Source organism: Eleginops maclovinus, chromosome 23 (assembly GCF_036324505.1).
Source record: "Eleginops maclovinus isolate JMC-PN-2008 ecotype Puerto Natales chromosome 23, JC_Emac_rtc_rv5, whole genome shotgun sequence".
Lineage (NCBI taxonomy): Eukaryota > Metazoa > Chordata > Actinopteri > Perciformes > Eleginopidae > Eleginops > Eleginops maclovinus.
The window spans coordinates 19,167,818-19,311,996 of NC_086371.1; the positions used below are offsets into that span (position 1 = coordinate 19,167,818).

Below are 144,179 nucleotides of genomic sequence, written 5' to 3' on the forward strand. Positions count from 1 at the left end.
ATCAGTGCTGAAACAAATATTGATGCCATTTATTTTACTCAATCTAACACATACTAATTCAGGATTAAATAACTGAGATAACTAGCTTGTAGAAAAACCAGCAGTTGTCTCCCCCCCACACTCCTCATGTTGCAAAGTGGTTTCAATATGCCCCTTTGAGCTGCAGCTGACCTCATTCCTAAAGGTCCACTCCTACAGTCAGACAGCCTAATCTACAGATCAGAAACAAACAGTTGCACCGAGCCCTGACCCTGTTCAGTGTGACGGGATGAATGCATAACAGTCCAGAGGTCTGGGTATAGCCAGCCTTTCAGAAATGTATGCTAGTGGTGCACTATGAGTTTCATACTGTACAAAAGTAACATGACTATATTAGACTTAAATTAGTTTCCAGGGTTTTCACTACATGATTATTGTTGCCAAAAGAATGAACAATAATATGGGGGCGATATCTATAGGAAAAGGGATGATTGATCAAAACAAATTGTATGAATGTTATACGTTTTTTTGTTTATTGTGCATTTGGTCTACTTTGGCAGATTGCATTATAACACTCAAAATAGTGGTGCAATACTCAGGGTTGTATACAGTAACCAAAACTCAATAAATATTCAATAGAAGAGCTCATGTTGGTAAGTGGATATTACTACTAAATTACAAAAAACAATGACACTTGTCAATGCATCCGTCTAAACTGATAAACATAAGAACACCCCATGGTCAGTATAAATTCTATTTCTATTCTTTACATATCAATGTTTATTTTTATTTCAGTTATCATTAATGCTGGCATATTGCATCATCCCTTTTGGGAGTCATTTGTGGTGTAATGTCATCAGATGCGCATTTATTTAGTATTTCAGACTGTTGCATCATAAGCAACACAGATTATGCTTTTTGTTGACTTAAATGCTAATAACTTGAAGCTCAACTACTTAACCAATCCATGACAGAGGGGCTCAGTCTGTCTGTGTGAGGGGAGTTCACTCGGGTGCACAAAAACATACCATTCTATATGAGGCAGTTATGCAACCGGTTAACTCTCAACATGTAGGATTCTGGGGCCACATGTTTCTCCATTACACAAGACATAGACAAGCTCTTATTGAAATACAGGCAAACATTAACAGGCCACAGATTGACTCTGTATGCTATTATAAAATAAAAGCATTGAGCTTTAAGCTCAAAAGTATGATGTCACAAAAAAACTTTTAAAGCTTAAGCTTTAGTTAAATATATACAAAAAAGGAATCTTCATGACTAAATAGGGACCTTTTTAACTGCATAGCTCATGTAAAATTCATTTCAAATCATTCGACAGCGAGGTAGTCAAGAAAAAGTACACGTTTACACCCTTTGTCCGCTCTATGATGCAAGGCCATTACATAATAAAATGGTTTTATTCAGTTTTACATCATTCACAAGATAATATTATATAAATGTAATAAAAATAACCCACAAGCAGTTGAACAGGTCTGAATAGCCTTTATTTGAAATTATTCACATTTCGGCTTTTCCTCTGTACTAAACAGAGTAGAGCTGAATCACAGTAGGCCCTGACTCCTGACCCCTGACCCCCCCCCCCGATATTAGGAGACACTCGTTTGCCCATCACAAAGAAAGTAAGCCATCCGTTTTGGAAGAAATACAACAAAACAACTGATGCCTGCAGTGAAAAACTACATCTCTTAATGTAATCATTTCATATTCCCCCAACTTAAAAAATAGGCTACATTGTACAATGTTATTTACAAAAGATTTTAAAAAAGAAGTGAAATCAAAATGGATTTTTCAATCCTGCTGCCGCTCTCAGGTGAGTGAGCAACCAATCAGCCCGTTAAATAGGATTTATTTGCTTTTTCTAGGGTTCAAAACACCCTACAGTTGAACTTTTTTTTGGTTCCTCAAAAGCTTCTTTTTTTTTTTTTTTTTTTTTTTTTTAAAGGTGAAAAAAAGTTTTATGTAATGCATCACAGTCAATAATGACCTTGGAGGTGTTTTTAACTAATAACTCTCCACAGGAGGTAATAATGGAGCTCAGATATCCATCTCAAACTGGTTGTCATCTGTGGAGGAGAAGAAACAGAGGACAAGCGGTTAGGGAGGCATTTGACAAACAGCTGGCAGTTAACATGTGTTTGCAGCCACGCCTTAACAGATTGGAGAGAAGACGACAAAGTTCAGTCCTTATCGATGCTTTCATAACTGGCGAGATAAACAAAACAAAAACATGTAACGGGTGCGGCTCGTAAATCCAGACTACATGTCCCGTTTGTTTACCAACGCAGACAGGGAACACAAGAGGCAAGGGGTCAAATCTAATCCCTGTGGTCTCTTGTTTGACACGAGGAATGGAGGATGACTGAGTGACGGTTTGATGCATTTCTCTCAAAAATAAATATTCGTCTCAACTTGTGCATGTGTCGTTTGTAAACACTGCCAAAATGAGGCGTGTCCTCTCCAACAATCAGAAGAAAAAAACGATTTATTGAATATAAAGTAATACTGAACCCCTCACCAACAAATAAACTACTGACAGTAGGAACCTAAAATGTATAAACACCTTCACTAAATAGATAAATAAGCGTCTTCAGACTGAAAGTACACTGTTGTGCAATATACACTTTTTGAAGTTATGACTGGCACTACCATCTTTTTGTATTTGTTAACTTCCCTTTTAAATACATGTTGTTACTGATACTCATTTGTTAACCTTGTACTTAAGGGATTTGGTTTATTAACATGTGCTTGCCACTTTTAATAAGTTGGCCTGCCCTTTTATTTAGCATTTTATCTGCTCTCTTTCTTTGCTGTAACAATGTAAATGTATCCTAACTAAAGGATTTCTGATCGGGATGCATGAGTTTTGTGATTGTTGCGTAATAAGCCACTAGCCTAGTTTCCAAAGCATGGTGATACCACTGAAGTCACATTCCCTGAAAGACTAAACTAACACGTGGCGATAATGACTGAGCACTCCTGTCCCGACCCTCAACACAGAACAACTGCTTCACTGAAACAATAATGCAGCCATGACAGTGCTGGGACACATCATGTACCTATCTGCTGTATACATGATGGATACTCATGATGACGTAAAACTTAGTATGCAAAAGAATTCCGGCATGTACATGAAAATTGGGCTGCATAATTTACTGAAATTGTATCTAAATTGCCCTATGGATCATTATTCAAATCCCAGGAAGTAAGTACTGTGGAGCTGGAGAGACCTCTAAAAAAAATTGGAACAAATAAAATCAGACTGAGCATTTACTGTTCAATAATGATGGAAAAATGCATCGCTTTTAAATCGCAATTAGTTATTTATTTCCACAAGTTCTACAGCCCAACAGATAACACATGTGTAACAATCATTCACTGCATAGGGAAATTGATATGCCTGGTTCGCCTCATTTAAAATATGTTTAATTCATTAAGAAAACAAATGCATGAAAGACGTTTGGACATGCACTGAACCGTGTGTTTGTTTATCTGTAAAGTCCAGTCATAAAAAAGGACTTAATAGTTTACCTGCAAGATCTTTCTCTTCCTCTTCCTCCTCCTCTTTGAGATCCTGCAGTTTCCCAATGGGGTGTGAAGCAGGTACTGTTACCCCTGGAATCTGGGGCAGACAGCATGGGGGGGTCCGGGCAATAGGAGAGTTTCGACAGTCCAACAAAAACTTCCTGTCGTAGATGATGCGTGTTCCTGTGTTTGTGAGACAGTAAAAGACAAAAAGATCTTGTATTTGTCCTGGGGTAATCAGATATAAAACAGACCAACTGCTGGAGTATTTAATGTATGATACCCTAGTTGTTAGTGCATCATGGCATGGTGCACATCTGGGAGTGCTGTATCAGTATCCTCTACAGGAGGGGATTTCAGTAGGTTTCTGTTTGCGGTGCAGAGGGGAGGGCTGCTATGAGTTCTAAGAAATCAGAACCCAAAACCTTCAATCTTTCAAGGGAGAGGCCTTGATATTAAAACCACATGTTTGTCCTTTTACTGGGGAAACTCGATTGGCAGATGCGACATGTTTAGTTGTGCATCCAGGAACTGCTTTTCAAGTATTCCCTCACAGCTGTGCCACGTATTAATCTCAACACAAACACTGCTGGAAATCTCAAGTGTGTCACCACTTGGACTCGGGCCAAACTCCCAAGCGAAAACAGCGTCATAAATGGTGTGTTGTGATAAGTTTGACCAGGATGTGACTTGAGTCAAGGAGGGGGACTGCTGCTTCTTTATTAGAGATTGGAACTAGTTCAACTTCGACACGAGGAAAAACAAGTTATGTAATAACTGTGGTGAGCAGCTCTTCCAGGACTAAGGGAAGCAAAGCGGAGGGAGAGCTGGGGCGAGAAAAGAGGGCTGGAATGCAAGCTATAGGCTGGCAATGCAATTCAAGCTTAAAAGAGTAGGTTATGTAAAAGAGGGGCCGGGCTAGCAACACATGGCAGGACCCCAACCATAGGGAAATGTGTTGCACATAAGAGGAACAAGTCAGAACTGAGTTGCAAGTTATTATGCAATGTTTACCATAGCCATCAAGATGGGGCACACATTAAAAAAACGGTATTTATTTACACTTGTCACAATCCCCATGCAATAGACATTTCCGTTGCCCCCCGGCCCCTATCGCCTCCTCTTAACTTGTACAGAATGTTCCCTACTGTTCCTGAAATGTAAAGCAGACCGCAGCGGTGATAGGACGGCCTCCACCTCCTCCACCATGGCAGAGGCCAATCACTGGACACACACACACCCTCTTTAAATCACAAGTCACGGGTTAGAGAGCCATGTTGTCGTTATACTTATAAGTTATGTGCGTTTTCGATCCAGCAACTAGTGACTGTGTTCGGACCTCAATGCGTGTTTTTGTCATGTTTATGCCAATAGTCCTAATGTAGTCAATGTTCTATTCTGCCATGAGCAAATAACTAGACTCATCTATTATTGAGTAGTATTTTACATTGTAGTTAAAAACGTTATTATTAAAAAAAAACCTATATATTACGTGTATGTGATGAAAAAGTACTTGTTTCCATCAAAAACCAAATGACAGTAAGCTTGTTGACAACACGAGAGCTGCAGCCAACTGTCACCGTGCAGAATGTGAGCAACACGACATTTGTATCAAACTTCATCCCGTCTTTGGTAAATAATAGTTAGACAATCGTATAAACTGTTCAAGCACGTTTGTACAGTTTGCAGCTTCTCGCAGGAACTTATCGTTGGGTTGTGTACATTTGCACGAATGCACAAACTTGTTTTGGAAGTTTGCTTGGTGAAAACTCATTTCCGAAAACAAAAGTAGCCTGTGTGAAACCACGAGTGAAAGCCTTGCACCCCGCGAGTCTTACCTCCAGGCGTGGTGGAGAAAAGGGTGCCCCCGGGAGTCTGGCTGTAACAGTCGGGTAGCTGGGACCAGTCCTTCAGGGTGAGCACCCTTGTGGGGATGGGGCAGCTTTTAACTTCATTGTTGCCGGTCGACATGATAGCGTCTGCGTGGCTGCTGCAGGCGGAGTGGGACAACTGTTTGCAAAAGTCCTCAAACTCGCTATATAACGCTCGCGCACAGCCTTGAACACTGTCTTAAAAGTTGTAATTGTTTTACAACTGGCAGAAATGAAAGTAAACGTTGTGCAACTTTAACTTGTAAACTAAGAATTCCAACAAGTTCAGAGTGTGGGGCCCGATGGTGTCCGTCGCTACCGAACTCTACCATGTGCTGTATTTGTAACACACAGCTGAAGCAGCCACTCGTGATGTTTTGTGCAAGAGCCATGAGACACGTGGTGGTGCAACGGCTTTGGGTGTGATGGTTTTTGTTAAAGGGACAGTCCGTGAGGGCGGTGGTAAAATAGAAGTGAAACAAATACACTGTTACAAATGAGAACACTGTCCCTCATTCGCCGCATACACTGCAAAACACGTTTGTTCAGCCGTTTCATTTGGGTGTATATTATAATGTAAAATAATTTAGTTTTTTGGGGAATGAAATTGCATGGTTTTCAGAGCGGGTTCAGATACAAAGAGCGTCTCTGGTTCACAGAACAAGCTCATCTCCAGCTCGAAAGTCTACTCGACAGCTCTGCCCCCTACAGGACCCCTGCAAACGTTTACAATGTTTGTTTTTTTTTGTTTAAAAATATGTTTGACTTGTATTGATTCCACATAAGGTACATAAGGCTGCTAGTATATAGAAAATAAGGGAGCAAGTATGTTACTTTAAAATGCTGCAACAGAAATTATTATGTTTAGTTATGATAATTATTTTGAGCTTTAGAAAAACAACTCATTTTACATTTTACATTTTCAATTTACTTCCGGAGAAGTAGTAACTCTCATTTTCCACCGCTTGAGGGCGACATCGAGATGAAACTGGTTTAGTGCATATAACATATTGCAGTATTAAGGGCCCTACATGTTGACGTACAATTACATAGAACAGTAAATAATGAACTTATTGAAAAAATAATAATTGTATTGGTGTTAAAAAGGTAAAAACTGATTAACTGAAACATATCAATATATATGCCTCTTTACAGTGTTTGGCTTTATTTTAAACAAAACAAAAGATGGGGTGTGTAAATCATGGATGTATATACTAAATACCCTTAAAATAACATTATCGACACAACTACGTCACAGGCACAACATCCGAGAAACAGAGGCAGCACTTTTGTCCTATCTGGGCAAATCCGCATCGGCTGCTGATTGGTCTAGAAATATGGAATCAGATGACGTAGTAGTTCCGGGTTTCTAGCTCTTCAGAAAAGGTAACTCTCGGTCATTTCTGGTAGAGACACGATTGACCCGGTTTTCTTCGCCTCTGAAGGTAAGAATGCCTCCAGCTTGCCAGATAAGCAGGGTATCACTCTCTGACTGGCTGCTGTAATCTCATTTCTGCCTAATATCTGTTTGTAGATTTATGTTCTGGCGAATTTGTGTGGACAATGTTTGAATTGGTTTAAACTACATCCTCTGTAGCTAACGTTAATCAACGTGCCAACGGTTACTCAATGATGCTGTACAGCGTGTGGCGGCTTTGTCATCATCTGCGTCGCGCTCCTCAACCATTGTCAAATAACCCGCTAAGTGACGTATCAATAAATACGTTAAATTGTGTTATTTTGAAGAAAGCCAATTGATGTTTTCAGGGGTTATTTTACATATCGGTTCTTATTCATTCAATGCGTTTTTGAACATGGCGTTTTGTAAACATCTTCCCATAAAACAATCGTTATGTATATCAATCATATTACCAATATCCCTTCTAAATAGCTGTGTTGCCCTGGAAATAACACATTCATATGTAATTATGAGTTAAAATATTCCACCTAATTTTTTATATTATCCGGAAACATAGTTGGGTTTAACACACCATGCCTTCTTTTATAAGGGAACCGTGTGCCACAATATTTGCATGGATCCCGGCATAACTGTATTTGCAGATAAGATCATTGTAATGTTCCATTCCAATGCTCAAAAAAAAAAACTAGAAGGACTAGTAGCAGGAAAAATGCTTTATGGTGTTATTACTGAGGAATGTTTCGTGGTTTAAAAGTTGTGTTTTAATGCTGTGAGCTCAAATCCGCAATGCTGTGAAGGCAGACGCACACGTTGTGGCATGCGAACACAGCACCATAATCTTTATTTATCTTCTGGAGTACATCCAGATTTCGTGCCTTTTGTACACGTATAACGTAGCATAGAGCTATGATTCACACACATCTGAATCACGCCATGTGTAAAGTCGGTCTACCGGAAAATGCTGGGACAGGTTACATCAGCGAGGAAGTTTTTGGGTAACGAGCAATTTGTCAGTAGTATGTTGTGAAAGTCGTATATTTCAATATCTAATTTAGGATATAAAAGTAGGTCCTACATGATGGATGTAAACTACCCTTATCTCATTACACATTTTGGTTTTATTCCTTTTTTATTTAGTTGCTCATGTTGAAAACCAGTTTAAAGTGCCATAATAGGTTTGATCAGTTTCATCCCCATCCTTCTGAAACTAGCAAAAAGGCTGAAACGTACACTATTTTTGTCAGTTTAACCTCCGTACCCTTCACTGAAAGGTTATTAGCGAGCAAAGCTTGACCTAAAGTGACCTTACACTGGCCACTGCGTGGGGTGAGCTTCAAGAGTATTGTCATTGGTTGTCCGGCTCAATGCTCTCCGGCAAAACTCACAGTGGTGTGGTCATCCGACATTGGTCAGTCTCCTTACACATCTTCTCCCCCTTCATGACGTAGCTGATAACTTATCCTGTGTTGTTAAAAGGAGGACAGTGTGAACACTATAAGGGAGGGATCTTGTGATAAACTCTAAGTATGAATCACATATAATTGAAACCTGGAAGGCTGACTGACATACAGAAGCAGTCTGGTACAGACACGTTGAGTCTATGATGAATACAGAGTGTATGGTTAGTCAACATAACGCAATCTCACTGTGTGTAAAGAGTAAGTTATTAAGGGATTGGTTTGAATGGCTTTCAGATGATAGATAACCTTTAGTAATGAAATTACCTCTTTGATTCGCAAGCTATGGTTTTGTCAAGTATGCCATCAGACTGTCTTTGGTTACCAACTTCCTCTTGCCGACAGCTGTCCTCACATGGCTGAAAGTGAGTTTTAAAATCAACATTACTTTTTTGCCCTGACTGTACATTAAAACAGGGTTTAAACGGGTACTGGAAATCATTAAACACTTAAGTTTAGTGTGCTCAGAGTTTGAAAGTGTTTGGATTTTTAACAGAGTGCTGGAAATGTAATCATCAATCTTCTGTTAAATGCTGTATTATTGTTTTGTATGTAAGCCATGTCATTTACCTTTGACTAAAGGTGTAGGAACCCTGTTAAATGTGATTATCTCCTATTTGCTTAAAATTCAAAGGTTTCTTCTGCTTTATTCCATCTTTAGGTTCAACATTGTGAGGAGAGTGGACTAAACATTTTCATGCTGTAATTGTTGGATTCTAAAAAGCGTTTACTCTAGAGGGCATTTCTCTTTCTGAGCCTTCCAGTCCAACACATCTAAATCATTTCTGGGACCAGCACACTATTATTCAAAACTATCCTGACCACGGCTGCTCCATAGTTCCCTTCCACACGCTCCATCCCAGAGAACAGTATGGGTCTCCAGGCAGACTCCAAACTCCAAACTGTCCTCCTTTTTCCAATCCACTTTCTGGTATGGCTGTACTCCGTCCTGTCCTTTCTTCCCTGGTACTACATCACCGGTGCTGGAGAAAAAAAAGCTCTGTCGAAGAGGATAAAAGCCCGCTCCACTTCAGGCTGTGCCGAGGGGCCGTACCGCTCCGTGGATCACTTCGATGCCTTGGCCAGGGAGGACTTTCCGGGCAAGGACACACTGGATAAGCTGATGTATCACGCTGTGCAGCACTTTGGAACAGAGCACTGTCTCGGCACCAGAGAAGTTCTGAGTGAAGAGAATGAGGTTCAACCCAGCGGAAAAGTTTTTAAGAAGGTGAGTCATTCCCATCGCTATATTAGTTTTTTATTATTGATGAGGGATGCTTGCGAAGACAAAGATGTCTAAAGTTACAGCTGACTCTTTCCTTTCTTAGCTGATCCTGGGGGAGTACAAATGGCTCTCCTACAATGAAGTGGACTCTATAGTCAGTGACTTTGGGAGCGGACTGGCAGCCCTGGGCAGCAGCCCAAAAGCAGCATTGCAATATTTTGTGAGACGAGAGCCGAGTGGATGATCACTGCCCAGGCGTGCTTCAGGCGCAATTTCCCCTGTAAGTATAAAATAGATAAGATGTTACAGTATGTCATAACTGCTCATTAAATCTTTCCTCACTGTTTGTTTTGTTTTCACAACAGTGGTGACCTTCTATGCCACACTGGGAGAGGAGGCAATCGCATTTGGTCTGAACGAGACCGGAGTTACACATCTAGTTACCAGTGCGGAACTGCTCCAGACCAAACTGAAAGTGAGTTCATCCCTAAAAACTGTAGAAGTGAATCAACGTTGGTCAGGAAACAGCTTGTCTGTTTTTATAAGTAACCCCAGTAATCCTAATCATATGACACTCTTATTTTCTCTTATTAATTCAATCAAAGCTGGTACGAGGAACCTAAAAAAACATGTTGTAATATCAGCATCCGCACTAATGGATGTGCCAACATCTGTTTAGAGAAGTAATAATACTAATGGTAATATAATAACTTTTTACATTTATAGAGGACTTGTCAAGCAAAGTTTAAAGTGATAAAGACCTGATAAAATACCTAAATAAATTATAAAAAAGGGGGAAAATGAAATCCTTTAAATAATTAAAAAAACAACCAGATTTATTTTGAAGCTGGTGTAAATTTTAAATACATGTAAAGATACATTTGAATGCTAATTCACTATGAACGCCATGTTTAATTAAGTAAACACAATTTGGATTGGGTCAAGATCGATGGCTGAGAAAGGTTAGGAAAACAAAACCATGGGAAAAAAAGGAACAGTGTTTAAATATTTACTTAACAAATAGATACACATGAAATCCAGACTTAAGGAAGTTATTTAAATAAAATCAAGAGTAATACAATACATTTTTTAATGAATATGATACATTTCTTTTTGATTCCCTCTTCTTTTAAAAAGTGCTATTTTAAAGTGTTTAGGAGATGTGGTTTTTGGCCATTATAAATATTAGTCAGCAAATAAGGAGCTCGGAAACATTCCTATTTGTTAAAGGAAATCATGTGATTTGACATCCTGTCGTAATAGCTGCTGTGCCCTCTCTTTCTGTCCAGAATGTGCTCCCTCTGATCCCAAAGCTGAAGCACGTGATCTACGTGGGCCAGAAGAAAGTGAGCACAAAAGGCTTCCCGGCAGGACTCTCCATCCACAGCATGCAGGCCGTCCAAGAGCTGGGCGTGCTGCCTGAGAACAGTACGTATCTGTCTGACTCACCTGGGTTCTGATTCTCTGTCCAAATTCAGGGGTGAAAAGCCTCAAACAGGCTCTACGAGACAATAACTGTTTGTTTGTCTCGCAGTTGGGAGGGAGATTGTGAAGCCTCAGCCGTCTGATCTGGCCGTGGTGATGTACACCAGCGGCTCCACAGGCAGACCCAAAGGAGTCATGATTGTCCACAGTAACCTCATCGCAGGAATGACGGGCCAGTGTGAGCGCATCCCTGGACTCGGGTGAGTTTCGGTATTAGTCAGTGTTAAGACTGAACGATTCACAATTTATTGAAATATGTGACAAAATAAATGTTTGTCAACAGGCACAGGGAAATATTTTCCTGATCAAGTTTTGTCGTGCTGCAAAAAAAATATATAGTAGTTTTGTGGAGAGGCTCTTTAAAAAATCAACCCATTATCTTTTTAAATATACCTTTCAATGACAAAAAAATAAACAATCCATACGATATCGTAAATCACAAATCAATATCAGTCAAAATAATCACAATTAGTTCATTGTCCAAATCGTGCAGGCATAGTCGGTTTACATAATCTAGTATCAAGTCTTTAAGGGTAGAAAAGGCTTTTATTTTCCACTTTTATGTTTGAAATCTTAAGAAAATGCTTGAGTTTGAGTATATTCTTTTAACAGTACTTGATATATAACAATCTGATTCAGGAAAAAGTACAAAATACATGTGAAATAGAATGACATAAAACAGAATCTAAAATTAGATACTGTACAGTATAAAAAAAGAAAATCCCAATTTGGGATAAATAAAGCATTTCTGATTCTGAGTAGAATACTGTCTCTTGTAATAATATATAAATATGTTGAGTATAAACAGAGCTGTGTGCTCTAAACATACGTAAGTGATGACACTTCACAGAGCTCGGAGTGGAACTGTTTAATGGCCTTTGGGATAAAACAGTGCCTGGTGGTCCTGGCCCCGCACGACCTCTGATATAGACCAAAACATCCCTTAGTATTTGAAATGAAACAATCCCCTCTGCACATTTGTTTGTTGACTTCAGCTAACCAAGCACTAATTAATGAAGCCCATAACACACAAGTAAAGCTAACATGAACAGCTGTTAAAACAAAGTGCATAAATACACGTCAACATGTCATTCAGAAGGAAAATAAATAAATAAAATGACTTATCGACTTTAGAAATCTTAGTTAACTCAAACGTAAACGCCCTATTAGTTTACTTATTGACTAATAAGGGATCGCCCTGATGGTAAAAGCTTCAGGAGTTGTGTAGTTTTTGTTTTAGGTTATTTAAAAAGGGATTAAATGTTACTCTCAAAAAGCCAAACACTGCCTACAGTCTCTTTATTCATTCATGGTTTAATTCACCCAGTTTTCACAGCTCTTACTCAATAGCGTTTTCTTCAGTCCTCTTTTGCGTTTTCCAACAATAACAACATCGAAATGACAAGATAGTTTTTCCATATACATTTGTGCTGGGAGAGACTTCCAGGAAAAGAATAACCGCCTTCCAGGTTTCTACAGTTGAATGGTACATTTACGAGGCGGTGCTACTCTATTAGCAAGCTGTGAACCAAGGAACAGCACTCAAAGACACTTGGTGTGATAATTGGAAAGAGACACAGAATACCTGTTGTAGCTTTGGCTCTAACCTTCCTCTCCCTGTGTCGCTGCAGGCCTAAAGACACGTACATCGCCTACCTGCCCCTCGCTCATGTCCTGGAAATGACCGCTGAAATCTCCTGTGTCACATACGGCTGTCGGATCGGCTACTCATCCCCCCAGACACTGTCCGACCAGGTACTATACAGCACCAACACCAAGATATGTTGGATTTCATATGCTTTATGTAAGGGATAATGTAGAACAAGCTGGTCATAATGGGGGAATGTAGTCCAACAGAGTGAGCAGCGGTCTTAAATGTAATGATGCTATTTTGCAACAATGGCACACTTGCTGTACATTATCTTTGTTTATTACACAAAAACAAACTAAAGAAATCAAATATTTGAGAGAAAATTTAGTTGTAGATGGTCTTTGTGTTTTCTTTATTATTGATTTATCAAAATAATAAAGAAATGTTCGGATTAAGAAAAAAACTGATAAAAAATAAAAACATTTTTAGTCAAAATTAAGATTTGAAATATTATTGGATGTATTTAAAAGTTATTTATATATTTAGAAAGCTCCTGTTTGAAAAAGAAAGTCTGTTTGCTTTGTTGGGAGATCAGAACCGTGTCCATGGCAACTGTCTGTTATGCATAGCATCAGTATGCTATGTCGTAATGAGCATAATTAACCTGTCAGAATAAAGTATTATTTTGTCATACCGGGGTGCGGTCACTTGCACACTGTTGCCATTAGTTTTTAATCATGGTTGCTGTCTAATGTAATCAGTGCCTTTTTTGTTCCCTTTAGTCCACGAAGATAAAGAAAGGAAGTAAAGGAGACAGCTCGGTGCTCAAACCCACCCTGATGGCAGCTGTGCCGGTAAGAAACCGGCTTTATTTTTTACACTAACTTCCTTTAACCTATTCGTCATCAAATGTATATATTTACCTTTTTTCTCCTTAAAAGGAAATCATGGATCGCATCAACAAGAATGTGATGAGCAAAGTGCAGGAAATGAGTTTCATCCAGAAGACGCTGTTTACTCTGGGCTACAGATATAAACTGGAGCAGATCAAGAGGGGCTATGACGCACCACTCTGCAATGCGTAAGAAACCACCATGACCCCTTTTTTAAATGCCCTTTATAGAAAGGTGCAACTTGAAAAACACACAACCCTCTTGTCTCTGCAGCCTGCTGTTCCGGAAAGTGAAGAAACTTCTGGGAGGACGGGTGAGGATGATGCTGTCCGGAGGCGCCCCCCTCTCCTCGGCCACGCAGAGATTCATGAACATTTGTTTCTGTTGTCCTGTGGGTCAGGGCTACGGCCTCACTGAGACCTGTGGAGCAGGCACCATCACAGAGGGTACGATCCTGTCAAACAGAGAGTGTAAAGATGATGATAAAAGGATATGGTGTTAAAATGTCCTCTTTGTCATACAGTTGCGGACATCAGCACTGGGCGTGTTGGAGCTCCTGTTATCTGCTGTGAAGTCAGACTCAGGGACTGGGCTGAAGGTACGTGTTGAAGAACATATTAACCACTAATTCCTACTTTACTCCGTTAGGACTCCCCAATCTTATCTTTGTTGGAACACCCTACTCTGTTAGAATGTCCCACTGTTTAACCTGTTACTACACGCTGTAATTACACCATGGAACAGAACGTATTTTTAACACCAAGGTAATTACATTTGAACTCTCTGTCTCAGGTGGCTACACCAGGAAAGACAAGCCGAACCCTAGAGGGGAGATCCTTATCGGCGGCCCCAATGTAACCATGGGTTACTACAGGAACGAAAGCAACGATCAGGACTTTTTCGCGGATGAAAAGGGTCAGAGATGGTTCTGCACCGGTGATGTTGGAGAGGTTTACCCAGACGGCTGTCTACAGATAGTGGGTGTGTATGACTCTGGCCAAAGGCTGTCATCTGATAGCGTTGGTAATGGGCTCACCACACACTTAATTTCCCAGCTTTGATCTACACCCAATGTGGTTGAATAACTCCTGACAGGCAGCCTGTTTGTGCTCGATAAACAGAGCACTATTGTAACCAGTTGTATTCTCATTTAGATCGCAAGAAGGACTTGGTGAAACTGCAGGCGGGCGAGTACGTGTCTCTGGGTAAGGTCGAGTCCGCTCTGAAGAACTGCTCCATCATAGAAAACATCTGTGCTTATGCCAACAGGTGAGTGACAGGAAGTAGGATTTCATGTCTTCTTTATTCATATATAGGAATACATGAGATGTACTGTTCAGAGCATTTCTTAGTTACTGAAAACATCTTAACAACAATGAGGTCCAAGTCCCAGAGTGGCCGTTTAATACTGTGGTGCAGGAATGAGTCCTGAAACCCTGGAATCAGTTAGATTTAGCAATTCGGTTTGTTTGACAGATTTGTCAGTATTCTTAAACATTTTTTATTGAGGAGCCTGAAAAAAGACATGTAGGTAACTAGATTTGAGCTATATTTTAAAGTTTGTTCTCAGATGTGGATCCTAAAGACCCTTCATTTGAATGACTGAAGCTTCATGTGTCACTGAAGTGACAACATGAGAATACTAAACGTCATCATGCTGAACTTTAGCAACCTTTTAGCTTAGCAGTGGGGACGTTTCACCTTGCACCCATGATGTAGTTTGCTTTTAAAATGTTAAAGTTTGTTTATAACGTCATAAACAAATCACCTGTTAGCTTTTTTTCTTCTGCTGACTCCATTTACGCTTAGCTATTTATGCTTTAACAATTAAAAAAGCTGTGTTCATATTCTGAGGTTATCCTGCTGAACACAGTGTGTAAGTATCATAAACGTTTGTTTGCCATGGAGCATATTTTCAGCAAGACTCAAAAGCTCTATGGGAAAACCCCATTGAACTTTTCTCAAATGAGCCAGTGCAGTGCTAACTTCCTTCTTCCAGCTCCACAAAATCACTGACCTGATACTTACAGTTTAGGAATTAAATGAAATCCTTCCTCTCAGATTTTGCCCAGGATGAACCAGATGAACTAGCTCAGTGTCTCATGTTGTGTAGGAGATTAAACAACAACCGCTCACTGATGGCATCTTTCCAAAACAAACTTCATAGTATCAGAGGGCTCACCTCTGTGTGATAACACATTGTACACATTGTAACGTGTTCTGCTCCAAACTACAAGACGGAGTCTCAACAACATGTATAGCCAACATTTATGATGCTACAAAATCCTAATTTGTGTTTCCTGTTTCTTATGTGCTTTTGCTAACAATGGCCCTTGTTTACAGCTCCGGTTGGAAACAATAGTGTTTGTTCACTTTCACAAATACTTATCTCACTCTAATCTTGTATGCAAATCCACAGCACTAGTTATCAGCATGCATTAGTTTGCAAATGTATAACTGTGCATATCATACTACAGGGAGTTTGACTATAATGTGAATGCATGTAGTGTGATTACTTACCTAAACTCAACTGTGATATGCATTATTTCCACATCATACAGTTCTTGGATTTAATTGGAAAATGTGTGCCTTGTGTCATTAATCTGGACATCAAATGTGGTTATCGCAGCATCATAACTTCATCATCTCCACATTTAAATATAATATTAAATGTTGTCACCTCACCTCATTCTGACTTTTTAAAAACATTTTCATCTCTTTTTTTTGTTGTGGTTTAGCGATTAGGGGTTTCAAATACACAACATTCATTATTTTAATTTCCTTACAAACAAAAAATGTTAGATGAAAAACAGTAGTGCAGATAATATTGCATTTCCACTAACAAGTTATAATTGAAGCCGTAATTGTAATGCATACAAATAACACTTCACACCTTTTCATGTGTTTACCTCTGAACAACAATACACTTTCAGCCCTTAAGTCTCAAAACCCCCACTGTTTATATGTTATGTTTACTCCAACGGATTCAGTGTTCACACTCGAGCCTGTAGTTCCACAGAAATCTTTGTTCCTAACCTTAAACATAACATTTGTTCAGGACTTCCAGTTCAACTGTGCCGCCTACGCTTCATCTGACATTTACAACATTTTCAGTTATCAGCGTTTCAACCATCACTCAGTACTTTCCCTTCAAAGTTCTGCTTTTCTATTACCTCCTGATCTGTAAACATTTAGCTTTGTAGTTGGTGCCACTTGAAAGATTACTTGAACTATGTTAATCGATCCAGCTTATCAACCTTCATTTTCTTTTGTTATCTCAGTGAGCAAAACTACGTGATCAGCTTTGTGGTTCCCGACCAGAAGAGGATGACAGAACTGGCCAGAAAGAAAGGCATTGTGGGAGAATGGGAGGAGATCTGCACTCACCCCGACATGGAGAGAGAAGTTCTGAAGGAGATCAAGGAGGTTGCTGCTAACAGTAAGAACTGATCATGTGTTTTCATAACATTGGGAAAAAGCTGTCTGTCCTCATCCCTATATTAAAAAATGTGTTATTGAGCCAGAAATGATATATTTTAAACAATGTGTTATTGTTTCAATGCTCAGTTCCATTCATACGAAAGAATGACCTAATTACATTAAAAAATCTCACAAAAATAAGATAATTAGGATTTGATTTAGAGATTTTAACAGTATCAAGTCAGAAGTTACAAATAAAAAAGATAAATCTTTCAAATTAAAGCCTTAAAAAAGACTATAAATAAATGAATTTAAACAAAATAAAATACACATACAAATCTAAACGCCTTGTAAAATGAATTTTTGTCCTTAACTTCCTTATAATCTGTACAGTTTGTACCGATATGTTAGTAAAGAAGAGCATTATTAATTGCACTACACTGTGAAAAATGTATGTGAGCATAACCCTCCTCTTCCTCTTTCCTTCATATAGTAAAACTCCAGCGATTTGAGATTCCAGTGAAGGTTCACCTGAGTCCAGAGCCATGGACACCTGAGACAGGTCTGGTCACAGATGCTTTCAAGTTGAAGAGAAAAGAGCTGAAGAACCACTATATCCACCACATAGAGAGAATGTACGGAGGCAAATAACTGCTCAACGTCACCTAAGAGTCTCCATTGTATCTGTAACAATGTAAAAAATCTTCCCGGTACCCAATTTGATTTTTAATGCTATTTGTGTACCACTGGCGTTGACTTGAATATGTCTTGAAAAGAAAAGCTGTAGATAGTGGTCGATCCATGTGTGCTGCTTTCTATTCTCGTATATATGAGTTCTGATTGTCAAAAGAAATGCACTCAACTTGCAACTTGTATGCCATGAAGAGTCTGAAATCGTTACAGCGCTTAACTGCCATTCACTTAAATCTGCTGGCACCGGTTGTAGCTGATTTAAAGAAAACGTACCACTGTCCTCTATATGTTGCTGATGCTTTGTTGTTACTTTCACTTGAAAATCTGAACAACTGTTATCATCACGGAGGCTTTTTTTTGTCCTGTAAAGTTGAGTACTGATGTTACTGTGCCTTCAGTCTGCAGTACTTGTGTAGTCACGCAGAAGTTTGAGCTAAATTATTTAAACAAATAGGTTTGTGCTTTGTAACAAAAATGGGTTAACTGCCATTTTATGTTTACTTGAGGGGAACTATACCCACCGCGAGATCCACCGACATTGATCATACAGACTAAAACATACATGTGATGTCTGCTTAGCCACTGTTATTTTTCCTGACCAATGTTTTATTTATTTTATTTGTCAACTTATTCAATAAGTAAGACCATGTGTGTGAACATAAGTGACTCAGGAAGCTCAACAAATGCTTTAATATATGAATTGTCAAATAATGGCTTACTGTATACAGTCATTTTGTTGAAGTTCTTGTGGGCACCTTATTTATTTAAGAGCAGGCATGCTTGTCTCCTAACCAACAATAATACTGTGTGTATTTTACCTCAGTTAACGTACAATTTGGTATCATAAGGTTATCCGAAGTGGAGTCTATTCATTTAATATAGGAATGTTTTTAATGTGTTTTTCCAAGTGTTGTCGTGTCAGTGTATTTGCATCATTCAAATCTTTTAAGGGTGCAGACATTGGCCGTCGCTACATAGTTTGGTGATACTGTCTGTATTTATTATGATCACATGCCTGGTTCAACATTTCAAGAATAAACCCTTTTTTTTTTCGCATACTTCGGTCTATGACATTTCATTACAAAAACAGAAATAAACAAGAAAGCATTTACATTATTTTTGGGTGTGTTGACGGGGAGAGCCTCAGCTGCTCCAGTCTTGAAATCGGAAACAATCACTAGCAATCTTCCAAACAGGCTGGTCATTGTTGGGTGTAGCCTGAGCTGTCAAAAGAAAGTTCTGGTTGAAGAAACGCTGTTTGTTCCCTTCAAATTTTACTGTTCCACCAGTCACCACGAGCAGTGTAGTCTGACCTTGGGTTGCTTGTTCTGTGAAGAAAGGGCAGATTGATCCTGGATAAGTGCCCCTTCCATGGAATAACATCACATGTTTGAAGTTATAGCCAAATTATACCGACCATGGCATTTCAATGCTCTGCCTCACATTTAGAATCCCCCTCTTCATTTGAGGATCATCAATGGAAGTTAAAATCTCACCGTGAACTGGCTGACAATCCAGTGTTTGAACTTGGAACTCGCTTGAAGGCAAAGACTCGAAGAAGTCCCCCAGAGCATCGTTTCCAGAAACAGCATTCCCATTCCACACCAAGGTCGCCTTGTCCAGGTAGAGCCGGGTCAAGTTCTGAGACATAAGGAGTCATGAAAAGAATGTTAACAACGATCACAAACATCAAGCAAAAGCAGAAATGAGTTTCATGTACACCCAAAGCCACACTGGATTGTGCAGGCCAACACTTTAATTGACATACAGGGGGGGGGGGATAATCGGAAAATATACAGCGGGTAAAATAAGTATTGAACACGTCACAATTTTTCTCAGTAAATATATTTCTAAAGGTGCTATTGACATGACATTTTCATCAGATGTCGGTAAAAACTCATACAATCCACACATGCAAAGAAATCAAACCATAGATGTCCATAAATTAAGTTATGTGTATTAAAATGGAATGACACAGGGAAAAAGTATTGAACACGCTTAATGAAATGTATTCAATACTTCGTACAAAAGCCTTTGTTGGTAATGACAGCTTCAAGACGCATCCTGTATGGAGGAAGAAGTCGCATGCATTGCTCAGGTGTGATTTTGGCCCTTTCTTCCACACAAACATTCTTCAAGCCTTTAAGGTTCCGTGGGCCTCTTCTATGAACTCTGATCTTTAGTTCTTTCCATAGATGTTCTATTGGATTCAAGTCAGGTGATTAGCTGGGCCATTCTAGCAGCTTTATTTTCTTTCTCTGAAACCAATTGAGAGTTTCCTTGGCTGTGTGTTTGGGATCATTGTCTTGCTGCACCCTCGTTTCATCTTCATCATCCTGGTAGATGGCAGCAGACTTTTATCAAGAATATCTCTGTACATTTTTCCATTCATCCTTCCTTCAATTATATGAAGTTTGCCAGTGCCGTATGCTGAGAAACAGCCCCACACCATGATGTTCCCACCTCCAAACTTCCCTGTTGGTTTGGTGTTTCTGGGGTGATGTGCAGTGCCATTTCACCTCCAAACATGCTGTGTATTATGGCATCCAAAGAGTTCAATTTTGGACTCATCTGACCAGACTATATTCTCCCAGTATTTCACAGGCTTGTCTAAATGTTGTGCAGCAAACTTTAAACGAGCCTCAACATGCTTTTTCTTCAGCAATGGAGTCTTGCGTGGTGAGCGTGCATACAGGCCATGGGGCTGAGTGCACTGCTTATTGTTTTCTTTGAAACAATTGTACCTGCTAATTCCAGGCCTTTCTGAAGGTCTCCACAAGTGGTCCTTGGCTCTTGGACAACTCTTCTGATAATTATTTTCAATCCTCTGTCAGAAATCTTGCGAGGAGCACCTGGTCGTGGCTGGTTTATGGTGAAATGATGTTCTTTCAGCTTCCGGATTATGGCCCCAACAGTTCTCACTGGAACATTCAGGAGTTTAGAAATCCTTCTGTAATCAATGCCATCAGCATGTTTTGCAACCATAAGGTTGCGAAGGTCTGGAGAGAGCTCTTTGCTTTTACCCATCATGATATGTTTCTTGTGTGACACCTTAGTAATGAGAGACCTTTTTATAGGCCATCAGTTGGGACTGAACAAGCTGATATTATGAGAAAAATTGTGACGTGTTCAATACTTATTTTACCCGCTGTATCAGTTATTTGTTTCAGAAATATAATAATATCAAAATAAGGACCCCTCTAATTTGATGTGTTCAATTTGGAACTTTTTACAGTTGAAAACAAATGAACGCACTGCTCTCTGGTGACCAAACTATGTAATGGCGAATGTTATTGATCCCAAACGCATCTTTGACAATTTGAGACTGCAATTCAGTCTCTGATATACACCCATGTTGTAGAAGTTTTACTTCTTTACATACATGTAAAAAGGAACTCTGTATATTAACATTGAACACACAGTATAAGCAGTTAATTAGTAGCTGCTCTATTGGGCCACCAGCAGGTAACAGGCAGCATTTACACCGTGTGTTGACTACCGACTAACTAACCATGACCCCAAACACGTCACTGAGTGGTGCTCTCACTATGGTAGCCTGCAATAGACAAAATACTTACAATTCACCTAATGATTTACACATGTCATTTGACCTCAGACAAATGATTTACATTAACTGGGGTATTGGTGCTTTCCATTTCAGACAACAAAACAAGACCATCACTCACCCTTCTTTTCTTATCCATGCAGTCGTAATAAATATTGACAAATTCTTCTGAATATCTGCATGACTGGTCGACATGGGTCCTGAAATCCTAGTATGAAAAATCAATTATAACATGTTGATCACGAATGTTTAAATCAAACAAATGAACAAGGTGTGTGAGACCGCTCAAAGCATCTTAAAAGGCGCACATTGGAAATTGATGTTAGCTTCTAGCTAGCAAAACAACGCGTGAGCTAGTTCCTTTCATCATAAAGTATACAAAACAAGTCAAACTTACCAGCAGCGGGCTAGCCATTTTATAGTTATATGGAGCGGAACAATTCTGGATGTATTAACTATTATCAACTACGATATTTGAAAAATAATTTCAAGCATCAACTAAGGTGGCTTTATTTTTCATTTGTATCATCCAACGCTGCAATCTCGCCGCATGGATTACTTCCTCTGGTCAATAACTATACCTACCAAAATAAAACTTATGTATGTTCGTTCAAATGCAAAAGGACCTTTGATAGCGTGGTTTCAAGACACTGATTACCATTTTACACAGTTTCTATTTGACAAGTGATCAAAATGTAATTATAATTGAATGAATAATAGAACCAAATAGGAATTCAGCCTGAATCGTCGGGTAGTGCCTTTTACTTTGAACGAAAACATTAACGGAAGAGCGGAAGTAGAGTTCCGGATTTCCTGAGTCACTGTTGTCTGGTTCAAACAACCTGAAACCACCACACTTTGCTAACTACTGTGCACATTGTTTGTATTTTTAAGTTATTTTCAACAATGGAGAGCACTGTATCAAATGTAGAGGTCTGTAATTTAGCTTACACGGGGCAGTTTGAGAAATTAAAGGAGTGCATTCTGTCAGATAAAACGCTTGCCTGCAAAACGGACCAGGTAAGAATGGATGTTTTAAAATGAATACACATGTCAAGAGAACTTCTTCACATTTTTTTTAACAACGTATGGATTTCACACACCGTATTCTGTGGTTTTAGGACTGTAGAACCGCTCTGCACTGGGCTTGCTCAGCTGGACACACCAACATTGTGGAGTTTCTTCTTGACCTGGGAGTGGAAGTGAATCTGCAAGATGATGTAGGCATAACTCTTCCACAACAAAACGTTTTAAAATGTATTGATGTCGTATTTTTGTCCTCTAATGTAATGAATGGCAGTTGTTGTTATATAATAGTGTCCTTATACAACAGCACAACCCAACTTGATTCACACACTCGAGAATAATACGAACCTTAGAGGTGTCTCTTTTTCAACCCTCTTTTAGAGACGTTACATTTACAATAACCATGTAAAGAAAATGTATTAGAATATTTGTTTGCAGTTGTGGAAGAAACACTTAAATAGTTTAAATAGCAAAACAAATATTCTAAATATACACACAAATAAACAGATAAAATAAAAGTCCTGCATTCAAAAGACAACCTAAGTAAAAGTAAAGACATATTTGCCAATACTTTAACTACTAAAGTATAAAATTGTCCTAATCGCCCATTTCAGAATCATTTATATTTAATAACTAACTAGTTGATGTATCTACCACTGCTGGTAAAAGTGGCACTTTAATACAACTTTGTATACTGATGCTGATTATCTTAACCTATGAATTCAATAATGTGTAATTGTGTAGTTTAACTATTTTGCATTAGCGTATAACCTTGGTCTATAAAGTAACGTTAAGATTGTATATATAACGTTTGTAACCTTGTATTTTGTACATTTTAATGTATAGGTGCAATTTCTTTGTCAATATGATGTCAAATTAAGTACCACATTTATATAAATCCAAATGTAATGTTGTAGAATGTGAGCAGACATAATATTGTGTGATCTAAAGATGATCCAATTCACTTTGTGTTTTGGATTGACAACATGTGATGTGTTGCTTTCCAGGCTTTGTGGTCCCCTCTTCACATCGCAGCGTCAGCAGGCAGAGAAGACATAGTGAAAGCTTTAATATCCAAAGGAGCTCAGCTGAATTCTGTGAACCAAAATGGATGCACCGCTCTGCACTATGCCGCCTCCAAAGACAGATACGAGGTAAAGCTCCCACGTTACAGTTACTTTGACCGATACTTCGATCCCATGAAGACAACTGTGCTACATTGTTGTTATCCTAGTTGTTTTCATGATGCTATATTGGCCAAACAATTCAATAACAAATAATCTTTGATGACTTGTTTTTTTACTTTGCTGTTAGGAGCAGATTTAACAAATTGATAATACATACAGACGTGGACGAAATTGTTGGTACCCTTCCGTTAAAATAAGAAAAACCCATGATGGTCACTGAAATAACTTGAAGCTGACAAAAGTAATAATAAATAAAAATGTATTGAAATCAGACATTGCTTTTGAGTTGTGGTTCAACAGAATCATTTAAAAAAACTAAATAATGAAACTGGCCTGGACAAAAATGATGGTACCCTTAAGTTAACATTTGGTTGCACAACCTTTTAAGTGAATCACTGCAATCAAGCGATCTGTGTAACTCTCAATGAGACTTCTGCACCTGTCGACGGGTATTTTGACCCACTCCTCGTTAACAAACTGCTCCAGCTGTCTCAGGGTTTGAAGGGTGCCTTCTCCAGACTGCATGTTTCAGCTCCTCAAATTATTTTCAGTCTTTTCAAGGGGTACCATCATTTTTGTCCAGGCCAGTTTCATTATTATGTTTTTTTAAATGATTCTGTTGAACCACAATTCAAAAGCAATGTCTGATTTCCATTCGTTATTTTTCAATAGATTTTTATCTATTATTACTTTTGTCAGTTTCAAGTTATTTCAGTGACCATTGTGGGTTTTTCTTTCTTTAACGGAAGGGTACCAACAATTTCGTCCACGTCTGTATGCTGCAGGATATCATTGCTATCAAGTTCTTTTTGCATTTTAGTAATATTTAAGAACCAACCCTGACCTCAATGCTAAACGATGATTGAATAAAAACCTCTATGATATTGTAAAAAACAAGAAACACATTAAAGACCTTGTATAAGTTAACAATATTAACAGTAGTGTGGGTTCTTTCTAGATTATACTGGTGTACTCACTAAAGAGGGCACCTAGTACATTTATGATGTGTAGTTTAAATAAATATGTAAAAAACAGACAATACAGACTTGCAATAATCACGATCATCATCATCATCAATCATCATTTTTATAACGTCTCAACACCTTACATTACATACCGTATCTCTCTAAGTTCTGAAGTTGTTGCTCATCATTTTTTAGCCATGGATGTGTACTTACTTACCTACTTATTTTTTATTCTAGTATAACTAATGTGCGCTGTTCTTTTATATATTAATATGTTAGCTTATTCTGTGTTATTGCATGCCTTTTTTTTTTTACCTGCTGTGCCACTTTTGCTGTAACAGTGTAAATCTCCACGCTGTGGGACTAATAAAGGATTTCTGATTTCTAAATACACTTTTTTAGTGTCAAATTGGGAGACTCAAAATGATGATGGTGTACATCCTTTTTCCTCTACAGGGGACAAAAACCTGCAGAAAGTCACGGTCACACCAGACCGAAAATGCATTTACATGGAGTTTCAAATATGACCTGTGGCGAGACATTATGAAACCAACTGAACACGATCTGAAGAAGTGTATTTCAAATAAATAGGAAGTCCCTGAGTGTAAGATACTTTCACTGATGTGTTACTAGCAAAGCTTTCTTCTCTTTTTAGATTGCCCAGCTGTTGTTGGAAAGCGGAGCAGACCCCAATGTCAGCGACAGATACGAGTCCACTCCCCTTCACAGAGCGTCTGCCAAGGGCAACCACCGCCTCATCCAGCTGCTGCTCAAACAGAGCGCCTCCACCAACATCCAGGACTCGCAGGGAAACACACCTCTGTACGTGTGAATACGTATTGGTCTTTTACAACACTGGGGCTTTCAAATACTTTAGGGCAGAGTTTCAAACTACCAGCCCTTAAATCAGTTGTTCTCAACCTGGGTTATTGGAGATATTTCTTGGGGTGGAGAAAAACATCGTTAAAAAATCAAAGGTAGTATTTTAAACTGGGGAATTGCTTTTATATTACATTGGCCTGTAGGGATATCATTTGCATTAGAATATATTTTATCGTAATACATCACACAACCACCCCTAATTTAGCTCTACTAATTTAATGATTCACATCACACTTTAAAGCTCGCAGTAATCAATAGCCAAAATGTTTGGACCCCAAACCTTAAAACACATAGCAGCATACATTGCATCTTCCCCTATATTGGCAGACATCTTATCAATGATGATTGCCTGATTGTCATGGGGGGTATGCAACACTAAAATATTAAAAGAAAACATTGCCCTAAAGTGTAAATTCCACTAAGTTCAAACAATCTTTTCTCACTTATCTTTAGAGGTGTACAGTAATCCCGATAGGGGAATTTTAGTCTTAGATATGTTTACCTAATATAATAAACGTGAATAGAATTTAGCATGTGGTGCACTCACAGTTTCATTTAAAAAAGGAATCTAAAATACTGCTTTTTTTTCCCCAGCCACCTGGCGTGCGAGGAGGAGCGTGTGGAAGCAGCCAAGGTGCTGGTGGAGCATGGGGCCAGCATCTACATTGAGAACAAGGAAGAGAAGACCCCGCTACAGCTAGCCAAGGGCGGTCTGGGCAACATACTGCGCCGGATTGTTGAGGGATGATTAATTTAAAGACACATGTCTCACTCCGAGTGTGTCGTCCCTGGAGTGACAGTCAGATGTGTAACAGGTGGAAGATGTGACGTTGTCAGGGAGAAAAGTTGGACTGTACTTTGTTGCTTTTCAGCTCCTTCGATGGGGCACTGAAACTGCTCCAAACTTGGATGTCTGATCAAAAACACTATGCTGTGCACTTAGTGTGGTTTACCCAAAAAGGCGACATTTTCTTATGATACATTTCTTTTTAAGTTTGACTTAAATGACCAAATAAAATTTGTTTTCAGCCTGTTGATAAAAATAGTTTAGGATGTGTTTATCTGTTGTACATGCGGTCATTAAATCCAGCAAAACATTCAGTATGTGTTTATGGCCAACTCCTGAGTGAAATATCATGCTCTTTAGCTGCTATATGCTCCAGCTAACTATGTCTGTCTGATGCTGAGAAGTTAACATTTGGTTTTTAGAGCTTTTTCCTGATGAAAACAGCTGCCTTGTATGGCTACAAACTAAATGAGAGACCCTAAACTGAAGGGAGTGGCAGATAAGGGTGATGATTCTATATCATCACATTTTGTTCAGATTATCACTTGATACATTCTTATAGAAAACAATTACATCTGGTTAAATCTAAAGTAGTGTCTGTTACATAGACTCAGTTTGTTGATAAGCTCTAAAGAGCGAGAGCGTTCCCAGGATGGAGATGACCAGTGTTCCAGATAAAATATTCACGACAAGAAAATATTTCCTAACCCTTTGGTGTAATATAGCAAATAGGAGACTATTAATGTAAGAATTGATTTTGGTAGCATAACAGTGGATGTTGAGTATTTCACATAAGAAATCACCAAAACTGTTCAAGAGCATTTTATTTTTATTTTTTTTCTAAATACATTTGCAGTATAACAAGTAGGAGATCATTGATGTGTGAAGCAATTTTGATATATGACTGACTGGATATGGAGGTTATGAACATTTTCCATAAACAATTTTCAAAACTGTTTTGCAAACGCATGTTTTCCATACCTATTGTAGTAATTTAACCATCAGGAGAACATTATTGTGTAAAGTAATTTTGTTAGAACTACACAGAAACAGGGGATTTATTGAATGGTTTACACAAGAAGTAGCCTACTCAACAAAATTAGGCAAAATAATATTTAAAAGGGCATTATGTTGAGATACTTATTCAAAATAGTGAGTCAAAATAATGAAATGGTGTTATAATAATGAGACCGTCAGAGTTTCTCAAGGTTCTCATTATAAAGAATTCCGGGATCCTGTTTCCCTCTTTGTGTCGAAAGTGGACTGCCATAGAAATTACAGACTTTAATTTAAAACGTTGAACTGGTGCTTCCGTTTGAATTCCCCCACGCTGACTAGTTTGCTTGTTTTCCACCCGGAAAATTCCTCGCTTCTCATACGTCACAGTTAGTGGTCAACTGGGATACGCGGGTAGAGGTGCGCGTGCGTTGTTTCACTTCCTGGAATCGATGTCACGTCAATAAACTGTTGTCTTTACTCATTGCGTTGTGCTGTAGGCAGTAGTCACACCAGAGACTGACTGAAATTGGAGACCACAACTGACTTTGAACTATTAAGGTAATACTTTTTAAGTTTTAAGCGATAGTTTATCGGGTAACTTTTGACCGCTCCTGATGTAGACTAGCCAAGCTAACGTAGCTAGCTAACGTATGTAGCTAGCATTAGGTTACATTATAGCTATCCGTTTACTAACCTAACATTACAGCTAAACAGCACAGGACAGAGACCAAATCCATTGTTTCTAAACTTAAATGGTGATATGTGTACCTTTTAGGGCATTATATGGCTTTATTGGTGTGACCACTGAATGCAGTGTTTGCATGGTGTCAGCTGTCAGATGCAAGCAGCAGTTGCTTTATGCTGTGTTCACCTGGCAGAGACTATGGGGCTGTTGTGGAGCTATTGTGTAGCGTAAAGCTGCGAGACCTTTCTGGACTTTGCCAGGTCAGTCATTATGGTCTAGCCATCAGAAGTGTAAGAAGTACGCAGGTCTTTTACCAAAGTTGCAATACTATATTGCAAAAAATACTTTTAACAATAAAAGACCTGCTTTCAAAATTGTATCTAAGAGTACAAAAGTATTGGCATCAAAATATACTTCAAGCAAGAGTACAACTTTTCCAGTATGGCCCATATCAGATTTAAATATGCAAATGTTGTATTATAATTATTAATGCATTAATGTTAATGTTGCACTTGGTAAAGGTGGGGATTATATACATTATTTGATGTACTGAAGAGGTTAAGCTATATTAATACATAATGGTTCATTGGTTGATTTATATTCTGTATTATGAATCCATACCTGCAAAGAAGTTAGTAACTGCATTTGTTTTTTAAAAACATGCAGTGGAGTAAAAAGTAAAAAATTGCCTCCAAAATGTAATTTTTAAAAAAAATGTGTAAAGTACCTCAACATTTTACAGGAGCACAGTACTTTCCCCCACTCCTACTCATTATTATAAATGAAGATAGTATGTGGTTTGCAGGGTATTCCACATAGTAGGTTTCACACTGACGCCATCAACTTCCTACTTGCAGATTCAGATCACAAATGCCTCAGATGTTACCGTGTGTCTTATTTCATCAAATCCAAAATGCATCCCAAAACGTTGCTGTTGATCTGGTGATTGTTTTTTTTAAAGAATGCAGACACGTTACGAAGTTCAAAGATCAGAAGCGGCTCCCATCATTAAAGCAAATATGGTACAATCTTAAAGATAGCAGTAGATCAATAGCGGCTTACTCAGCAATAATATAATGTGGTTACAAGGTAAGTCGTTTTATCAAGATGTGATACTGCTTTCCGCTCTGAGACTAAAGCTTCTACAGCTGCTGGTAAAATAAACATATTTTACACTACAGAGGTTATTTTCCATACCTATGCTGTATTCTAATGGCATTCATGAGTTATGTGACACATATGGAGGTGAACAACTTTAAAGTTCCACCCCTGTGGGAAGTATGCATAAAATGAGGTGTGTGTGTGTGTGTGTGTGTGTGTGTGTGTGTGTGTGTGTGTGTGTGTGAGATGATGTGTTGCAACATATTTTTTCTTGTGACTGATGCACATCATGTACCGTAGCCTTCTTGTATTGATGCCACACCTGCATAATGCTGATGGTTTTAGTCACTTTGATCAAATAGGTCTGTTAAAATATGTTAGACATAGAACATACTTTAAAGACCTTTGTGATTCTCAGTGTAAACCTGACATTTATTATCCCCAAGGAAGAGCCGGACTATTTTATTGCAGTGCACTGAGCGAAAGCCATTGCTGAGTGTCTGGTGCCCATCCCTCACATGGATTATCTGATGTCACCATGTGATCACAGCTTTCTGTTTCGCTTAAAGGCGCAGTGGCCCTCCATGTGCTTGGCTGTGCTGATCAGCTTTCTGTCGTTAGAGAGTAGGCACAGAAATACGTTAAGAAATGTATAGTTGACTAATATTTAATCAATTATTGGATTTGTTTTGAATGAGCTTCTCAACAAAAGCAAGACAAGTTTATTCATAAATACATCTGAACAAAAAGACATGAATAGCATTAAGACATGGCAAAAAGGAACAGATTATAAAATGAAATGTTTATACGTTTAAAGGAAAGTCATTAAAAAGCCAGGTGAATACAAATTCAAACAAGCTGAAATAAAATAACAGAGGTATAAAATATAACAATAAATGGTAGAGTGTGGTGTAACATATGAATAGTTTGTTTAATAGAAATGCAGGGCCAATAAGAAAAGAGTCTTGCAAAAGCACCACTTTACATTTTGGTGGTACCAGATCGAATATCCATAAAATGTTATTGAACTAAGACTAAAACAAATGATCACTCAAATAAGAGGAGACTGTCCCAATTAAACCACTAAATTGATTGATTTTTGAATACTGTTTTGACCCTGTGAAATTAATTGAAGTATATTGTATTCTGTTAGTTACTTTGTTTACCTTTTTTCTATTTTAATTCTAAAAGTGTAGCAAGCTTTCTCTGATATTAGTCGACCCTTTTGTTTGACAAAATGTACTTTAACACCTGTTGTATCTTTTTTCCTTCTATTTTATGTGTAGACATTTGGTCCACCAAGTTTCCGCAGTTTCCTCCCCGGTTCCATCATGTGTGATCTCAGACAGGATGGCGATCTGGAGACAGATCACATGGCGGATTTCTCCCTGAGAAACATTCGCCTGGACTCATTCCGCGGCTCCGGCCTGGCCCAGCAGGTGTCTGCAGAGAGACTGGCCCGCGCCGGCTTCTACTTCACGGGCCAGGCCGACCGCGTCCGCTGCTTCAGCTGCCAGGCGACCGTGGAGAACTGGTGCAGGGGAGACACGCCTGTGGAGAGGCATAAGGAGGTACTGCAAACTAAACTTTGTTTCACTTTTGAGTTTTCATCCGGTTCTAATTCATACCCTTATATTCTACATATCCACAGACGTGCATATTAACAAAGTATACTGTGGAATTCTATTCCACAAACAACTTCTGTCTTTGAAAACAAAATGTGTGTGTTGTTTATTAACACACCATATAACTCATTTAAAAAACATTGGAAAATGTCACTCTCTACACTTCAATGTTTGCAAGGTAACACATTGAGCCTGTCCAAGCTAAAACATCACCGTAAAGGCACAGACGTTTGAGAGATTGCATGTTTCACCAAAAAACACTGGTGAATTATGTCCCTAGAGAACAATACAATATATTTCTACTGTTTAATTAATATTAAATTGAACATTCTCTTTTTAAAATACAATTCACTGTAGTTTGCCATATATTGTCATATTTTCATTATCCTAAGTTTTTGTGTTTTTTAACTTTTAAGGTTCTTTGTATATTTAAATTTAAATGTTGTGTAAATACTTGTCTTTAGCATTTTGGTTTTTTTAATGCTAAATAGTTTCTTAAAATACTTATTATGATCTTTATATTTTTGACCTAGTTTTACAAGTTATTTTCTTAGATTTTGTTTATGTTCGCTTTTATTTCAAGTTTTTTTAAAATAAGTTTTATTTTTGTTTTATTTGGTGGCTGGTGGGGCACCAGACATTATTATTATATGTTTCTTTTTTATTTCCATTTTGTCTCTGTCACTGTTTTTTATTTAGTGATTTTATTTAGGTCATATCTAATATATGTCTATTATAATAATGTATTATTAGACCTATTATGTGTCAAATATAACTAGCATATTTTGTGTGGCCTTTTTGGATGAGCCTGGGACTTTTCATTGACAATACTATGCTGTGCCTATTGTGCATCTGACAATAAATCATTTGAACTTTTATTTCAGGTTTCCCCATCGTGCAGGTTTCTGAGCTGCATCCACCGCCCCAATTTCAACCCAGGTTTTGATACCAGTCTGACTAATGGTTCCGCCTACAACGAAGAAGCAGAAGACATGGAGTTTCGATTGAGAACAGGAGAGGTGGTCGATCAGAGCATCTTCCCGATGCTCCCTCACATGAGGAGCGAGGAGGCCCGGCTCCGGACCCTCTCTGACTGGCCTTCTGACGCTCCAGTGACACCCCAAGATCTGGCCCAAGCCGGCCTCTATTACCTCGGAGAGGCTGACCGGGTGCAGTGTTTCTGCTGCGGCGGTATGCTGGGGGGCTGGGAAGAGGGAGACACCGCCTGGGAAGAACACAGCAAACATTACTCTAACTGTTTCTTCATCCTCGGCCATGATGTGGGCAACATCCCATTAGCCGGGGGGGCAGTGGTGGAGGAGGAGGGCGGAAGTAGACAACACGCAAACCCTCAAGTCCAGATGGGGAATTATGAAGAGAGGCTTGCCAGCTTCGCAGCTGTCCAGCACCCTGTTGACCCCGAGAGGCTGGCCAGAGCTGGCTTCTACAGCACAGGTAGAGCAGTGAGGAAGTCTTTTAATTGATCTTTGTTTTACATATATATATATATATATTTTATATTTTTTAAGTGAGTGAGTAAGGGTTTGAATACCCTACATTCAATATTTCAACATGTAACACAATTGTTTTCGATGCTTGCCAAACAAATAAAAAACCTGAAGCCTGAACTTAGAAGACAGTTCAGATTACCCTGGATTTCTTTGTGTTATCTGGCTTAATTTACCCTAACGTACCTTAACGATCGCGACCCCGTTAAGCGGTCCTGCGATACTGGTTATGAACTCAGTAAGACATCTCAGAATCCCTGGGAAGTGCACTGTGATTTATTATTTCACTTAAGTTGATCTCTTATATTGAACACTTGCTCCGAAGCAGGTTAGGTGTCCAGCATTATCTCCCATGACAAAATACCCCGGTAAAAAGTGAACCGGTGTCGTAGTTGACCCTGAAGTTACCTCACTAACCCCAAATCCTGACTCGTAGTACAGGCCACGGCCCAGCCCCCCAACTCTAAACGAACACAGACTGTGACAGAGAAGCTCACATGTTGCAAAGGCTTTCCTAAAACATGGATGCTCGAAGATTTTTGCGGTGTTATTGAACAAAAGATTACATTGTGTGTCCTTGAAGGTGCAACAGACAGGGTGCTGTGTTTCAGCTGTGGTGGAGGTTTGAAGGGTTGGCAGCCCGAGGAAGACCCTTGGGAAGAACATGCCAAACACTACCCTGGGTAACCAACCATGATGTCCCCCTTCTTATGGTTAAATTGTATAGTTGATTTTGTTCTAACAGTTTGGGATTTTTTGTCAACCAGATGCAGCTTCCTGTTAACAGAAAAAGGACAAGAGTTTGTCAACAACATCCAGCTCCAAGACCCTCGACGAAATCGAGCTGTAAGCATTCGGTGCATTTTCTTTCCCTCAAGTTTTTGTTGACTTTGCCATCTAATCAGATTTTTGTAAACAAGACCCGGATTTCTTTAATCAGACTTGGGTAAAACACATCCAATTTTTCCGGCCAATGATTTGCTTATTGGCCAGGACATCAGACAATGCTCATGATAGTCCCAGCTAAGGTAATGCTATGACACTATTACGTGTTAGGATAAAGGGTATATTATTACTCACAGTGGCACCACTTTGTATTAAAATACTTAAATTCCATATGGCTGAAACGGGAATATATCTTTAAGCCTTAAGGATACAACTTTGTTTTAGAGCATTGTTTGCATGCACGTTGGAAGCATCTTTAATCTGAATTAGACTTATTGAAGTATTGTATCTGGTGGAATTAAATGATGACTTTGTTTTACTATTCTGCCTCAGGAAGGCATTGGCTTGAGTTTAGCTCTATAATGCATTTTTAAACAGGGCAGATGTTGTCACCCATCTCTAACATTTAAACTGCTAAAGAGGGGTTGTCAAGTTAATTACACATTTACAGCAGCCAATAACTACATCCATGTGCATATGTGCTCGTAATTGTATAAAGTCCTGTTGCACATTAAGGGAATGTAGATTTGTGTTGTACGAACTGAAAAACTGTGAATACTAACCATAATGATCCTGGAATGTTATTTGGTCTCTGTACAATATAAACATAATTTTGTCCGTGTGAAAAATAGGAATCAAAGCTGTTGTTACCTGTAGTGATGTCACTTTGTTCCACTTGCCTTATTCTAAAACTTTCACCATGTTTGTTTCCAGGCTTCAAGTCATCAGAATGGATTTTCTGGACATGGGAAGGGTAAATATTATCATTACCTCCTTAATTAATTTAAGAACTGTGTAAAACTTCTCATGTACACGACATAACTAATTAAATTAAGAGACTGATTGAAACGAGTAGTAACATATACAGTGGGGCAAAAAAGTATTTAGTCAGCCACCAATTGTGCAAGTTCTCCCATTTAAAAAGATGAGAGAGGCCTGTCATTTTCATCATAGGTATACCTCAACTATGAGAGACAAAATGAGAAAAGAAAATCCAGGAAATCACATTGTAGGATTTTTAAAGAATTTATTTCTAATGATTGTGGAAAATAAGTATTTGGTCAATAACAAAAGTTCATCTCAATACTTTGTTATATACCCTTTGTTGGCAATGACAGAGGTCAAACGTTTTCTGTAAGTCTTCACAAGGTTTTCACACTGTTGCTGGTATTTTGGCCCATTCCTCCATGCAGATCTCCTCTAAAGCAGTGATGTTTTGGGGCTGTCGCTGGGCAACACGGACTTTCAACTCCCTCCAAAGATTTTCTATGGGGTTGAGATCTGGAGACTGGCTAGGCCACTCCAGGACCTTGAAATGCTTCTTACGAAGCCACTCCTTCGTTGCCCTGGCGGTGTGTTTAGGATCATTGTCATGCTGAAAGACCCAGCCATGCTTCATCTTCAGTGCCCTTGCTGATGGAAGGAGGTTTTCACTCAAAATCTCACGATACATGGCCCCATTCATTCTTTCCTTTACACGGATCAGTGGTCCTGGTCCCTTTGCAGAAAAACAGCCCCAAAGCATGATGTTTCCACCCCCATGCTTCACAGTAGGTATGGTGTTCTTTGGATGCAACTCTGCATTCTTTCTCCTCCAAACACGACGAGTTGAGTTTTTACCAAAAAGTTATATTTTGGTTTCATCTGACCATATGACATCTCCCAATCCTCTTCTGGATCATCCAAATGCCCTCTAGCAAACTTCGGACGGGCCTGGACATGTACTGGCTTAAGCAGGGGGACACGTCTGGAACTGCAGGATTTAAGTCCCTGGCGGCGTAGTGTGTTACTGATGGTAGCCTCTATTACTTTGGTCCCAGCTCTCTGCAGGTCATTCACTAGGTCCCCCCATGTGGTTCTGGGATTTATGCTCACCGTTCTTGTGATCATTTTGACCCCACGGGGTGAGATCTTGCGTGGAGCCCCAGATCGAGGGAGATTAGCAGTGGTCTTGTATGTCTTCCATGTTCTAATAATTGCTCCCACAGTTGATTTCTTCACACCAAGCTGCTTACCTATTGCAGATTCAGTTTTCCCAGCCTGGTGCAGGTCTACAATTTTGTCTCTGGTCTCCTTTGACAGCTCTTTGGTTTTGGCCATAGTGGAATTTGGAGTATGACTGTTTGAGGTTGTGGACAGGTGTCTTTTATACTGATAACGAGTTCAAAAAGGTGCCATTAATACAGGTAACGAGTGGAGGACAGAGGAGCCTCTTAAAGAAGAAGTTACAGGTCTGTGAGAGCCAGAAATCTTGCTTGTTTGTAGGTGACCAAATACTTATTTTACCGAGGAATTTACCAATTAATTCATTAAAAATCCTACAATGTGATTTCCTGTGTACCTATGATAAAAATTACAGGCCTCTCATCTTTTTAAATGGGAGAACTTGCACAATTGATGGCTGACTAAATACTTTTTTGCCCCACTGTATATACTAATTCTTCCTCTTTGTTTTCAGAGGTGCTGCGGTCCGACATGGCTCAGAAGGCGATAGAGATGGGTCTGGAGCCCAGTGTGGTGGAAAAAACCATCCTGGAGAAAATCAGTACGACTAGCTCAGGCTACTCCACCCTGGAGGCTCTTGTAGAGGATTGTCTCCACAACACTCAACTGAGTGACGCTGCCTCGTCACAGGGTCAAGGTACTGTACACTCTGAATGCTCAACCAACTTCATATTATAACCAGAGTCAGTTTTCTTTTATCCCTAGCATATTGTGGTTTTGTGATATTTGCTCCATTTAAAAACAAAAGATTAATAAAATAATAGAAAACATTTTTCTAAGCCTAAAAAGTCAGGGTAATAGGGCGGCTGTGGCAAAGTCCATTGGGACTTGGCTTGGGAACCTAAATTTCACCGGTTCAAGTCCCCGAAAGACCAAGTACTACAGAGGTGTGCCTGAGCAAGGCTAACACAAGAATGGGTCAAATGCAGAATGTGAATGTCCCCGCTGTGGGACTATTAAGGTTTACTTACTTTTTTTCTTGTTCGTCTTCTAACTTCTTTTTCTTCTTCTTCGTCTTCGTCTTCTTCATCTTTGTCTTCTTCTTCGTCTTCTCCTCCTCTTCCTCTCCCCTTCTTCTTCTATTATAAGATACAGACTAAATAGAATAGAAGTAATTATATAAACATAAGAAGTTAAATGAAAATGTCCAATAAAATGAATTCAAAGTATTTATTAAAACAGTTAATTAAAAGTAGAAATGTGCACATTGCTATAAAATATGTAACATGTATCACAAACAGCAGCATTAATTCAATAATATCCCGTATAAAATGTTAATATTAAAATACTGATGCTGACTACATATAACAAAGCCTGTGAAACAGTCATTTAATATTAATATTATTCCCCCCCTTTCTTCCAGATGAAGACCCACTGGAGAATCTGCGGAGGCTGCAGAGGGAAAAACAGTGCAAAATATGTATGGACAGAGATATCTGTATTGTCTTCATTCCATGTGGTCATCTGGTCACCTGTAAGCAGTGTTCAGAGATGCTCATCAAGTGTCCAATCTGCTGTGGGGCCATAGAACAGAAGCTCAAGACCTACATCGCCTAAGGGAATCACAAACTCTTGCCAAACATCAATGCTGCTTTCGCTCTATCTCTATAATATTGTATTTTAATAAATAATGTAGATACCCTGTGTTATATTTAAAGACCATGTTGTTTGTACGAGTACGAGAAGAAGATAATGAGTCGTCACAATCACTGAGATGTTAAATAGCTGTTAATACTGAGATGGTTTATTATAAATAGTTGATTGTGATTTTATAGATAATAATAAAGTGCTGAAACTTGTAATTACACACTAGAGGCTAATTATTATTAGCACAGCGTCCGTCTTTCTTGCCAGAGGTGCCTTTCTCTTGTTTAATGTACTTGTGTCTTTTTTCGTGGTTTTATTTAGGACATTTTCCACAGGGTAATTGAACTATACATGGGAATTAATTTCAGTGTGTTTTATAACCCTATGTGTCCCACTTATATATTTTGTCTTGCAATAGTTCTCCATTTTTCCAATCTCTGGCTCTTTACTGAAATATAAACGACGATCACTTACTGCCCTTTGCTTTATAACTGACACAATCAACTCTAATTAGGGGCCAACAATTAATCAGTCTGTTGTTAAATTCATTAAGTGTTCAATCATGCAATGTGTTTTGTCAACAAGAGTGAATAAATCTGAATGTTTGGACTTGAGAAATGTTTTTCTTGCTTGAGTTGTCTTGCGTCTGCTGGTCACATTTGCTGAGAGGACACCATTGAAACTTTATTACCCACATAAGGGTTTGTATAACTTTTTAATACCAGTATTCTGAATCTCCACAAAATAGATGTTTCATTTTTAAGGACCATTAACATTTTGTGACTTTGCATAAAGCTATGATATTCATATTCAAAGAGAGCTAAAAGAGTGTTCAGATGTTGGTAATTCAAATAATGGGTTATTAGAGCAGCTTGCAAGCAATATAGGGTTGGTTTTCCTGCATATTTTACTCTAAATGGATGGATTGATACATAGGGTGCAGATTGCCAAAATATTATATGTTATAGATTAGTTAGTTTCCCTGTGTCACAAACGCGATTTAAAGTATCTAATTTTACTGAGGTCGTTTATCAAATATTAAGAGCTATGGTGGTAATAAACTCTATTTTAAATGTATGTTTCTACCTTTGCTCAATATTGAAGAGGTTAAGTTACATTTAAGTCAGTATTTTACCGAAATACTTCCGACTCCGTGAATACATTTGTTTTTTCTTGTCGTTCCCCAGCAGCTTGTAAAGGAGGACAAAGCACAAAGTACAGAAGAAAGTCGTATGGTGTAGTGACCCTCAGTGACCGCTAGATGTCAGGTCATCCTCGCTGTATCAAATGTGGGTCCCTCGGCCGCTAGGTGGTAGCTCTGCACCAGGATATCCTCCTCCCAGGTCGTCGAAACAACAAACCGAACTACGGAGCAAGCGGGTGAGAGAACGTCCGAAACCGCCTCTGACCGCGACTTTTAAACTCTTTTTACAGAATTTCAGTGGGATTCAGACGGAAGCTGTATAACAATATTAAAAGTTAAGATTCTGCCGGGACTATATTTCACAACAAGGTAAGTTAGCTGTAAAATGGCGGAGAGCTATCTGGAAGTTAGTTGATTTGTATTTTGCTAGCCATGTAGCCGTAGCTGAGCCCTGAGCGCGGACGCCTGCCTGAACCAAGTCGCTTCGCTAGCTCGCGGTACATGGCTACTTCGGTTGTTAGCAAGCTAACGAACTGGGTTTTCGGCATAGCAACGCTAAGCGTGTAGTTCGTACCCAACATAAACGTTTTGTTGTTTCAAACAACTTACTTGCACTTTATATATTTGTAAACAAAGTGTTTGTTGCTTATGCAATACGGTACTGGAACTCCCGAGGCAAGATGGAGGACGCAAGGACGTGATGTTTTTTTAGGTAACGTTAGCCGTAGCTATTAGCATAGCTAACGAGTGGTAGTTAATATCATCTCCTTAATTGCAGCATATTCGTTGCCATTATATGTTTTATCTTTGGATAAACGCTGAATACCACTGGTGTGTAGAAAGAAGGCTGGTTTTGTTCTCGCAAACATTGGTGACTAGCGTTATTGTGTACTAGCCAGCATTAGCATGCGCTAGTACAGTAGGGCTTGCGTTGTTTTGTTATTATGGACCAAGTACGATAAGAGCTAGAAAACGTAGACGTTCTCGATAACCAACAAAAATGCACGGTTCATATGTGTAGCCCTTTATGTTCAGTAATTCACAGTTTGCTCTTACGGCTAATGGCATGCTTAGTTGTTCTAATTTCAACTGGCTGACGCTGGGGGGGAAAACGCCGAAATCCTCGGTTGCTGAGCTAATGGCGCTAGCATTAGCGGAGCACCGGTGTCAATTTTTGACAGGCGCCGACGAAGAGTGCAGCCGTGTCGGCATTGTTGGAGGGAACCATGCCGGGGGATAATGGCATAGCCGACTTGCAGGAGTCTACACTGTTGTGTTTTGCAGTATAGTTTGGTGTAACATCGTCTAGCCTCGCTCTGCAGTAACAAGTTTATGAGATAGACTGACCAATTTGGCGCCACTTTTTCAGTCTACACCCATAGAATCCCGTCGTCTTGTCATGCAGTATTTCCTCACTACTGAGGAAATGTGCAGTGTAACAGGTTTTAAAATCAATAAATATAACTGTTAACTTAAAACTCTCAAAAGTCCAAAGTACTTTATACATACAAATATACATATTGATCATGTTGCATTTCTCTACATTGACTGTGTTGTAAAGATTTGTACGTCGATCATTGTATATTCATTAACAACAATCTTGGTACATTAGCGAATTTGTCATGTGGGCAACCTCGTAAGGATGTTGTTAGTGATAATACCATGACGAACGTTACATCTTATTAAAAACAGACTCTTTGTCTTGTCACCATTCATACTTTTAATTATTATTAAGGAATAAGAATGACACTCATGTCATCACTGCGTGATTTGTTTTAGGACCAAAGGATGAACATATTGCACCCCCAGCGGGTTTATAATGGGTGGAGTTAAAACTCCTTTCAGGAGTGAACAGTTTCCCCTTTGGGTAGTTTTATTGTCATCTCCAAGTCTTACAGAGACTTTTACACGTGTCCTAAATGTCTGACGAATCAAAATCCGATTTTTAAAAGTTAACTCTGCTCTCCCCTTTGAAGTATTGCCCCCTAATTTACACATCACAACCATGCAATAGTTTTTCTGTGGCCTGCAGTATCTTGTTGATGTTGATACTGTCTTTTGATTGGTGGAGATATGTATGGGGCGGATAAGCCAGTGCCATATTTGGCCATTGAGGAAGAGGCTCCAATATTCCTTGCGTGACGTTGGCTCTAAACCAAGAGGAGAGAGAAAGCGAGGGAGCCAATGGCTCCACAGCTTAGCATGACAGCAGCATCAGTGTCCGCCCACTGTTACCATGTGAAACCCTTTTTTTTCTCTTGAATGTAATCAAAGAAACATTTGCTCACTACAGAGCATGTGATTTATTTGAACATACACACATTTGATATATGCTTTGTAGCATGTATTGCTTGTGTTGTGTCCAAATGAGGAATACATATGCATATGCAGCTCACTAAATTTCTCTTTCATTTCTAGGTCACATGCACCCTCTCCTGTCTTGTATTTTCTGAGGATATAAAGCCAGTCATAAGTGGAAGTTATCCAGAAGATGTTACAGAAATGATAGCACCACCAGAAATACCATCAGAGTTCACCTATACTCACCAGTAAGTTCTTGCTTCCACTTTTATTTGCTCTTGTAAAGGTTGAGGTTGGTATGAATTTCAAAACAAATATTTGCTTGTGTCTCCCAGGGATACAGATACCCGATTCTCTTCAGACACAGACTTCTCTGAGGAGCTCGATGGAAGGAGTGCAACCCCAGCCAAAGGAAAGGTATATAAAGCACATCTGACTGTATGAGTTACAGATATTGTCCTAAATACATTATTTCTTACAATATTTACCTTGATTACAATAACATTTTGGCATTTGTAATTTGATCATGTACATAAGCTGCTTAAAGCTGGTTTTGGTAGTCAAACAGGTCAGAATTCCCGCTCTCTCTAAACGTATATTGCTGTGAATACATCTGTATTAATGGTCTGTACTACCCAAACTTTCACAGATTATATTTGAGCATATCATGATAACATTATAATTTACCTTCACCAAATACAGTTTACTAAAAAAGAGAATGAACACAATATAATGTAAGTCAATGGAACATCTGTAAATGGAAGCTGTTACCTCCGTTATTCAACCAAACAGGGCTTTGCTATGCTATTGGTAAAACATCTTAATAACATTCTCCAGGTTGCATATTTCTTACTGAATATCAGCAGAGATCACTTAATAGAAGCATCTCTTGTTTATCTTTTTTCACCATGAGCCCGACTGAGTGAGTTGCTATATTTGTTACCCTAACACAGCGTTTTACTGGGCAATCAATATTGTGTTGCACCAATAAATGTGACAAATGAATACAAAAATCTGTTTATCTTCTCTATAATGATTCTCACTTGTAATAACTCCTTGTGATCTTTTATTTTGCCCAGGGTGGAAAGAAGGGGAAGAAAGCAGCAGGGGAGAAAGGCAAAGGAGGGAAGGGAGCGGGCCGGTTAAATGGCCACCACCAGGAGAATGGCATGGAGAACATGATGCTGTTTGAAGTGGTGCGGCTGGGCAGGAGTGCTATGCAGGTAAGGATGGCCATCTATTTGTGATTTAAAAATCAGTTTCTGCATTCAGACGAACAAACTAACAGTCTATGCCTGAATCCTTTATTTCCTGCAGTCCGTCGTTGATGATTGGATTGAGTCCTACAAACACGACCGAGACGTTGCGCTACTAGATCTCATCAATTTCTTTATTCAGTGCTCAGGATGTAAAGGTACGAGTGTATCTGTTACGGTTATCTTACTCTCATTGGTCCCTTTTTAAACTCGTTAAGAACCTGAACCACTCGGATGTATTTGTTACTCTCTTCTCCTTAAGTTGGTATTGTTGAGCGTAAAGTAAAACATCTTCTGTCTTACTCCTCTGTTTTAATTAGGTGTGGTCAGTGGAGAAATGTTTCGAAACATGCAGAACTCTGAGATCATCCGACGAATGACAGAAGAATTTGATGAGGTAACTTCACTTTTTCCAGTTAAATCAGTGCAATATCATACAGGTCATTTCAGGTCATACATCACATTTAAAATTACATTTGCAGGATGGTTAAACAACACCTTGTAGTCGTGTTTTTCTTTGCATTTACTGACGTCCTTCCCTCTGGCCTCTGTAGGACAGCGGCGACTACCCTCTCACCATAGCAGGACCCCAGTGGAAAAAGTTCAAGTCAAGCTTTTGTGAATTCATTTCGGTGCTCGTGCGCCAGTGTCAATACAGTATCATCTATGATGAGTACATGATGGACACAGTCATCTCCCTCCTCACCGGACTATCAGACTCCCAAGTCCGAGCCTTCAGACACACCTCAACACTGGCAGGTAGGAGGAACAGAGTGTGTGTTTATGTGTGTGAGAGGTACCTTTCGAATGTGTGCTGAATGGCAGTATTGGCATGTTCTATAAGTAAACAGAGCAGCTAGCTGTGTGAGAAAGCAGCGTGTTAGGAGGGATCTTGGGGCTCTGTGTTTTTGGCTCATCAAAAAAGCTTTTTTTAAAGTAGAGGAGTCAATATAACCAATGACACAGTTAGGGCTGCACAAATAATGAAAGTGTTATTTACATTGCAATATGGACTAGTGTAATTATGAAATCGCAGCACGTTTTTTTGTATTATTCTGAATAAAGTATTGAGTGCTGCAGAGAAGTCCCAGGGTGTTCTACAGACTTAATATAAAACCATTATTTGATGCAAATCCTTAGAAAAAAACCCCCACTATCATTGTTGTAATCTCATTTTCAAAGATACTGTGAATATTGTCCCACTTATAAGCAAATCAAATTGCAATTGTCAAAAATAATCACAATAAGTTCCGAATAACGCAGCTCTAGATAAATTCACTAAACGCATATTACCCACGGGTGTTTGAACTTATTTAGTCTGCTTAAACCTCCTTTGAGATGTTTCCCCTGTGAGAGCAGAGTACCCGACACCTTTATCATGAGCAGTACAAATAAGAGGCAGCGTAGGTGGATTTACCTGTTGTAATAAATTGCCAAAGGCCCCAGAGGATGCAAATAATGTGCTCTACTATAACCAGAGGCATGCGGAACATGCAGCCCAAATGATTTATGCAACTCTATTCTACATTCTGTAAACAATAGTTGTGATTGAGCATGTGTGGGTCTGACCACAAAACATTCAAGCAATGTTCTGGGTAGAAAAATGTCTCTCCTCGCATGTCGGTGTACAACTGGCCCATGCTTTTGTTGTTGGCACTGGTCTTGGCTGCAGAGCTATTTCAGATGGTTCCCTGTGTGTTTATTGTTTTTTTACGATGTATAAGAGAGGTGTGGACCGACTTGTATCCTTAGCCTCTTAGTTTGTTTTCCTCATTTTCAAGCGTATTCCCAGCAAAGGTTTTGTTAGAGGGCTGCACATAAGGTTAGATATTTAGAAGAATGCTCTGCAGATATGTAGGCTCTGTAATCATTCATTTTTAAAATGTATTTAAAGGTGTGTGTGCTTTCGGGCCGCGCCTCACCATTAATTTTTAGTTTTGGCTTTCTAAGGGCAAAGTTTGGGCCCCCTAATAAATTGAAGTTAAACAAAACAAAAGTATATATATTTTTCATTTGCTTTTCTTACCAACACATTACCCTTTCCCCATTGTCTCAGTTGTGCATCTCTGAAACCATAAACAAAGTGTCTAGGCAGGGAAACTCGCACGCATGCTTTTGTAAGCCTAAAAGTAGTAATACATGAAGGGGTTATCGTTATTCTGTGTTGGTTTTGCCTGTGTCTTGATGTTACTTGTTTGTTTTTTGGCAGCCATGAAGCTGATGACAGCCCTGGTGAATGTAGCTCTGAACCTGAGCATCAACATGGACAACACTCAGCGCCAGTACGAGGCGGAGAGGAATAAGATTGTGGCCAAAAGAGCTAACGACAGGCTGGAGCTGCTCCTGCAGAAACGCAAAGAGGTGAGGGTGGCCGCATGGCAATCAAGCTCCTTTGTTTAAAGATACCTGAGCACATGCCTTTTGCATTTCGACACACATCACATATTCAAATTCTAAGTGGACCAGCACATTCTCTCCAGATGTGGGTGATTTTTGAGATGTGATTTAGCGGCAACTTTGGCAGGAAGTCAACAGACCATTTGTATGTAGCGTGCGCTCAGTGTGATATTTATGATTTGTGTTTATGTAATATAAAATGCTTCCTCGTACGGAATTGTGGAAAACAGTGTGTTTGATAGATGCAGAGCTATAGTAATAACACAGCAGAGCGCTGCGATTATTACTATTCCTTCCCTCGCTCTACAGTACAAAGATAAACTTCAGCCATTCAAAAGAAATTCAGCCAGTGATGTCGGAAAGGAAATTGCATTTTCATTGTTTTTATTCCCATGTAGTCCGAAGACCGCTTCTAAATGAGTGCAATTACCTTTTTATATTATGCCTTTCTTAACCACTTCTCCTCACGTCATTTATTCCCAGATAGCAAATTTAATAACGAGCCGTTTTCTTAACTGCCAGTTATTTTTCCCATTTCTAGTGAGCCACAAATAAGGCGGCCTCAACACCCACTGCATCAGTTAAGCTCGTCATTTTAGAAGAACCTTGTTTTAATTATCATGAAAGTGGCTGTTACAGAGGTAGGAGTCAAAACATCAGCGTCAGGCCCACGGATTTGTATTTTTTTACTTCATTTATGACTGATGTTTAAGCCCAAAATTGAACAAGAAACTATAATACAAATCCAATAAAGCATTGCCCCAGCTGCTGATTTACTTCGTCCTGCCTGACATTTAGTCAAACAGTTTAGGGAAGGCCCTGGCAACCACGCTTACAAATGACACTAATGGATATGAGAGTAAATAGTTGTGAATTACTCCAGCTCGTGTCCATAAACCTGTTCCATTTTTAGAAGCGCAACACCTCTGTAGGTGATGAGCCGCAGTGACTGTGTTAGTGTAATTCAGCTGGGATGGTCCGTTTCTGTCGTTTCTCTAACAGCAGGTCCCACCGGGCTTCCATCTGTTCGTTCACTATGCATCCACACCGCAGCATGCTGGCTCAGTTGGCAAAGAATGGTCTTGCTATGTTTACATCGCCGCTCATTCACCTCTCACTGTAGCATTTAGGCTTTATGTTTGACCAAATACAATTCTCTCACGTGTGTTCTGTTCTGCTCTCCATTTCAGCTCCAAGAGAATCAGGATGAGATTGAAAACATGATGAACGCCATATTCAAAGGAGTGTTCGTTCACCGATATCGGTATGGCTTCCCATAATGCTCAGCTATTAAGAAAAAACGATACCTTTGATCCTGGTTTGTTAATGTGTGTGCATATAAAACATATTGTATCCTGTTAAACAAATATTTCTGTGATGTTTTGCAGCGATGCGATAGCAGAAATCAGGGCGATCTGTATAGAAGAGATCGGCGTGTGGATGAAACTCTACAGCGATGCCTTCCTCAACGACAGCTATCTGAAGTATGTGGGGTGGACGATGCACGATAAGGTGGGTCACGGGAAGAGTTCTTTTTGTTAAGATGCTTTTAACACACAGTCCACCAAAAAGACTTCACTTTATTTTTGCTCCACCTTTTCTGAGGACTGAGAACCACGGGTAATGTGGAGGTTACAACTAATCGAAATGTTTTCAAAATTGCAACATGGATCAGTGCAATGTTTAAAATTCTGGATGCCGAAAATGTGTTAAAATAACACTCTGAATAAAATATTGTAGAGCTGTAGTAACATCCCAGCCCAAAAATCGCATTCTACAAATTCAGCAAAAAATAGATTGATCCAGTCCAAAGAAATTATTGATCAGGAGATTTCTGATTCAAAAATCATCAATCCCTCTTATAACGTAAATCTCATCACAATTTCAATATCATCCCAAATAATCTCTAAATGTGTGCCCCTAATTTATAGCCCTCCTTCTGTTACTCTTGTTGAATCTGTAGGTGTGGCATACATTTTATTATTTAGTTATGACACAGAGTTCCCAGTGTAGCTGCGCACAACCCCAGCCTGAGCATCTGTCTGCTCAGCTGAATAATCGAAAGCACCTGCGTGGCTGTGCGGGGCTGTTAAAGGCACAATCAATGACTCAATTGTAAACTAAGTGTAGCAGCAGAAATCCAGAACACACAATTAATGCATGCTGTTAGGCCGGCATTGATTTACTAATTCTCTAATTGGAAATCAAACAGAAACAAGTTTCACGGTTTGTTTTGTAAACACAGAGAGAAAAAGTATTCTGTGAACATAACTGACAGTTTTTCCTTTGATTGTCTTTCGCAGCAAGGCGAGGTACGCCTGAAGTGTCTGACAGCTCTGCAGGGTCTCTACTACAACAGAGAGCTCAATGCCAGACTGGAGCTCTTCACCAGCCGCTTTAAGGTCAGCACCACCTGCTGGACACTTCCCTCACAGCAGCCTTATTGTTTCACATTTATACAGCTACACACACTCTTTGGATTTGCAATTGAACTGACAGAATTTCACTTTCTAATCAGTTGCCAAATAACGAATGTCATTTATTTCTATTTGCACAGGACCGCATCGTCTCCATGACTCTTGACAAGGAGTACGACGTGGCAGTACAAGCGATTAAGCTGCTCACTCTAGTCTTGAAGTAAGTGTCTGTGTTCTTGGTTGTTTTACTGATGTGGAATATTATTTCCACAAATAAGTAGGGCGTATTCTATGCTTTAAGGGCACACACCTTTCAGGAATCACATCAATGCTCATGTGTTACTGATAACTACTCTGTTACTCATGTCTGCTGTCGCTGTTTGACCCTGCAGTAGTACGGATGAAGTGCTGACTCCTGAGGACTGTGAGAGTGTGTATCACTTGGTCTACTCGGCACACCGGCCCGTCGCCATCGCAGCTGGAGAATTCCTCTTCAAGAAGTACGTCCGACTTAATTTGAACTTCTCACAGAACATAACTGAGACGCATTAGGAAAGTTATTTTAGAGGCAGGTTGGGAAAGGAGGAGGAAGAGCAAGTAGTTTACGTGCGCGTAATGGAAATTAAGTATTTAAGTATAGGTTTATAACATCTCCTGTTTATCGTCTCTCTTTTTGCACTATTTTATTTATCTTATTTGCACCATGTATGTGGAGTTGTTGGAGGAGCACGCGACATAAGATTTTCATTGCCAACATATACGTTGTATCTGCTGTGCATATGACAAATAAAACCTTGAAACTTGAAACCTTGAAAATATGGACAGAAAAGCCAACAAAACATCTTGGCAATCAAAGCAGTTTAAAGACAGAAAACCAAGGAACATGTTTTCATAGCTTTTACATTGTAGACAAAAATTGAGGGCTGCAATACTTTGAGATTTATCGTAATCCGGATCCTGAGGCCAGTAAAGATTCACACCTAATGAGAAAACATTTTTATATGTGAGGGTGCATTACAAACTTTGTAGCTGTTGCGTCACTGAGGTCAGTCCCAGCTTAGCCTGTGAGTTAGAATGTTGCCACGTTTAAGAAATGCATTTTTAGGATTCTCCCGGTTTGTGTGATCACCAACTAATGCTTTAGCGTTCTCCCAGATTGTTCAGCACGCGAGAACCAGAGGAGGAAGGGGCCCCCAAGAGGAGAGGCAGACAAAGCCCCAACGCCAACCTCATCAAGACCACCGTCTTCTTCTTCCTGGAGAGCGAGGTATGTCAGGCTGTTTGGATATTTACTCTCACACACGGGTTAACGTTTTTCCTTCCAGTTTCCTTCATCTGTGTGATCATTTCCCCCCCACTCAGCTCCACGAGCATGCGGCCTACCTGGTGGACTCTCTGTGGGAGTGCGGTGCAGAGCTACTGAAGGACTGGGAGTGTATGATCAGCTTACTGCTGGATGACCCACTGCCGGGAGAGGAAGGTGAGGCACCGGCTTCTCATTGAAACCCACGGCGCTTGTGTCGAGCTTCCGAGTGCAAACGGATCATGCTGATTGTTTTGTGTTTCTTTTCGCAGCTCTCACAGACAGACAAGAGACGGCCCTGATTGAAATCATGCTGTGCACTGTACGCCAGGCTGCCGAGTGCCACCCACCTGTTGGAAGAGGAACAGGGAAGAGGGTAAGAGCGTTTGACACAGTTTCAAAGAATGCTTTCATGATGATTCAGGTCTCTGTTAACATAAGCCTGTGTGTTAAAACAGCGACTGTTGATCATTGATCAGTTACTCAACTTTGTTTAGAGTGATAGTAGAGCGTTCCATCATGTCCTGCTACTACTTTTCTTTGTCTGAAATCAAATGATTTGTTTTCTACGAATGGAAGATTGCATTGTGGGAGTGTGTTTACATTTTGGGATCTGGCTGATATTGGAGAATGTATGACTATGTTTAATGCTCGTGTTCACACATTTGTGATATCAAGTTTCAAATAACAGAGCCTGAACAACTGTTGATACTACCAGTAGATGGTTCATTGGTAGCTATTTTCCTTCAGGACTGTAGTTAACAAATCTGGCAGGATAATATACCAGAAGCTTGAGTTTTTCTCACTCTAATAGAAAACTTACGATAAAGAGCTAAAAAACACTTCTGTTTCTTGGGATTTAACTTTTGAAGCCTTTTGGTCCTTTTGAAATATGTATTTGAAAGCAATACTACTTATTGACTGAGCAGGATACGTTTAAAGAATTTAAATACAGATATCACATGGACACATTTAAAACCTGTCGCAGCCTTCTCCTTTTTTAAACTAGAACTACATATATCTCCATAAATGTGACAAGATTGGCACATGGCATCAACTTAACCCTAACTACTAATGGCCTCTTTTGAAGAGTATAGAAGAGACGTTTTGGGTACACAAACTTAAACGAGTACGATGTGAAGAACAAGCCTCTAACTCTCTGCATGTTCCATCAGGTGATGACAGCTAAAGAGAAGAAGACTCAGCTGGATGATAAGACCCGAATGACAGAGCTTTTTGCTGTGGCTTTGCCCCCTCTACTGGCCAAGGTACGGTACAGCTGCTCGGTTCCCACGGAGCAGTCTGAAAGCCTCTCTGTTAATCTGTTAGAAAATCTAATGTTGAATGTGTGTCCCCGCAGTACGCCATGGATTCAGAGAAGGTCACTAACCTCCTGCAGCTGCCTCAGTTCTTCGACCTGGAAATTTACACCACAGGACGTCTAGAAAAGGTAGAAAACAAAAGTTCAATTATGACATTTTTCTTCCTTCCTCTGTGACTGCGCTAACACATGATTTGTCTCTTTGAACGCAGCACCTGGAATCCCTACTGCGTCAGGTCAGGGAGATTGTGGAGAAGCACACAGACACTGAAGTGTTGGAGGTCTGCTCCAAGACTTACCACGCCCTCTGCAACGAGGAGTTCACCATCTTCAACAGGGTGGACATCGCCCGCTCCCAGCTGCTGGACGAGCTGGTGGACAAGTTCAACCGGCTACTGGAGGACTTTCTACAAGAGGTAGGAGCGATGAGACGCAGCTCCTAAACATCGTGGATCAATTTACTCATCTTTTTGTGATAAAATGGGCCTAATCCTTTAACAACAAACTACTTAACCGCCTAATCCTCCACCCCTTTTTGCTATGTTTCACCTGAAATGTAAACTTTGATTTACCGGCAAGAAGACTTTTGGTCCAAAACTTCGGTGACTCAACAAATGTTATTTGTTGTCAGACACTTCAACAAAAGAAATACAAATAAAACAATTTAAAAAGAAAATAAAAAATGTAAAATGAAGCAAACCAGAAATGTTTACCCAAATTAAAAGCCATATTAAAAAGATAGGGTTTTTTAATTTACTTTTAAACATTTCAAGGGAGTTTGCTGATCTGAGATCCAAAAATGATGCGATGTCTTCAGTGTTTGTCTTTATTCTTCTCAGACCATGCAGTAAAGATACCCTGCACATCTGAAAAACATACTTGGTAGCGTGTGAAGAAATTCATTAGATGCTTTTGAATTTGACCTGAAGAATCTTAAAACTTGTATTTGTATCTGCACTCCAGATGAGTAAACCATAAAATGTAACACTGTTCCAAAATGTCTCTTTCCAGGGTGAAGAGGCCGATGAAGATGATGCTTATCAGGTTTTGTCAACTATAAAGAGGATCACGGCTTTCCACAAGTATGAAAATCATTTTATTCTGAGTATCTTTTCCTCATGCCCCCTATTCAATCTGCTGTGCCAAAGACAGTAATTATTCTCTGCTACATGTGTCTGAAACTGACTGGAGTTTCTCTCTGATCTGTTGCAGCGCACATGACCTGTCGGGGTGGGACCTGTTCACCAGCAACTTCAAGCTTCTCAACACGGGCATAGAGAATGGAGACATGCCCGAGCAGGTTAGGAAATATACACACATGCAAAGTGAACGCTCATACAATTGTCAGTATTGAGGAAAGTAATGATTGATCTTGTGTTTCTTCTGGGGAGCAGATAGTCATCCACTCTCTGCAGTGCACCCACTATGTGATCCTGTGGAACCTGGCCAAGTCATCTGAGGGCAATTCCAAAAAGGTGAGTTCTAAAAAGCCAAACTTCATCGCCCTTTTCGAAGAGAACTCGAAAGATCAATGTTAACAAATATAAATGTGTCTTTTCTATTAAAAATCAGGATGACATGATGACCCTGAGGAAGCAGATGAGGGCGTTTTGTATGATGTGTCAGCGCTACCTCACCAATGTCAACACAGCCGTCAAAGAACAGGTGACACACACGTCTGTAACAAGTTTGCATGAGTAGCACCAGCTGTTGAACAATCTGCTTCATAGCAAAGAAAATAAATATCAAATGAGGATCTTTTCATTTCAAGTTAACATTTACTTAGTACTTGCTGAGGACCGTCTGTGCCTCTCACAATACCAATATTCCCTATCTCTGTATCCTTTCCTCAGGAACATACTTAGCAACAAGTGGTTTTGCTCTCATCCCCACTGACTTCTAACTTTGTTTTTTGTCCCCTTCCTCCCTGCAGGCATTCACCATCCTGTGTGATCTCCTACTCATCTTCAGCCACCAGATGGTGTCCGGAGGCAGGGAACACCTGGAGCCTCTGGTCTATTCCCCCGAGGACTCGCTGCAGGCTGAGCTGCTCTCCTTCATCCTGAACCACGTCTTCATAGACCAGGACGATGAGACAAACAGCACGGGTACAAATGCAAATCATCAGTTCATGCAGCTCATTTACATTCTGCTCTGCTCCCAAAAGCAAGGCCAATAAGTAAAGGTCAACTTAGCGCCTCTTTCTGAGCGCCAGGGTATTCTTCAATTGTTACGTGTTTTCCTCCGTAGCGTTAATATCATCTTGTTTTCTGCGCCTGCTCCGATGCACTGGTGGTTAAAATATTGTAACTTTTCAGAAAAGATCTGGTGACATCACTATTAAAAACTGCACGAAGAGCTCGTTTATGGCCTCAGACCACTATCATAACAAAGATGGAAAACCAAATTTGTGGGAACAGACCGGACGGGCGGACCTCGAGTTTTGTCCTCCTCGCTCTACGTCTTTCCGACTGAGCGCTGAAGCTCATTTATAAAAAAGTGTAAGGGCAAGCATTCCACGGTCAAACAAACAGAGTAGCAGAAATACGTGCAAAGTGGCGATTCTGGTCAGTCATCCAACAGCCGTGATATATTGTTGTCAAAGAAACATTTAAATGGTCATTATACACTGAGAAGGTGCTCCCCCAGCGCCTTCCTGTAGATAAACACGCTCTGTGGACACGTGCGCCTGTGGCAAATCTACCAATGTGCAACTTGTAATTTCCCCTTCTTTTTTTCTCTCCAATGGTCTCAGATGGGCAGCAGGACGATGAGGCGGTAAAGATTGAAGCACTGCACAAGAGGAGAAACCTCCTCGCTGCCTACTGTAAGCTCATCATCTACTGTGTGGTGGACATGAAGACGGGAGCGGACATCTTTAAACAGTACATGAGGGTACGTTTAGACTGACATAGTGTCTTATCATTACGCATATAGATCCTCAGGTACACGGGGATAACTCTTAATGTTTTCTCTTCACAGTATTACAATGATTATGGAGACATCATCAAGGAGACTATGAGTAAGACTCGGCAAATCGATAAGATTCAGTGTGCCAAGACGCTCATCATCAGTCTGCAGCAGGTCAGGGCGCACACTCGGTACTCAGTAGCTCTGAGGCTTTTATTTATTGGTCCTTCTCGTACAGATTGTTAGTCTTGTGTTTTTCTCCTCTTCTCCTAGCTCTTCCATGAAATGCTGTCTGAACTGGGCCACGGGTTCGACCGCTCCTCCTCTTTATTCTGTGGAATCAAAGAGTTGGCTCGTCGCTTTTCTCTAACTTTCGGTCTCGACCAAGTGAAAACCAGGGACGCTATCGCTATGCTTCACAAGTAAGGCTTCACTCCGCTCCTGTTACATTTTTTTTTTTTTGCTTGGCATCTGGGAACTGTCACGTTAGACAAATGACTCTTTGATTACCAGGCTTCTGCTTGCCATGTTGTCTTTTCCTCTGGATTTATGAGCGCCCTAAGTGATATAATGTTGCACTTTTGCCATTCCCCATAACCCGTACATGTTTTTCCAACTCTAAAAACATCAAACACACAGAACAGAATCAAAGCTGAAACACACAGCCCCTGTGTTGCTTGCTTAATCCAGAGCAGCACAACGTGTTCCGTGTGTGGCAGAATGTGGGCCCCTCAATTTGTAACAGCGCTAACTTCTGCGGCTCCATCATAATTTTCCCACCGTGTGTTTAACCGCTATCTGCTGCGGTGACAAACCTGACCTTTTAAGAGGTGCATCTTGTTTGTTTTCACCTGCAGATGAGTGTACTAAAGGCTCACAATCCTCCACATTGTAAACACACCACTCTCATCACAATTGTTTCATTCCTCAAGTGGATTATAACGGGATAATATCCAGCCAGGTTCCAGGAAATCCCATGTATGCACATTTGCTATGCTAGCTTCTGCATCCCCTACACTTGTGCAACATATGGGCGCATTATGTAACGGGATATGCCAGATGTGCGACAGACGTTAAAGAAATGAAAGACACGGTGCTTTGTTTCGAGTATTTAAGATGTTAAACCGTACAAAGTGTATGTAGTGCAGCGTTACGTTATAGCAGCGTGAGCGCATTATAGTTTAATGTGGCACTGAGTGTAAGAGGAACAGACAGTGATGTATTGCTTATAAGAACTAAAGAGGCTGAATATATTCTGTAAATCACTTTACTTATCACTTGTTAAATAAAAGTGAGCGAAACTGTACACGTGTTAAAGAGTGCACCATAACACTTGGAACAATACTTTTTCTCAAGATTTGTGGCCTCCAGAATGAATATAAAATACCTAAATCCCATTAAAAGTACTGCAAATATTCAAACTGGAGAAAGCGCAAAATGTGTTAAAGGCTGTTCAGCTGCAGAGATATTCCGTTGTACAAATCATACTTTATAAACTTAACAAAATGCGTTTCTTTGGTACAGACACTTTTAAAATCTGTAACTTAATCCTGTTCTTTCAATGATAATGACAGCTATGATTCATTGACGATCAATTTCTCAATTAAATTCATAGCACAGTTCCAAAATCATTCAGAATAACCGCAATACGTTTTAATATTTTTCAAATCTTGTGCCCAATCTTTAGATAAAAGGTATAAAGCCATGCCGGAGAGAAGCTTCTCAAACTAAACTCTTAAAGGTAGTTTGTTCACTCGTGCTGCTGGTCCAAATGTTTTAAAGGCGCCAACATGACCACGGTTCAAAATACTAAATGAATGTTATGACACGTTATACGGTTCAGCTTTATTTTCCTATATCACACTCCACAGTTGGGTTAAATGTCTGATGACAATGAAAGCACACATTCTCTCTGCTCATGGTGTTTTTTTCTTTCTCCCCGTCTCCCTGCGTCTCCCAGGGACGGTATCGAGTTTGCATTTAAGGATCCCAGCACCCAGGGGGAAGGAGGCCCTCCTCTCAACTTATCTTTCTTAGACATCCTCAGCGAGTTCTCCTCCAAGCTCATGAAACAAGACAAGAGGACTGTGTAAGTATTTTCCTGCCGAGCCGACAGTCGGGGGTCTTCAGTGTAACAGGTGTTTGTGACAACTGGTGCAACTGGTGTCTCTGATGCATGCGATGCAGCCTTTTTTTTTTCTTCTCCCTCCGGTTGGAATGTGCACCTGGCTGTCTGTAAAGACGAATGAGTTTCTTCATCTTGTTTTCTGCTTCTCCTCAGCCACATGTACCTGGAGCGCTTCATGACGTTCCAGATGGCGCTGCAGCGGGAGGACTGCTGGCTGCCCCTCATCTCCTACAGGAACTCCCTGCAGGCCGGCGGCGATGACGACACTATGTCGGTGATGAGCGGCTACTCGAGCAGAGGATCCTCAATCCGCTCCAAGAAGATTAAACCCCCGGCTGTTACAGCTGGAACCTCGGCAGCCAAGAGGAAGCTGCCAGAAGGTATCCCGAACTAAGGAACCAACAAAATCATTAATCGTATATTAACTACAGGGTTTTTAGAAAAATATAGTATGAGGTGCGCTAACGCCACTACCTATCCAAGTTACAGCCGGACAACTTTCCAGCAGAAATAATGCTTTGGAGCGAAGCAGGAAAAAAAATAGTGTCTTCATGTCTTAAAGCTGCTGAGTCATATATTGCACCCCAAACAACAAATAAATCCAGGGTTACGGTTTCTTTACTTCCTCTACAGAACAAAAGGAGAGTAAAAGAAACGATCTAATTCAGAAATCGCAGCACCCCCGTTACCCGGTTTAGACCCTGCTTTATTTGTCCCCGAAATTGTTCTTTCGTGAACGTTGATCCTTTTTTGGCATAAAATAAAAAACTGAAAATCAAAGAAATATATGTTAAAATAAACGTAAACAGTTCATTTAAGAACATGTGATAAATTATAAAATACAAGTTAAATAAACAAACACAAGACATTTAAGTAAACTATCCAATAAAAGACAAACATATTTATACAAACATAAGAATAAAAGTGCAATAAATAGAAAATAATAAAATAAAGATCGCTATAAAAACAATATGGAATTAAAATATTCATAGTAGTGTAACAGCTTTCAGATCAGTCATGTTAGGCAGATGCATACCTTATCTAAAGCTTTAAAACTTGACACCAGCATTTGTGTTTATCTGTAAACATCACCACTACCTACCAGTGCAAAGAAAAACCAGGTCTCCATGTGAACCACATACATTAGAGCCTGGCCCATCAGTGATGTTAAAAAAGCAGAAGTGGAGCCCAGATTAACCCAGATGCCTGCCGGTCTGATGCTGAGGAGATTAAACAGCAGATGGTGGGAGAGAGTCAGAGGAGGCGCCCTGCTCCTTTCCACCACACAGGGCGCCGAGATGCATGTTTGTGTTTACTGAAGATTTACTCATCACCAAGGATGTTCTCATTATCAGTTTCTCCCTGCATCAAATACAAGCCCAGTTTGGATCTGTTAACATGGGAGAAATGTAACGAAATAAAGTGTTGTGTTTTTTAAAAATCAACTTAAACCCACTTTGAAGTTCAGACAGGACATCTGTAAAACACAAAAACAATGAAGAACAATAGCCGGTATCTTAGCAAGACTGCCACATGTAGGCCTACGTCTAATTAAAGCAAATCATTTAAATAACAAAACACTAATTATTCGTTGGAAAGCAGGGGATGTTTTGTTTTTATTTTTTGGCCACAAACATTTTTTACACTACAACTTTATTTATAAAGCCCTTTACAACCTCCAGACCAAAGTGCTGTACAGTCAAATAAACAAGCAAATATACGAAAATTCCAACAGCTCAGCTCCCACTCCATAAAACAAATACTAGTAAAAACAATAGACCATTTAAAAGCACCAACCCACAAGATGTCCAAACGCTGAGGAGAAGAGACATTTAGTATATCTGTTTTCTCCAGTATTCAGGTCGTGTTCTGCGTATCAAACGTAGCATTACCCTCATGAGACAACATATGACTGGGACCGCTAGTGATGTTTAAATGATATAAGCATTGGGACTTTTACATTGAATTGCTTGTAAAAGTGTTTGCTATAGAACATGGACAAATGATTTAGATCCCTGTCTTGTTGAACATTTTTAAATAACAATCTTTAACTTGCTAACTTTGATTTGAAACTCACACAAGGAACTTGGGCAGGATATGATACCTGTGTGAAATCTTGGGCCGTTGAACCCAGTATGATAAACAGGCCGGAGTTTTAGGCAGACTGTCTCACACTCTGCCCTTCCTCAGCAGAGGAGAGCAGCAGCAGCGAGGTGTGGCAGCAGAACATGCAGACCCCCGTCATGTTGCCGTCCCCGCACCTCACTTCCACCGCCATGCGAGACCCTAAGAGGGTACGCGATGACAGCTTCATGGGAGTGTACCCCCTCCCCCACGACCAGCCGCAGCCCCATCAACACCCGCAGCCCCATCAACAGACGCCGCAGCAACCCCCCCTGGACTACAAGTGAGTGTTTGTCACCGCGCCATTCCTGAGGGATGACGATGAAGTCATAGCAACAGGGGTGTACTGGTTCAGTACATTAACTTGAGTAACATTCAAAAATCAATTTGTATTAAAACTACTTCACCATGGGATATTTATTTCCTGCACGCAAAACCAGTTCAACTAAAATAGTGTTTTTTATTATTTAAAAATATTTACTTTAAATCAGAAATAATACAACGGTCTCAGTTTGGAGTGGGTTCTTGTTCTTTAATAAATGAACAGAATTACAATTTAAATTTAAAAAAAAGAGGACTTCACTTCAGAAGATTTAATTCCTGCATTTAAAAAAAATGCTTTTATTGCTTTATTTATACATTTTTATTCCCAGTGCAAAATAAAATAATACAACCTTTTAAATTGGTGGGACACCCCCAAAAAAAATCAAGCTGTTTGGACTCATAACTGTTCAGATGAATGTGTTCCCTCAGGGTGCATTTATTCTTAGGAATATTTCAAGCAATTTTTCAGAACTTAAGTAAAAAAGAAAAGAAATTACACCACTTTAAAATCCACTGACAAACACTCTCACTTTTCTTTCCCCAATGTTCGGTTTTGCCCCAGAATTTCTCTAAATGAGTTTCCTGTTCTTCCCTTGAACCCTGACGCTTCCTACCAAGGGTTTCTATAAATGCATCTAGGCCAGGCCGATCATACAGTTGAGTTGATCACTGATTCTCTCAGAATGGGATCAGCGGACTGGAATATGTAGCCAAACTTCATTAGGCTTGTTAATTTCTGAGAGTAAACGGCTGCAAGATGCTTGTTCTCAACATCCTGCCAAGTGTTGCTCCTGCCGGGACAGTGACTGATTAGTTCATTTATCCAACCTGACTCTTCACAGGCGCAGGGCCAGGTATTTCAGTCTGACTTCACTGTAGCATCTCCAGTTTAATTACCAAACACATGTGGAGTAAAAACCTTTGTGCGTTCAGTTCCCAGGTGACGTGGATGCTGGCTCACAGACAGCAGGAAGAAGCACGCCAGCAGCAGGAAAGAGCCATGAACTACGCCAAGCTCAGGACCAATCTGCAGCACGCCATGTAAGACACACAGACACACACTAGGGCTGCGTACCGGTACTGTACCGTGAAAATCGATTCGGTACAGGTCCAACATACCGGATCATGAAGTACCAGTACTGTACAGATATACATTCACAGTAAAGTATATGCTTATTTTGTGACTGAAGATGTGTAAATCATACCACAAGGACGAAAATGTAGCAGTGGAAAAGACGTAAAATGCCGCGCTGAAACTTGAAATCAGAGCCATCTTTGAATTGAGATCCTCTCGCCACAGTCTCACGAGACATTGCGAGAGCTTGGCTGATGTAGCGTTCTGATTGGTCAAAAAGACTCAAAAGCAGGTCAGCCATTTTTCCTTTGCTGGCATTGGCAGCCTTTGTTGCTTTGTGTAATTCTGCCGTTAAAGGCCGCGGAGTGAATTTGTTTGTGGGAAGACCAGTAAGTTCTGGGATCACGTAACAAAGTTTTCTGGGGGCCAGAACAGATTCTGACATGTTGTCAACAGTTTATTAATGTTTCTGTCATTATTGAAGAAGTTCAGAAGAACACATGTTAATTTGTCAAATTGTTCAGGTACAGGTCCGGACCTGTACCTGTACCTGATGTTACGTTTAGGCACGCACCCCTAACACACACACACACACACACACACACACACACACACACACACACACATATACACATACACATACCTGCACACATTGGGAGAATCTCATTGGAGTATCGTTTCCATCATTGAACAATGGTGTGTTTTTGCAGTCGTCGCGGCACTGGGCTGATGGAGGAAGACGAAGAGCCGATCGTGGAGGACGTGATGATGTCATCCGAGGGCCGCATGGATGACCTCAACGAAGGCATGGACTTCGACACCATGGACATCGATCTGGTAAGAGGAGCATTCAACTTGATGAAGCGCTTGTTCATTTGTACCTAAATACAAATATGGTGTTCTTTTAGCGGGCCGTCTCTCCCACTCTTTCAGTTAGAACAGACAGGAGATGCACATAAAGGATGCCAGCTCACACAGAAATAAACGATAATATTGAATATATATCAAAGAAAGGACAGATGATCCCAGCTCCCTGATAAGACCCTGTAAAACCCAACAGTTTGAACTAATGGTGACTGATGTTCCTCTCTACAGTCGCACTGATATTCTTATTCTCTCCCCCCTTTCTAAATGGCTTCTCCATTACTAACGCCCACTGTCTTTCGTGGATCTCTGAAGATCAAGTTCAGCAAACAGGGATGTTAAGTATTTTTTAGACACTCAGTCAGAGGGCCATTAGGAAGCAACATTAGTGTTGTTGTTGGTACAAAGGTAACATCTGGTCTCAGAACATTAAGGCCAGATGTTGCATCTGGAGAATCATCATGGTCTGATTATTTTACAGTCGCAGAACTAGATATATTTTCAAACAGTTGAAATCTGATTTTAATTCTGAAGACAATCATTTGAAAAACCTCAAAACTCTGATTCATCCTCAAAAATCTCCAAAAGCCTTAAAAATTCCCAGAAAGCCTCGTTAGTAGATCGCATGCTACCCTAAAGCTGGCGCCAGCTCAGAAGTGGCCGGCCAAAGACCTCATGTGAAGACGCACAAAAAAACCTAACTGCCTTTAGCGAGCAGCGTGGGGAAAACACATTTCATTTCAGGAGATTTTTCGCTCTCATCGTCTCTTTGTTTATCATTTTCTTTTGAATGTTGAACTCCTAAGACCACCGATCAGGATCTGTTCCTTTTGGTTTTATGGCAACATAGTTTCCAGAATGTGTCAGCCCCCCCCCCCGCAGTTTTTCCATTCAGTTAGATTTTTTATTAGCGTTCCGCTAACTATGTTAGCTTTGCCATGGTTCAGCCCAGAATATGTTCTGATTTAATTACTTGGTTACTGGTTTTGTTTGCACACTCGGTCTACATGGCAGCTATTCTTAGAAAACACTGATTGGTTTTGGCATGCAGGAATCCAAAACAAGCCGCATGTTGATATTTGCATGTAACATCAAAAAGAGCAAGAAAGACAGGAGATCATCAAAGGGAGTTGTTGGCTGCTGAAGGATGTCTGTTTGTTTTCAAAGATGAAGGCGGCAGACAGTGCCCCCGACTTCTCAGCGCAACATGACGCATTTATTTCACTAGTTACCCTAACGCCGCCACGCATGATGAGTGAGAACCAAATGTTGTCCTGGTCTATTTGGATGATTCCCTTGTGCTGTTTTCTGTCTCAAATAATCCAGATGTCATGTTGAATCAGCCAGGTAATTGCCCTAGTTTTACACTCCTAACGCTGCACGCATTTCCAAATTGAGCTGTATAAGGATAGCGCTGCAAATATCTGCTGAAGCGATATTCCCGCTTTTTTAAAAATCATAATGGATGTTTGCTCAAATCCATATCCTCACACGTTGGGGTTTCTCCTCATCGTTCAGCCCTAATGTTGTGGTACCAGCAGCAGTTGTCCACTAAAGCAGATAGAGCTGGAAATGTTTGTGGAAAATGTGCTCTAAACAAGAGTTTGGCGATGCGACTAATATCATATATTAGAATATTATTTGTCAAATAGCTCTATAGATTTTATTGCAATATTTGATGGTAGACCGTTGATGTTTGCCCAATGATAATTTAACAAATAGCATCAGTAATGTGGATTTTATGACGATGAAAGGCAAATGATAAAGCTGCTTTAACCCATTTAGGCCTAAAAACGCCTGCTAAAAAGGCCTTTTTTTGCCTAAGCACTTTTCTGGAAACAGCCTACTAAAACCTGAGGTTTTTCATAAAAATTGACAAAATTCCCCACGCCTACTAAAACATTAGTATCTCAGGCTCTATAGCAGATAGAAACATAAAATTAAAAGCATTTAAGAGCTAACTTCCTTGGCTTCCATTTAAACTGACTGCTTTGATATAATCTTCAACTTCATTTTATTTTATTTTATCAATAAACAAAAACATAAGTTCATTTTGAAAAATCGATACAGATTTGCTTTTATTTCATTATATTTCATTCAATGTCACAATTTTATAAATATTAAATATTAACATTAAAACCCTGAACAAAACAGAGAACAGAACCCATTGGTAAAACACCCCATAACAAACAGAGGTTTAGTTTGAACAAAAACATTGCACATAAACATAAATGTTCCATTTCATCAAGTGCGGCGGACATGTTTTCCGAAGCACTCAACATGCAGGGGCACATTACACTGCCTGCATCCATAAACTGTCGCACCAGGACGGGCGTCTGTGCCATTCTTTGCCAGAGAACATTCCCTGCAGATCTTTCTCTTCTCAAAGATCTTCTCACAGTCGTGCTGGGCTGAGGCTGAGACAGGTGCTGTGGCGCACTGAGGAGCACTCCTTGCTGTCACAGGGGTGACAAGCTCCTGTGCAAGGTCCTCCTGCCAGTCTTTGTAGCCACTGAAGTTAGCTCCTGCTCTCTTGGCAACAATGTAGGCGTTGTAGCAGCTGACCGACAGGAAATAAAAAAAGAGCCTCCGCCACCATTTCTTGGACCGATGCTTGATGGTGTAGTAGCCCACCATCTGGTCCAACAGATCGACCCCCTTCATATTCCTCTGATAGTCGGAGAGGCATGCTGGCACTGTGACCTCTGTCTGGACATCTCCTCCCTGTCTCCTTTTGACAGTCCCTGTTGCCGTTGGTGCATGGTGGTTTGACAGGACCAAAACGGCCTTCGTGTCCTGCCAGGCACAGAAGGTCAGGTCATCCTTCTGGCGCACCGTGTATTGATGCCTGGCCATGGCAGCAAGCTTCGTGGGGATTCCTTTCCTGTTGGACCGAATGGTCCCACAGGCATCCAGGCCATGAGCACTCAAGTCTTCGAAGAGCGGCACCCCAGAATAAAAATTGTCCATATAAATGGAGAGATGGGACCCAAAGTATGGTCTTGCCAGATCCATCACCACACGGTGCGCAAGGCCCTTCTCACTCCCCCCCGCCTTACGTCCAGTGTAGACCTGGAAGTTTGACACATAGCCAGTGGAGCTCTCAGCCATGACCCACACCTTGATGCCCCACTTGGTGGGTTTGAGAGGGAGATACTGTCGGAAAGAGAGTCTACCCTTGAATTTCACCATACTCTCATCGACACTCACGAAGCCATTCACTTCATAGAGTTCCTGGAAACGATCTTTCAGGTAGTTGAGGTACCATCTGACTTTCCAGAGCTTATCAGTGCGGTCCACATCAATGGCGTCGTTGTCTTGCAAGTGGAGATACCTGAAAATGTACATTTAGACAGTGAATAATATTGTTTTATTGTTTGACATTGAGCTAATGTTGTTGTTATTGTCATGAGCTTTCATTGTCATGTATTTTTAAAATTATACAAAATCAATCATCTGACATCAGAATTATTGCTATCATCATGAGCTATCATTGTCATTTGTATTCATTTAGTTGTTGTTATCAATAATCATCTATTATTATCTATCATCATACATTAACTATTATCGTCATCATAATATATCATTGACATTGGTATTGTTTTTATGTATCATATTATTATCCATTATTATCAATTGTGATCTTATGACATAACTTATTTTAATTAGTATCAGGATCAAATCATTATCATTGTTGTAATCATATGACATCACCATCATCATTAGCTTATTGTAATTAGTATCAGGATCAAATCATTATCATCATAATATATCATTGTCATTTGTATTGTTTTATGTATCATGTAATTAGTTAAATAATTCACTATAATTATTTACATTATGTATTTATGTATCATATCATATAGGCTATATTATTGTTATTAGTATCAGGATCAAATCATTATTGTAATCATGTCATATGACATCACCGTCATCATTACAAAACGATTTCAAATATTCTTATTAGCCTACCTCTAGATGATGGCAAACCTGTCCCTTGACATGGCTTGTGGGATGGTTGTTCTGAAAAGCCACTTCTTTTGACGCCAGAAGTCTCTTCGCGATGGCAGTTCAATGATTCCCATGGCAAGACAAAGTCCCACGAACGTCTTCATTTCGACGATCGTCACAGGCTCCCACTTGCTGTTTGATGGAGTTGCACTCCGTGTTTGCTCAGCATATAAATTTGTTTGCGTTACAAGACGCATCCACATGTCTTCTGTGAAGATACGGGAGAACACCTGTACTGGTGTTATAACATCTGGCAGTGGCAGCTCTATCTTTATGCCAGGTTCGCGATTAAATGGTATTTTCTCCCGCGAGTGAAAGTTGTCACTTTTCCACTCGTTCCCGAAGCCGGCAAACTCGCACAAATCCCCCTCTTCCTCCCCAAACATCGCTTGTATCCACTGCTCTCTAACTACGCGATCGGATGGTAAAACTAATCTATCTAAGTCATCTTCCTCTAATCCATCTGCTAACACATCTGCTTGTACTTGATATTCTGCATCTATTCCCTCTTCAATGTCACTTCCTTCACTTGAGTTGTCAGCCATGATCAATCACTGGTGCTTTAAATTTCCCGCCGCTCGAGCATAACATTCTACACGTGTATTTCGACCAAACATTCTATTCTTTAAAAAAAATTCACCAAGCATCTCGTTCACTCACTCCAGGTATATATTAGCCAATCACAGTGAGTATAACTGGTCATGTGCCTTGAAAAAGACCGCATCGCTGAAAATGACACAGAGGCGTTTACCGGCTTTAAAGGGAACTACGCATAGATGCGTGATCCGGTCTTAAAGGGAAATACACACATATGCGCGATCCGGTCTAAATGGGTTAAAAACCCCACATAATTGACTGTTACTGTTTCACCCCTAAAACCAGGCACAGAAGACAATTCTGGAATTGCAATGTCTCAAATCTGACACCATACCTAGCCTCGTGTCACACTATTGTAGAAATGTATTTCCCAGCCCGACTCTAAACACGCTTTTCTCTCTCAGCCGCCCTCGAAGAACCGCCGTGAAAGATCTGAGCTCAAGCCGGACTACTTTGACCCTGCCTCTATCATGGATGAATCGGTAAGTAGCATCCACTCGATCTTAGATCAGTTTATAAATATGTGTGTGTATTAAGAGCTACACACATAAATGGCGAACTCGTAGTGCGTGCGTGCGTGCGTGTGTGTGGGGGCCAGCTGGAGGAGCTTGTGAGGCAGAGTGAGAGACGACTCGTAATGGGAAGAGATGCAGAATGGATGGCTTGCAAACAGTCACATTACACAGACCACTTCAGGGCACGCTGTGTTTGGAGTGGTGCTGAATGAGGCGGTGTAAAACATTTAGACAAGTCCTGCTGACCAGCCTGCACGCTCTGCCGCCAAACACAACAGCTCTCATTGGTGCAGAAGCCAGCATTTTGCCTGTGTAAACACGCCAATTCTTCATTTAATTCAGAAGGCACTGCAGGCATTAAACCCCTGTGCGAACATGCTGCAGCCTCAGGAGACCTCTGCGTTCGTTCTCACACTGCCTCGGTGTAAAGAATGTGTCTGTGTTTCATGTCAACTTTGAGTAATTTCATTGTCACAGAAAGTATCGCAGCAGGAAAACAGTTTTCTTTTCACCAAACAGCGAGCCGTCTCGTTCCATTATGCTTTCTCTGAGAGGAACAACACGCAGAACGCTCAGCTGCTCACAGGAAGTCTGCCTGGGAAAAAAAGTCCTGCTTTAAATTCCAGTTTGAAACTATATTCCCAATAATCAGGCTGTGCTATTTGATCAGGTGTTTATTTATACAAAACATAATTAATGGAAGAATGTTCAATCCTAACATGCGTGCAGAGCCAGATATTACACACACTAGCTTATTAAAATGTATGGTACAATTGTTAACGAAACTTTATATTTAATTAGTTTATTTTTGTATGAATCTGAGAGGTGAGCTAACTATAGAAAGCCATTTGACTCTATGCATTGTGACATTAACAACAGCCTGCTATTGCTACACTTACTCTTGTTGCTGGCTTCAAGAAAAGCTTTTGTTACATTTATTTTGTTGAATTTTTGACATTTCAAAAAATAAATGAACCAACCAGTTTTTATGATCAAGTCTTCCTATTTTGAAAGTGGTCTTCAGTGATATAAAACATGGCAAATGTAATTCCTGTATGTCATTAACTTTGTCTGAAAGAAGTTAGTCATACTAAACTATTTCAGTGTTTTTTCTACAAAAATAAAGTATGAGGCGCTAACCTCACTTCCAGTCAAAATGATGGCCCCGCCCACTTTCTGGCAAACATAATGCATTAAATAATAGTCTCTTCATGTCTTAAAGCTGCTGAGGCATATATTGCACCTCAAGCAACAAATCCAGAGTAACAGTTTCTTTACTTCCTCTACAGAAAAAAGGACAGTAAAATAAACGATCGGATTCAGAAATCAGTTTCAGTGTGAGCCTGCTGCCTGCCACTTGTCCCCCGGCAGACCTACCGGACATCCATCCCCTATTTATTCAGAGCTCTGTAGAGACAAAGCTGTCTCTGCAGCCTGATGCTCTAGTTGACTCGACTTTCATATTTTTGGATTAATTATACCGTTTTTGACGAACATAAATATTGTTTTCTGGCATCATTTTAAAATCTGCGTTTGGTACGAGGGCGCATCTATTGTCCTATAGCTGCATGTCTTAAGCCTACTGATTTCTTGAATCTGTTTGACATGATCTGGTTATTAATCCTTCTTTCCCTCTCCTTTAGGTCCTTGGGGTGTCCATGTTTTAAGCTAATATCCAGATGATTTTGACGCTGGGACAGCAGAAGAGGCGCTTTGTATTTAAAGAGAATTTTAGATGCGAAAACAAAAGTGTTTTCTGTAAGAAAAATCCAAAACTACAAAAAAAAAAGATCTGGCTTGTACTCCACGTGGACCAACGACAACCCACACTCAGTGTTGCTTGCTCAGAGAGGACATTGTTTCAAATATTTACTTTTATAATCTTGGGTAAGCTCTTCCTGTTCGGAAATAGTGTAACAGGCCACTTCCAAACCTATTTAGAAATGAGACGTGTCTGAAGAAAATCCATCATAGCTTTTTTTTTTTTCTCCTCTTTCCTTTTTTTAAACGGGGATGAATTGGTGTGTTTAACTTAAGATACATTATTTTGTTCATGTCTAACCCTTTTTACAATTGTAGTAAGTTACCAGGTGTGAAGTAGTAATTTATAAACAGACTGTAGTAGCTTGCTTGTACTGTGTTAGCCAAGTGGATGGAGGTCTTTATGTTTCTGTGCTCCTTTTCCCCCCCCCCTCCCTCCATCACTTCCTCCTCCCTGTTGTTGGGCCTGTCCTGGCTCCTGGTAACCACTGGCGGTTAAGACGGTGCGGTGTCACGTAGAATCAGTCCCTTTATGCTGTGAAGATTCCCCTCACTGTTAAGCAGTAAGTCCTAGAGCTTACCCCAAGATTTGGACCACTCCTTAACCCTCCATCTACTAGAGAATTGTGCCCCCCTCTCCTAACAAAGAGCAGATTTTTCTCCCAGTAGTGCCACTGTGTGGGCTCTGGCAGACAGCAGCTCACTCAAAGAATTACACATCTCTTTTTTTGTTTCTTCTCTTCAAAATCCAGCAGCATAATGTTGAAATGGGTATCTCTACATTTTAAATAAAAGTTATATATGAATCGGTGCTGATTTTATATATGTGCTTTTGGTTTTTCTTATTTTCAACCTTCAGTCACAAAGTTTGAGAAATGTAAGTAAAACTAAAAAAAAAAAAAGTAAAAAATGAAAGCATGTGAAGCCATGCGTCAAGGAAGATTTTTAAATTTGTATTTTTATGTTTTTTCTTTTTTTGTCTTGATAATGTCTTCGGGGGTTTCTACCTTTTTTCCTACATGTAAATTAGTTTGGATAAAACTAATGAAAAGACTTGTGAAATTCAGCTTTAAGGTTTTTCTCAACATTAAAAGGTCCTGTCACAAAATACTTAAAATGATTTCAAAGTGAAAGGTAGTCATTAAGACAATACTGAAGATGAGAGTTATTCAGCAGCGCTGTGGCAGCTAGACAAAGCTTAGATTTTGACATATATTTGTCACACAAGTTTTAATGAAATGTTTTGTCTACTGAGGTTTTTATTTTGTAGTCATTCCATGCTTAAGCCTTAAACATGCTTGTGAAGGTCACCTTCTCTCACAGTAATCTTCCATGTCAGAGGATCGGTCATGTTTAAAGGTGGATAATTGGCTTCTTAGAACATGAAACATGAGGTGGTCAGATGTAATGTGATAAAGTAGATGAACAGCCTATATGTGTTTTGCCTAATTATTTTATGTAAGTAAAAAAGAAAATTCTTTTAAGGAAAAAGTACTGTTTATTGTTTGTTACTTACCACTACATTGGTATAAATTCTTATTAGATCATGTGTATATATATACAAAATTTTAATTTCTTTTACCTTCCTTTTTTGGCCATTTCTGTGTTTTTTGTTTTTTTTTCTGCACTCTTGCCTACACTCTAAGTTGTTGTCTATTATCCCATCCTCTTTCAGTCACTCTGTTTCTGATTTGTACTTGTCTGGAGACAGTAACTTTTGAATAAAAATCAACACATTTCATCTGTGGTACTTTTGACTTTTGACCACAAAGAACACTTTCATTCTGGGAGTTATCCAGGTTGCACATTTCTTGTCTTAACTTGGTTTTACTTTTGCAAATGTATTTTGGGTGGCACTTCACTTTTTCACCACACGGGGGCAGTGTAGACCTAGGCCCACATCTAAACTTCAGTATCATGATTGACTAAGTGCACATGGTGTCACTCGGTAAACCATGTTTCTTTTTTTCTCTTTGCAGAAAAGGTTATGAATATTTATTCTCAGGCACTCCGCTTCTTCAATGCACACATCTCTGTGTATGTGACAGCCTTTTACATTTGTGTCTGCTATCAAAGGGGGCCCATTGCAGCGAGAGTAATGTCTTGTTCTGCAGAAACAAAGAGTTGCTGGAATGATAAAAGTGAGGACACAAGGTGGCAGGAGAAAGGATGAAAGCGACACAGACTTCTGTGTTAAGTACATGATTAATAAAGACGAGCTCAGATCAATGCGGACCGGTTAGAACCAGACCATTCAACGCCACACGTGTGATACATGAAGAGGCTTTCACTGCGTCAGGCTGCCCGTCATATGTCCAATATTAGAATAATGTGAGGAAAGCTTTTACCTCGAAAATTGTCTTGTGAGCGGTCTGCTTTATTTGCAGCGTGGCTGTTGGAGGTGTTTATTAAGAAAGACCAAATAGACATTTTTGATTTAGTGTAAAGCCGTTGTCATTGTCAAACCTGTTTAATGAGGAGCTTCTTTATGTCAAAATCTCACGCTTCTGTGCCAAAACCATTACGTTGTCTACTTCTCTCTCTAAAGCATGATGTGTTCTCACTTTGGAATGCACCGTATTTGATTTTTGATGACATTTGCCAACTAATTGCCAACATTGATACATGGAAATTTGTTCTTCCACCTGATTTCCAAGAACATCAAGTCCCTACTGTAGTTGAATTACCATCATTATGCTGACACTCAATGAGAACATATGCTTTACAGATTGTGGCTTAAACTCAATAATATACTAAGTGAATGAACTGGATCCCATTATTTGGCTTTGTAGAATATTTTTTTTTAAAACTGGGCAAAATCTGCCTGCACTTTATTTGAACTACTGACAACCCTTTAATGCAATTTGCCTAATTGCTATAAAAAATAAGCAGCTTCGGTTCTTAAAAAACTGGCTCTCCTTTTTAATTCCGAAAAGCAAGGCTGAAAGTCTTGCACCCTTTAAATCAGAATCTTCTCTGGACGAAAGTGAACTACTGCAGAGATCTTTTTTTACTTGTTTACCTGCTTAGGCAACAGCTCGTTTCACATGCGCATAATTGAATCAGTCGTCCATGTTAGAAATGTTTATTTTGGTCTGGCCCAAATTTAATTTGAATCCTCTTTCGACCGGTGACAAGCCCATATATTTGTGCATCCCTTGTTCCGACAGCAGTGTATCTACTAGCTTTGTTAGGTGAAGTTGTGTTTCTGGGGTCAGGGCTGCTCAGTTTAAATCAGAGCCACAGGGCTTCTGGCTTATATTTACTCCTGATAACCCAAGGGCCTCCAAAGGCCCTATCAGTTGGGCTGGTGTTGAGACCTCAAAGAGGGTCAAGGAGGGTCTGGGACTCATGATTCCCACACGAATGTGCAGATATCACTGGGGGAACTAACAAGGTCTGACAAATATTTCATGGATTCTATATTTACCACAACCGCTCTTTCGTTTAATTGATTCTTACTTCCAGAGCTGCAGCACATGGGAGGCTAGACTTTGTTTTACAGTACTCTGAAAGAAGATAAACACAGAATTTTAATTCCACGGATTAATCGTAAATGAGAGCATTGGTGGTAATCTCTTCAGCTTGGAGGCAGCTGACCCTGGAAAATCTTTTAGCAGGACCTGCCTCAGATTAGGCCAACGGAGGCACGCAAACAGTACGAATTCCAGACCACTGACGCTCAAATGTCCAGACTCATTTTCTAGCAGTGCCTCATTGTGCACTGCAGTACACCCCATGCCTGACATTTCTGTTCCAACTCCAAAAATGTGGCGGTAGGAGCAAGCTGTTTTTTTCCCATATTCCTTATATCAGAAGGCAATTTTCTCCTCTAGTATAGCCTCGATTTGTAAGCCAAAATGATCACTTGTCAACTAGTAGTGTCTTCTGACTTTACTGGTTAACTATTCATACAAACTGTTCAAATATTTAACTAGTTAGGGCAAAATGTTCACTTTTCACAGTGCTTTTGAGTGTATTTCGACAGCACTAGTTTAGCAAATGTTATGCCACGAGTGGACTAGTGAGCTTAATCCATATTTCACAAGGTAAGAGGTTAGCAACTGTAGTTAATATTTAAGACTGTTACCAGTGGGTGCGTTAGGACTTTGGTCTCACTAGTGTGGTGCCTGTCATCACTAGTAAGGCTTATTTAGCTGGAGAAAAGCGGTTGCTGAAAAAGATTGACTAGTAAAAGGTTTTGTTCAACTACAGAGTAACAAGCTAGTTTAACCAACAGTCTAACTACAGCTGACTAAGAGCCAACTTCTGGTAGACACTGTATCTGCAATATGCCAAACATCCAATCAAAATGTCTGGTAACTGAATTAACAGGAAAAGAATCTCTCCTGGATTAAGAGAAGACGCTCTGTGGGCCGTAACAGAGCTGTCAAGGTGAATTTGAAATGAAAAAAGCATCAATGGCGTCCATTATGAGGAGCAGGTTTCATGAGACAGGCCAGAACAGGTCAGAGATTCCAGTGGAAAGCTATGAATAGAGCGGCATGGGAACTACTGTCCTCGTTCTGTCGGTGTTCCCCGTATTGACACACGGGCAGAACAGCTAAAGGTATGCTGAATGAGTGAACGAGTGACAGGGCTATTGTGTTTATAGGACAGAAGCAGGAGGATTAGTGCCCCTTTGACACTGAGGGCTGGGATGGTCCAGTGTGTGGAGGGAATCTGTCATCACCCGAGCTGCAGGTGGTCCGGCCGTTCATTGGGCCCCGCGAGGCAGGAAAACAAGGAGAGATGTCAGTCGGGAGCCGAGTGATATTTACCCGGGGTTACCATGAAATCTGATTCTCGACACCTTCTCTCCTCACCTCACATCATTGCAGTGAAGCCACTTTCCCTTGTCCCAGTGGAAATAATGATGGTTTTCAATTAGAGGGGAAACTATTTGAGCCTGTGTGTGAGCTAGCACTGTGCCGAGTAGCGCTATAAGTAGATTCGCTCAAGTACAATTTTGAGGTACTTTATTTGAGTATTTCCAGTCCCTGATACTTAACGTCCACTCCACTTCAATTCCCAGTTTGATATTATTACTATATTTTTTCGTGACCAAGTTTTTATTTCATATTCCTGTCATCTTCACAAGATGACACAAACATACGGATACAAGTTGTAAATACAGAAAGAAATGAATAAATTAGAGATTGCAGTCACTTGCCCACTCCACCCCATCCCTCACCCCTCTTCCTATTTCACAGACACTGTATTATAAATGTTGTTTGTTTGCAATAATAGAAGTTAATCTACACAATATGTTCTACTACATTTATTTGATACCTTTTATTTACTTAAGATACAGCTTAATAATACAAAATTCAACCAACAAATAATTTGTTATGGATCATATGTCAGGATAAATCATTTACTCTATAACTTAACAACATAACTCATCCCTTAGCGAAATTTAAAGCTCCCCAGCAGCATATAAAGTAGAAAGATAAGCTCTTCCTTTTACATCTGCAGCATTTAGCCGATAACTACATGAATGCATTGATCATTATACTCCAACGACATAATATATATTGCAGTCTGCATGAGGAGTACTTTTAGTTTTAGTGTGTTAAATATAATTTGATGCTAATACTGCTAATACTATATTTTACTTAGGGAACATACTTGAAAAAAATGTCAACACTGTTGTATTTTACACAAGTACAAGATTTGGGTACAACTGCCTGCGCCACACACAGCTTACAATTCCACCATTCTGAATCCTTTGAAGCTTATTCAAAGGTGACCCGCGCAGATGACTGAACGCATTTCTGTGCAGAGCCAGCTCTGCTAAATCATGAGTCTCTGTAAAGTTTGGATGAGTGTCTTATAAGGGCGTGATGAGACAGGTCTAATAAAGATGACGAAGGGCTCTGCATGTCACAAGCCCCTGCCAGGAAACCCCGGTGATTTACGAGGCCTGGGACACCTCTGCTAATAAGACTCATCTCTTTAATTGGCTCTATGATATGACTGTGCAAATGGCCGGGGTGCGTGTGCACGTGTTAAATGTGCCTCCAATGTCCATTTATGCATGCATGCGGGGGGTGTACATGGTGTGTCTGCATGTGTTTGGTGGCCCATGCATGTGTCTGCGATTATTAGCTTTCTCTGCGATCCAGAGATGAGGTAGTGCAGCCTCATTAGAAAGAGAGCGCTTCAATAGCCAGCCAAGATTTAACACCTCACCCAATAATAATTTATTCAATCTATTCTTAAGTATTGCATGCGCTGGTAGATAGGGGTTAGGTTATGTAAGAGTGCGACAGTGCCTAGTTTGAATGTGATATGATGATAATTATAAATCCGAGGGGGCTGACAGATGGTGGGGTACTTTAAAGGTTCAGCAGGTATAAGTATTCCTACTCTGCTGCTGCCAGAAAAAAAAGACAAGAAGAGAGAGTGCAGACTCGGTAAGAGAGAGCTGTTTCTTGTTAGCACATTATTCATCAGTCATGTGAGGTCAGGAAACCCTGAGGGGTGGTGTGTGACCCGTCACCTCTCACCCCTGGCCCCTCCACAGCACCTGGAACTGAGGTATTTCCTCATAACTAATTTACTTGAAACATTTTGTCTCTGATTCACAGCTAGAAAGGTTTGAGGGCTTTTAGCTGCACGTTTAATTGAAAAGCCTTCCAAATGGTTGTAAATTTGATTGGTATCTACATTGTACATCACAGGAAAAATGTATCAGGCTGGTACGAGGCATATTTGTATAGCAGGGAGTGGTTGGCTCAGGGCGAAAAAGGAGTGGAAGACCTAGAGAGGAAGAAGGAAATGCTTATGGGAGGTACAGGAGACAGAATGGGAGTTGGAGCAGGAAGGTCAGGGTCACAGCTGCGATAAAGAGGTCAGGATGAAAGATGTTGCTTCAGACTGGCCGTGAGGAAAATTAACATCCTCCTAAAAATAGTTGGAAGACCTGTTCATCCGTCACCGCCGCCGCTGCATCCAGCTGCAGAACTTTAGTCTCGAACTGGAAAATCTGCTGAGTAGTCCTTGTCTGAGTTAATAATGCTAAAAATGTGTCCTGCGGGGGCCTTAATCCCCACTTCTCAGGAGTTCATAGGTTCCGTTTGACAAACAGTCGATGATTATCTTAACCCCACCAATAAATATGACATGCCGGTCTTAACTTCATATCTGCCCCTGACCACTAAACCCTCAACTCTGACCTTTTACCCCCAACCCGGGCTGGTGACCTGCCTCCACTCCATATGTCTTAATTTCCCGTGAAGAATTCCTCTGGAGCCGAGCTTGGAAATCACTTATAAGAAAGTTTTCTTCTGACCGGCTGATTGACAGATCGCAGTGTGAGCGAGCCCCAATGCTCCAGGCCAATAAGACAAGCCAGAACACACACGCACACACACCCCTATGTCTCCGTCTGCCTATCTTTCATTCTCTGTTTCTCTCTTTTTCCCCCCCTTGCTTTTTCCGGTGCCCCTCCTGCCTTTATTTATGCCTGCAGAGCCACTTTGTTGTGCTTTTAGTGGCTGGGTTTGTAGATGGAGCAGATGCTGGAGCTGATATTCCCTGATCCTGAAGCGAGCCGAGATAAGAGCAGATTTATGCCAGAGTGAGGGAGCATGGGAGTAATTGCTGAGGCTTTGATGATGCGGCTGAGAGCCCTCGTGTACCCTCGGTTTCCTACTAACAAGGACACCCTCAGATTTAGGTTTTTCTCCCTTGGTTTAAAGTGTGTTTCTCACTGTATATATCTCATGCTGCCAAAGGTGTGTTTGTGCACCAGTGCGTGCTGGGGTGCAATGTTTCCTTGTTGTTCTGTAGGCGCATGAGGTCACGCTTGTACATTAGCTGTGATTATTCCTGCGTCTTTGTTTCAAAGGCGTGTCACACTTACAGCTTTGTGTGTGTGTGTGTGTGTGTGTGTGTGTGTGTGTGTGTGTGTGTGTGTGTGTGTGTGTGTGTGTGTGTGTGTGTGTGTGTGTGTGTGTGTGTGTGTGTGTGTGTGTGTGTGTGTGTGTGTGTCAGGGGGGCATTACACACTACAGACCTCCTCCAGGATTTTTATGGCCTCTTTATTTATAGCTGCACACACTCATGCTCAGCTGAAAACGCATGACATAAGCAGGATGACAGATAGCATTCTATCTACAGATAAGGTTATCTCAATGTGATTTTCTATGGTTTGTATATAAAAACGTAATTTCCCAGGAAACAGGTGACAGCAACGGAAATAAAGGCACATTGAGAGGGGGTTTCTCTACAGGCATTATGAGGTATGGGGCTGCATGGAGAGCTTACATATACCTCTTAAAATATAAATATATGATCAAAGCTGCGGTTACACAGCACCTGCCAGGGGGAAGAAAGGCAGCGCTGATGAGATAGTTGGGGCCACTTTATTCTGATTAGAGGTGGGCTCTAAATGGCTCTTCAGCTAAGCATTGAAGAGAGATTAATCATCTGTTCAGTGTCCCCGAGTGATGATGTCACCGAGGACATGTCAGCGACAGCGAGTGGCTACAATGACACGTTGATCCCGGGGGGGTTTTGCAGCCTGACCTGACTCTTGACTGATGCGAAGTGGGCTCAGGCAGGGCAGATACCTTCATGAGGGGCTCCAACACACACACACACGGTCACACACACACACGGTCACACACACACACACACACACACACACACACACACACACACACAGTCACACAGATGCCGAACCTCACAAAACACACACAAATCTTATCTGTTCGGCTGCCCTGGCCATCACCCCGGGCCTTCCTCTTCCTTTCAGGGGCCCAGGACGAATTCCAACTCGGAGTCGTGTGAGGCTGTTGCTTTGCTGAGAGAGCCACTTTGAGGAGTATCTACTGTAGAGAGAGGGGTGATAAGTGGAAGATCATTAGAAGCCCCTGAGCCGGAGCCAAACAGAATTAGATGACGCAAGCCACAAGATCATAAAACGGGCCAAAATCAGTAAGGACATTGGGATGGAATTAGACGCCCAATCCCTCCGTGTAATTTAGCAACAATAATTTCTTCAACACGTCAGCTATGTGGGCTACTTGTTTCAGATCCAATCCCAGCCGCCAGCGCTCGGTTCAAAAGGGGGAGAGCAATGAGTCAGATCCTCTGCTCCAATTATATCTGCATCCTGCACTCTGCTCTTCTAAAGCAAACACACACATCCCCACACACGGGACAAAAACATGTGCGGGCAGATAGACACCGTTTGAAATCCACACTACACGCATAGCTGCCAAGAAATGCATGTAGCAGTCAGAAAATAACAAACTGGAAAACAGAACCACACATGCCGTGAGAACACACACACACACACACACACACACACACACACACACACACACACACACACACACACACACACACACACACACACACACACACACACACACACACACACACACACACACACACACACACCACTTGAACAGGAGCTTGTTGACCATCATACAGCCAAGGGACTGTGAAGGAGGGGTGGGGGGGTGAGCTCACAGAGGTCGCTTTGAAGTTTCTATTCAGGTCTTTGTCCCATTCAGACTGCTGGCAGTAGACATCTCTACTAGAGGCCCGGCACCTCCCACCGTCACACCGTCCCCTCACACACACTCGAAAAGAAAAGAAGGCACGTCCGCAGGTCCTGTCCATCACGCAGGCCTTAATTAGAGCGGATTCGAATGCACCCTTTTGTAGCCTCCTCACTCTCTCCTCTTTCTTTAACCCCCACCAATACTCATTTTCACTCTCTTTCAACCGGCTCCCACCCTCTCTCTTTCTCTCATTCCTCTCCCTCTCTACTCTAACCCCTTTTTCACTTTTGTTGCCCTCATTTTCTTGGCAGGGAGTGAGGCACCTCTCCAGACGTTTTCTTCTCCATGCCCTGAGCCCCCTGCTATCCCCCCCACCTCCTCTTCTTCTCTCGCTGCTTTCTCCCCCTCTTCCCCTTCCAGTCGGGAAGCTGAGTGTGACCTAATGTTTGACAGACAAGTAGCCTTGGAGAAAAGACTCATCTATCAGAGGCTTGTAATTCTATTAGAATGGACAGAACTTACCCCCTAGGCCAGCGTTTGGCATATTCTCTCCATCAATTTAGCTGTTCTCTAAACCCTCCAGGCCACAGGCCTACAAAATGCAGTTTACGCTAACAAATAATCACAGCCGGTTAATAAGGTATGTGTGTGTGTGTGTGTGTGTGTGTGTGTGTGTGTGTGTGTGTGTGTGTGTGTGTGTGTGTGTGTGTGTGTGTGTGTGTGTGTGTGTGTGTGTGTGTGTGTGTGTGTGTGTGTGTGTGTGTGTGTGTGTGTGTGTCTGCTTGTCCTAACTTTCTACCAGTTATTTCTTCATGGGGGAATTGTTGAGCGCCATTTCTTTTGATATTAAGCATCAAAGAACAATTTCTCTTTCTAAATTCTAATCTCATCCGAGAGGCTAAAAAAGGTATAATGCAGGGAACTGTGGCGAGTTAAGATAGGAGGATCAGAACTGGCTTCTAATCACGATTGTTATCAAGATCCCCAGATGTTTATATGTAGACAAAGACGGCTACACGAAACATCCATTGTCGTGGCTTGTTATCAGACCTAATTACTGATATGAGAGGCGAAGAGAAGAGAGGAGAAGAGATGAGGTTTTGCTTACATCTCCTGCTGGGATGTTAAATTGCGGAGGACATGTTTAGCACAGATTGTTATTCGTCTGTAATCAGTGCTACCCTGTCAGTCATGATGGCTGAGATGTAAAAAGGAGAGGAGGTGGAGTGAAGCAAGTGAAGGGGGAAGAAAGTGGAAGAAGACGTCTGGACAGCAATCAAGCGTACCACAAACAGGGAATGCAAGTCTGCGGATGCCCCAGCTGTTGTGTTTCGGCCTCGCTGCTCTTACAGTTGAATCAGAGCAGCAGGAATAGCTCATACGACAACTTTTCAAGTGTCGCACTCCGAAAATAGTTCGTTTACATTAACAGAGTTTTCCCACTATTATAACCAGCCCGGTGTTTGGAGTATATCCATGTTGTTTGCATCTATGCCCTTGTGTTTCCTTTAGTGAACACTTTACAGTGCGTGAGAGGGACGGGAAACATGCTGCTAAGTGCTTGTGTGTGCGCCTTTGTGAAGATGTGTTGTCTCACTGGTTAATGGCTGCTTGATATCGATTACAGCTGGAGCGTCCGACTCACATGTTCCTAGTCCTCTCCAGATAACGAGGGTTAACCACTCGACCCCGTAGATGCCAAAGGGGCTCCGCTCATACCTGGATCCATAGCCCTGGCCTAAGCCACATGTCCCACAGCTCCACAGAGGCCACAGCCCTCCGGTCTCCGGCTTGGCCCGTAGATCACGGCCGTGTCATGGAGCCACACCAGAGGGAAATGTGCCAGACTTCATTAAGGGCAGATTAAAAGCAAGCGGAGGCCACTTTAAGTGTGATTTATTTTCACTGTGAGGTTGCTGGGTTGACTGCAGGACCGCAGTGGTTTTACCCTGGAATGATGATGTCATGGTTTCAGTGTTTGCAAAGTGTAAATAGCAAAGTGGGAAGGAACTTTGTCCTCGGCAGCAGGGTTCATCTTGGAGTCTTAAGAGAGCGGAAAACCAAAGCTACACCCTCTTCTGCCTAACTGTCCTCCATTTTAGAGCTGAAACAAATCAGAAGACGCTGAAGAGAATATTGTATGTGAAACCATATTGCTAATTGATTCATCTTTTTATTAATTTATAAAGAAAAGACAAAAATATTCTATCTTAATGATCCTCTCTCTCTCTCTCTCTCTCTCTCTCTCTCTCTCTCTCTTTTTCTAACATTATAACATTTACATTTAAGCAATAGCAGCGAAATGTCAGTCTGATTCCATTGTTTTACTCCAGACTAAAACGTTTCAACTACTGGTTGGATTGCCATGAAATTTGGTACGGATATTCATGGTTCCACAGGATTAATAAAACTAACATTTTGGTGATCCCCTGTTTTTACCTAAGAATCGAATGAGGTTGACTTTCTTTCCCCTTAATTAACTATCTTGACAACACATTTGATGTATTGCCATGCAATTAAGTTGGTCATGGTTCCAAAAGGATGAAACCATCAGACTTTGGTGAACCCCTTGTCTTTCGATCAAGCCCCATGAGGTTGACATTTTAGTGACATATCTTCACAACTACTGGATGGGTTGCCATGCAATTTGGTATACATAGTCATGGTTCCAAAAAGATGAATCCAACTGACTTTGGTAAACCCCCTGTCTCATGCCCCCATTATATCGACATAGTTACTTTTCAGTGACATATCTTGACAACTATTGGATTGATTGTCATGATTTTTGCTCTGGATTTCCGTGGTTCCTGGCAATGTATCCTGCAGACTTTGGTCATGCCTTCACATCTCATTTTTGAAATATCCCAAGAACTAGTACAACAGATAGATTGGCCGACACTGATCAGACAATTCATGTGTTTCTTTGATATGTTTATGATAAGCAGTATAGAGTTTGATTTTGGCGTCTCGGTTCGGGCCTCATCACGCCACAGAATAACATAGAACATTGAATGATGATAAGATAACTATCCCCCCGAGCCTACAGTTGGAAGCTGGGGTGGTAGTGGGGCAGGCGAGTGAAAGCAATGTGGAAGCAGCAGTAGCAGTAGCAGAGGTAGGCAGATCTGGCAGCTGAAACCGAGTGGCAAGTTAAGGAGAATGTGTATGGTTGGTTGTAAGAGAGACGAGGCGCGTCACATGTTAATGTATCATTGGTGCTCGAGTTGACTGCCTGAACTAGCTTGCAGGCTTTGCCCCATTCATGTAGGATAAATCCTTATCGATCATGGTGACTTTTGATCTAGTACCACCATTGAAAGTGATATTTATAATAAGATGTCAACTTCATTAAATGTTTTAACAACTATTGGATGGAAAGCCATGAAATATGTTACACATATTCATGCCCCCCCCCCCCACACACACACACACACTAGGATGACGTCTGACTATGTACAATAAAAGTAATCTTAACTTGCTGACTCCATTTAGAAAGGTCTGAAGAGCGTCTGTGTACGAGCTTCCGTGATATGAAAGTACATTCACGCTATTTATAGAAGCACTAATCACAGCCACCTATACACATTAACGTGGTGACCTCATTCCTTGGAAATGCCACTATTTTATAGGTGACTGTAAGAGGGGAAAAAAATCTAATTGCCTTCCGTGTGTCAGACTAAATGTGAAAGCTACGCTCAATACACTCCTTTATCCTTACACTACCTCACTTTGTGTCACGTTGCTTAAAGCTTTTATGTTTATGTAGAATAACGTGGACAATCAAATACTCCTACATATCCCCCATAATCCTCTAATCATTGTGATGCGGTGGTCTTCTGCAACATGCACTTTTAAAAGATTAGTTCTGATCGCTTCTCAAGGCACATGTCTGTATTGTATTGTATTTGGCTTATAATGTGTTTTTCATTCTACTGCTTCCAGGCTGCGGTTTGATCACACTCTTACAACAACAGCGTGGTATGTCCACCACTATCGTCCTGGAAACATATTCCTATTGGCTACTTAGCCCCGGCCGCAGCTGTGGCCCTCATCACAGTTTCGCACAGAAGGCATTTCATTGGCTCGCAGCATATTAGGTATCTTTATGTGACCGTCTGATTGGCTATTGAGGTATCAGGTATCCCAGATGTCCAGGCCATCAGACGGGACATACCAGCTCTGTGGCAACTGGCCTCTGTTTGTTGTAACTATGACAACACTCTGACGGTCTTTAGCCAGGCTGCTGAGGATGCAGCAATGGCAAAAGTCCAGCAACACTTAGTCGTGTAAAGAAAGACTAAATGACCTCTGCAGACTTTTTCACTGTTTTCCATGCACCTCAGAAGTAGGTGAGCCAGAAATGCATACTCTGATGCAGCCAACGTATCACTGCCTCGCACACACAGAAATATAAACAGTCACAGACTGCATAATGATTTGGATTTTGAAGCTGATGTTGAGCTCATTGTTTCGCAACGATTTATGGGCTGCCAGCGCACAACGGGATGTAATAAAAAATAATTTCAGGAACCATAAACCATGTCTTTAAATGTCTCTTATCTCTCCTTTTCAATTATATTGAAGTCCACACTCCTGTATTCCTTGGAAATCGATTGCATCACAACCATTAGGGGGCGGCATTGATTGGATAAATGCTCTTAAATTAAGAAAAACTCTCTCTCTCTCTCTCTCTTTCTCTCTCTCTCTCTCTCTCTCTCTCTCTCTCTCTCACACACACACACACACACACACACACACACACACACACACACACACACACACACACACACACACACACACACACACACACAAAGGGGGCAGAGACATGGACATGATCAATTATGTGTCAAGCATTTCTTCCTCAATGAATGAATGGCCCAATGACTATAGGCTACCGACCGTCTATTGTCTATTGACACTGGAGACTAAGTTCTCATGCAGTTCATTATCCCAAAAGGGGACAACTAGAAAGAGATCCAAAGAGACCATTAATCATCATTGCTTTCAAAGAAAGGTAAAGAAGGCAGCCAAATAGCAGATACTGTAATCTATACAGTAAATTCTATAGATTCTTGCGGAGGAAAACTAAATATAGAGAGGTTTACACTGAAATGATAGCCTCGTTATGGAGAGAGAATATTAGAAATTCACTACCTCTCTCTGACATAATTACAATTCCCTCTGGGGAGATTTTGATGTGCCTGTATTATAGGAGTGTTATGGCATAAATGTGTAATCCCTGACCTACAGGGAAAAGCAGGTCCCGTTTTTAAAGGGGCCAAAGTTTTTGTCTACTGCTGACACTTCAACCCACAGCCTATAAAGCCTACCAAAGCCTTCAGTATGACGAATAACTCCAAAGTCCATTTCAATTTGGGTCGATGGCCCGGGCTGAGGTGGTGTGTTGGTGGTGGGGGGTGGGGGGGTTGGGGTTGAAAAGTGGGGGTCAACCCAATAACAGACTCCCCTCCCTTCTTCTCCCCCCTCCTCCTCCACGTCCCCATAAATGCCTTCGCTTCCTAGTTCGGACAGAGCGCTGTGATTGGCTGCGGCTCGCTCAGTGGGCTGTTCCCTCCGCGCGGCTCTTCGGCTCGGGTTACAGTTGAGCTCTAGCTGCTGCACTTAGCGGAGTGCACAGAGTGTTTTACACGGTTTAAAAAACAATACACCGGCATGGAAATGTTGGCGAGCGGATTTACAACTACGGAGCGTGTCCAGTGAGCAGGTCTAACCTTCCCTCGGTACTTTTTTTGTACGCATAACCCGGGAGACGTACAGTTTTATTTACGCACCGTTCCACGCAGCATGTCCCAGTCGGACTAGAAGAGACGACCCTGCTGGAGCGCAACACGGGAACGGCGCTGAGAGCCGGAGGAATATTTACAATAGAAACTAAATTCCTTTTGGAGAAGAATAGCAAAGGGCAGCAGGAGGCGGAGGAGTGAAAGACAACACTGGAATGAAGTGGACCTCGGGATTCCCAGCGTGCTGCAGAGTTGTGACTGATGGATGAATGTGGCCATCTGTAGGCTATATCCAGCGACAGGTACAGGCACCAACAGGGGAGCTTTGACAAAGACGCTTCCTCAGCAGCCGCATCGCCCCAATTGTGTCCCTCTAAAAAAAACTGCACTGCCAGTCAGATCTATCCAAGAAGGTCGACTCTTTTTGTCTCAGCCACAGGTCAACCAGGACACTGCTTCTTTCCTCCCAGATCCGATCAAGAACCAGCGGATAGTTCCGTCAAGGACATCAATTCTGGTGCAGGTTTAACAAAAAAAAAGGTCTGACAGAAGGACATGTATCTGACATCGACCTCACATGCTCCCGACTGATCGTAGCTCACCTTCCCGCAGATAACGCGCACCGTCCGACGCTCCGGGTTATCGGCTCTCTGTCTTGTCGCTGTACGCTGATCAGAATGGCGGGACTCGGGTGTTGGAAGTATTACCTCTGGATCTTTATTTTAATGTGCAGGTCGGCGCTACCTTCAGCCAAATCAATGGAGACTATCATTTGGAACTCGCAGAATTCCAAGTAAGTCTCCTGTTTCTTTTTTTGTACAAACATGCCAAAGTGTCTGGGTGTGCGCGTAATGGAGGACTAACTGTGAAAAGTTGCAATTGTGTGAAAGCTGTTAAATGTTCTGTTGCAATTATGAAAAAACGAACACAATGCAATTTTTTCCTGTAATTGTCATCCCTGCGCTGCACGGTTTTCTACTGATTTATTTCTCAGTGGGGGATTTCCCAACACCAAAGAAACACACAAGGTGCAGGCTTATACAGTGTACAGTAGGCCTCACTTAAAACACAATGATACACGGTTAATTATAGTAATTTATGGCAATATTACATACTGGTGTTTATTAACAAACGGAGGGCAAAGTCTGCTTGCATACTTGAGTTATGACTCTCAGCGTGGTGAGAGTTTGTCCACTTCTGCCCTGCAATTTCTCGTAATTGATATAATCAGCTAAGTGGATAATACTTGAATAATAATAAAAAGTCAAGGAAAGCATGCCAAAGTGTAGTCCAGTTTATTTGACCATGGGCCACTTTCCTTCTTGTGAGGGCCTCCAAAAGTTTTCAAATTCCCACAAAAATGTGTGATAATGGTTTCAGATATCAGAGTAAGAAATGCTTGAAAGGAATGTAATTTTCCTAAACTGTCTTGGCTTTGATCCAGCCTAATTTCTCCAGAAAAAAAAAAATCAAGGGCAAGTTTCTCAAAGGCAAGCTGCTGAAGCCAGATTCATATTATTCCCATCAAAACAAGCAGAGTGAGCCCAGACTGCTGATAATAAAATACACTCTGGTAACAATTATCACCCACTTAGACTTGACTCCCACATTTGCATGATGTTGGAAAGCATTCATAAGGGGAAAATAAACTTTAAAAAAGGAAGGGGAGAAAAAAAATATCGTCCCCTTTATGAGGAGCCGGGGAGCTGACCTTCATTTGAGCTCACTGCACCGAGGGGAAATGGAGAGTAGCTCGACCAGCTTATAACTAGAACTTACTCATTCAAGTGAATCCATGATTTATCCCCCAAATGTCAGATGTCATAGGAGCTAGTTGTGCAGTCAGTGGGTATGAATATTGCTGCCAGGTTCAGTGGTGTGTGTGTGTGTGTGTGTGTGTGTGTGTGTGTGTGTGTGTGTGTGTGTGTGTGTGTGTGTGTGTGTGTGTGTGTGTGTGTGTGTGTGTGTGTGTGTGTGTGTGTGTGTGTGTGTGTGTGTGTGGGGCCTGATCCTAATGGCGAGACTACGGCCCATCAGCTTTTATTTGAGTATGGCTGCAGATGTAGTGGAACAATGAGCTTCATCAGACAGAGATATGACATACACTTATTCCACATGGACCAAAACCCACATTTTGTGTCAGGCATGGGTGGATGGATGAAAAGAAATTGGGGAGACATTTATTGATTGATGATGTCACCTGCAGGGAATGTCTTAGAAGGTTACCACTCAGTTTTTTTGGGAAGATCATTACTCCATCTGTTCTTCAACTTGTAAAGAAATAAATAAAAAACCCACACGCTGGCCTAATATTTCATAAAGTTCGCAGTGGAACAATAATGCACTCTGCAAAGTGTTCCCTCAACCTAATTATCCTGCTGCTCTGCGCTTAGAAAACAAAAGACAATTATCTTGCTGTGTGCAGGCTTTCGCAATAACAAAAGACAAACCTGTTTTTCTTCTGAAATGTATCTGTCAGCAGCGGCGTCTGATAGGCAATAAAAAAGGGAATAGTCGTAGAGCAATTGGCATCTGTCTTCACTGTTTGTTGTTTTAAACACCACCCCTCTGTCTCGACCTATATTACTTAATAGTGATAACCCGGAGTGTATAGAAATGTACAGTACACTATCTAGTGACTTATCTAGATTTACGACGTCTTACTTCCTGTTCTCACTTTGGGGAGCACTGCTGCCTCAGCTAATAAATTAATCTGGTCCTCTCCTGCACAGTGTGCCACATACACACACCGTATATAACAATACCAGTGCCTCCCCACAGCCCATGAGTTATGACACAAAGTATAGGAAACCAGCAGGTTTTGGGCCACTGTGTGTGTGTGTGTGTGTGTGTGTTTGTCTTTATGTGAGTGCAGACGTATGTGCGGGTCCCTTGCAGCCTTCCTGCTGTTATGGATTTCCATGTGAGGATGCTATCACTCCCGCGCCTGCATTATCAATAACTGGGGTTTGCTTAATTGATTTCCTCCCAGCGTGCCAGAACAGGCAACATACATCATCTCTGTAGCGCCGTCTGCAAAGGAAACGAAGAAGAAACATGCCTGAGTTTTAGTTTTGCTGCAGGATGTACCAGACCTTTTTGATATTTAATTTGAAGCCGGATGAGTAAAATGGCAAGAGGGTTATACAGGAAGGGGGTTAGGGTGGAGGAGCAGCCGTGCAGAAGAAGGCTGGATGTGTCAACGTCCTCGGCCGGTAAAAAAAGCGTCTAACATTTGATCAGAGCAAATCGGATTAGTTCTCATTTAGCTGAGTGGGATTACGCCCGAAAATGTCACTTTGTTATGACTGATCACGTCCCATCGGTTTGGCTGAAGCTAGCAATGTACAGCCATACTACACACACACAGTAACGCTCACAGTGTGCAAAGGAATTCTGCAGTGATGCCAGTTTAATGATAATCCGACAAGGTTGCCATGAGTGGTTCCTGCCCGTCCTCCAACCCTCCTTAGCTAATATTTACCTCATGACCTGTAGCTACCACAGCCTGTTTGCAGGCAGCTCAACAGATAAACAGAATGATGGGAGACTGGCGGAAAAAGGAACACACTTTGCCCACATCTGAAAACATACTGAGAGGATACAGCCACGGGCCGGCCAGGAGTCTGCTGCACTGCTTTTGAACTCCTCACATTTCGGCGAGGCTTTTTGAATTTTTTTTCAGCCCGTGTTGAGTTTGAAGCCCACAAAATAGCAAAACGGGGAAGAGGCGCTTGTGTGGATAAAAGTCAGCTCAAGCCTTTGTTGCTGCAGGCCTTTACTTACTCATCTTATTTTGCTGTCCGCTGACCCCAGCTCGAAGTTTAACAGTCGGCTGGTTTCGGTTTATAATGTGCTCGCACGGTTTAAAGGCTCAGGGAGTTTGACGATGATTAAACTGGATTTGATTACCACCGTGATATTAAGAAAACATGTTTATTTTTACCCCCAAATGAGAACATTTTCTCAGCACGGGAAAAACAACTTTTAAAACACGAGGTGGTAAGTTGTTAAATCAATTTTCCAACATTATTTTATTTGCCTGCTGTTAGTAGAATAGGTACACAGAAGGCCTCATTAAAGTTCAAGTTTTTTTCTCGTAATTAGCTGTTTCCGATAACATAACTGGGAGGGGGGGGAAAATAGTTTTGCCTGTGAAGTAATTAGGAAAAAACAAACGTCTTCCACATCTTTGTTTTTAGAACAAGATGTTATCAAAACACATTTCTTAAAGACGCGTTCTCGTACACAGGACAACCTTTGACTCCTGCAAAGTGGTGTTTGGGAAATGCTCCACTGAGCTGACATTTAAATTTAATGAGGATTTCAGAAGGAGCTGCTAAAAAAACAACAACTTCAAACCGCCACAACCTGTTGAACAGGAGTGGGATAAAACTTTGGAACAAGAGCAGAAACAGGATTTAGGTTTCTTGCAGAAAAACGGTGTGGGTCACTGCCGAGAGGGTCACAGGCCTGTTTTTGTTTCTTCTCTGCATGCCCCCTTTACCCCTTGCGATACACCTTCTCTCTCCCTGCTTCCCCAAGTCGCCCCCCTCTCTCCCCCTTTAGACTCTGATCGTGTTTCCCTCTGATAAAGATCTCATTACACACAGAGAGGACTCAGAGCCTGAGCCCCACTCAGAGAGAAAGAGAGAGGGTTGACCAATAAGAAATACTTCTGGAAAGCAACTGGCCCGTGGTGCAGTGAAGGCTCCCTGTGTCTCACTCTGAGGACAGCTGCGTTTGCTTTTACGTGCATACACTTCTGTGTCCACATGTCTGTTGTTTCAGCGGTGTGTAACCACTGATTCTTCATTTGGTTATCTGTTCCGGAGGCACCTGCGGGCACAGAAAAGGGTTTACTGTGATTTAGGTTATTTCAGGAAAAACAATAGAAAAAAAATCTGTTTTTCCATCACGGTTTTTACTCCACATGGACTCACTTCATCCACTGGTGGTTTGGCTTCCACATCACTAAAAACTGATCATTCAGCTTTTTCTTTCAGTGTTATTGATGCGTTTATTTCTTTATATCCGACCAGTCGTGCACATGAAATCCGGTTTCGTTCTCCGGCTTTGGAAAGCATTTGTATCACATTTTTAGCTTTTTTTTCCCCTTTTTTCATGTGACTGTATGAGATCCCAACTGGTGCTCATGAGTTCCAGTTGGTTTTCTCTCAAGACATAGCTACTATAGGGACTGATTCACAACTGTAACAACAGCTGAATGCAATGAGTCCGTTGGAAAAAGAGCAGAAAAGATTAGTCAGTTTATGAGTTATTGGATCAAACACAATCCGCTCTGACAATCAATCAGGGGGAGGTGGTATCAATAACATTTTTATTACTCCATCACATAATCAATATACTGTGATTTATTGTTATTTCTAGAAACTCAATTGTACAGCGAAACCATTTATGATAATCTAACCACTCATGATGGTTTTTCAGGTTTATCCAGAAGATTAAAAAACCTGACAGATCAAGATGTACTGAAGTACATCTTGATCTGTTACAACACTCTCTGATTGTCAGAAACAGTGAGACAGAAAAATATATTCACATAGGGTCTCATACGGCTTACATAATGACAGAATTCTCCTTTTTTATTGTATATGCTTTTAAATTAAAATTGGGTTTTCATTTTTTTTTATTTTTATCTTGTCTCCAAGAAATCGTGTTTTATTTTTATTTTTTAGACTAAGATTCCAATAATTTAATCCATAAAGTAACAGACAAATGAATCAATGATGTAAACAATTTGAGCAGACATAATCTTAAATATATCTTAATCTTTAGAACCAAAGCTGGCTAGACTCTCACAGGCGAGACAGTAGTGGGCTTCGGTTGTCTACTGTGACTCACCGAAAAGTTTCACAAACTTGTTGAAACTTTGTGCGACTCAGCATAATTGTTTAGTATAATTGAAGTGGGCCAAGACAAACACAAAGTATTGGATAATTCTGTCTTTATGGTGTGGTAATTTCAAGTCCAATTATTTTGCAAATGCGAATTATATAGCAAGCCATTATGAGTTTAATAAAAGTTGCGTTTGTTGTGACTCAACTTTTGTGTTCATGCTACAATTAAATGACACTATAAAAGGGACAAGTATAAGCTCATGGAAGTGAATGAGTGCTTGAGAGTGCGTGTCGGTGTGCCATTGTTCTTTGTCCGGCCACAGAGGAGCATTAAGGAAGTGTTAGAAGCGTGCCAGTGTGCCCCCTGTGAAAGTGTTGAGGGCCGAGCGGAGGACGAGTGTGGAGTGGCTGAACAGAGGCTGCCTTACAGGCTGTTAGCGAGCCGGCTTCATTAGCTGCAGGCCTGGCTGGCAGCAACCAGGAAGTTCCCATCAGCTCCAGCTCTGCCAAGCAGAGGCACAGGCGCTGGACAGCTTCCCTTTGCATTTCATTCTCGCCTGCGCCTCAGCTGAATGGAGCAAAAAATGTAGAGTTACAGGAAGTGGGGGGGGAGAAAAGTTGAGCAAAAGCGGGGAGAAGTCTGCCTTTTGTTTGCCATCTTAGTTCTTTTACATAAGAGTAGTTTAAAATAAGGGGATTAAACAGGAGAGGAAAGGAAGCTAATGTAGAGCGTTGAAATGCAGCCCTGGGCTCAACCGCACATCCTTTCAGTCCAGTGTAGAGCTCCCAGATTACTTCCATGTGTCAGTGCGAGGGGGAAAGAGAGGGAGAAAAGAAGAAAGGGAGACGGGGAGAGAAAGTTGAGCGATTGAAAAGCAAGCGGACTTGGATTGGTTGAGATCAGCGGCGGTGTTGGACAGTGGAACGGATCTTTGTGACAGCCATCTCTAAAACCATTACCCCCGCAGCTCCGACTCGGGAACTCGTAACCTCCTCCTCTGGACTGACCTCATAGACTTAACTCTTTCTCAGAGAACCCCTCTGTGCCGTGGAGGCAGAGCTCATCAGACGCCGGGCCCAAACAGCGGGCAGGCAAACTTAACAGCCAGCTGCACTACACCTTCTTTAAGACGTCATGAGCTGACACCGGCAGACAGGCAGCGAGGGATCTGTTTCCCCCGGTTTGTGGAACTCCAAAGACTTTTGTGGGGAGGATTGAATTTAGTTAGTGTGCCAGGACTTAAGGGAGGGGGGTGAGGGGTCCCAACAACCAAAGTGGTGTGATAGGACTAGGAATGCATGTTTATTGATAAGTTAAATTGTGATGGTTTGAGGGGAAGTGTGGGCTATTAAATCAGGATACAAGTGTAAACAACTTTTCCTTAATTCCTTAGAAAATTACACAAATTACTCAGGATTCTTAATTGCTTTATTATAAGTTGTATGAACTTTTTTAGGAACCTTGAATCACATTTACCAAATTTCCTCAACAATAAAATTGACATAAATAATCATAAGGTCTATGTTAGTGGCAATTTAGAGATTTCAAAAGAAATGAGCAAAATTATTTTAGACAATAAACAATCTTAACTTAAAGTGTAGGTATTAGTTTTTAGAACAAGTAATTCAACTATTTTTTTCTAAAGCTTTCAACAGCATCTACAAAGTAACAAAAAATATTTTGACCATCTAAACCCAAATCAAAAAACACTTACTAGTTTTACACGAAATACAATTAAAAAAAACTTTAATTTTAGACTTTTAATTCATCTTCAAAAAAGAAAATTAGACAAAAATGTACAAAATTACAAAAAGTGTTTTAGATGAATAAAACTATATTAAAACTGACTCAAAGGTAACTTAGCAGCTTTACTAGTGGTAGTGCTTTTCTTTAGCTTTCAGCCACATCTACAAATTGAGATAAAAAAATAAAAAAAACATCTACATAAATATTATTGAGGTCCATTTAAAAACTCTAATAGTTATATATTTATTTTTAGCTTTTCATTTAGCTTTCATTTTTCGGCTGCTGATGAAGACCATTTCACATGGTTGAAAGTCCTGAAAAACTAGCTAGTTTAACATTTTTGTCAAACTTGTGTCAAACCGTGTCATGTATACACTTTTACATGCTACTCAAAATATAATTTCCTGTCCCGTAAATAATTGTATTTGACTCAATATAATATAATTTTAATTTCTAATGGGAACGACTTACCAGTGGCTTCTTAGTGGACCTAAAGTGATCGTTACTTTGTAACAGATAATATTTTACAAGTGAAGTCTGGATGAGGCATGACCATACCCAGGCAGCTCTGAACATACCATCAATGATCATCACGGATCGCTTTGTTCCCTGTTATGAGAGCCCTAATGGAGTGACAGTGTAATTGAATGGAGTGGTAGGATAATAGAATGATAAAATGATAAAGTAATGGAATAGTGGTGGTAGCGTTCCCCATTTCCCCAGGGAAACCCCCTGTAAGTGTGTCAGTGTGGCAGATGGGCGGTCTGTAACATCCCCCCTCCCCCCCACGTTAATTACAAAGCATCATAATCCATCTATGGCATACAGAGGCAGGACATGGAGACTATTAGGGCGAGCGTGGAAATGGCACAGTCTATAATCCGCAGGACTTTACCACTATTAGGCTCCCCAGGCATCAAGCAAAAACCACTCATTTCTCCCGTAATCTTGTTTGAGAAGCCCCTTTATTACACCATATGTGTGTGTGTGTGTCTCAAGATGTGTGTCCTAAACTTTCCGATGTAACTGGAAGTTTGATTTATCTCTTTTTCCCCCTGCTTCATCTTTTTCCCACCAAGCCCACAGGCAAGGCAGCCTGCCCTAAAAAGCATTTGTGTGTGTGTGTGTGCATGCCTCCGTTAACCCATTCTGCCAAGTCTTGGCTCAGCCTTTTCTAAGCAAACTCCCAGCGTGATCCCGGTCCCCCTTGTGCTGGTGAGAGGAGTCAGAAGAAAAGGCCTGTGGGACTCCCGCTGATCCCAGGCCCAGCCCCGGCCCCTCCGCCCACGAGGGCCGGTCCTGGGATTTGCTGCGCGCCGGGGCTCTGTGTGGCAGCTGTGACTGACGCTTCAATCGCCTCTCCCTGGGACACCCCAGTGCAACCCTGCATTCCCTTTCACACCTCGGAAACGGGGGGAAAAAGACAATTACACACATATTCAGAAACCTCCCTCTCCCCCTCTTTCCACAATCCTGCATTTCTGATGTAGAGCTATTTACCACTTCTTTAAAAAAGAAAACTTTTCTAAAGTTTCTGTGTTTTGCCAATGAGTGCTTTTAAACAAATTGCAAATTAGTTTAGTTGTCTGGCTGGCCTGACTGCAATTTTATTGTGTATTTAAAGTTGCTCTCGTTTATTCAATTTCTTCCGAATAGCCCTCTTCCTGAGTAAATAGTAAAACCCAGCTATTTCCTTTGCATTTCCCCTGATATTTAGAAAATGTAAGTAATGGAAAAAGATTTGAGCCTTAAAGTGGAGTTAATGCTATCATGTATGGATTGTCAGTAAATTGAGTTTGTCTCTGGGCTATTGAAGCAGGGACTCGTAAGCCAGCGGGATTTAAGTCTCTTAATTGAATTATTTTGATTGCTGACTTGATTGATGGAGTCAGATGTGGAGCGTTTTCCATGACTTTTTGTCCAGCTAATTCTTCTTCCAATAGAGCCATACCAGACAGATACAATAGGAACCTGCAATCAATCACAACCCAGCATTTTTCTTTGGTAGAAAAATGTGCCTGCCATCAGGTCCAAGTTCCACAAGCCATCCAGACTACGCAAAACCAACAATGACATCAGATAGCAGAGCACTCTAAGGTCTAATCTGTCCATAATGCCATGCTAAACCCCGCAGAGACCCACGGCAGGGAGAAAGGCTTTTTTATGCCCCGGCGCTGCTCCTCCTCCCATGGCCTCTGGCTCTCTGCGAGTGTGCGTGTGTGTGAGTGTGTGCGTGTCCATGCATGTTGGGAAGAGAAAAAGAATTCAAGAGTGAATGGAGATGTCACTGTCAGACTCTGGCCTCCACATGAATCCGCTCCAGAATGGCCATATTGGCAGCTTGTGTGTGTGTGTGTGTATGTGTGTTGAGTGAGAGAGTCTGTCGGGGGTCTGCCGTTTCCCCTCCACACCGAGTTCTTAGGGCCCTGATTGGAGCGCAGCAGGACACAGGTCTATATTTCATCTCACTCATATGAGGGAGGCCGTTTCATCTCCCACACACATGTTTCCCATCACATGTGTGTTTATTCTCCCCCATGATGTGCTTGGCCATGGAAGCCTCTCATCTCTCCGATATTGGAAATCGGAGCGAAGGTCTGCTAAAGCAAACACAATATCCTAAACCTCTCCCCGCCTGCTTTATGAACTATGCAGAGAATAAGACCGAAGGCGTTGGGTTGACTCGGTTTAATGAGCACCCTTGGTAGTTTTTCCTCTTAGGGCTGGGTAATATAATATTTCACACTGTGATTTTAGTTCGCTAATCTAAATGTGTGGCGCTCTCTTCTAGCACTGCTGTCTCATCTTCTATTTTCCCCTTGCACAGAAAAACTTTGACTACTTTTAGCTATTCACATCTGTCTCTCAGGTCCCCCCCACTGTGAAACATGACAGCCCCGAACCTCCGCCACATCACTCCTCTCTTCTCCTCTCCTGTCTCCCAGATGAAAGCTTTTCCCTTTGCAGACAAACCTTGGCGAGCCCTTTTTCTGCACGCCGGGCCCGGGCCTGTGTTACTGCTTTTAGTAGCTCTGTTTGCTGCATTTTCTGATTTATTTATACACTTCTGATTGTAGCACCTCGTGCATGTCAAGAATCCGAAAAGCAGGAGCCATGCATGTGCATTATGCTAGCTGAGTCAAATTCCTGTTTAAAATATACATGACTGCATGAATATATTTATCGCCCTAAGAAGCCCCAGTACATCCGTCAAGAGAGTCTCATTTCCTGTTAGTTGCCCTGCTCTGGAATGGCGTGGCATGATCCTTGAAGGCGCCCCACATGCGGCCACCAAATAGAGCCGCCTGGTGCACCTCTCACACAATGGAGCGGTAGAGGGAAGGGAAATGATTTGGCTCCCATTGGAGGGGCTGGAGCAGTCGCTTCAAAGCCCTGTGTCTGGCTGAGGCTTTAACCGGCCTTCTCTCTGCATTAGATGTGCATCCTGTGATGAGCCTTTGAAGGGTGCGGGCAGTTCTGGCTGGAAATATTGCGATTGCGTTGCACGGGTGTTGGGGACCCGCCTTTTTTTTTGCTAAGACATGAAAGTAGGCTGCATGAACAGTGCAAGTAGGCTGGACTAAAAACGCATTGACCCGTAAGGCACAATATGACGAGGGAACAGTTGCTGCTGTGTCACGTTATGCCGTACACACACTGGGAAACATCACAGTGGAAGGTAGTGTGTGTGTGTGTGCAGCTGTGGTTGGCAGGCTAAGGTTTGAGTGTGCTTTACAGATGGCGGTAATAATGATCAGATAGCCCTTGTAATGGAGACGGCCCAGTTTGTAATGGCTTCCTAAAACAACACATGGAGCGCCTTTACGAGGCCACAATCCGCCCCGGTTATCACAGAGCAAACTGTGTGAATGAGAATAGCATCATGTCCAACAAGCTATTTATTAGCACGCATATCACACACACACACATTTCATTTTTAATGCCCGCGTCTTGCCTCCGCTCTGCTTGTTAAAGGCGAGTGTTATCAGAGGAGACACAGACTCCCGCTACACCAGTTAGGCCGTCCTCCCCTTTTACATTCACTGTTAATGAGGCTAATGATGTGTGTCTCCGTGATTGCATCAGTCAATATGCTGTTCAATATGGCTTTTAGAACCCTACTGACAACTTAAGCATGTCCGCCTGGATAAGATCTCCCATTCGGGGGAGGAAAGAAAGAGTAACTAATTTGTCTTGGATTGGATGGGACATGTGTAGCTGTCTTTAACAATCATGCAGCGAGATTGTACGCAGAGAATAGAGCCGTCACTCAAATCTTCTGATAAGAAGCTGCTTTTAAGACTCCAAAGACAGCTGTGTGTTAAAAAACTCCATGTCCTAGTTAGCGCCTCTCTCGTATGGAGATCTGTTGTTTGTTTGGTGTCGATGGTTTTGAGCTGTTTTCGTCTGCCTGTTTCGTTCCTCTATTATTTGAGGGCGGATTTGGTTTCAGTCAAGTTTTTTATGTTTCAGGAGGGGTTTAGTTGGAGTTTTATGTCAGGAGGTGTTTACTGTGTTAGAGACCGGGGACATTTTAGCTTTACGCCTTTCACGGAGAGTTGACTTAAGAGTTTAATAGTCCCTGTGTAGTGATTACAGATGTGCCTTTTTTCACTTTTACTGCGCTTTTTTCCACCGCATTTATTCTCCTGTCGCATTAGTTTCAATGCTTGTGAGATACTTTCTTGGGTAATGTTTGTAGCTTCCCTCAGTGAGGAAAAAAAAGGCCCGGGCAGAGACCCCTGTGACACTGATAAAAGCTGTTTCTTTTATAAACCACACAGCCTTTGATTGATCTGTCCCGTGGTCCTGATCCCTGGTCTTGGCTGATTAAACCTATCCATCAGCTTCTCTTATCTGTGCCCTAACAGATCGAATGCAGGACTCTGAACTAAAACCCCTGTATTGTTGTTACACAGAAAAAGTCAAAGGCTAAGGACAGGGGGGGAGAGGTTTGCTCAAGCTCTTCTCGTCAAGGCCTTTTAAACAAAGAAAAAAAATCCCCACTATGTTTTGTAAAAAAAAAAAAGGTTTTCAGATAAGTATCTTTCATGCTATTGTCATGAGAGAGCTGCACTCGCACACTTTTAGAGACGCACGTATTGCAATAACCTTTAAAGTAGGTTAAACTGTGGCATTGCACATTGTTACAAGAGTGTTTCCCCTCTAGAGGGAAATCTGAAAGTAATGTTTCCTGTCCGCAGAGTGTCAGCTCCCCGCTACTGATGTGACCCTGCACCCGGTCACAACTCATACAGACGTCAGCCAGATAATGACATCTCTTTCACTGACAGGCTGTCATTCACATGCCTTAGCAAGCGCCGACACACACACTCGGGACGCGGGCATGCTCTCACACGCGCACGGTTGCCGGTATGAATCATCTGAGCGAATTTGCAAGTCAAATAGCCAGTTTCATAAGATGTGCCTGTTATTTTCTGAAATAAATTTGAGTTTTCTCATCTTCCGGGTGACTGTTAAAGCAAATACATCAAGGCCGCTAAAACGTGGATGATTGCGTGTCACTTTGGTCTCATTTATCTGCAAGCATCTATTACCATCATGTTGTCAAGTCAATGAAAACAACACCGGAACAGCCAACAGATGGGCTTTTATCATTCGCAGATGTACGATTTTGGGACAGTTTGTTAAAGATAAAACCTCTTTTATCTCTTAGCTCATCTTAAACGTCTTAAATTACACTGATTTAGGATTCCTAACATCCGGAAAACATCCCATAGTCCAACATAAACAGAATTTTGTGGCTGATAACGATTATATGACAGCCCGCGTGCTGGGTACTCGTCAGCACGTCAAAACAAGATTGTGGAAATTTGCAACTTGCTGCTTTATCAAGAAAAACAATCATCCAAAGTTTACATAGGCAGACTTCCCTTATGAAGATGGTTTATTGAAATCCTGTTGCAGCACGCCCTGCTGAAGCAGGTGTGGACCTGCTAGCTGAACTGTTGCCGCTAGTGATTTTTTAGGGGGAAGGGGGTGGGAACACTCCCACAATGCTCTATGGGAGAAGTTGCCTGCGTGGCACATTCATTAACCTGGTATCTAGCTAATCTCCTGGCTAATTCATTTAGACCCCCAAACACTCCCGTGTATTAATATCCTCTCCACGCTCCTGCGCATGGGATGCAGTATAGGAGCGTAGCCATGGCGATGATTGTGTCATTATTTTGCAGTCAGATGAGTGATATCCCAGAGGGCTGTCGCTGGGTTGTCCAGGCCAGTTGAGAGGGGCTGATTAGAATTGCAAATGGCGGCCAAGTGTTGTGTTTATTGTGTGTCTCAATATTGGAGACAATCAGGCGAATCAAAGCCCTCAGCTGGAGAGATGGGACTGAAGCACGGTGGGCCTCTCTGGTTGGCACCATGTCCTCAGTGCTTGCCCCCCCCCCCCCCCCGCTTTTCTCCCTCTGTTCTCTTCCCTGTTGCACTCTCCCTTGGTCGACTCTTTGGTGCATGTAGGTCCTGAAGTACGGGACACAGCTGGAGAAAGAGAAGGCGAGACAGAAAGAGCCACTAAATCTAGTGCACTCAATCATCTGTAGTGTGGCAGTCCTCTCGCACAGCTGAGAAATATTAAACACGCTTTATGATAATGAAAGCGCGAGCGACAGGCATAAATATCAGAGCCAAAGTGCTGAAGGATTAAAATGTCTTGTACGTTTTCTCATAACACAAATTTCTCATTGATTTCATGGCTTCCTGAATCGTTAGTGCTAGGAATTAGCCGCTTTTCATCAGTGGAATTTCATCTTTCTCTCAGACGCCTGCGTGAGATGAGATATGTATGGCGCTGCATATTCAGAGCTGAGGAATATTCACATATCTGCATCCGCTGTCAAGCAAATGGAACCTATTGGCGGTGTGCCCTTGTTATTGCTGGGTGACAGACTGTGGTGCAAAGTGCCCTAAACACTCATTTTCACGCAAATCACTTGTGAATTGTTCTTCCTCAACGATCGGCCATTACCCAATTATTGACTCGCCGTTTGTACAAGATTCGGTGGAATCCATCTGAAAGCCATCCAGCGCTGTTGTGCTAGACAGGAAGTTAGTGCTTTAGCTCACCGTATAATTCACTCTGTCAGCTGCATACAGAGAGGCCTATCTTCTCTTGTTTCGCTACTGTTGGCTTTTAAAGAATGTGTGTGCACACAATGTACATGCGAGAATGTGCGCTCATGCATGCATATGTCCCTGTTGGAACACAGGATAATTCCTGAGGTCATACATGCCTCCTTCCTATAGCACCACATGACCAGTCACAACAGGCATTTGTGAAGCCCAGGTACGGACATGCACAGTGAACAGGTATCGCCAGAGGGAAGTTACTGTTAAAGTTGATTTTTATTGAGCCACACAGGCTCTCTCAATCTCTCGCTGCTGTAGGCTAAATGAGAAACTAAGTTATGAGGAATGTGTTCACACCCGATGGAAATCCTTCAGATGTACTGCAAGTTTTCACCGTGACTTGTGAGAACGGAGGGAAGGCCAGAAGCCATCGCGAGGCTCACATGCCTGACATGATACGATCACATGTCAGCAGCCTTGAAAGGCAACAGTCAGTTGCATGTGAGAAGCTGTAGCTTACACAGGCTGTTTAGACAGCGCTGTGTGCCGTTGAGCTTGACAAGCAGTTGATGAGAGATCCTTAGAATCCAATGTGTGTGTATAACGAGAAAAAGAGAATTGTCGAGAAGGGAGAGTGTGTGTCCTATCGCCGACGTGGCTGTTTGTGAGTGTGTGAAACTAAGGAGAGAGTTCATGAGGTGACATTTTGTCAGCTGTTTGACTTTCCCAGTTTCCCTGGGAAGCAGTTTCAAGAACAATGCAGAAGAAAACCACAAACCAACCAACAACAATTGAAATGCCACAAAAAAAGCCCCGGTCCTGTTTGTTGGTGACTGAATTATTACCGTTGCTTGAGATTAGAGACAGGGGAAATGTGTGAGCGACTACACTGTGCTTGTAGCAGACACATATCACCTACCGGACTCTTCTACCCATCCATCTCCCGGCACTCCTGACAATAGCAGGAATACATTAAAAAAGCGTGAGTCAGGAGGGAAGGGGACGCAAGATAAATATTGTCTCTATTTTTCTTCCCTCTCCGTCGCAATTGTCTCTCACACTGACAGATGAACAATGAAAGTATTTTGAACTTTGCTGCGTGCTATATTTTACTACTGGGTTCAGAACCGTGCTGTCAAACCCAGACGTGCTCTGGCGGAGATTGATTGATTTGCTTTTGGTGCGCCATGTCTCGCCTTTGTTCTTCCAGGAAGCCTTAGGTTTATTTCCAGTATCCCAGACTCTCTGTAGCTGTGTCATATTAACACCTGTTAACAACATACGCTCTCATAAAGCATCGATTCAGCTCCCCTTTGATCTTGAAATGTTGCTGTAAAATTTAAATTTGATTTTAGGTTGTTCTTGAAAGAGACAAACCAATAATCTTTCAGTGGCAGAGAGGGGAATACCTTTAAGGATTTAACTTAGCTTAAAGGTTTAATTTAGGGGGGAAATGCAGCCTTGCACTGTACAATAGTAACAAAGTCTGCTTATCAGCACTTATAAAGCTTACTAATTAACAGTTTGTATCCCTTTTGTTTAATTTGTACATAAAAACAAAGTGTAAAACGGACACATAGCAATGTTAGCCTACTGGGTGGTGCAGGTCAGATATTGTTACCTTCCGGCAGAGACATTTGAGCTGGTTCCACTTTGTTTTTTTAGCCTTAAAGCAGCTAAGCTAAACGGCTGCTTCATATTTATCGTACAGAAATGACAGCAAGAAGTAGGCTATATTTCTCTAAATGTTGACGTAGAAAAAACTAATTAGTAATGGGTGTCAGGTTTGTTTGAGAGATGTCTTGTGGCTGAAGTCTCGCTGATTCGATTCCCAGATGTCCTGGTGCCAAAATTCTGCTGAGCAGGGCGAATAACACCCTCTCAAAACCTGTGTCTGAGAGCCGCCTCATTCGTAGCACGAGGTTGAAAAATTAGCTAACTTTAACTACAAACCGTAGACTGACTCTCATCCTCAATGGGCTCTTCACTTTGCTTCATTATACGGTCTAAAACTGTGATCCCGAGAGTAATTTTTTAACCATGCTGAGAGAGGAGGCCAATTGTTGAAAATTGACTGGCTCCATCCAAGCCAAACATAATTTAAATAATGTATAATATGGAGCTGTGTGTGTACTTGTGTGTGCGTGCTTGTGTTTTTATTAATACATGTGATGTGCTGATTGAGTTGCCACATTAAAGGGCTGTTTTTTCTGAGAAATGCTTTTTTTTCGTGTGGCTTATCGATGGGGTATGAGATACAGAGCAGAAAATGGCTGCTGGGTAACAACCCGGTGCAAGCTGCGTGGGTTTAATAATGGTTATGATTCCGTTTCTCTTTAGTTTTCCTATCTCCCCCCCCTGAGTAGGAGTGAAACACAATTGGGTGAGCGTGAGAGATGCTATTGTTCGTCTGGGAGGTTCTTCTGCTTTCTCCCATCCTTCTCTGCTCGCCACTGATTACAACCTCGCATCCCGGTCCAGCTCTTGACTCTCTGCTCTGCAGCTCTTAGTCCTGGGGGATTCCTCAGTCTATAACCCCCCCCCCCACACACACACACATCTACACACACACACACACACACACACACACACACACACACACACACACACACACACACACACACACACACACACACACACACCTACTCAGGCATGTATGGTCACACGTAAATCTGCAAACACAGTCACACTAGCACGCATACAGTGGGTTTCGGGCCAGGCGGGTTTGGCAGCGACTGTAGACTAGGCCTGTGGAGAGATCTTTACGGAGCATGCAGAGCCCATCTGTGGCTGCTCCTCAGTGATGGGAGGCAGCTGGCTGTGTGTATGTGTGTGTGTGTTGTGTCGTGGCCAGGGAGCTAGGGAAATAGGAAAGAGGTTTGTGTGTGTTTGGGTCACAGAGCAACCCCAGAATGAGGGCTAAACTCAGGATGAAACTGACCCGGCCAAATCTCTTCTCTTGGTCTCTTTTCTCTCTTTTCTCTCTACGCCTCTTCTTCTCTCCCGCCCTAGCCCTCCAGCTGGAAGAGCTCAGTCTCTGAGATCCGGGGATGAATAAGTGGAGAAGCAGAGAGCAAGAGTCTGAGCCTTTTCTCGCTGTCAGTGATACCGTAGATGACGTTCAATCACGACCGCATACACCCATGCTCGCTTAACTCCCCTGCTCTTAGAGAGGGATGGGCTCGTCATCCACAGAAACCACAGAGGCCATAAGAAGAAACAGATTATGCTCTTTCTCCTCCCTAATGACTTCTGACACTCTCCTCTCCCTCAACAGTGCTCCTCAGCCTGTTTGTCTGGTAACAACGTCCACTTCTTTCCTCCTTGTGGCAAGGCCATCTGGGTGTCATCTTGTTAGCTCATTACGGCCATCGATAGTGTGATGCTAGCCCCTCGTGACATCGATTGAGGGCAAGCATACTGAGCTGGTTTCGTGAACATGAGGGCTGTGTGTCACTCACTCTCGTGTGTGTGTGTGTGTTGAAACTCGCAACTGTTATGAGTCACGCTGAATGTGATTTGCTCTGCATGCCAGCCTGTTGACTGAGCTAACTGAAGCTAGTGCGTGTTTGTCTGTGAGAGAGCGAGGGTGTCTGTGTTCACACGTACAAAAGCAGTTCTCTGCAGGGTGGAATTCAGGATATTCTGTCCCTCTTTTTTGTCGCTGACATCTTCATTTATGTCCTTCTAATGGGGACAGCACAGAGGGAAAATACACAGCTTTTCAGCAAGTCACTGTTGCCAAGTCTGGCCCACTGGAGTTTAAATGCAACTTGAGTTTCCAGTTTATCCAATACAACTAGCCGTTGGCGGGTTTGTCCTGCTTTTCTATAATAAGGGTCAAATCTTTCCTGCTTTGCTAAACAATTCTGGAGCCAGATGGGTCTTGTTTTGCTTAATTTCAGGATCCTTGTATTTGTGTGTCTCTCTATGTGTGTGTGTGGCCTGCACCAGCATTGGGGCGACTTGTTTACTGTGTTTGACATGTGAGGAAATCGGTGTGTGTACACTGCGGGGCGTGTGTTTACGTGTGTGTGTTTATAGACAGGCCTCCTTAAGAACATCTGCCCCTGTGACAGCCTGACAGAAGCCAGCTATGTATACAACAAACTCGAGTTGAGCCGGCGGCTACAGGCGCAGACTTACGACCGGATCACCTTACCGTGTCGAAGTCTCGGTTAAAACCGGTTTCATATCAGAAAGTCACAAATAACCGATTTCTCACGTGACTCGATAAGATGTGGTGAAATTCCTTGGAGACGTACAAACACATTGACAGTTTGATTGAACGTGCCTTTCTCCCAAGTATAAAAATTATCACACTGTGTTAACAGCGCTCAGAAGATCTTAACCACACATCAAGACTGAAGCCATTTCAGAAGCTGCCGTTTGTATGTTCCCATTGTGATGCCGAGCGAACATGCAGTCCTATATCTTGATGGATCTGAAAGCGGTTTAAGTCACAGTCCCTCACAGCAGACAATTATATAATATTGATTGACTGGAATGGGAACGGGATGTGTTTGCACCCTATAATTACACAAAATGCAGACGGCCTCAGGCAAGTGAATCCGCTTTAAATCCCCTCCGCTATATGTGTTACGCAAGAGCTCCACAATACTCTTTGCATAACGCGACTTTGTGTTCTTGGGCTCAAGTGTAACCATGTCATGTGGCTGATTTACTGTAATGTTTCATGAGAAGCCATAAAATATCAAAACTGCAAGCCTGTGGAATATTGATGTAAACAGCTGTAAATATGGACGCAGTATGGGAAGTGTCATCTGTAATAATGGAGGTTGGGTGGGTTATTTTTTTTGCAGATAATGTAAGAGAGAAATGATAATTGGTGAGGGAACACTTTTCCTGGCGTGATAATTACCACACTTATGGCAAGGGGAATAGAGTACCTTGTATGATTGTAGGTGTTTGTTTTTACATGATGCATTTTAAAAACCAGAGGAATAGAGAGCACAATTGTATGTTGGGAGGCAGGAGAAGAATTAAAGGTGGTACCTGCATTCTTGCAGGTAGAGATGGATTACCCTGTCTACACAGCATGGGGGTAACTTATTTTAATTTAAATGTATGGTATGTTCATGCTGCTGCTCAGGAGGAACAAATCAATTTAAAAACCATTGTGTTGATATGAGCCGTTTCTCTCTCTTTCTCTCACAGTTCCTGTGTCTCGGGTCCTTTCATTCAGCGGCTGAGGCTGCCTGCCAGGGCTGTGCTTGGGGCACAGGCCTAAGTTGACTGGACGGGGGTGGAGAGCTCGGGGGGAGGGCTGGTTTGAGGCTCTGTATGGGGCTTTGAGTGGGCCTTAGTGTAGGCGGCGTTTTATATGAAAGTCGGCGAAGGCAGGACGCTTGAATAGGGGTGGCTGGGAAGTTGGGCCTGGAAGGTCCAGGATGCACCCCACAGTGCTTTTGTGTGCTCTCACATCCGTGTGTGTGTGTGTGTGTGTGTGTGTGTGTGTGTGTGTGTGTGTATATGTGGGGAGGTGGTGGTGGTTGGGGTTTAGCATATGTGAGATCATGTGCTCATATTCACCAGTGGAATGTAAAAAGAGAGAGGAGGGGGTTCTCCTCTCGTCTCTCTTCCCCTGCGCTTGGTTGTTTTCTGTTCTTTCTGCACTGTGCTGAAGCGTAGGCCTGTTTGTATAAGCTCTTTACAGGATTGAGCATGCTGTGGAGCCATCCAGATGAAACAAAACCAACCTCATCTGATTGTTTTGAAAATGATTCTCTTTATTGTGTTTGGTTCAGGCAGATTTAACATAAGGGGAATAAAGGTTCTCTCACGTTCAGGGTCATTTCCCAGGAACATCGTTTTGTATCTGCAAGACTCTTCCTCTGTGCTCTGAAACCCCTTTCATCAACAGGTCTTCTAAAGTCTCCAGACAACGTGAATGAAAGATGCAATTCAACCTCCCTTTTCCCCCCTTTTTTCCCTTTCGACCTCCTCAAAAGTACAATAATCTTCAGTCACTCGTCTCCTCCTCTCCATTGCGTGTGGCTGTGTGTAGCACCGGAGTGGCGCTGATTAAGCCAACAGAGAGACAAACGGGAGACAAAGTCCCAGCCCACCAGTTTAGTTTCACATCCTGGACTGGAGCTGGGCCGCAGCTTGCCAAGTGGAGGGCTTTTAAACTGGGCTAAACACTAATTGCTGCCCTATTTCTTTTATGTTGCTTCTTTCCCATCTGTGATGGCGCTTCCAGACCTCCACAGCAGCCAGAGCCTCATTATAGCAGACAGTTAACAAAGGCTGGGAAACAGAAGCGGAGAATTCACTTAGGATAGCTATCTAACCGTCGACTAGGAGGCCGGCTCGGAAAATTGAATCAATGACAGGGGCCGGCTTGTGATTAAATCCTTCAGGGATATTAAGATATTAAGATTTTGGGAAATCTTAATTATTCATCTAAATTGTTGCAGCTCGCCTTGATAAAGGAATAAATGGGTAGTGAAACTGAGTAGTGGAGCGTGAGGCTCATTGTTTCATTTGAGAGCTGAGCTTTTAAGTCATTTTGATTCTCTTGAAATGGAGCATTTGGAGAAAAATTTGCCAACTACTTCCCTACGAAGAAATGGAAAATAGAAAACAGCTACTTGTGGAGTGAATCAAATCAAGGTGTAATTGTGATGTTTGCCGCTCTTTCTTTTTCCCCGCGCTTGTTTTTCTGTAGGTGTTTTTGTGAGTGCTGAGAGAGGGGGAGGATGAAGAGGGTGATGAGAGAAAACCGAATGAGGGAAATGTTGAGGAGGTGAATGAGGATAAAGCGAGAGGGAATGAGATTGGGGAGCAGAAATAGAGGGGGGCTGAGATTGGGGGGGAATAGAGAGAAGGTGGGAGGAGAGGGGGTGGTCAGCAACAAAGCCTAATGTTGCCATGGAAACTTGTTTATGCCTCACTGATGCATCTTGTAGATCCAATTAGAGGCTGATTGTGTCCGTGTCTTCATAGACACACGCATGTGTTCGCGGCGCGCACACGCCTGAAAAACATATGTACGCTAACGCACACGCCTGAGAGCACATGCAGTGTTGCTGCTGAAAACCAGCAAATGGTGATGGGAGGTGGGACAAAGCAGACCCCGCATTCTCGCTCTTATCGGCCCTTGAATTAGTGCAACCCCTCCCCTCGCCCCCAAGGGCATCAGACAATAGTGTGGAAATAACGTCTCACCCGCTCCCAAGCCCGTCAACAAGGTCCTATCTGCACATGTTTCATGACATCATACTGGGCCGAAAAAAAGTGGGGTTTGATTGACAGGGTTTGATCGTTTTACATTTTTCATGTTGCATTTATCTGTTCTGTGAATGAAGTCATTTATTTGGTAATGCCCCGGTCAAAGAAGAATAGCCATGATTGTTGAAAAGGCCTTAATCCAATCATGTTCATTTTCATGGGGGGTATTTCTTCAGAAAATGGGACTTTTTTTTTCTTCTAAATGATCATTTCTTACAATGGCTGGCCGTTTGCCAGTGTTTAACATCAGTGCAGGAGGAATGGAGATCATAACCCCCCACACTTTTACACTTACACACTCCTCTATCGGTCTCTTTCACAGTCCTCCCTTCCCCGGGCCTGTCTGAAGAGCCAGTTATTTAGTGGTGAAATGATGTGTGTGATGATGAAATGAGGGGCTGTAGATAAGGTGAGATTACACTCGGAGAGCAGAAGAAGGGAGAGACAGAGGGAGGCCCGGCCCCTGATGTCTTGTTAAAACGTGAGGGATCAGGAAGAACAACAAATGCATTGCGCGCGGCTAAATCCTGCTTAAATCCGCTGGCATGGGCAGATCTAGCAGATAGCCCCGCTGCTGTGCTCGCTGTCTGCGACCACAATGCGCACACACACACACACATACACACACGTACATAAACACACCCGTGGTCAGTCCGGCTGTCTGGGTTAATGCTTGGCTAACTGGGACAGCAGAGCTGAACCATGTTGACATTTTAAGCCTCAAACAAGTCCAGAACAATGATTCAGCCCATCTGCCCCCCCCCCCACCCCATATCAGACCGCAACCTCAGCCCATTTTGCTGACCGACGCACACGCACACACACACACACACACACACACCACACACACACACACACACACACACACACACACACACACACACACACACACACACACACACACACACACACACACACACACATATATAAAGACTGGCATAAACATACACACCACTGCCCAAACACACTGCAAGTACTCAGTGAACCTCCACCCCCTCTGTTCACACACACTTACACACTTACACACACACACACTTGGTCTCCTCCTGTTTCCCCACCTTTTGTGAATAAAAGAGAACAAGAGCTGATCTGATTGAGCAGCAGAGAGCGAGGTGGAGAGGTACAGTAAGGCCAGATGGATTATCTTAATCCTCCAGTAGATGATCATGGCGGAGGGAAGATGAACCGGGAAGCCTTAACCTTCCGGTTGACCCCCACACTTTGTTTTCCTCCAGAAACTCGGACCTCTGAAGTACAAGAAGCAAAGATATTGTGTCCAAGCACAGGTCTTACGGGGAAGTCCAAAAATATGAAATAAGGATTTAGTGGTATTCTCCGGCTGTAATCCTATCTGTAGCCACTTCTGCGGCAGCCATTTTGTGTTTGGCCATCTTGTTTCCCTTCCTCGCAAAATTTTGGTATGCTTTGATTCAGATCCAAGTATGAAAAGAAACGTTAGAGGATTTGTGTGAAACGCTCTGTCGACTCGCACTGAACAATGTCGAGCTGCTACATGTAGTTTAAGAGGGGGTGAATTAACTACGCACTGCCTAAAAGCCAACGCCAGACATTTCTAAACCCATAACTCCTATAGCTCAAAGTATTAAGTCTCTATAAACTGTTGTTGAATTATGTGGCTGCTTTTCCAGACTTCCTTTAAATATGTTGGTAACTTATCTTCTTTGTTCTTTGTCCTCAGGTTTCTGATGGGTAAGGGTCTCGTGATATACCCAGACATCGGGGACAAGCTGGACATCATCTGTCCCAAAGCGGACGATGGAAGAGAGTACGAGTTCTACAAGCTGTACCTGGTGAAGAGGGAGCAGGCGGACACCTGCAGTACAGTCCTCGATCCCAATGTGCTGGTCAACTGCAACAAGCCCGAGAAGGACATCAAGTTCACCATTAAGTTCCAGGAGTTCAGCCCCAACTACATGGGCCTGGAGTTCAAGAGGAACGTCAACTACTACATCACCTGTAAGTTTGTCTCAAAATATGATTTATCGCCGGTTTTTAGCTCTTTAACCTTCATTTAACCACAGAAGCGAAGAGTAATAATGTGCTTCACACTCAGTTACACGCGGTCACACCTGGGAGTTTCCCGGTAAAACTGTATTTTAATGGCCACTGCAGTAGCTCCTTGCCACAAATGGAGGTGACGTGCCTCGCTTATTGTACAGTGTTAGTGGCATTTAGGGAGTTCAGCATACACACCCACATTTGACTGACATTTACTCAAGTACTAGCTAACTTCAATACAATATTGAGTATTTTTCTTCCCCGGTAGTTAGGTTATATTTATTTGGAAAAATATACCAGTGATAATTTGACTTCCTATTTAATGAATTCCAATTCATTTCTTGTGAGTTTCTGCGAGTCATGGTCTGATGGAAATGCAAAAAGTTAGACAGCTATGGAGGATAAAGTTTCATATGATAAATGAGATATAAACAAATATTTGTTTTGATTATAATGTAGCTTTTCTTTCAGGAAACATCCCATTTCCCCTGTAATTATATCGTCATTTCCTGAAAAAACTCCTAGAAAATAAGAGGGGAATTAGACGTGTGTAAAAAAAGAATCCTAGAAGTAATTCTTGGAAAGAGGTCATTCTGCACAATGAGGTCTTTTACTGAGACTACTATGATTACATTTTGCTGATAACACTTGCAAACTGTTTCATAATCAAAAGTGTGTTTGTAGTTTCAATTGTAATTCAATATTTTTTATTCTATAAACTGAAGTAGACTAAATATTGTTGTCTAACAAAAAATAAACACTGTGTACTTCCCTTTTCAGACTTTCAGACATGCTGTCTCTGGGTTATTTATTATTGCTAACTTGTTTGGTTTGTAAATCATGTTTTGCAGATAAATATATATTCTGTAGCAGAAGTGGATTTGCACTAAGTAGCTAAAGAAAGGAAGAGAAAGAAGAAGAGAAACGGTGACAACAAATTAACCTGAGAAAATGTTTCAATTACAACTGAGCAATAATTCATAAAACAGTATTTGAATAAAAACTTAATATTTAAAACAGTAGAGCACATCTTATACATTAACACAATATTATTTTTTCACATTAAAATGAATTTATTTTCTTATTTTTATTTAAAGAAGAGAAACGGTAAACTCAGAAAAAACCTGGCACTAAAATGTTTAATTTACACCTGAGCATTAATTTGAATAAAACTAAATCTAAAATAAATAACATTTTCATACTTTACACAGGAGAGCACAGTTTATACATGAACAAAATATGTGTTTTTTTACATTTAAAAGTATTTCTTTTATAGAGACACTATATAAGGGGTGTTTGAGCAGCAGATGGAGGGGACTCTCAGCAGAGTCTGTCTGTGGACTGGAGGTCGGCCGCTCTGTTTGAATCCAGCTGCAGTAATGATCTCAGGATCAGCGGGAGGGTCAGTGGAGCTGGAGTCGCAGCAGAGTTTGCTCCTCTTATGGACTCTCTTATAGACAACCATAGATTTTTTTTTAACGCTCTGTTACTTATTTTCACCTTCCCTGGCCTGAACGTCACTAATAGAAGGAGGTTCAGCGGGGGTTGTGGGAGAAGCTGGTGGTAATAACACTGCACTGGAGTTGGTCTCTAGACTTGGTAGTTGCTGCTTCTCAGTGATTTCCAGTTTTAAATAATTCAAACTGACCTAGTCTACACCCCACACTTTGGTCAGGTCACCAAAGAAATGTTTTGTGCGTATCTTGCTGTTAAATAAAGTCTATAACCCCCATAGCACACGACTGCAAAATGATGCATGAATAATATATGAAAAAACCCCAGTGAAATATTCTGACATATTTTGCTGTAATGGATAAGGATAATGATTCTTATTGTTTGAAAATCCCAAGAACAAGACAAAAAACCAACACATTCATCCTAATGAACCCACATTTCCTAGAAGTAAAAGCCTAATAAAAATGGCAGATGCCTTTGAGTTATAAAGCTAATTATTGTAACACAAGTATTAAAAACAATTCAATAAGCCACAGTGCTGCATTCAGTGACATGTCTTTAAACTCAGTAGACGCCTATGAATACCCAGCTGACAATATGAAAAATAATTCATTTGTTTCCTGCTTGAGTAACTTTTGCTGTAAAATTGAAATGTATTTTTATGAATGCAGTGTATTGTGTGACCTTTCTTTTAAAGACATCTTGATTGCATTAACACAAAGCTTTGATCAATTATTTAAAAAATAAAAGATAATAAAATAGAAATATATGAAAAATAAAAGTAAGAAAAGTAAAAATTAAAAAAAAGGATAAAGAGTGAAACAAAAAATCTTTATTAAAATAGATACCAAAAGCTCTCAGGGTAGAATTTGATATTAAAAGTAAACAAACAGATTTAGAATTATTAAAAATGATGTTTCATCAGGGATATAGATCTGGTACTTTCCCCAGTTTAAGTGTCTATCTTCCCATCTGTTTTTATAAAGACAGTTCTTCATATGGGGCCACTTTTCCAAGTTTTATGAAGCACTCGGCTCTGTCTTTTTCCATCCCCTCAATAAAGTCTGTCCACCCACCATTATGGTGGTTTAGATCAGCTCTGCATTTCTTGCGTGACCGATTTTTAAAGATTTACGTCTTAGGCAGGAACAAAAGGGCTTGGGGCTGCCATTGACGGAGCAGTGAAGTCGGGGGTAACAAGAGAAAGACTGACACATTGTTGGTTTTGGTCCTTTTCATGGGATTTATAACCCACAAGTGGGCAGGTACAAAGCTTTTATTTCATGTGAGGGGTCAAAGTTTAGATTCTCCATCTTGTTAACTCGGAAGCTGCAGAAGCTAACTTGCTATAGCTCCGTTTATAAAGACAATGTTATTGTAGACGTGACTCGGGCCTTATCTAATTATTACTTCAGTTAGTCATTTCCTACATTTCCTGGAATGACTTGAGTTTTCCTTAAATCTTAACATGTGTTGGGTTGGATTTGTCAGTTGGGAGTTCTGCCACATCTGTAATTGATTCCCCACTTCATCATTGAAATGATCAGAGATAATCGTGACTTTGAGATACGATCTCTAAACTTAATCCAAACATGCAACACGCTGCCTCGAAGCCTACTGAAAATCTGCACGGTTCGAAGTTGAGAAACAAACTGATGCATCGCTCGTCTTCTCTTATGAAGCCTAATTATCACAATTAACTTTTCAGTATTTAACTTCATGTGTTTGAAGGCTTCAGGAAACCTTTTTCCTTATGGTCCTTTGTTTCTTTTTCAAAAGAATAGCCTCTTTCTATCGCTAAAATAAATCTCGCACATGTTTCTCCTTTTGATCTGGCGCAGTTCAAGCCATATTTGCGAAGTCTCCCTCAAAGCCAGAATGCGGGGAAGCATAAAGCTTGTGATGTTATCAAGCGACGATATTTGGGGGCCGCTCCTGTGGCAACATGTCATGTGGACTTTAAGAAATATTTCTTTGAGCTTTATTACACCCACATGTCTTCAGAAAACACCTTCGGCATTCTCAGCGTCTGCTCAAAGTTTTTCCTAGCCGGCTGCTAGCGGGGCTGCTCCACATATTGTGTCCTGATTACATCATAAATATTTTATCCAACTCTATTAGTGACATGTGCGTGGGGATGCATCAAATAGGAAACATTGACTTTACCTGAGGTCAAATTTGCTTTCGTACCACACTCTTGTTTTTTTGCTGTGTTGAGAATACTGCTCAGCGTTTCACTCCATGAACTCGCATAACAAGAGGCGCTTTTAAATCCTTCACGAGGGAGACTGGCCGTGCCGGATCCAGCCTGATGGTGGATCATCATTAGGCTCATATACTATAACATTCTCGCGTCAGCAGTAATCGGATGTACTATTTGTCTCGGTATTATGTTAATGTTGTTGTCCTTTGCCACAGGAAGAGCCTTGCTTTATTTATTCCACCGCGGCCTGTGCATACACCGCGACACACTTCATTTATCACTGAGACAATGGCCATGTTTGGTGTGTGTAATCTGTGTGTGTGAGAAAAGGCAAAAGAGGAGGGATGGGGAGCACCTGCAGTGAACTCACTTTACCTGCTTTTCCTGTACAGTAGAGTTGTGTATTTGTGTGTGTCCTGAGGCCCCTTTAGGCCAGCTTATCTCCGTCTAAAAGATGTGAGAGCGTTATCCCACCGTCTCTGTTGGGAATGCGGTCAAGCCGGCCAGCAGAGCGGCATAAATCTGCTCACCTATAAAGACCTGGCTTATCTGGCCTGATTAACGGGCGGACGTTGCAGACATGCTTTGAGACGAGGAGAAGATGCATAGGGAGTGGACATTCCTCTGAATCTCGCAACTGTCTTTTTTCTTTTCCACCCCCGATGTCTCCACTCCTCCGGCTCCGTTTGTCTTTTCCCTTGATCACCCCTCACCCCCCTCCCCCACTCCTACTCCCACTGCTGCTCCTTCCATGGGGTGGAAAGGGCAACAAAAGGTGTGGGGTAAAGTAAGCAACAAATGGTGTGTGTTTGTGTATATGTTTTTTTTCCATGTGTGTCCCCGTGCCTCAGTGTCACCGCAGGGGAGCCCTGTCCACTCGGCCCCGCTGTCTCTCAGGCTCTGACAGGAGTCGTGGGGGGGTGAGGGGTCAGAACTCACGGATGAGGGGTCGCGGAAACACAGCAGGGGGGTCAGTAATGATAACCCTGCACTGATCTAAACCCCAGACCAGCACCAGCATGTGCTGTCCATCAGCACCCCCCACCCCCTTAAGTACACACACACGCATACATATACACACGCCTCTCCACCCCCCTACTGGTGTACGAGTGCACAAACTGGTTGTATTTCACTGTCTAAACACAGGATATGAGCTGTTTGTGAGGTTTGGAGGTTAGACGCAGAAAATATTTTAAAATGGGGGCTTTTAAGGCAAAATAAATATAATGGAGAAAATGAGCAACAGAGCGAGGAAAAAGAGGAACTGAGTAACAGCAAACACACACATATACAGACAGTCTTTATACCGCTCCGTAAAAAAAAAAAGTGCCTCCATTTTCTCTCCCATTCGCTCCTTATTGAAATAATGTACCGTGACTGCTGGGAGATGTGTTTTCTGTGGTTATCCAGGCCGGTGAGTCTCTGTTCTATATAAGGGTACGACCATGAGGCGGTAAACAGAGGCGGCCTGTCGTCGTGCGCTCCTCTCTCCCCTTGGTTTCCAGCGCAGCAGGCAGGGTAAGCCTGATCCCTCCTGACAGCTGTCACTCTCCATCTCAGTGTACCGTCATGGACTCTGACACACACCGACTTCCCCACCAGAATACTGCTGCAGTGAGGCACACACTATCTCACCTTTAGAAGATTGCCTCAGTGAAATACACAATGCCCCGCTCGCAGAAAACAGCAAATTTGTTTTTCCTTCTTTGACGCTCCATTTCTTTGACTTGCAGGTAACTCCATTTTTTTGGGGGGGGGTGACTGATAAGCAGTTTATATTTAGGCTTACATTGGCTATAACTTTTTATTTGCTGACTTCTTTAGACATTTGTTGTGAGGAGTGTTGGAAAATAATGCCTGAGAATATAACTGACATTTAGGCTGTGGGATTTTCCTATTTGAGTTGCTCACACCTGACAGTAATAAGGTTAGGAGGCATGTTGCTAGCATTCAGGCCCTTTGGCGTAGGCTCTCTTCGGTATTGCTGTTATTATTTTCTCAATAACCTACACAATATGCCTCCCCTCCGTCCAAATACCTCCCTGAGGAATCCACTATGCAAGTTCTTCTGCTTAACAGCACATTACAATCTTTCACATATTTGCCCTTGGATGATTCAAAGGTCAAGGTTGAAATCCCTGATCGGGCAGCAGAAGATCACAAGATCCTCTCCTGCCCTACTTTTCAGCGAGGATGTTAACGCTGCAACATATGTGCACATGTGCGCTCCCACGCAGGTACTCTCAGTAATAATGCTCGTGAGATCTGGGACACACAAACACAAATATACAAATGAAAGCTTGCTAACCAATAAATATTAACACCGACAGCCTTATAACTGGATTTGTTGCAGTGCAATAACAGTAATCTGATTAGAAAAAAAGTGTTAAATGTCATCTTTTTGAGTTATCATAAAATTACCATAATTAAATCACAGCAAATACAAAAAAAAGGCAGTCACATTTGACAGCGGCGCCTTTGAACAAGACGAGGCATTTTGATTGTCAGGTTATAGAGATGCAAATAAGTCACACATTTCTAACGCACAATTAAATGGGTTTTTTTTTCTGTCGAGCGATAACTGTTAACATCTGGTAGCCTCCCTCTGTAAAAACCCACTGAAACATTTTAATTACAAGCAAGAGACACTGCAACATTTTCTTTTTGCCTCAATTGTCGACAAAGGACGCATTGTTTATCGCGATTTTAGCATAAGAATTGCTTTCAGATCCTGAAATAATGATATGAATTGTTGGCAAACATTTCTATCAGTCCAAACGACGCATAAAAGCTCCAAAAAGTCGCTGTACATAATCAGGTTTATCCTTTTACACCTCTAATGTAGAGAATACTATTTTAGTCACCTCATTCACACTGCTAAATAGCTTAAACGCTGCGCTACCAATCATTTTGTTCCAGCATGTGTCGTGTTTTTCAATTAGTAAAATTACCATTTAAACCAAACTGCTCTGAGAATGGGAGTTGCGGATTGACTTGGAGTAGCTGTCATTGATGTTACCGATTAGAGTTTTAAGCAGCTAATCAGTAAGCCCTAACGGATTTTCATTTTCAAAGTAAACCCTGCTAACAGGTCAGGTTAGCACCGCTATAGCAGCATGGACTGGGATAAGGAGATTTAACCCCCCCAGTGTGAGGGGAATATAGCCCAGTGTTTATTAGACTGCCAGTGTAATATATGACTTTCTGCTTGCATTGCAAATCTATCCGGGCTGCCTCTGCTACTTCTCCTTTGGATATTTCATTCGGAGAGGGTTAGCAGGCACAGCGTTATTGTCGCTGGTTATTGCCTTTCGTTTATTACAGAGGAGTTTGTTTAGAGAGAGGGGTGGGGGGGGGGCTTTCGAGAGGGAGGAGGGTGGGCTGGGGGGACACGAGGACTTTCTTTAAGAGCGAGGGCCGCTCACGTGGCTGTACAAGTGAATGGTTACCATTGGTTACGCCTGAACCCGCCGCTGCTAGATGAAGCTGATATATTCATGTATTCATCTCAATTAGTCCGCTCCGTGCATCTTCAAATGCAGACACTCATCCCTCCTCGGCTGTGCTCCATGCTTATCTTATTAGAATATTTTATCCTGCGTGCAACTTCTCCCTCTCTCCCACTATGTCCTCCCTCGCTCCACCCTGCAATTATTCTGCGTGCGTGTGTGTAGGTGCAATGGGAAGTCTGTGTTTGAGTCATTTTTGTTAACTGATAGCTTAGATCTCCTCTCAACGCACACACCACTAGAGACCACGGAGCCGAACACTGTTGATTTTTTTTTTTTTAACACAAACTAATTTGCAGAGAGACTCTTTTCCCTCTGTGAGCCTTTTTCAGTTTTCGAAAGTAGCCTCCTTGTTGTCTTTAATTCGGTCCGCTATGCAGAAACCATCATGTGGTTTTTGCAAAACCCAAAAATAGCTTCAGGCAAAAGGAGAGCAGACATTTTTTAAGACTGCTGGAAAGATGCATGTTAGGAGTCCACAGTGATTAGGAAAATTGAATGTAGGACAGAGAGAACATGAACATCGTTGTCTATGAGGTAAACCGTTTCGGACAATCTCTGTTAAAAAAAAACGAGCAGGATAAAGCAACAGCGGCCCATAATCTAAAACACTCCGGAATTGTATATTTCCCTTTCCATCCTGAGATGTCTGAGGTTGTTTGGCCTCAACTTTGCCAACAACACATATTCTCAATGTCTTTCTTCTCCGGCCAATAGCGAAGCTCAAATCACAGCTCTCTGTCTGTCAGATGGAGCTCGCTCTCGCTCTCTACCATCCTTTAGAACAGTGGTTTCTCTTTTCCAAGGCACACTCTGAAATGGCTTTGTTTTCCGACAGCCATTCAGTGGCACCCTCAGCCAGGGCCTGCCAAGAAGTCCGCCTCCCCGAGCTGGAGCCCGGGCTTGTTTACACAAACTCATCGAAGAAATATGGATGTATAATTATAGAGGTTGTTAGTTTTAATGTCACATCCTTGCTATGGAAACCGCTGCATGCTTGGTCAGCTACAACGATGGGCGGCTGATGAAACTCTAAGCGTTGATGGCGTGAACAATTCTAGGGATTTTTAGGGGAGATTAAAAAGGACCTTCTTGACGGATTCAAATCAGCGCAGAGCAAAGCAAACAAACATGAATCACAAGGCGGTGATAGAGATTGCTGTGGTTTTCCAAAGCATAAATACAGATTCTAAATACTGCTCTGCAGGCCGGGGCCAAGCCCGTTTCTGTGAATTCAGCTCGGTGGCAAGATGTCCATGTTCCATTCCAGCTTGACCACAGGCGCACAAACACAGTAACGGGAGCAGACAAACACACAAGAGGCGTGTGCGCGCACAAACACACAGGCATAAATAAGCACAAAGCCACATAAGCAAATTCAAATATATATATACTCATAAGGTTGCACTAGCATGCAAATAGATGCTCTCACAACAACAAAAAAAAGCACAATGCTCTCACACGTCCTTCTCTCTGCACAGATTTGCTTGCGTAATAGAAGCTGCTGTATGGATTTGTTAATGCACATTCAAGAGAATTTAGCTTGACTGAGCACACAATATTTTTAGCAGCTGTCTCTTGGGTTGTGAAACTCATGTGTGTTGTCAGAGTTTGTACCAAGATGGATTGATGAGATCCTGAAAGCATAGCTCCATGTTTTAAAATAAATACGTGTTGTGTTTGGCGAGTTGATGATTCTGGGGTGATGGAACTATTTTACCTCCCATTCCAAACCCACAGGTTCAATTTCTTTCCCTCTTTCCATTCCTCTCTCCCTTTTTTCTCCTGCAACTTAATCTCCCTCTCCCTGCGCCTTGCCATTCCACCTATTTTCTCTCCTCCTCAGATCTTACACCCCCCCCTTTTCCTCCTCTCCCCATCTCTCCCGCACAGTGACAGATCCTTCAGGAAATTGTTTCGAGTCTGCCAGACATTTTTGTGTTGTAGCTGTTTATTTGTGCATGGGGCACGGGGGTCCGGAGCCCCAGCTTTTCCTCGCTCTCGGACTAGAGGTTAAGCTCCCGAACTCCTTCACCGCCCTGCGCCAAAAAACACTGATCCCCGATCAGTGTGGCTTCACCGTGTAACCGATACCAGGGATGAGGAGAGAGGAGCAGCAGAGAGGATGCAATCAGTGTGTGTGTGTGTGTGTGTGTGTGTGTGTGTGTGTGTGTGTGTGTGTGTGTGTGTGTGTGTGTGTGTGTGTGTGTGTGTGTGTGTGTGTGTGTGTGTGTGTGTGTGTGTGTGTGTGTGTGTGTGTGTGTGTGTGTGTGTGTGTGTGTGTGTGTGTGTGTGTGTGTGTGTGTGTGTGTCAGCTGCTGGCTTTGTGTGTATTAGGATGTAATCAGCAGCATTTTTCTCTGTGGTCGGCTGTGCTCTCTGATTGGGGTTTTGGCGAATAACAGGGGTGGGGAGGAAGAGTGTGTTTCTTTTCCTGCGTCTTGTGTTGCAGCCTGGCCCTCGGAGAAGCCTCACTGTGGTTTGGAGCTGTGCTCGGGGCTCTGGCTCTTTACACGTCAGCTCCATCAGACCCTCTATTTATTATATATCTGTCTGTCCGTCTGCCACCTGGGGCATCTGAATGTCTGCGTGTGTCTGCGTGCATGAGAGCCGCCCAGACTCCCATGTTGGCTGCAGTCAGCTTAGTTCAGGCGTCTCCATGTTAGCAGGTACAGGATGATTCCCCCGGGGTTTATAGGCTAACACATGCACACTCGCACAAACACACGGTCACCGGGAATCACGCAAGCCCACACACACAGTCCCCTTTCTCTCTCTCTCCCTCTCTCTCGCGCTCTTCATCTCTGTCTTTGTTCTGCCGCTTGCAGATTTTCTTTTTGCGGACAACAGATGGGCTGACATCGACTAAACAACAAGTACACTCTCTGTCTCTGACATCTCTCTCTCCGTCCATCTCACACGCTCTGAAATCCCTCTTGTGTTGAAACCATTCGTCAGTTCAGTCATTAATCAATAAACAAATCCTGTATATTCATTCAATTGTGCAGATCTGCTACCTTTCTCCCTTTTTATACGACTGTAATTTTAATATCTTTTGGTTTTGGACTGTTGCTTGGACATAATGAGACATTTGAAAGCATCACGTAGCTCAGTGTGGCATGCTAACGGCTATAAAATGAATTCATAAATGGGAAGAAATAATCTACAGACAGCTTTATTACCCTGAGGCCAATTTTCTCACCTGAGCCATAGCTCGCTCAATGCTCCTTGCACATCAATGTGCCGTTCCCTCTTACTTAGAAAACCTCATTGGGTTTGTTTCGCCTTGCCTATTTGCGACTGGAAGCTCCAGAGCCCGGAGTAAGAGTTATTGTTTGTTTGTATGTTTGTTTGTTTGTTTGCGCACCATCTTTGATGAGTGTTATTGTGCTGAGGAAAACAGGGCTCGCTCAGTTGTCATAACTCTCTTCTGGAGGCCAGATTGAAAAGGTCAGTAAAATGAAGCTCCTCTCTCGGTCCACAAAGGATGAATGGATGCAGTGTAATAGCTCCACACACACACACACACACACACACAGATGGCTCTTACACACACATGTACACCCACTTAATGCACACTGCGGGCACATTTCTTTCGCAACAGTACTAGAAGTTTTTTTGTTATATTTCGCCCTCCGCCTGATGGTGTTCGTTACTTGTTCCAGCTCTGGTTTCCCTCGGGGGGAGTTTGCTCACAGATTAGCTCTTTAGTCAGTCTAGATTTTTTGGAGTCTCATGGCCTTTGACATGCCACTACTATCATCCACCGCATTCCGATCCATCCCAGCGCTTCTTTTATCAGCTGGAGCAGGAGCTGATTTGTGGCTCGTGGACCTCTTAGATCGAGCAGGGCGACTCCTTTCTGGAGTCCAGAGTCCCATATCACCTTTATAGACAACCACAAAGGCCAGAGGAAAGCCGGGGAGGATCACTTTTATCATCCGGAGGGATTTAAGCGAGTGAACCACGGTTTACCTCGTGTGATTATCAGTGCAAATGAAGCACGACGAAAACTTCAATTGAGCCTCCTGCTGAGGAACAAGCTCACTAAGACCTTGTGTGTGTGCATCTGTCAGCCGATTACACACATGTAACCTGGCAATACCCTTACCACCCACTAACATGTATGTTACTGGATGTTTAGAGAAAATACCTGCTGGGATTTATAATTGGCTCTAATATACATAAAAGGGTCTTTTAATGGACATCATAATAGGATAATCGGATGTAAATGATATTATACTAATCATAATGCCAAATGTAAACATTAAAACAGCATTTTTGATTACTGGAAATGGCCCCAACAAATATGTGAGACCAGTTTGATGTTAAGAAGAGTTATCTGAATTAGTTATACACCATTGATTGATTTATTTGCCTCTTAATCCCTTTGCCAAGAAGGTTAATGCTCAATCTGTTTGTTATAACCCTGAAATGGTTTCTGTATCCTTGGAGATACAGTGATTAGACAGCTTGTATTCATGCATGCAATAATGGCTGTAATGTAGAAAATACCAATCAATTAATTTCACATAATATTCATATGCGATGATACAGTGGTCCGGATTTCATTACACTTGGTGGACGGGTATATCACGGAACAACCCATGCAATTTTGGAGTAGAACACAACTACCCTTTTAACTTTCGTTATCATCGCAATTTGCATGGCCTTGGCAGAGATCTTTGCTCTCCAAGTGCCTCCTTTGTATGCTATCCATCACGTTTATTAAAATGCGTTAATTATTTCTTTGGATTTTGATTGATGTGACCATATTCTGCGCGGCCACTTCTTGAATCCAGGGCAGTTACTCTTAATGTTATCAACACACTTGTCTCATTTGCCCACCATTTCTCTGAGCATTCCCCCCCCACTCCTCCCAGTATAAATGATGGTTAATGGAGAGTGAAAATTGGATAATACGCTCCATTTCTTCATGTACAACTTCCCTTGTTGTTCTTAACCCTGGGCATAACCAAAAGAACGTGGTGTGCGGCTTTTAATTTGAAGTAGAATTAGGAATTCGTCTTTACAGAAGCTTAGATACATGATGGCGGATCAGACACTAGTACTGCTGCTATCTGTTATATTAAATTAAGAACAGGAGAGTAGGAGAAGTCATGCGGACTGACTGTTGATGTGGGCCGTTGGTTAGGAAGAGAGCCATTAATAAGTGTGGTGAGGGAAACGCTGGGCCCATGATGGGATTAATAAAACACTAATGTGGAAGTTCCCTGTGTCTGTAGCGAGGAGTAAACTCTGTGTACTCATTGTTAGCTACACACACGAGCGCACAAGCAAGCCTTATGTATACATACATTGGTTAAGCACGAGATAAACAGTAACTCAGCAACTCCCACATGAACAATATTAACCTTTAGCTTTTGTGTGCGTGTGTGTGTGTGCGCGCGTGTGTGTGGGCATGTGTGTGCCTCAGTATGTGTTGCATCTCTGCTAACCTTTAGCTCCGACCAATAGGAAGGTGAAACGCCAGTTTTTTCTCTCTGACCCAGTTTCCCCTCTGCTTATTTCTCCGAACACGCAACATTTCAGCTGCTATTAGTGAAATGATGCACTGTCTGAGACGCTACTTCAGAGGCAAGTGTGTGTGGGCTGTGTGTGTTTGTGTGTAGCTCTCGGGGCATGTTTGTTCACCTGCTGGTTTTGTGTATTCAGGGGTGCTAATGTGTTGATGCCCATGAGTGTTGTGCTAGGTTTTAAAAATAATCAACTAATTGATCGGGAGCAACAAACTAAGAAAAATAACAGTCACAACCGTCCTTTTTTCCTTTTTATGGCCGACTCTGTGCTGTTAGATGTATTCCAGCACTAGTCATCCGTAGCGAAATGAGCTACTGCAGGCCACTTTCCCCAGGCTGTTTTCCCCCCTTTATTTTTTAGTCTGCACATGATTTGTGTAAAACTGCTGAGGTTTTTCCGCGGCTGCAGCTCGATGATATCGGTGAAAAGAGCCATTACAGCCAATTAGCTACTCTGTCATTAGGGAGGGTTGTGTGGGCTTCTGGCAACTTCTCCAAACAGCAGAATGCATTATAGCTGAAAAAAAGCTGCTAAAGTTGAAATAGCTAATATCTAAAAATAATCCATTTTAGAAACATTGAATTTTTGTAGTCAGCACGGTTATGAAATTACCATTGGATGCTCCGGCTGCTGTCGTTGCTTCTCATAACTTTAATGCTTTATGCAACAGCTTATAGTATTAAAAGCTGTAAGTCCACCTCCCTCAGGTTACACTGTTTTATTGTGCCAATCGACCGCATTCAAAATCCTATGATCCGAAGTCCCCCTGGTGCACACCTGTCAGATTATTTCAGTTTAGAAGCGTGTGTGCACATTTTGAGCACATTTTGTGTATGTGAAGAGAAGATTGTGGGGGGGGGGGCAGCAGTGCAGGAGAGAGATTCAGGATGCGATGTACTCTAAGATGAGTCTGTCTACATCTGTCATGTTAGAGTGTGCTCAGTCTGTTCGTGTTTGAGACAGATGACTTGCTCCGCTCCCCAAGGTCCTCCTGTTATTCTGCGTCCTCTATCTCCCACTGATCCAACAGACGGCCTGCATGGTGTGCGTACCTCTGCTTGTTTGTGCGTAGAAATTCCGCATGCGCATACTTTTCCTTTGTTCTCACGCAGTCAGGACAATGTCACCCCCTTTTTTGTGTCTGTTTAGGGTGGATACACTGGGAAGTTTTATGCCGACTGGGGCGCATAGTTTTTTTCGTGCTGAGTTGGGAGTTGGAGATTGGAAAGTGCAGCGGTGTAAAAGCTCTGCCCCGCTGGATTCACCGGAGAGGTGATACACAGACACCAGCAGCTAAATGATGCAGAAGCTCTCTCTGTCTGCAGGCTGTGAGTCTCTTTTAAGTCGCACACACTCACATATACACAGCGACACTTTGGGAGTTGCTGACAGGTCCTCTGCAGAGGTTAAAAGCTGTCAGGAGTAGTCTTGAAGCTCTGGCCCAGTGGCGCTGGCCCATGGAAGTCCATAATGCCCAACCTTTGGCTCGGTTATCTGGGACTGTCTTGACTGATGTACAGGGAGCACGGACACAATGCAAAAATATCCCCAAGGAAAATGTACATTTTCCCAGACATTTGTATCTTAACATGCTGTAATGTAAGTTAACTCTCAAGCATTTATCCATCCAAAACGGCGAAAACACTTAAATGCATATAAATGTACGCAAAGGTATGCACAAAGTTGCACAGAGGCCAAAAAACACACAATGAGAGACTCAAGGGAGAGTGTTAGAGAAATGGTGTGTGAGTAAGAGAGAAGAAGTTTGGCAGGCACACACACACACATACACACACACACACACACACACACACACACACACACACACACACACACACACACACACACACACACACACACACAATCCAACACTTGCATATGCTTCCTCTGCTTCACAGAGAGAGATCACCTCCCACTTCTTCTTTCCAAACTGAGCTCTCCTCCTCCTCCTCCTCTCAACTCCTCACTTCATCACCTCCTTCCATATTCCCTCATCGGCATATGCACGCACAGACACCCTCCTCATCCACCGTCACAGACACGCACACACTAAAGTGCACACACACATACACCCGCAAGCGCACTTCAGACAGATCAAGTCTCACTCCTCCCCGGCCTCGCACACTCGCTTGTCTTCAAAAAAAGGAATCTTCCACTTCCTCTCCGGCCCCTCCTCACCTCGCACTCCTCTTTCCATCCCCTCTTTAAACACCTCACCCCCATGCACACCTCCCTCCCTCATCCCCCCTCCCCCCAACCGGCGCTTTCCCATAGTGCTCTCTGCTGGAAGGATTTAGAGGTACCCTGTAATTTTGGTGCTGGAGGAGCTCTTAAGTCCTGCCTGATCTTCTGGCTACACTGTGTGTGTGTGTGTGTGTGTGTGTGTGTGTGTGTGTGTGTGTGTGTGTGTGTGTGTGTGCTTCTGTGGGGCCAAGTGCTAACATGTCTGTGTTTTTTTGCAACCATTTCAACTGGGGTTGTATTTGTGTGTGTGCAGCCGTGCGTGCTGTCTTGCTCATGTGAATATGTGTGTGTGTGTGTGGGAGAGCAGTCTAATCAGGACGCAGGAGAGGAGCTCCCCCTCTGGCTGTATAGTGAAGCAGTGAGCTGAGCAACAGTTGTGTGCAAAGGGCCGCTAACCACCTTAAACCTTGACACTAATGCTGCTACCTGCTCGCTGTACGTGCAGCAGAACGGCTCAGAGGAACAGGCAGCACGCGGTGGGGGTGTTAGTGCTGCTACATGAAGATGCTTTATAATAACCTAAACGGGGAAAAAAAGCCACTGTGCTCGAACATGCATATGAGAAAAGTCTATGTCCACGCACATTGCTCCAAAACCACATTCATTCTTAACTCAAATTTAATATTGGGTTTTCAAAATGCCATGAAAATGTGCAGCACAAATGTCCAAGATAGGACTTTTTTATTCTGACTGCCAGGTTTTATTATTGAAAAGAAACTGTTCGTCGAGGCTGTGAGCGCCTAATTCATGTGAGACGATATGAAAAGTCTGAATTAATTTTCTCCGCCGATGCCAAACCTGAGCATGTGGAGACTACGAGGGAGAGACGGCGAGCGGGGGGTTGGAGGTTGATTGCTGATTTCCATTACTATTTCTAGAACAAAGAAATGGAGGGTTGATGGGCTCGGACATCTATTTAGATCCATTTCATTCTGCCTTAATCAGGCTTTAGCCATGGCCTAATACTGAGGATTAAAAAAGGTTCAAAGTGCAAACATCTAGAGCCCCCAGTATTATTCCAGTCTGCCAACCTCACTGTGTGTGTGTGTGTGTGTGTGTGTGTGTGTGTGTGTGTGTGTGTGTGTGTGTGTGTGTGTGTGTGTGTGTGTGTGTGTGTGTGTGTGTGTGTGTGTGTGTGTGTGTGTGTGTGTGTGTGTGTGTGTGTGTGTGTGTGTGTGTGTGTGTGTGTGCACGTGCACGTGCTTGCTTGCATGCCAGATCTGCTTGGGAGGGTTATCTCTGGAATCAGGCCCATAAACCTAATCTAACCCTCTCTGTGCTCATTCAGGAGTGAAATATTTTGTGCAAATAGGCTCTCCTTTCCTTCGCCCTACTTCGACTCGGGTGTGCTAATGTAAACAAAACCCAGATAGGAATATCGCAGATGTGAGAAGTAGTCGTTTTCTGTTATGACACTCTGTTTGATACACAAACCTGACAGTGTGTATCTCCCTGCTTTGCCTCAGACGGATGAAAAAAAAGCTTTGTGTGCGGGTGGTTTTCCCCCTTGATGCTAAGTGTGAGTGATCAGAATGTGGTTGTGTCTGTTCATGCATTTAGCTTTTTATTTATTTTTGGGGAAATGTAGACATTATTGCCGGTGGTTACTGTGACTACCCGGTCCCTGCTAGGCTTGTCTAAGTGGAAGTCTGAATGCTGTGGAGCTAGGGGGGGCGGTGTGTGAAAGGTAGCCAATGAATGTCACCTCTCATCCACTTTCTCATTAAACAAGCTGCTCTCTGTCTGTCACATGAGCTGTATCAATCCCCCCCCTTCGTTCGGCGCTTTGGGCAGGTATTGCGCACAAAATCACGCGCGCATAGACACCGGATTCACATCCACACACAGTATAAAAGCAACCCCCCCCCCCCCCCTCATCTCCCCACCTGGGCTGGACAGGAATAATAAGCAGCGGATGATTCATGATGGAGATGGGGAATGTATTCAGCAGGACCACCTGAGTGACCTCATTTAGCAGACCTGAGAATAAATATAGACCGCCGCGTCGCACTTTAGCCTCCGCTTGTTTCGCCTCGACCAGTCTGCACTGCTTCCCTCACACATCTCCCACTCCTCTCCCCGGAGCACCTCGGGGAGCAGTCCTTCCACTTTACCCTCCAATGTCCTTGTGAAATCCGTACATATGCAATCATATATGCATGTAAATGTGCTAGGGGTATATGTGAGGTATTGGAACAGGAGCCTTTGTTGCTAGCCAGCTCTTTCCCCCGTGAGCTTTTCTCCCTTGGCTGATACATTTGTACTGTAGATATTTCCCAACATCAACATTTGGCACCTGGTTTCTCTTATGACTTCAGCAGCTGTAGGTCTTTTGTTCTCCCACTCTGCAGCCAACGATCCACACCCACAAAAAGGGCCCTAAATCATCGCAAAAAATACAGCTTTGGAGCCTGACCGCTCTATTAAAAAAAAAAAAAGCAACATTCCTTCATGCAATGACCGGTTCTTTCAGTATGCTGGACTTCTGACGTGGAAAACGTTTTGCTCCACTAAATCATTAGCAGCAGAATGGAACTCTCTTTGTTCTTCATCCTGTCGTTGCTTTATCCCCTTGTGTTTTGATCTCCAATGAGACACACAGGAAGACCCATTTCCCCAGTTTCCCTCTTTTCCAAAACACGACATGACCGTCGGCCTTTTAATATCTGGAAATCCAGATTTGGATTAACGTAGGGGATAAAACGAGAGAGAGGGAGGGAAAATTGAGTGAGAGAAAGAGGAGATAGAGTGAGAAGCTTTCAGATTAAATTTTTAAAAAGCTGGCAGCGTGTCCTTGTTGTGGAGAAGGGTTATGGGGCTTGAGAAACGTGGCTGGCAGTCATCTTTTTTTGAGTGAACGCTGACATGATAAATGTAATACAGTGATATGACACAAACACAGTCTGCAGCTGCACAGTTTTTAAATGGACTCAACAGTTGTTTCTGGAGTGGATTACCATCTTAAAAAGTGCTTAAAAGAGGGACGCACATGAGGAAATGTGGTAAAAATTTGACATGGTTAATCGGAGTGTCCATCACTATAGTAAAAGCCTTGAATTATTTGACATCTTAAATGGCCTGAATTCAAACAGCATATGTAGTGATCATCTCCAAATCCAGCTCTCTTTATGTTGTTTGTATAAACAGAAGCCTTGAGGTCCATTTTATTATCCTGCCATCATCAGTAATGCAGCCTGTTAAGCCAGCCTTAAGGAACGGTTCATTTAGATGACAGAAGTAAGTTAACAAAGCGAAGATTTGCTCTCCCTGAGTGGATATAAAATTCATAGCATGGCGCTCAATCTTAGTCAGATTATTCAAGCGGCTTTGAGCTGGGTCTTCAAAGAGCTCGTTTTTGTATAACCTTGCCCTGGAAATGTACAAAATTGAAAGAAAAGGAAAAATTGGGCAGAAAATGGCAGGATGAGGTTAGCAATTGTGGCAGCGTCTGGGCTATCCAAAGCTGTGAAATGTTGCACCTTTAAGACTGGAAACGCGTCCTGTTCACCTCACTGTCTTTGAATGTTCCCCCTTAGAAGAGACATGCTCTCTGCACAGACTTTTCATAAATCATAGGACTCACTAAGCCTTGAGTGTTCACTCACATTAACGTCCCACGTAAATTTAAAATCGTTCTGTTGCTGCGCTCGGCTCAGCTTGGCCCCACCGTATATATTTCAGTGTCCGGTTCACTCAAAGTCGTGTTGAGTCTACAAGCTGGGGGAATTTGCCAAAGAGCTCCTGTCACAATGTTATCACAATCATTCTCGCGGGTTATCACGTACTCCGGCCACACTAACAAAATGTTGTGGTTCGCTGTGTAATTTAGAGCTCGAGAACGATCTGATAATGTAACATAATATTTGCGCAATTCATTATTTAGCTTTCTTCAATTTAGCCCGAGCACAAAGCTGAAATCCCAGAGGGCAACAAAATGTCAACGTTAATAATACTAAGGAATGACAAGGCATGAATCAAACAGATGAGCTGTTCCGTAGCACCAGAGACACATTTCAACATGGCTTGATACAACAACAGTTTGTACCGGGGAAACAACTGTAGGACCAATCAGAAAATCATGCCAGGGAGGGTCTGGTTGTTGACGTTTGCAAACCCCCCCCCCCCCGGTCCAAAGGTCCCTTTTTATTGTGTCATCATTAGATAAGCACCCTCTCCCAGACTACCTCTTCATAATGAGGGTGCCATCTGAAGCAATCACCCAGGGAGATGGTCATTGAGTTAAAGGGAGGAGAGGGGAGGGGCAAAGTCAGATAGAGCAGATAAAAAACAAAGTGAATTGAACGGAAAAACAGGGAGGGAAAGAGAGAGAGAGAGACCAAGACGGATAATGTGAGGAAGAGAAACAAAAGCATTTCAGAGGAAGGGAGTGAGTTGAAACAGCAGACTATGCAGAGATGGAGATCATTTGGGGAATTCCAAAATTAGAGCTGCCATCGCATAGACAGACGCACCCTCTCTCACACACACACACACACACACACACACACACACATATACAACCGCCTTGTGCTAGCCGCTTGGTGTTAAGGTCAGAGTCGCACTCTGTCTCCCTAGGTCATTATCATGGGCCCCAAAATAGACAGCCAATTGTGTCACAGTGCCTGAAGTGAATGTGACATTGAAAAAACAACACTCGACCCTGAGCTGCTCGCACAAGTCCGAGCAGTAGGCACGCTTTAAAGGGTACATATTGTGCTGATTTCCAGGGTCCTTTTTGTATTCGGGGCTACTACCAGAACACGTTCACATGCTTCAAAGTTAAAAAGATGCAATGTTTTTCTCATTCTGTCTGTTTTAATATACTTGTATTCACCCTCTAGCTTTTAGCACCTGTCTCTTAAACTCCACCTCGTGAAAATGGTCCAGTCTCCTTTGATTAGCTCGCGAAAAAATTGTTTGGGCTTTTTTGCCTTTTTATTATAAAAGGATAACTTTAGTACATTTAGATGTTTACCCTGCCGCAAGGGATGTAGCATTATCTAATGGTCTTGCATGTGACAAAGGAAGGGGAGCCAAATATGAACAACTCGTTGAATCCTGTTTTCTGTCTGAGGCAGCCCATAAAAAACTAACTTGGTCGTCTTTATTTAATTATGTGTGGTTTACTAAGCATTCCAGGTACCAAAATGTATAAGCATTAGCATATCCCTTCAAAACAAATGGAGGGCAGCGGACAAATACACAATCAAATATATAAATGGGCACACACACACACAAACATTAAGGGAGGCATTTAGCTCTCAGCGCTACCAGCAAGTAATGACACATGTGGCTCAGAGGGAGTGAGCCGCTGGAGGACTTGGCAAGAAGCTGGAACTTTCGCTGGCATGTCTCTCTGCTGAAGTATGCAGAGACAGAAAACACACACACACACACACACACACACACACACACACACACACACACACACACACACACACACACACACACACACACACACACACACACACACACACACACACACACACACACACACAGGTCTGACCATGTTGCTCCTCTCCACCTTGGCGCCCAACCTCCCTTAGTAGACTAATGTTGTTCCATTCATTTGACTCCACTCTATTGTGTTAATGAGAGTTACCGGTGAGAGGAGCTGGCGGTTGATTGAGGGTGAGAACGGCTAATCACTGGAACAGCTAATCAGTGCTTGTCGTAAATATTGATTAGTTCTGTGCGTTATGGACGTGCTCATTAACCAGTGTGTCATCTTCTCTCCACTTTCTCCCCTTCTTCTCCTGCTTTTCGGCCCTCCTTCACCCTCCATCACGCTCTCCCCCTCCTTGTCCTTCACCCACCTCTTCTTTCTCCGCAATCTCCTTCTTTTCTGCAGCAACCTCCAACGGTACCGTGGAGGGCCTGGAGAACCGGGAGGGAGGCGTGTGCAAGAGTCGAGCCATGAAAGTCGTCATGAAAGTCGGGCAAGGTAAATGTGTGCTCCCCTCACATGTAGAACATAACACAGAGCCGCTGCCTTAAAGCAATGTTTCACTTTGGTGTGACATTTTCATTTATCGCTATGTGAGCCGAGCGTGACTTGCTGCCACCGGCCTCCGACACAACCTGCTCTCACAAACTGCAAAGTTGTGTGATAAAAGAAATTTGCCAACAGTGTTATTTTCTTTAATGAAATACCCTAAGGCTTAGTGATACTTTAATATGAACATTTATTGACTTTTAGTGGTGTTTCATCTTTATGATATGTTAATTGCCTGAAGATGTTTAGTTTTGCTGTCCAAATTAATGCTTTAGGCAAAATCCAACTACAAAAACATATAGCAGAGCAAAAGAATGTTGTTTGTTTGATTTAATGTCCGTTTCATAATTTAATAGAGGTTTTGCATACATTAACATTAAATATGCTAAATATTTAACAGAAAAGATAGTTTTTTTGTAAAGATTTCAGCCATATTACCCAGCCCTACCATTTTTAACCGTTTTAAAATATAGTAGTAAAATAATGTTAAAGATACATTCAGAAGAAGTATAACCGCGGCGGTCTTTAACACTAGTAACACTTTGTAGCTTTTATAAGCATATAAAACACTGGAATGTCAATGTTAGGAAATATATGGACATTTGCTACGCTTTTTGGGGTATTTTCATCCGGATATAACTTCTCTACGAACAATCCATACCTGGTTCATGAATAGTAGATGAATGATTGATCACACAAAACAACAGAGGTGCAATCATATTTAATTATATATGATTACACACCAGGGCACATGCCTTCAGGAATAAAGTTTGCTCTGTGTTTCCAAGGGCAAAGAAAAGTAATTATGAATAACACAAATCATATACGAATATAAATATGTACAATTTATATAAAACTAAATCTTAATATTTCACATTCATAAAATGTAATAGAAATATTTTTGCCATAGTTATAATTGTCGTTTAATAGTTGTCCACTTACTGATTCTTCACAGGAGGAGCTATAGTTGTTCACCAAATGTTATAAGTAGTTTTTAAGAATGAAACTACATTATTAGGCTACATTATAAACCATTAATTATTGGGGTTACAATTTATTTAAAACAATAATAACACTTTAAATCTCTTTCAAATCAGCAGCTATTAAGTGAGTCTTTTAAGATATATGGTTAAATATGTACTGTGAAACAACATTTCCCATACATTACACTGAGATACTCATAGCTTTAATCTCTCTGCTGGTATTATGCCATTGAAGGCAACATTACAAATCAATAAGCAGGACTGCCTTATAGACTGCAGTATTGGATTTAAAGGATTTTGCTTCAGTGTGATGAAGTACCCGGCTAAGTCGGGTATTTAGCAAAGTATAAATCTGCCGTCTGGTTACTTTGTCTATACCAAGTTTCTCAGTTGAATTTCCAGTAAAACAATACAGTTTAAATCAATATCAAGCTGTGAAATTACATCAATTTGCCAATCCCAATTTTTCAAGTGCAGTAGTTTTAAATAAATATTTTTATTCACACAAACAGTTATCCAAGTAGTGAGAGCACAAACAAATAACAACGAATTATGAAATGACACCACTTTGGATTTTAAAAGAGCCTCTGATATTTCTCAGCTGTTTTTCTACCAGACTCCCATAAAGTAATCACAGAGTGAGAATGTGTTTGAAATTGGTATGTAAGTACATGGTCGGGGTAAAATGCTTCAAGTAAACAAGCTGGCTTTGTTTAGATATCCTTGGACACAACATTTGGTTCGCATCACACGTCTCACTTTTAGACACAGTTTTATTCAATATGTGGACGTCTATATCCTGAATCTGACAGGACACAGTACACAGATGTGTTACTCTCTAAACATTCCCCCCATCCCCAGTGTGGTTGTTTTGACCGAATCAGACACTGCCCGGCCTCTGAGAGGAACATCTGCCCTCCGCCATGATCTGATTCCTGATTCCAGCTGCTTCTCAACAAGTCCGATATAAACTTGCTGAGTAGTGTGTGTGTGTGTGTGTGTGTGTGTGTGTGTGTGTGTGTGTGTGTGTGTGTGTGTGTGTGTGTGTGTGTGTGTGTGTGTGTGTGTGTGTGTGTGTGTGTGTGTGTGTGTGTGTGTGTGTGTGTGTGTGTGTGTGTGTGTGTGTGTGTGTGTGTGTGTGTGTGTGTGTGTGTGTGTGTGTGTGTGTGTGTGTGTGTGTGTGTGTGAGAAGCTAACAAGCTGCTGATGCTAGCAAGGTCTGAGTCGCTACAAATTCAGCAGATACAGTGAAAAATACCCACAACCGCCTCGGAAAAACAGTGGTGCATTATCTTTCCATGTAGGTCAATTTGAGCATCCAACAGCGCGGGATTGCAACACCATCGCTAAATGACAACACGTCTGCATGAAGGCAAACAACACAGTCTTTTTGCACTAAACGATTAACCGAGAGAAAATAAATCCCTGAACTCGCATTAATGAAAGTTGAAAGGGAATGTCTGATTCGATGAAAGTTCTAGGAAACTTCCCCTCATCTCGAATCCTGTTCCTCGACTTCGCCAGAGCCAGTCGCTCATTTCCCAAAACGGTCCGAACAAGCTGTCACTCACAAACGATGTGTCCTAAAAACCCTGTTAGAAAAAGACGATGTTGGCCCAGCTGCTACTGCTTTTAAAATCTATTTCTGTGACGGAAGTTTTGATTCATATAGTGCCCATCTAACCCAGGAACTATTAGTGGAAAGGACGTGAGAAATTAGAGCGACGACAGGAACTTTGATTTAGCAGCTTTGTTCTACTTTAATGTTAGATTTTGTCCCTGAAAACGAAACAATTAGAGCTGCCGCCGACAGTTATCTTTAATATTGATTAATATACGGATCATTTTATTGACAAATCCATGAATTGAAAATATTAGTTTGTAATTTCTTGAAGCCAAAAAAATTGTTATACAACATATGTTCATTTACACACAAGTACTGACCTTAAGTACAATGGAAAGGTACTTTACTTGAAGTACACGTGTATTAGACAGCTATAGTTACTTCTTACTTAAAAAAACCACATGAGTGAATTATAATGTATAGTTGCACATTAAAAAAACGTACCAGTATTTAACATAAAATTGAAAATATCTAAAATAAAAAGTTAAAATTAGCTCCACCTTGAGCAACTATTTAGCTAAAAATGATACTTATTCATGATTGAATCAGTCATAAAAATACAATAAACTTAAACTCCAATAAACACTTACATTTCCCTACAATAAGGACCCTTACTTTTGAAACTTTAACAACATCGACAACAGAAAACATTTTTCTGATAATGTATTTACATAGTTTGAACTATGTCATATTTTCAACGTAAGACTTTTACTTGTTACAGAGGATTTTCATAGCTTGGTGTCACTTCCTTCGCCTAAATAATGGATCTCATTTCATCTTCCATCGCCATTTTTAAACCGTTGGATGACAATCAGCAAACCATGTGACAAAGGAAAACATTGATTCCTAATGAACCAACTAATCATTCAACTGTAAAATTAGCAGCCTGGGAAAAGAGGTTTATGGACTATATGTGCTAAAAGGATTTATTGATTTGTTGAACAAATGGTTGACAGGAAATGAATAACCCCAATCTATTATATATACGTTTGAGTAAATCATAGAGCTACTTCTAGCTTTTTTTCTTTTTTTTTAAAGATATTTTTTGGGGGCTTTTTGCCTTTAATCGGATAGGACAGTGGAGAGTGACGGGAAAGTGGGAGAGAGAGTCGGGATGGGATCCGGAAAGGACCACAGGTCGGGAATCGAACCCGGGTCGCCGGCGTACGGTGCAGGTGCCCCAGCCAGTTGCACCACGGCCGGGGCCCTAATTCTAGCTTTTGACATGGAAACTGCAGCTTTCTCTGCGGTATTTATTCAGAAATGTAATATATTTGTTGATCAGGCCAACTAAGTAATTTGAAGATAAAGAAGCAGTCAGTATTTGCGGCTCCAGAGACTCTACCTTCGGCCGCCACGCTTGATGTTGTTTGACTTGTCTAAATATAAAATGGGGCTCTTGTTGGCCCTGACCTCAGATGCTATTGTGTTTAAGCCACATTTCCTCTGCCTCTTCAGCTGAATGCCAAAACTTCCTGCAGCCAAGTGCGAGTACCCATACTGTGTCCACTCGTGCACCTTTGCACTTTGCTCTATGGATCATATTCCAGTGACTCACCCCGCCAACATTCTTTGCGTTGTACTTTCTTGCAGCGACACTCCCCTGCTTTATCATGATTACTCATCCGTTTGTGGGAAATGATGCGCCCTAACACGTCAATATCTAATTGTACTTAAAATGGCTGGTGTTCCGTCTTTTGTCTTTATAAAAAATGTAAAAAGTAAGAAGGAAGTGAAATTGATTGCAGGGGAAACACAGGGGGAGCCCATATTTTATACATCCATCTCTGTTCGGCGCTCTCTTTCTCCTCCAGCACATCATGTCACTGTGCTCATTAGAAATATGTTGACTCACCGCCTCATCTCTCCCTCTATCTCCCTCCAACTGTCTCCCTCTCTACTGTTGCTCCATCATTGTCTCCCTCACTCTCCCTCCTCCTCTTCCTCCCCCCCCCCCCCCCCTCCTTCTGGCAGGCTGGCAGTTCTGAGGTAGTTGCTGTCTGCATAGCTAAGGGAAATGTCAGCAGTACACACAGAAAAATGGGTCAGAACATTAGAACGCTCCCTGCACATGCTCAGTGTTCGGTTGACACACTGTGTTGGGGCTATGTGCGAGTGAATCAGATCACTGTGTATCCGCTGCCGTACGTGAATGTTCCCACTTCTCACTCCTGTCTCTTGTCATTAATTATTGACGGAGCACAACAGCTCTCGGCTAGGTTCACCACTGCTGCAATCAGAATGGAGCAATGCGGTGGTCTGGACATGGAGAAGAAAGGAGGAGGGGATATTGTTAATAGTGAGGTTATGTTCCTCTCGAAATAAAGAAAGATATTTCCGCTTTGTCTTATTTCCATATTATTTTTCATATCTTCCAGACATCTCACACAGAATAATTTCCCTACCGATTCGAGCTGAAACTGAGGTGGAAATATAAAATAATCTGTCAGGCCCGCCTCACTCACACACACAGATGCACGGTCACACAAAGTTGCCACAAGAGACTCAAATGTAAATTGCCTCCTTACATGCACTCCTCTCTATTTCACACACACACCCCTCTGAGCAGGCCTTGGGGCAGATGCAGATAAGGCCTGATGGAAGAGCAGCATCTGATAGTGTGCTGTGGAATCCATCTGACCGGCTTCAGTAATAGTTTATAACCGTCCCCGTCTGCCGGCCCTGCTCTCGTAAAAGACGCGCTGCGGACCCACCGGTGTTTACCGCACAAAGACTTCAAAGTGCGTGTGCTAAAATCACAACAGACAGACAGATAAACTGTCTGTTTCCTTAGCTTTCCCCCAGAGCTTATACAACCCCCTCCTCTCCTCGTCCCTAACTCTTCCTGTCCTGCTATTCTCTCCTTTTCAGAAGTGTGTTTCTTCAAGTCAGAGTTAAATCCAGAGCAATAAATAAGACATATTATGGCCTTTTAACGTGATGAATAATGTAAAACAATAAAAAGTTAATATATAACTACTTTACCCTCATTCTGCCATGCCTAAGTGTATTGTAAGTATATGTGTGGGCTTATGTGTGTGCACTGGCGTGTGTGTGTTATACACTCTCATGAATGTGTCAGCGTTGGAAATGCCTGTCTGAGTGTTTGCTGAAGGAGCTGCTGATGTAGATGTGAGCTCATTTTTTACGACAGGACAGGGATACTGGCGTGTTTCGCAGGCATTCGCTGACTTGTCCTTCCTTTTTCTGCTTTCATCTTCACTTCTGAAACAAATTCAACACATGCAAAGACAGCCTTCTCTGAGCATGAAAGATATATGGAAAGATAATAAAAAACAATCCTTGCAGATGCAGAGGGACAAGTCATTGTAATTCAGTGCATGCAGCTCGCCAAGGCTGAGTTTCTGTGTGTTTTTTGTTTCCCACAGTCCCGAACGCAGCGAACCCTGCAGTGCCGGAGGGTCCAGAGGACAACGCCATACCGGAGTCCAGTCCCAGTCCACCCGACAAGGGACCAATTGGCCCCGATATGCCAGGAAACCCTGGTGAGCAGATTGACACACAAGCATGAGACCCAGAAACTGCAGCTTCAGACTCCTTACAGAATGCCTACTAGGTTCTAGAGAGCAAATATTTTAGCAAAATAAAGGTTTTTTAGGGGTAAAAAGATGAATATTCACAGCCTCAAGTCTTATTCTAATAATTCATCGCAGTTAGCCTGAAAAGAGAAAATAAAAATCATGTTTGAGTCTCCCAAAGTAAGCTTTCTCTCGCATGGCTTTTTCACGCCGCAGGCATTCCTTTGATATCTGTGGGTCAACATGCAAAAAAGATGTTAAAACAATATAATACAGAGTGAAAAAATACTTTCCAAACTGAAGCTCACAATGCGACATCAAGAAGACACACCCGAAACAAATACAGCTCACCAAAAGTTACTTTCTTTCATTCAAACTGTACACAAAACACGTGCTGCACCCAAGGAGACTCAAAGACATTCCCCTTTGTTATATATCTTCTTAAACCTTATTTGAATTGCAAATAATTGCAGATTAAAAGCAGAGATAATTGAAAGAGTCATTCCAGCCCCCTCGGAGGCTCTGGGCCCTTCTTGTTTCCTGTTTTCACCGGCACCTTTCATAACTTCCTTCAACCGAAGGGACCACTACTCAACTTTTTGACTTATTCCACAACTTTGCACGCAACAAAACTTCCCCCAAGTACAGCCTGTCCCAATGTGATAAGCTCCCCTCATTTAATAATTGCTTATTTGACATTAGTTGCTCTATAAAAAGATTGCCTAATATCATTTTTTCGCCATACCCGGGCTTTTACCTGTCTACCATTGTTAGATCAGGGATTATGTCAAGTGAAGAAGTGGAGGGTGGAATGAAGGACGTGTCAGTGCGGTTTGAGGGGCTGATATTTCAGGAATGAAATGTCTGACAGCCTCGCTCCGGCTCTCTCCGTGCAGCGCACAGAATGTACGAAATTCCTTGCGCCTCTGATTTCAGAGATAAGCTTGGAATCGGTAGCTCTCAGTGATGTCATTTGGTCGTGATAAGGCACCCGCCTCAATAAATGGTTAAGTGCGGAGTGGTCAGCCGACTGAGGAGACACAGTCATTAGTGGGGATGGTAGTCTCCGGAGGTATGAGGCTTTGTGTGCCTGCCGGGACAGGGGGGGGTCATGGACAGTAAAGAGGTGGTGGGAGGAGGTGAGTGCTGCTCTTTGGCAGCAGCTGCATGCATACATGGAAAACAGATTTGGTTCTTCTCAGATTTCAGTCACTAGAGGAGCCAGTCAAAGCCCCCACTTCTCCTCCCCACCCCATCCTGAGCCCCTTAGACAAAAAAGATTAAATAAAATCAGATGTTAAGATATGCCTTCCTCTTTTTTTTTTTTATCATATCTGACTTGGCATTTTCCGTACAAATCTTGGGTTGTGCATGTTTCCAAGGCTCAATCTTATCGGAGCGGAGATCTTTGTCATGTTGAGTGATGTTTGCAGATTTCATTAGGAGCCTATTTTGAATAAGCTAATTCAATTAGATAACATCAATGGGGCCATTATGTCATGTAGAGCAAACAACAAACAGGGATATGATCACAGTTGATTTAGGCACAGAACAGTAAGATCTGAACATGACAACGCTGGCTCACTGAAAATTATATTACTGCTGTGATTGTTCGGAAGCCTTTTAGGGACTGTATGAAAATGATTGGGCTGGGGAGGGGTGCTGACTCTTATTCCCTACCCCTTCTGTTACAATGAAACTGCATTATCTCAGAATAATATATTTATTGCAAACTTAACAAAATTATGAAAACACAGCCCCTCTCTTTTTGTTTAAAACAAGCTGTTACATAAACAGTTTTTATAGCCTCAAAATATGTGAGCAGGGAACAGCTCTGTGCCGGGCAGTTTGTGCGCTGCCATATTTCCCCCCGCCCCCAGTCCTCTGCGCTGGTCAAAATGCACCTTTATGGCTCACATGGAAGCCATCTATTTGATGTGCCTATTTGGTCCCTTTTTATATATAATAAATATCACAGATATGAAATAAAACTAAAAGGGCACTCAGAGAGCCCAGACCTCCGCCAAGGCTGTCTCCATAAGTGAAAAATAATGTGTATCCACCCTGTGTTTTTGATCTGCTCCAAAATGTAATGGGTTCTTCATTGGCCCGTGCTACACTGTTTTACTGTGTTTCAAGAAAATCGGGCCATCAGTTTTTCCGTTATACTGCTGACAATCAGACAAACCAATAAAATGACCAGAAAAAACAATTTGGCGGAGGTCATAAATATGGGGTAAAGAAAAAGATAAAAGCTTGCGTTATCCTCCAAAATAAGTAAGGCTGCCCTTCCTTCAGCAAAAATAAAATAACAATACCCTTCCTGATCCCCCTTAGTAATTTATGTGCAGTCCTTAAGCCCTCTCTTTTTTTCTCTCTCTCTCTCTTTAGACACCATAAATCAGGGCCAACCCGATTCTTCGGGCAACTCGGACAGCTTCCTCAACTCCAAATTGGCCTTGTTCTCCACCATCGCGGCCGGCTGCATCATCTTCCTCCTGCTCATCCTCCTCCTCGTCATCTTGCTAATCAAGATGCGCAAGCGCTCCAGGAAACACGCCCACTCGCAGCCCCGCCCCTCGGCGCTGTCACTCAGCACACTGTCCAATCCCAAGATGCCCGGCGGCACGGCTGGCACGGAGCCCAGTGACATCATCATTCCGCTGCGGACAGAGAACAACTACTGCCCTCACTACGAGAAGGTGAGCGGTGACTATGGCCACCCCGTCTACATTGTCCAGGAGATGCCGCCGCAGAGCCCTGCCAACATCTACTACAAAGTCTGACGAGCTCCGCTCAGCCAGCCACATAGCCGGGAGAGAGAATGAGAGGAGCGCTTGATTTATGTTCTTGGGAAGAACACTTTCCTTTGCATTTTGGGGACTTGATGCTTCTTCAAGCCCGTGTTATTTCTACCACCTGCTGCACAAATCTGGAGAGACACGCACTGACATGGGGTCGCGAGCTGACTGCTGAGAAAGGTTTATTCTGTTTGTTTGGGGTGTCTGACAATCCCCACCTGCCCCTCATCCTCCCCCTCACCACCTTACTACCTTCTATATCTCCCCACTGTGCTCCAACAAGGGGGGGAGGCGGGGCTGGAGCGAACCAACAGATGGGACTCCAGCTTCCTGGTCCGCTGTCCCCTTTAACGGGCAGGATATAACTTATCTCAGTTCCCTGAAGTACAGTCTGTGCAACACCCAATTAAACACACCATAGCAGCACACTAGCCAGAAACAAGCAGACACAGGTCCCAAACGCCGCTCAGCCTGCAGTTCAGGTGCTAGCGTTAAAAAAACGAGTGTGTGTTTGTGTCTGCGTGCATGTGTGTTAGTAGTCAGGGCTCCGTGCTGGGCCAGGAAACTCTCCAGATAGCTCAGGTATCAGACACAGTGTGTGAAATAACGTGTTCCCTCTCCCCTTCGCACCTCTGATGTTTGCCTTACTTACTATTTTTGATGGAGGATTTCCTTGAAAACCCTGATTCAGTTCACAAAGCAGTTGTATTTTGTTAGACTTTTCCTACAAGTGCACAATGTATAGAGTTGAATAGATCATCATTACTCTATCTTATCACCACCACCACCCACGACATCCATTAAGTCATCTGATATTTTTCCCGAGAATGCACCTTGACCCTGACTGTTAATGTCGAGGTTTGTTTGTGTGTGTGTGTGTGTATCCTGGAAAAACTCCCTTCTCCGCTGGTCTGATTTCAGCTTTATCATTACTCTGTTATTTACGACCTACTTGTGTGTATTTAAAGGTGTGTCCTCTATGTGTGTGTGTGGGTTTGGGCATGTCCAGACCAGTCCTGTATCTGGGCAGAATTTCTGGCTAAGAGGAAGAACACTGTTACTGTATCGTAAAAGTTCAAAAACAAGACAGACAGACAGGCAGACAGACAGACAGACACAGACAGACAGACAGACAGACAGACAGACAGACAGACAGACAGACAGACAGACAGACAGACAGACAGACAGACAGACGTGCTGACAAACAGACAATCCCGAGGTCTTATTAAACCCTGCCACCATGTCAGTGCTCCAGTTGGCTCCCAGCAAAGGTGTTTTTGAGGTTTAGGGTAGATGTTTATCCAGACAGCAGGCAGGTTGATATTTGTTTGTTCTTTCTTCTGATGCTCCGATGTCTCAAACGGTTGGATCAGTGCCTGCTGCTGCCTGGGCGGGGTGGGCGTAGGTTGTGTGGTCGCCACTGATTGGCTGGCCTACATAGGTAAGACGCCCTATATATGAGTTGGGTAGCGAGCTATGGCTGAACATTGGGATATAGTATTGCGAGATGCCAATTGGCTGCCATCTGTAGATGAGTCAGTGGTGTCGCCAGCGTGTGACTAATCTCTGTGCCATCTCTGTGCCCACACTCACCAGCCCGGGGAAAAGTGAGAGTGGCGCATAGAGGATAAAATGTTCCTGTGACTTGGCTATAACCTGAGAGGAAGATGGCGGTGCAGATGGGGATAAGGGGTGGGGGGAGTGATGGGTGCGGTGGTGGACGGGTGGGTAGAGGTGTTTTAGCATTATTTTTTTCCATCCTCTCCCCAGTTGTGCTGTGAATAAAAATGCTGTGCAGAATATTCCTCAGTCAAGGTGTAGAGCTGGTGAGGACACTGCAGCTCAGCTATCTCACAGCCCAGGGCAGCGGCACCGAGACAGGATTTACTGCGGCTGGATGTGTGCACACCGAAGCTCGCTTTTAGGGGATGGAACCTGTCTATGTGCACATGTAGGTGCTTTCGACGAGCTCATTTCTGCTTATGATTGCAGTTTTTCTGCATGTGTGTGTATAAATGCTTCTGTGGTCTAGCAGCCCAGCAGATTTGTTTTTTGGGGACTGGAACTCCAAACTGTGTGGCTGCCAGAGTACGGAGCGCCGCAGTCCTGGTTAATGATGTGTGAGAGGAGAGGGGAGCAGATAAGGACAGCTATTCCTCAGCACGCACACTCGAGCTGACGTTTGACGCACACGTGCACACAAACACGCACAGACACGCCGAGACTGACGGGTCCAGGTTTTATCTCCAGTCAAACGGTCAGGCTGCCTGGTGAATGTTTATTCCCCGGCAGAGACACCAATCACCCGCTGCCACATACTGTTGCCATCCACGGATATACACTGCTGAGTTAAAAGGCAGCCCTGCTTGAACACTCGGGGAAGACTCCAGTGGCTTTTGCGTGTCGTTAACCTCGGAGTTAACAGCCTAAACAGCTGCTCGTGCTTTAGTGGTCCTGTGTTTTAACTCAGCATGCAGCCCTCAGCGGCCCTCTGTGAAACACATTTAAATCAAATATTTTTGTTTCGGATCAGTGCGCATCCATTCACCTACAGCGGCCAAGGGAGTCATTACCAAATTACCACCATATCTTATTTTTATCCATACCAGTGACCACTCAATGTTATTCAATTTTGTTTGGGGAGAAAAAAAAAAGAAAAATGAAATAACAGAGATGTAAATATATGGATAGAGCCCAATTTAAGATGTAATTTCACCTGAACACTGCTCATCAGAAGAATTTAAGATTAGATTTTTGTAATGGAGGATGTTTGTAAATAGTTGTCTTTTTAAAGTGTGTTTTGTATGAATCCTTGCATTTTGTCTCTGTTTGCAATATGTTTTTATTTTCTTTTAGAGTTAAACTGAATATTGCAACGGACACAAGCTGTTTTTTTGCAGCGTCCAGTATTGTCAAAAAGTCTTTGTTACCACACGTGTTAAAGATAAAAAAATAACTGGGGTTCAGAGTTTTTACATCGCCATTCAACAGAATTGTAGTTGCTGTAGAGAAACTGTTCAGGACTGAAGCTTTGTCACGGAGTAGCTTTGAAATGGATAGGTCATTTAAACTATGGATGATAAGGCTCCTTCCCTGTTGGAGACAGCACTTAACTCTGCGTATGAAGACTGTGTTATTCCACTGCCTTTGAGTTCCCTACACCTTCCACTCCATTATTAGATGTAACAAAACATTTTGGTCCAGAAAGATTAATCTTTTCTCATTTTTAATAAGTCTATCGGGCTTGACGGAGAGAGACGTAGAGCGAGGGGGAGAGAGGAAGGAGAAAAGAGGCCACGTATGAGAGTGTGACCGTTCTGCGCTCACCATAAATCATCCGCTTTACTCCACTCATTATCTCCCAGGCGGTCCTTTGTTTTAAAGTTGCTCTCTCCCTCCTAATTTAGCACAAGGATGTTGGTCGCTCATGGTATGAGCCTCTCACTGTAGGTTGATTTCTGCTATTGTTCAAAGCCACAGTATTATTTTTCAATGTGCATGTGTAAGCAGAACCTGTTGAATTTGTTTCCTTTTGTTTGAATCATAACTGTCAAGTTTTGTTATTTTATTTTTTTGCCATTCACTTCTTTTGCCGCTTCTCAGCGTAACATATTGGCACCAGCTACAATGGAAAATAATGTTCCACCAGTTTGGAAATTACCGCATATTGATAAATAAAATTTTTCCCATGGAACTTGTTCTGGAGAGATGTTCTTTCTTTCTTACTTTTTTGTGTTTCCTTCAAGCTTAACAAATGTGGGTAAAAGATTTAATTTACCAACTCACTGACCACCCTGGTACATCATGGGCTTAAACCAGCCGCCCACGCTCACTGCACTTCCTCACTGCACATTCAACCACCCCACACACACACACACACCTCAGGGGTCAGTGCTGCACAGATGGGTTTGTTCTGATACATTAGTCAGATTGAAATCACAAGCAGGCTTCATAAATTCATATTCGGGGAGTATTGACACGCCTTTTTGCATAGTAACTAATACCCGTATCAACCCGCTCTGGCCTGGTGTCCTCCAGAATTACATTTCTTCATACATGATTAAATATGATTGGCTGCACTCGACATTTCCATTGCATTTGTCTGAAATTACAGTCCACATTTAGCCAGCTGAGGAACAATCTCCAAGTCCTTGGTGAAAGCAGAGATGGCATGAAATGTTATTAAAGTAATCAGGAATTTTCTCTTGACAAACATATCAGTGTTTGTGGGTATGGTTTTCGTGTGGCTGATGATGCGAGCAGAGACAGAATGGGCGAGTGAAGAGACTGATGGCAGGACAGAGAAAGTAAGGGCAACAAGAGACATAATGCGCCTGTGGCTTGACTGTCCCCCCCCCCCCCCTCACTCACACCCCCATCCTCACCGATTCTCTCTCTGCGCCTTGGGGCAGGTACGTTCATCTGGTTTCCTGGCTCCGTCCCGAGACGCCCCCATAGATCCACGTTACTGTGGGTTTATTAAAACCTTCCCCCCACTGAGCTTCTGTGTGTGACTGCATGTTTAACTGTGAATGTGAATGTCTGTCTGTGTGAGAGAGAGAGTCTGTTTGTGTGTTTGTGTCTCTGCATTTGCCAAAGGGCTCTACTGTTGTTCTGCAACAGAGTCGACATAACACAAATCAGGAAATATTACTGTTACAACATGAACTGCAGCATTTTGCTCCTCATGTTTTAATAAATGCACCTTCTAGATAAGTATTCTCATTAAATATAGCTTGATATTAAATGTTCTAGTTGATTCAACAGGTCAACATAATGTATATATTGTTTTTGCTGTATTTTTTGCTTATCATCCTTAGCACCTTACAACATCATTCAAGGTTGTCTTTTCAAAGCAAATCTCTTTGTTTCAGAGTGTAATTAATCACCACCATGCTAAATATGGACAGCTGTACTCATACATTAGTTACGATTACATTACTTAAGACCACAAACTTGCAAAATGACAACTCTGCTAAATGGCCAAAAATTAAGCAACTGCAAAAGCCCGAGACATAGCAATTTAGCTAACATTACCAACCTGGTTTTGTTGCCTTCCAGCACTGCTTTGCTTTTAATGAGGCACAAGCGCAACTACCCCCCTCAGCAGCCAACAAACCCCTCCCAAGGCCCGAAAATATCCTTCCAGCACTCCAAAGATACTGTGCCAGCGATGAATTCTCTGTCTTAGCAGCACGGCTGTCTGAACTAACCCCTAACTAGCTAACGGCATCTACTGTTAGCAGCAGTTAGTGTCACTTTAGCAACAAGCTAAGCTATCTACCCATCAGCAAACTAAATAAATCACGGCGAATCCAGGCAGAGCAGCCAGAGGACATCAGAGGGAATAAAATGAAACATTTTCTCCATAAAATATCAACTTCTTATGCTCTCCTCCTGGGGGATTGTACGACCGGAGTTACACAGTGCAAGGGCGCAAAGTGGGACTGACAGAGGCCCCATTCTCCCTATTACAGTCTGTGTAGATTTTGAAGCCGTCATTTTAGGCTAAAATAGTTACATAATGTAGCTTTAACTGTCACTCTTTTTGCATTTAGGCACTCACACTCTACTTGATTTGCACATTTAAACACTTGAGTTCTAATTGATGTGAGCATGTGTAATTCCCCACCTTTTTCTGATTGTATAACATGGTTGCTCACATGTCTTTATAGATGAAACAAGTCGCCTGGGAAAACAACAGCTGCCAGCAGTTTGAGGTAGCTTGGGAACAATTTAACTTACACTCATTTCCACCCATGACCATGAATGCTAATTAGAACAAAGAACTTCCAAGAAAGCTTTTTGGTCATGTTCAGTTTTTGTAAATTACTGGAGATTATCATAGTGTCACCTCTGAGGCATTGAGACCTACAAGTGGGGCAAACATTTGTGAATTGAACTTTCTTCTTAGCAAACGAGTAAAAATGACATAGCGCATTGCCGCCATAGTAATTACTATCAAACTGATGTCAGCTAAATGAGCGCAGGGCTTTTTAAGGTGAGGAAGCAAAGATTAATGCTTTTTTGAGCTACGTAATATATTTTAGATTGCACTGATGTTTCTTTTTCTGCCTAAGATTATCGAGAACATGCATGAGCATAGTTTTTATCATTTTGTTTGCTACTACATCACTGCCTGCAAGACGAGTCACTTCAACTCCTGATGAGGCCACGTGGCCAGTGAAGCTCGTAAAGAAGCCTTGGATGGAAAATAAAGTTGTCAGCAGGAGATGAAAAGTGATAGCTAACCAGATGAGGGAAGGAATTCAATAACGCTGGTACGATCCCTTTAACGGCGTAAGTTGGCACCACATCTTAGTTTCCCCCTCACGTTATTTCACACACTACGCTCCCACAAAAAATCTGCTGCATGTGCAGACACTACCCTTGATCTGTTGAAGCAAAGTCTGCAACTTCTCAACTGTGACAATGCATGCAGTGAGGAGGGGGCTGGGGATCCATCAATATAGCTCTTAAGAGATTTTGGTGAGCCATCACTTAATGTTTTTTTGTTCATATGGATCGTGCAGGATACTTGTAACTCACACCATAATCAATATGACATGCTATGGGACATGTTCTTTCTCATGTAATGTACATATACATATTTAATGAGTTAATGCATCACTCGCCAGCCATAAATAATGCAGGCCCACTAATGCCTTTCATCAAACGTTGCTCATCAAATATCAAGCAGATTTTTGGTCAGTCTTAAGACTACATAAGAAACCTGAGACGGGGCAAAGAAGCGGAAACTGAGAGAAGAAAATCCATGAGAGGGGAGTTCATTAGTTAAACAGTAACATATGGATCGCTCATGAAAGGACTAATTAATGTGAGTCAAATTCCAATCAATTGCGGGGAACTATATCTAAACAACGTCCCTCTTTAATCCCGCAGAGGACAACGAAATAGGAATCCCAGCATAACGTCTTGGCTCTCTTGGGTTATGTAATGCTTCATTTTTATGTTTCATTACACTCACATACAGCCGTCAGCCACATATTGATGGCATTGTTATGACCAGAACATGCCTGATCAGACCCGGGCTATGGCAGGGATCCAGGTCCAACCGAGACTCATCAATCATATGGTGAAGGGGGGAACCTAAGAGACTTACACACATGAAAAAGGCACACACACGTGGGAGAAATAGCTGCTGCGGCTAGCTGCTGGGTCACAGGTGTGGAGACCAGGGAAGAAAGTGGGAATTATACCCTTTCTTCCTTTCCCTCCACCCTTTTAAAGAGAAACAGCTCGCTCTCCTTGCCTCCCTCCCTCCCACGTCTTTGAAAACATCCCATTTCCATCCACATTTCCTTCAACCAATTTAAAACCCACACTTCATTCTCCCCCTCAGCGTCGCCACCCCTCTCCTCCTCCATCTCCTACTCTCAATTAGGCCATGCCTCGAATCTCAGGCATTATCTCTGCTGGCCATTTATATAACATGACTCCAAAACGCATTTGCACAATTTTCCAATTACAGTATTATGCCTTGAAGCTTTGGTTCCTTCTGTCTCTCTCATTTCCCCCCTTTCACTCAAACTGCTCTTGATGTTTAGCACTACAGAAGAGTCACCCCGACAAATACAGACACACATTTATACATTAAAGTAATGGCCTCTGTTTTCTTTCATGCATGGCTGATGTTTATTAAACTATATTTTAAACTTGTTTTTAAGATAAACATCAAGGATTTTTGTCCTGGCCTTGTTTGACTGACAGGTATCTAAAGGACAGGAAACTCTGGAGGTATGTCGTGCAAAATCCAAGAAACAAATAACTGTAAAATGTAAGAAATACAATAAAATGAACTGTCACTGGCATACTATTCAGGAAATATTACATGTCAACTGAGTAAAATCCTGAGTAAAATAAATGAACAATATAAACTTTACGATAAATAATTAATATAATGGTATGATGTTTAAAGAACACCTCAGGGTATTGAATGAAAACTTAAGAATATAAAAAAAAAAAACAAAGGCTAAGGGGAAATGTTTGAGAATATTGAATGAAAACTTGCGAATATGAAATCAATACCTAAGAAAATTAAATCCAAACATGAAAATATTGAATGAAAAGCTGAATATGATTGATTTAAAATTTGGAAAATATTTATTCAAAGGCTGAGAGTATTTCATGAATACCTAAAAACACTGAACAAAGCAACAAAGAGACTTCTGAAATAAAACCTGACAAAATACTTCAGATAAACAATTAACAGAACTTTACACTATTGAATACTACTGTATGCATGAGTATAGAAGGTATTTTTCTGTATCAGCTTTAGTTTGCCATGTACAGATATTCAGTATCCAGCCTTTAGCATACTGCTGTCATTCAAAGGAATGCTGAAGGAATGAGTCTTCAAGAATGACATGAAACTATGACATTACTAATGGCTTGGAAACTACCTTTGCAATTTTTATATCATGCCAATCAGAGCAGACTGAGCTTTTTTGGGAGGGGGCTCTTAAAGGGACAGGTGCATCAAAACCTTTTTTAGGTAGGAAAATAGGTGAACACAGACATATTGAGACAGACGGTATGCATTAAAAAAAAATAGTTTTTAAATATTAAAACATGTAAACATGTTCTAGTGGGAACCCAAAATACAAGTATGAATCTAAAAAAAGACCATCATATGTATTCTTAAAATATTGATGAAACAGCTGCTCAGTGTCCAGTGCACGTATTTCTATGTGCAAAAAGTAGTGGGGAAAATGGTTGTTGATAATGTTCTCAGTGGCAGTGCGGTACTAACATACAGCATTAAATAGTCATATGAGAAATCTTATCTCCCTGGATACAGTAGAAGCATTCATCAGTACAATAGATTTTCACAGCAGTCTTAATCTTGTAGCTCCAGTCATTAGTCCGACCTTAATGCTGTTTGGTATCCGTAAGCGGACACTGTCCGTTATGATTATAAAAAGCTGTACTTCCGGCTTCTCCAGGGTGGCTGCAGAGAGCTGACTAGCCCATTGTATCAATTCCTGGAAACCCCAGCTAATACAAGCGTTGCTGACCACCCATCTGAAAACTAACTGACCTAAATACTAAGGCAACATCTGTGGGGGCAGAGATGGTGGATGCTGACAGATAGTGTGTATGTGTTTGTGTGTGTGTGTGTGTGTGTGTGTGTGTGTGTGTGTGTGTGTGTGTGTGTGTGTGTGTGTGTGTGTGTGTGTGTGTGTGTGTGCGCGCGCGCGCATGCGTGTGTCACTCTGCTGTTTGACAATGACATAGTCAGAATAATAATATCTCTCATTCAGCGTGGCAGTGAAGGATCTCTCAATGTCACCTGCCTTAAAGAGCCAAACAAAGCTTTTATAGAAGGGTTTTTCAGCTTAACAGACACATTCAGAGCAAATACCCAGCTGAGACATTAAAAGTGAGAGGAGCAGTCAGGAGGCATCATGAACGGACGCAGACATGCCTTTGTGTTCGCTGCGATGCTGCGGCTGCACAGCGGTTGACAGGATGCATTAGAGAATCCCCCAGTAAATGGTGACTGACCTAAACATGTGACCTAAGTGCTGCCCTAGTTTTCAGGGTGCCACATGAGATCAAGAAGATTTCACTCAGCTGTATTTTATTACTGGCTCCAGAACAGAGCGCTTTGCATTTTGGGGATGAACTACAGTGTGCATTCCCAAATCTTTTTTTTTTTGCGGCAGTTGGAACAGCTTTGGGCGAGTTTTGTTACTGGGGCAACTACTTTTCCCACACGCAAGCTGACATCAGTGAGACATCAGTGGAACTCGGGGGGTAACTGAATATTCATGAAGGGCAGGGACCCATTTCAGCCCAATGAACACTCCCCTCCCTCTTTCCCCTCTCTTCTCCTCTCTCCCTCTCTCTCTCCCTCTCTCTCTTGCTCAAACACTCTCTCTCTCACACACACACACACACACACACACACACACACACACACACACACACACACACACACACACACACACACACACACACACTAACACACATACATAGTCCAGTCACAAAATCATATACACACAAGTAGTGCAAGAACTTGTTCCATACCAGCAGGCACATACTCATCTCACGCCTCGCTGCACTCATTCATATCAAAAGCGCATGCTCATTACATACAACAGCAGCACACACACACACACACACACAC

At 42.0% G+C, this 144,179-nt stretch overlaps 7 protein-coding genes across 9 annotated transcripts; 5 read left to right on the forward strand and 2 right to left on the reverse strand.

The window, feature by feature from the left end:
* Positions 1-1,912: 1,912 nt before the first annotated feature.
* eif4ebp3l (eukaryotic translation initiation factor 4E binding protein 3, like) lies at positions 1,913-5,764 on the reverse strand. Its single transcript, XM_063876711.1, has 3 exons — positions 5,364-5,764; positions 3,532-3,708; positions 1,913-2,066 (listed from the first exon to the last, which is right to left on the reverse strand). The coding sequence occupies exons 1-3, from the start codon at positions 5,494-5,496 to the stop codon at positions 2,038-2,040; spliced, it is 339 nt and encodes a 112-aa protein (XP_063732781.1). The 5' UTR covers positions 5,497-5,764; the 3' UTR covers positions 1,913-2,037.
* Positions 5,765-6,757: 993 nt separating this feature from the next.
* On the forward strand, positions 6,758-18,638 carry acsl4a (acyl-CoA synthetase long chain family member 4a). The gene is given in 16 exon segments (XM_063877331.1): positions 6,758-6,841; positions 8,935-9,501; positions 9,602-9,680; positions 9,683-9,778; positions 9,864-9,973; positions 10,788-10,926; positions 11,033-11,183; positions 12,615-12,738; positions 13,357-13,428; positions 13,516-13,655; positions 13,741-13,913; positions 13,991-14,065; positions 14,260-14,448; positions 14,622-14,736; positions 16,749-16,906; positions 17,381-18,638. Coding segments are annotated over 15 exon segments (2,136 nt in total). The 5' UTR covers positions 6,758-6,841; positions 8,935-9,144; the 3' UTR covers positions 17,539-18,638.
* Positions 18,240-21,786, reverse strand: nxt2 (nuclear transport factor 2-like export factor 2). Its single transcript, XM_063877333.1, has 4 exons — positions 21,543-21,786; positions 21,267-21,353; positions 19,077-19,221; positions 18,240-18,908 (listed from the first exon to the last, which is right to left on the reverse strand). The coding sequence occupies exons 1-4, from the start codon at positions 21,558-21,560 to the stop codon at positions 18,724-18,726; spliced, it is 435 nt and encodes a 144-aa protein (XP_063733403.1). The 5' UTR covers positions 21,561-21,786; the 3' UTR covers positions 18,240-18,723.
* A 130-nt stretch (positions 21,787-21,916) lies between these two features.
* Positions 21,917-26,306, forward strand: psmd10 (proteasome 26S subunit, non-ATPase 10). The gene is made up of 5 exons (XM_063877332.1): positions 21,917-22,165; positions 22,267-22,365; positions 23,179-23,325; positions 24,979-25,145; positions 25,800-26,306. Exons 1-5 carry the CDS (start codon positions 22,052-22,054, stop codon positions 25,951-25,953), a joined length of 681 nt encoding a protein of 226 aa, XP_063733402.1. The 5' UTR covers positions 21,917-22,051; the 3' UTR covers positions 25,954-26,306.
* A 1,090-nt stretch (positions 26,307-27,396) lies between these two features.
* On the forward strand, positions 27,397-37,064 carry xiap (X-linked inhibitor of apoptosis). The gene is made up of 8 exons (XM_063876630.1): positions 27,397-27,549; positions 30,064-30,348; positions 31,287-31,857; positions 32,494-32,593; positions 32,678-32,756; positions 33,570-33,609; positions 35,314-35,496; positions 36,223-37,064. The coding sequence occupies exons 2-8, from the start codon at positions 30,109-30,111 to the stop codon at positions 36,414-36,416; spliced, it is 1,407 nt and encodes a 468-aa protein (XP_063732700.1). The 5' UTR covers positions 27,397-27,549; positions 30,064-30,108; the 3' UTR covers positions 36,417-37,064.
* A 707-nt stretch (positions 37,065-37,771) lies between these two features.
* Positions 37,772-66,635, forward strand: stag2b (STAG2 cohesin complex component b). 3 transcript variants are annotated; one of them, XM_063876177.1, is made up of 34 exons: positions 37,772-37,959; positions 40,009-40,139; positions 40,227-40,308; positions 40,971-41,114; positions 41,209-41,305; positions 41,468-41,544; positions 41,702-41,906; positions 43,357-43,508; positions 44,735-44,808; positions 44,933-45,056; positions 45,848-45,946; positions 46,102-46,181; positions 46,354-46,461; positions 47,117-47,228; positions 47,324-47,441; positions 47,537-47,640; positions 48,440-48,532; positions 48,625-48,714; positions 48,798-49,001; positions 49,597-49,667; positions 49,798-49,885; positions 49,980-50,060; positions 50,158-50,250; positions 50,519-50,693; positions 51,341-51,480; positions 51,568-51,669; positions 51,769-51,917; positions 53,456-53,584; positions 53,777-54,003; positions 55,814-56,030; positions 57,005-57,112; positions 57,857-57,983; positions 63,023-63,100; positions 64,777-66,635. In XM_063876177.1, exons 2-34 carry the CDS (start codon positions 40,093-40,095, stop codon positions 64,798-64,800), a joined length of 3,819 nt encoding a protein of 1,272 aa, XP_063732247.1. In that variant the 5' UTR covers positions 37,772-37,959; positions 40,009-40,092; the 3' UTR covers positions 64,801-66,635. The 3 variants fall into 3 exon arrangements, with proteins under 3 accessions (XP_063732247.1, XP_063732249.1, XP_063732248.1); XM_063876179.1 differs by having other exon boundaries at positions 55,817-56,030; XM_063876178.1 differs by having other exon boundaries at positions 37,777-37,826.
* Positions 66,636-80,042: 13,407 nt separating this feature from the next.
* efnb1 (ephrin-B1) lies at positions 80,043-137,725 on the forward strand. Its single transcript, XM_063876628.1, has 5 exons — positions 80,043-80,952; positions 103,813-104,090; positions 124,936-125,028; positions 131,076-131,192; positions 133,617-137,725. The coding sequence occupies exons 1-5, from the start codon at positions 80,837-80,839 to the stop codon at positions 134,009-134,011; spliced, it is 999 nt and encodes a 332-aa protein (XP_063732698.1). The 5' UTR covers positions 80,043-80,836; the 3' UTR covers positions 134,012-137,725.
* The last annotated feature ends 6,454 nt before the right edge of the window (positions 137,726-144,179 follow it).

Bases quoted from the DNA above. Each gene is read 5' to 3' on its own strand.
- eif4ebp3l (XM_063876711.1), bottom strand. From the start codon at position 5,496: ATGTCGACCGGCAACAATGAAGTTAAAAGCTGCCCCATCCCCACAAGG. The intron at 3,709-5,363 runs GTAAGACTCGCG...TCACAAACACAG, and splicing joins TTTCTCCACCACGCCTGGAG to GAACACGCATCATCTACGAC. The intron at 2,067-3,531 runs GTAAACTATTAA...TCTCCTCCACAG, and splicing joins GGAAGAGAAAGATCTTGCAG to ATGACAACCAGTTTGAGATG.
- nxt2 (XM_063877333.1), bottom strand. The intron at 19,222-21,266 runs GTGAGTGATGGT...CTTATGTCTCAG, and splicing joins GCATGGATAAGAAAAGAAGG to AACTTGACCCGGCTCTACCT. The intron at 18,909-19,076 runs GTGAGATTTTAA...CTTTCTTCACAG, and splicing joins GGATTGTCAGCCAGTTCACG to AACAAGCAACCCAAGGTCAG.
- psmd10 (XM_063877332.1), top strand. From the start codon at position 22,052: ATGGAGAGCACTGTATCAAATGTAGAGGTCTGTAATTTAGCTTACACG. The intron at 22,166-22,266 runs GTAAGAATGGAT...CTGTGGTTTTAG, and splicing joins TTGCCTGCAAAACGGACCAG to GACTGTAGAACCGCTCTGCA. The intron at 25,146-25,799 runs GTACGTGTGAAT...TTTTTTCCCCAG, and splicing joins TCGCAGGGAAACACACCTCT to CCACCTGGCGTGCGAGGAGG.
- xiap (XM_063876630.1), top strand. From the start codon at position 30,109: ATGTGTGATCTCAGACAGGATGGCGATCTGGAGACAGATCACATGGCG. The intron at 30,349-31,286 runs GTACTGCAAACT...CTTTTATTTCAG, and splicing joins CTGTGGAGAGGCATAAGGAG to GTTTCCCCATCGTGCAGGTT. The intron at 32,757-33,569 runs GTAAGCATTCGG...GTTTGTTTCCAG, and splicing joins ACCCTCGACGAAATCGAGCT to GCTTCAAGTCATCAGAATGG.
- stag2b (XM_063876177.1), top strand. From the start codon at position 40,093: ATGATAGCACCACCAGAAATACCATCAGAGTTCACCTATACTCACCA. The intron at 41,306-41,467 runs GTACGAGTGTAT...TGTTTTAATTAG, and splicing joins TCAGTGCTCAGGATGTAAAG to GTGTGGTCAGTGGAGAAATG. The intron at 45,947-46,101 runs GTCAGCACCACC...CTATTTGCACAG, and splicing joins TCTTCACCAGCCGCTTTAAG to GACCGCATCGTCTCCATGAC.
- efnb1 (XM_063876628.1), top strand. From the start codon at position 80,837: ATGGCGGGACTCGGGTGTTGGAAGTATTACCTCTGGATCTTTATTTTA. The intron at 80,953-103,812 runs GTAAGTCTCCTG...CTTTGTCCTCAG, and splicing joins TGGAACTCGCAGAATTCCAA to GTTTCTGATGGGTAAGGGTC. The intron at 125,029-131,075 runs GTAAATGTGTGC...TGTTTCCCACAG, and splicing joins CGTCATGAAAGTCGGGCAAG to TCCCGAACGCAGCGAACCCT.